General features: G+C 35.1%; 7 protein-coding genes and 1 long non-coding RNA gene across 18 annotated transcripts; 4 read left to right on the top strand and 4 right to left on the bottom strand.

The window, feature by feature from the left end:
• The first annotated feature begins 1976 nt into the window (after nucleotides 1-1976).
• On the top strand, nucleotides 1977-17195 carry LOC111504630 (uncharacterized). Of its 2 annotated transcripts, XM_023159289.2 has the most exons (10): nucleotides 1988-2119; nucleotides 2246-2462; nucleotides 2527-2639; nucleotides 2689-2967; nucleotides 3022-3113; nucleotides 4378-4818; nucleotides 8638-8926; nucleotides 10369-10796; nucleotides 14536-14765; nucleotides 14934-17195. In XM_023159289.2, exons 2-10 carry the CDS (start codon nucleotides 2298-2300, stop codon nucleotides 15312-15314), a joined length of 2418 nt encoding a protein of 805 aa, XP_023015057.2. In that variant the 5' UTR covers nucleotides 1988-2119; nucleotides 2246-2297; the 3' UTR covers nucleotides 15315-17195. The 2 variants fall into 2 exon arrangements, with proteins under 2 accessions (XP_074031606.1, XP_023015057.2); XM_074175505.1 differs by lacking the exon at nucleotides 4378-4818 and having other exon boundaries at nucleotides 1977-2119.
• Nucleotides 17196-18915: 1720 nt separating this feature from the next.
• Nucleotides 18916-37754, bottom strand: LOC111504591 (uncharacterized). 5 transcript variants are annotated; one of them, XR_012465482.1, is made up of 6 exons: nucleotides 37434-37753; nucleotides 36429-37225; nucleotides 35432-36367; nucleotides 34938-35325; nucleotides 29880-30187; nucleotides 18916-19433 (listed from the first exon to the last, which is right to left on the bottom strand). It is a non-coding gene; the product is annotated as an uncharacterized lncRNA (long non-coding RNA). The 5 variants fall into 5 exon arrangements; XR_012465484.1 differs by having other exon boundaries at nucleotides 29880-30094; nucleotides 37434-37750; XR_012465483.1 differs by lacking the exon at nucleotides 18916-19433 and adding an exon at nucleotides 25320-25466 and having other exon boundaries at nucleotides 37434-37754.
• Nucleotides 28486-34818, top strand: LOC111504585 (NF-kappa-B inhibitor cactus). The gene is made up of 4 exons (XM_023159220.2): nucleotides 28486-29107; nucleotides 33014-33369; nucleotides 33707-34023; nucleotides 34444-34818. Exons 1-4 carry the CDS (start codon nucleotides 28725-28727, stop codon nucleotides 34483-34485), a joined length of 1098 nt encoding a protein of 365 aa, XP_023014988.2. The 5' UTR covers nucleotides 28486-28724; the 3' UTR covers nucleotides 34486-34818.
• Nucleotides 37755-41739: 3985 nt separating the features above from the next.
• On the top strand, nucleotides 41740-64081 carry LOC111504583 (uncharacterized). 2 transcript variants are annotated; one of them, XM_023159194.2, is made up of 5 exons: nucleotides 41740-41926; nucleotides 43118-43283; nucleotides 47218-47399; nucleotides 50831-50972; nucleotides 53724-64081. In XM_023159194.2, the coding sequence occupies exons 1-5, from the start codon at nucleotides 41853-41855 to the stop codon at nucleotides 53742-53744; spliced, it is 585 nt and encodes a 194-aa protein (XP_023014962.1). In that variant the 5' UTR covers nucleotides 41740-41852; the 3' UTR covers nucleotides 53745-64081. The 2 variants fall into 2 exon arrangements, with proteins under 2 accessions (XP_023014962.1, XP_023014951.1); XM_023159183.2 differs by having other exon boundaries at nucleotides 53551-64081.
• Nucleotides 64077-73528, bottom strand: LOC111504569 (U3 small nucleolar ribonucleoprotein protein IMP4). Of its 2 annotated transcripts, XM_023159162.2 has the most exons (5): nucleotides 73304-73521; nucleotides 70345-70517; nucleotides 68575-68821; nucleotides 68191-68468; nucleotides 64077-64371 (listed from the first exon to the last, which is right to left on the bottom strand). In XM_023159162.2, the coding sequence occupies exons 1-5, from the start codon at nucleotides 73338-73340 to the stop codon at nucleotides 64198-64200; spliced, it is 909 nt and encodes a 302-aa protein (XP_023014930.1). In that variant the 5' UTR covers nucleotides 73341-73521; the 3' UTR covers nucleotides 64077-64197. The 2 variants fall into 2 exon arrangements, with proteins under 2 accessions (XP_023014930.1, XP_074031604.1); XM_074175503.1 differs by lacking the exons at nucleotides 64077-64371; nucleotides 68191-68468; nucleotides 68575-68821; nucleotides 70345-70517 and adding exons at nucleotides 71617-71876; nucleotides 72314-73254 and having other exon boundaries at nucleotides 73304-73528.
• A 562-nt stretch (nucleotides 73529-74090) lies between these two features.
• LOC111504554 (cytosolic iron-sulfur assembly component 1) lies at nucleotides 74091-76615 on the bottom strand. The gene is made up of 3 exons (XM_023159138.2): nucleotides 76304-76615; nucleotides 75803-76069; nucleotides 74091-74707 (listed from the first exon to the last, which is right to left on the bottom strand). The coding sequence occupies exons 1-3, from the start codon at nucleotides 76496-76498 to the stop codon at nucleotides 74159-74161; spliced, it is 1011 nt and encodes a 336-aa protein (XP_023014906.2). The 5' UTR covers nucleotides 76499-76615; the 3' UTR covers nucleotides 74091-74158.
• A 1076-nt stretch (nucleotides 76616-77691) lies between these two features.
• On the top strand, nucleotides 77692-84440 carry LOC111504547 (F-box only protein 21). Its single transcript, XM_023159125.2, has 6 exons — nucleotides 77692-77952; nucleotides 78008-78280; nucleotides 79730-80456; nucleotides 81543-81745; nucleotides 81849-82138; nucleotides 83948-84440. The coding sequence occupies exons 1-6, from the start codon at nucleotides 77801-77803 to the stop codon at nucleotides 84130-84132; spliced, it is 1830 nt and encodes a 609-aa protein (XP_023014893.1). The 5' UTR covers nucleotides 77692-77800; the 3' UTR covers nucleotides 84133-84440.
• Nucleotides 84441-85190: 750 nt separating this feature from the next.
• Nucleotides 85191-104018, bottom strand: LOC111504524 (peroxisomal acyl-coenzyme A oxidase 3). Of its 4 annotated transcripts, none has more exons than XM_023159096.2 (11): nucleotides 103777-104018; nucleotides 96833-96979; nucleotides 95667-95825; nucleotides 95025-95174; nucleotides 94480-94627; nucleotides 93939-94110; nucleotides 93586-93880; nucleotides 91772-91894; nucleotides 90645-90999; nucleotides 88125-88564; nucleotides 85191-85511 (listed from the first exon to the last, which is right to left on the bottom strand). In XM_023159096.2, the coding sequence occupies exons 2-11, from the start codon at nucleotides 96968-96970 to the stop codon at nucleotides 85392-85394; spliced, it is 2100 nt and encodes a 699-aa protein (XP_023014864.2). In that variant the 5' UTR covers nucleotides 96971-96979; nucleotides 103777-104018; the 3' UTR covers nucleotides 85191-85391. The 4 variants fall into 4 exon arrangements, with proteins under 4 accessions (XP_023014864.2, XP_023014871.2, XP_074031599.1 ...); XM_023159103.2 differs by lacking the exon at nucleotides 103777-104018 and adding an exon at nucleotides 97674-97856; XM_074175498.1 differs by lacking the exon at nucleotides 103777-104018 and adding an exon at nucleotides 97566-97587.
• Between the last annotated feature and the right edge of the window lie 485 nt (nucleotides 104019-104503).

Genomic DNA, 104503 nt, shown 5'->3' with positions numbered 1-104503 from the left:
GGGTATACGTGAACGTGAGAGTCTTCCTGAGGAACTCAATCATCTAAAAAAATCCCTACAACCCAGGAGAGAGAACTCCAAAGTAGCCCCAGCTAGGCTGGTCAACGGAAGAGCTTCGCTTCCCTATATCCTTCCTTCCTCCCTTCTACCCCTATACTGATCCTCAAATATCTAAATTTTTCCACAGGTTGGAGAAAGTGGGGCTTACTCTGAATGTTGACTTATATGTTTTGAAAGGGCGAAATGTTTGACTTGTTACATATGAAAGGCATATACTCTGTTTTATCTAGGTTCACACTAAGTTATTTGTGATCCAACCAAGTTTTCATCAATTCGAAACATCTTTCGGCTTTTTTCTTGAGGGCATTCCAATTCTCGTCCTTATACACAATAATCATGTCATTGGCGAATCCTATAAATTCACTGTTTTCGAGAGAGAATAACCCATCGACATATATATTAAGGAACATGGGACCGAGGACAGTGCCTTGAGGAACACCGTATTCGAACACTTCCTCCTTGCTAAGTACATCGTCTACTCTCACAACTAGATATCTATTTGATGAGTAGCTTTGAATGACGTTAATGTCTTTTAGAGACTGTAAAAGTAAACGATGACTCACCGTGTCGAAGGCCTTTGACAAATCTATGGATTTACCTATGCATTGATTGTTGTTGCTTACCGCATTGTTGATTTTTTTTAGTCAATTCAAGGATTGTATCCTCCGTTGATACGTTGTTTCTGAAACCAAACATAATAATTGCTTGTTATCAAATAAAACACAACAGTCAGTTCGCACTTTGGCGAACAAGTAGGTGTCGAACCGGATTTCAGGATAATAAAAGAATGGTTCGGATATAGTAAGCTGTGGTTGAATATCTGAAACACAAAATATATCTCTTTTACATCTCATTTTTATACGTTTTCAAACTTAGGACCTCTAATCATCGGTCAAGACACCAAAAGACTAGAAACCGAGTCCAAGTAGTGCTATCTGTTTAATAAAATGAATAAAAACACTATTGTCTAATTACCACTAGTTAATTTTATTTAGACGACCGGTTTTAGGTTTAATCCCATCATCAAATATAAAAAAAGTATTTTTATTCATTTCATTAAAGTTATCATGATTTACCACAAAATGAACAAGTCATCAATCACACATATTAGTGCTATCTGTAATAAGTTGAAAGTATTCGTGTTAGGAATCACACGTTAAAAGGTAAGACCTCGTTAGTCCTTAGCTCGCACAAGTTTCTCAACTTCTGAGAGTTGTCGTTCGTATGGGGGCGGCAGCTGATTAACGGAAAAACAGATTTCAAACAGATTTAAACAGATTTCTTGATTTGAAACACAAATATGATACAGCTATAGTAATTTTGTCAATTGTCAATAATATAAGCGAGCATGGTCATATTGAACATGTTATCTTGGACATCATTCTCTGTTTCGAAGACTCCATTTATAGGATCGACAGAAGGTTCAAAACCTTGTTCAAGCGATTTGTTTCACCTTTTCCCGCGAATTGATGTCAAAGCTTGGTTTTGCAACAAATCGCCTTATTCAACTTGAATAAGTGCAGTTTCATTTTTGTCGGTCCATTCACCTGACTTGATTGATGTTTAGTTAATTATTCTTCAACAAACCATGATCTGAATGTTGCCACTTTTTCAGGAATGTGAGAAAAGCGGTTAGTTTTGAACTGCATAACCAAGATTTGGGTTACTTTCGGGCCTTACCCTGTATATATTAATTATATCGCTTGTCAGTTTGATGTCTTCTATAGAGAAGGCGACAGAAAACGTGTTACATTTCAATACATCTGAGAATAAAAATACAATCAACTTACAATCCCATTCCCGATTTTAAAACGAAGCCCAGAATCTGGCTCATCAATAACGTGGTATTCAGGTTTTCAGGCCTGACAATTCATCTGCAACTGCGGATATGATCACAGTGAAGTAAATTACAATTGATAGTAAATCACCAGCAAATAACCAAAAACAGCAAATATGACAAGACAAAAGAAATATGTTTCCAACAACTCCACAGAGTGAATACAACAAAACATGCTTTCGTAGATGATGGAGGAGCTGAATTTGTCGACTTAAATGTCTGGTATGTAGTTTTGGACAGTGCTTATTAGAAACGTATAGCATTTGATTTATATTTTCATTTTGTAGTCTAAATATTGAATATAAAATAGCTCTCAAGTGATTTCAGTTGCATGTTTTTGAATTTTAGTACCAGTGACTCGGCAAACGAACAAACCCTGAATCGAAGTAAACATCAAAACATGGCGTCGATACTGTCAGAAGATTCGGTAGATAATTTTTCAGATCATTCTCAGTTTTCTTCGACATGGGATGAAAATATGTGTGACAAAAGTGACAGTATATTCACCAGATTAATCCAAAACGATAAAAATACCAATGTAGTGAATAATATATTCAATAGACAAGTTAGTTTGATATTCTTAACCTAAAACTGAAATGTCAACCTAACACATTTTAAATTTTTTTCAGTTATATGGAAGGTTTACCAAACATCCTAAAGCCAAGACTGAAAGAATATTCCATAACATCCATACAAAATGCAGATACGCCTTGAATTCCTTAATAAAAGACCCGGACACTTTGTAAGTACAATTCCAGTGGCACCTCTATATTCTACAACTTTATTTTCAGCAATCACATTTTTATGGGCTTCACCATGTGTGGCCAATACTTCGTCAGTTATACGGAAAAAATGTACCAATACATGGGGCCCCAGAACTTCAGTCCCACCTATGAATACGAGTTGTTCTTGTGGAGGTTCGTCCCGGGCCAAAAACTCACATTACTTTCCAAACACAAAATATTCAAGCATCACAACAATCTCAACCTCAAAGGGTCAGAAGTACTCGATAAAGTTATGTTCCTACAGTTTCCTAGAGATTTATATAAAATTGTTTGTTATGGATTAGCGTAAGTATTCGCTTCATTTTGGTGAATTTAGCAAGTTGTTACGTTGGTTTTTAGAGCCACGAATCCAGATATAGTATATGTTTCGATATTAACTCTACCAGCGCCAAAAAACTGTAGGCACTGTAATCTTCAATTCTACTTGGATGGTAAGTTTCACATAATTATACCAAAGTCGAAATAATTGTACTTGTAGATGTTATGAAAAATAATGATAAGCAACACTTTTATTCCAATATAGATGATACGAGTCCTTCATCAGATAATCAAAAAGAATAATGCAGTGAGAACAAGTTATTTTCAAGGCATCCCTTTGCAAGAACTCGGCTATAATATCCCCCATTCATCATTAATTCGTTTATCTGGTTTTTTCTGTGGCTATGAATTGAATATAAATTAATGTAAACACAATGATAATTTTGTTGATAAATTATGAAAATCGTGCATGAAGAACTTCAAAAATTATTGAATGAAAACACTTAAATATAAAAAAAGTCACAAATAATTACACTTAATACTTGTTGAATTTAATATTATAAACCATTGTATACATTCTCTGTATAAACCATTGGATACATTTCCTTTATAAACCATTGTATACAGTTTCTTTTTAAACCATTGTATAAAATCCCTGTATAAACCATTGTATACATTTCCTTTATAAACCATTGGACACATTTCCTTCATAAACCATTGGATACATTTTCTTTATAAACCATTGTATATATTTTCTTTATAAACCATTGTATACATTCCCTGTATAAACCATTGGATAGTTTCTTTTTAAACCATTGTATAAAATCCCTGTATAAACCATTGTATACATTTCCTTTATAAACCATTGGATACATTTCCTTTATAAACCATTGGATACATTTTCTTTATAAACCATTGTATATATTTTCTTTATAAACCATTGTAATAATTCCCTGTATAAACCATTGTATACATTCCCTGTATAAACCATTGTATACATTCCCTGTATAAACCATATAGTTTCTTGGCATTAAAAAAAAGACATAATTAACTACTCAACTAAGAATTTAGTTCCGAAAAATGTATCAAGGCTGTAGTTTGCGTCATTCAAAAGTAACTTTTACTGATTTTTCAAACTTGAAAGGGAGTATTCTTTGTTTTTACTCTGGAACAGTATAAAATATTTTGTCTCCTGGAAAAGTCAATAAGTTTTTAGAACGTGTTGCATAATTACACGAGCAATTGACTCGTGTTTGGCTATATTGTGTCTCATGTGAGGCAATATATAATTCTGATAAATGTTTTTCACAGACTGCATTGTTTACATTCTTTCGTCCTTCTCAAGTATGTATTGATCATAGTAAAAATAACTTGCAGGACTCTGTTTTCCATATCTGCTATGCTGGAGCCTGTTAAAAACGTCATTCGATTTTCCAGACTCCGTCAACCAGGGCTGGTGCGTGAAGCATGGCTTCATCGTCCACTACATGTTCGCCATGTCCCAGCCGAGCCCCGTCTTCGACCCGTACATCTCGCTGGCATACCCCAACCACCTCATCATCAACACCGGCCACCACATCCACATCCTGAACGTGTCGACGATGGAACCCCCCCAAGCGAGCAGCGTCTCTCTCTCCCCCTCCGCCGCCGAAGAGAAGCTCCTCTCGAACACACCTACGCACGCGTTCAACGATGCCCTCAGCGAGGTCTCCGAGACGGCGAGCGAGCACTTCGGCTCTACGAGTGTAGTCGACGCCATTCTTGAGGATTTCAGCGAGTACGATCTCGAGTCGAACGAGTGCAACAAGCCGTTCCACGAGCTGAACATCAGCTGTGAGCCGTTGAACGTCACCGGAAAGAGCTACCACAATACTCTAGGTATTTTATTTAAAGTGGGATGGCATGTAGAATTCTCTTATTTACAATATTTGTACCGTCATCTGATCCACCTTTGGTGTAACATGTCTCTCTTATTAGTCAGTAGGCTATGCTTTCAGAGGAATCGGGCAAATTACGGATATGCAGTTGGTTAGTACTTCGTCCACTAGATGGAGTGACATTTTGTGATATTCGCTCCAACTTTGGAAGAGGAATGAAATACTCTGAAAGAATTCCGATTTTCAATTGTGGAATATCATTGACTTTAGGTCGATGATGGTCACTATCTTGCACTGATGAGTGGCTAATAAGCCCGAAACCGGTCTGCAAGTGTGCCCGTTCCATAATTGAAGGAAGACTGTTTCAGTTGTATTGCCAATTGCATATGCAGGAAGTTTTCTGTGAAGATTCCTGCACTGACGCCTTTCGAATATAATCCAACGCCCTTCGTGGTATTAGCCAGGGGAGTAGTTGTTTTCTGATAGGCGTCAATCCATTAAACCTACTGTGTAGGTATATAGAGACTGGCTTGAACGTTTAAAGTTCATTTGCTTTAAATTTGTAACATGTCTCCTTTCAACTTCAAATAGTATCCGGCGTTTTTTTTCTGCAAAATAATTGTTCACGAAGGTGATTGCCTCTTCATTTGACGAAAATCTCTGTGCTTCGAGCCCAATTTTTAGATGAGGGGCCAAAAAAAAGTCGCATGTGGTTAGATCTAGTGAGTAAGGCGGATGGTTAAGTTGTTCAAACCGTAATTGGTGGATTTTCGCCATAGCAACTACTGAGATGTGAGACAATGCGTTGTCTTAATAGACAGGATCTTCTTTTTCTCCAAATGTGGCCGTTTTTCAGCTTGTCAGATAATGATGCGTAGTATGCTGCTGTAATGAATATTCTTTTTTGAAGATGATCAATAAAAATAACTATCGAATCAAAATATGCTTTATTACCCAAGATCTGGACAGCTCATTGGCAAAGTCTGGTAAAGTAACATGTGTATATGGGACAATTTACAAATATAAACTATAAAAAAATGCTTAGACACAAGAGCAGACAGAGTTAATGGACAGAACAATATCAAGCCCAGCTGAGCAGATACAAATATAAGTACATGAGAATGTGAATATTGAGTAAATGTAAATATGTAATGCTGCGCAATGAACATCAACATTAATGAATTAATTGAAATCATGATGGATATTAAAAACAAAAATAATGCAGGCTACGATGACATTTCGATGAAAATAATACAAAATCTTTTTCCTAGTGCCCTAAATTTACTGGTTTCACTGATAAATTTATCCTTTCCAACAGGCATATTCCCCTTTTTTCTAAAAACCTCTCTGGTCATTCCTCTGCATAAGAGTGGAGATTCTGATGGTCCCTCTAATCTCCGCCCTATATCTCTCATACCAACCACCGTTGGTGTGAGAGATATAGGTTGAATTGATGGTTGAATTGAAAAACTAGTTTAAAAACGACTACTTGGATTCATAAATAAGCATAACATCATCAGTGAAAATCAATTCGGCGTCCAGAATAATAAAAATAAGCACGATGCTATTTTCTCATTTCTGAATGAAGTTTTTTCTGAGATAAATGTCGATGAAAAGGCTGCCTCAGTATTTTGTGACTTGTCAAAGGCATTTGACTGCATTGATCACAAGAAGAACTTTATTTTCAGATAGGCAAGCCTAATATAAACATAATTAATGTACTTTATCTAAATATAATACATAAAAATCAAAATAAATTAGTCTATTATAACCAAATAACAGAAAATCACAAAGAAAGAAAAAAAAATATATCGCACATATTCTATATAGGATACACGTTTACTCTTGAATAGACGGAGAGAAGAAGAGTTTTTTATGTTATTTGGTAGTTTATTGAAACTGTCCAGACCTTTGAAAAATAACGAGTTCATACTGCTACGTGAATTTTTTGTCCTTGGGATTTGAAAATTGGTGTTCGATCCAGTATCATGTTGATGTACTTCACTATTTGTGATTAAAAGGTTTACTAAGTATGTTGGTTGTAATTTATTTATTATTTTAAATATAAATATCATAGTTTGATAATACAATCGTTGAGAGACATTAAGCCACCTTAAACTACAGAGCATATTATGCATAGGTGTCATTCTATTGCAAAGTAATATTATTCGCATTCCACGATTTTGTAATTTTTGTAATTGATTTAATTTGTTCTGATTCAAGAGATATAAGAGAGTCCCGCAAAAATCGTAATGAGGTTTTATTAAGCAATTATAGCATGTTATTTTGGCATACATTGATAATACAGATGCCACTCTAGAAAAAAAATACAGTTTCTTCGATATTTTGCTTATTATATAGCCAGCATGATCATTCAATGAAATTGTATTATCTACAATGAACCCTAGATACTTAATTTTACTCACTATTTCTACATCAGTTTCGTTAATTTTAATTTTGACTGTGTTTCTCCCAATTTTATTTTGTTTATACTTTATTGTAATGATCATCGCCTAAGTTTTAGTGATATTAAGTTTCAGTTTATTTATTTCAAGGTACAACTCAATATTTTTCAATGAATTATTCATCTTTTCAATAGCGACTTGCAAGGTTTTATCGTAGGTATATATTAATGCATCATCTGCTAAAAAGTTAATCACATGATCACCATCTACGTAATTGATATCGTTTGTATAAATCAGAAATAGTAAAGGCCCTAATACACTACCTTGTGGAACTCCAAAATCATTCACTAACTCTTGTGAGTAGCACCTATCAATTTTTGTTATTTGACTCCACGAACTGAGGTAACTTTTCATCCACTTCAAAACTACATCACCAATACCATAATATTTGAGCTTTTGGATTAATATATCTCTGTCTATTGTTTCGAATGCCCTCTTTAAATCCAAGAATGTACAAACAACGTAATTATCTTTATCAATTTTTTATTTCCAATTTGTTATTGTTAACTGTAAGGCAGCCACATAGAATGTTTTTTTCTGAAGCCTGACTGACAACCTAAAAGTAACCTGTTTTCATCAAAGTATTTGTTGAGTTCCTCATATACTTCATAATTATTATTTATTTTTGGTATTGGTATTACTGTGCTTATTTTGAAGTGTTGGGGAAATTGTCCTGTTTGAAGAGACGTATTAATAAAGTTCAGTATAACATAAAATACTGCTGAGAAAGCTCCAACGTTATGGATGCACAAATGGTTTGATTCCTACTTAATGGGACCGACGCAAATGATTAAAACAACTCAACTTTTGAATAAAAGGGAAATTCAGTGTCATTGCTTTTCGAGCTTGAAAGCCGTGGATTTTTGGAATTTCTTCCTGACGTTTCGCTGGCGCGAGTGGCTAGTTCTTCAGAGGTTTAACCATCATGGCTTGCTGTCCGATGACTACCTTTTAAGCGTATTTATGCCTTGTCAAGTAATCAGTTGTATTTGTACCTGCACTTGAACCTGGAACAAAAATCCACGGCTTTCAAGCTCGAAAAGCAGTGACACTGAAAACCTCAGCCGTGAAAGTCTAAACCATTTAGTCAAGAGAGGGAAATTAATTCTGGATTTCCACAAGGTTCTGTGTTAGGCCCCATTCTTTTTTGAACAATCCCAATTTATTTGTCTTAGCTTAGGTAGAATATTTTTCAGGTGCACTTGTGCTGAGTTGAACTTCGCCTTTTGTTATATCAGCAACTAGCTCTGCAATTCATTTAAATATTTGTATGTAACTACAACTGGGAAACAATAAAGACGATTATTATCATTATCTACTGCTGTAAAAATTCACGATCTCTGATATTATTTCAGTGCAGAACATCGTAGATCCGCGCCTGAAAAGGCTACAAACGGGAGGAGGGGGAGGCAAGGAATATCTCTTCTCGGTGCCGCAGAGCTCGGGGGCGACACAGAAGACGTCCGAGAAGACGAAAATTGACAAAAAGATCGCAGAGAAGGCGTACGAGTTCATCGAGGAGAACGAGAAGTACGAGAAGATCAGCTCGTTCAGGAAGAAACGGCTGGCCGAGAAGAAATACGAGTTTTCGGAAGACAACAGCGAGAACATCGTGCCGTTCAATTCGCTGAGGCGGGAGCGCAGGTTAGTGCGATAATCGCATTATTTTCGAGTGTATCCACCCATCTGTCTTTGTAAAACCCATCCGTGACTGGTACTGTTTCCAATATAAGACAGCATTTTGAACTTTTTTGTATAAGAGGAAAAACTTTGAGTCAGCAATAGTACTTAATTTGTTCAGTTTAGTTCTATAAATGTATCAACTTTGTATATTTATTGCTAGTAATGGCACCTTAAAAGGTAAGACCTCGTTAATCTACATCACTGTAACCGTACGTTTCAACAGGTTACAACTGCTGTTTGATTTAACCTGTTAAAACCGCTGGTTGATTTAACCGGTTAAAACGCTGGTTGATGTACCCGGTTAAAACCGCTGGTTGCTGTAACTGGTTAAAACCGGAGGTTGTAAGCTGTTAAAACCCCATTTCCCTGTAATCAGGAAAAATAACTAGCCGGTGAGAAAAAGGTAAATTATAAAAAAATATGGGTTTTTCAATGTGGTTTCAACCGGTTACAACCTCCAGTTGTTTTGAGCGGCTAAAACCGGAGGTTGTAAGCGGTCAAAACCTGTAACCAGGGAAAAATAATTGAGTTGAAACAATATTTTCCTTTAACCGGTAAAAAATAATTAAGACATAACCGGTGTGCTTTCCAATATGGTTTCAACTGGATACAATATCTGGTTGTTTTAACCGGTTAAAACTGGAGATTGTTTAAAACTCCATTTCCCTGTAACCAAGATAAAATAAGTGAGTTATGACCTGTGAGTTTTTCTTTATGGTTTAACTTGTTATAACCGGAAGTCATAACCGGTTGAAACCATGTTTCCCTGTTGCCAGGGATATATAGTTAAGTTATAACTGGTAGGTTTTCCAATGTGTTTTTAACCGGTTATAGCCTCCGGTTGTTTTAACAGGATACAACTGGAGGTAGGTTGTTTTAACCGATCACAACTCGAGGTTATAAGCGGTCAAAACCCCATTTTCCTGCAACCAGGGGAAAATAATTAAGTTAAAACCACATTTTCCTATAACCGGTGGGTTTCCCAATATAGCTTCAACCGGATACAACCTCTGGTTGTTTTAACCGGTTAAAACGGGAGGTTTTAACCGTTTAAAACTCCATTTCCCTGCAACCAGGATGAAATAATTGAGTTATGATATGTGACAACCCGAAGTTATAACCAGTTGAAACCACATTTCCCTGTCACCAGGGATATATGATTAAATTATAAACTGGTAGGTTTTTCAATGTGGTTTTAACCGGATTGAGCCTCCAGTTGTTTTAACCGGATACAACTTGAGGTTGTAATCGGTTAAACCCCCTTCTAATTGAATAATAACAGGTCTGTTTTCCAAATGTAGTTTTAACTGGTTAGAACCTGAAGTTGTAACCGGTTAAAATGTATGGTTACCAGTTAAAATAGTCATTTCTTTATACTCTAATGAAACTCCTCCAATTCGCAGGTATCTGTACCGATCTCAGACCCGATGCATCCGCTCCCCGGACTACAATTCCCTCTTCCTGAGCCCCCGATCGCCGATGCAGTCTCCGAATTCGCGCAGCGGCCAGTTCTCGCCGAGCGGGGGCGCCAGACACCTCTACAGCCCCTCCGTTCGCAGCTCCCCTCACCACTCCAAGTCTCCCATCAGCCCGAAGGAGAGCGCCAGGAAGTTTTACGTGTACTCGCCGAGTCTGGACAGCGACTGCTCCGACACCGACTCGAGGTTGGTGCTGAGGACGTCAAATGCTACTGCGGAAAGTAGGTTCGCTAGTAACGGGCTGTTGATTATCGATCCTAAGTTGGAGACGCCCAAGTGGATCAAGAAGGTCGTCAGGAGGTATTCGAACGGGGACTTCGAGAACGGTTCGTTGGTGTCCGGGCAGAGCAGAGGTGAGTTTCCAAGTTTGAGATGAAATTGAAGAAGTAAATAGATTGAATTGGTTAAAATGAAAAACTTAATTTCCTACTTGTAACTGTAAGATATATGTGATGCATTCAACGTTGGCTTTTCTGAAATTTTAGTTATAGTAGAGCGTCAAAAGTTTGAATCACTGGGGAATGTTCCTCAATTTGGGTTATTACAGCAAATGCAAGTTTGAACAAAATAAAGTTGAGTTCAGTTCATGAGTTTTTCAAATTCACTTTGAAAAGTATTCAAATTGATGTTTCAAATGTTAGGTTTTAATTTTTGAAGGGATTTGTTTCTAATTCACATATTGGCAACAGCGCCTAGAATGCTAGATTGGAGTTCAGGTTAGTAGTATGCTAGAAGAAGAAGAATCATGTCAATAGTTTCAAATTAAGGCAAAATATAAATTATAGTTCAATACCACCTCCACAAGCCACATAAACAACAGTTGTTTTGTTATTTATATAGAGGAAGATAGGTTAGGTGCACAAAATGTCATATATCACAGAATGTCTCGGAACTCGGAACATAAGTGAACAGAACAGTACGCCTCTGAAATATGTCATCTTCGTTTGTCTCATACAGGTAACGGATTCATTGTCCTTTATTAGCTATAACCGATGTTCATTCCTCTTTTTTAAGTATTTAAAAGTTTAAAATGCGTTGTTTTAGAGCTCTTTTATGAAAACTACTTGATTTTCGTCAGGAGGAACATTCACCATTGGCACTAGGGATTTTAGGATTTACGAACATAACCTAGAAATTCCTAGTTACACTAAAAGTAATAGTATGAATAAAAATAAAAACTTGATGTACTCAAATAACAGTTGAGCTGAGAAGTTCGTAGGCTAACAGAAAAAAAAATTGTTTTCATAAAATTTTATTTTATTATTCAATATAGTTGCTTTCAAGGGCGATACAATGATTATAGCGGTCATACAAATTTTCTATACTATTTTTACCATTCGATACCATAATTCTTCTTCTTTTAATTTCTGAGAAAAGGAAAAAGTCGCTGGGTGCCAGATCTGGGGAATATGATGGATGCGGAAACTATTCGAAGACCAATTTTGCCAGTGTTTTCATTGATTTGTAACAATATGCATTGTCTTGGTGAAACAGGACTTACTTTATTCTTCAATAGGGCCGTAATTTCCAAGAAACAATTTTCGAAATTTCGACTTTAATCCTAAAAGTTTCGATTTTGAACTCGAAATTTTGATTTTTAAAATTGCTATTACAAAAAAACAAACAATAATGAACTTATGTAGCGTTCTGTGCTTTCATTCAAATAAGATAATAATTTTCAAAACATATAACATACTGACTTGGATAAAATCCTATATGAGTGGTCGGCATTTGACAGTCAAATATAACAATATTGTGTCCAAGGAACATGATGTGACATTAGGAGTTCCTCAGGGATCAGTACTGGGACCTTTACTTTTTGTGGTATTTGTTAATGATCTCTCAGAACATGATGACAATTGCCACATAACTATGTTTGCAGACGATATCACAATGACAATCATGGGGTCTATACTGGATGATGTATTAACAAGAGTCAAAGAAGTTATTGATGGATTTACATCATGTTGTAAATGCAATCATTTGATAACAAATGCCTCCAAATCTGTTTCGATGAAATTTTATAATAGAAAAAATAACATTCCAGATGTAGTTGATATAACTGATGGAATAGCCATGGCACATGATGTTAAATTTCTAGGAACCATGTTAGATGAATCTTTAAATTGGGATCTACATATTACCCAGTTTAGACACTGTAACATCGATTTAATTGCTGAGTAACGGCTACATCCCAATATTAATCGCATGCCCCGACCGATTTTGAAGCTTTTGCAATTGCGCTATTTTATTTTTACCAAGTAAAAAAAGTAATGTTGTACAATAATCAAAATGAGGTTGTATTAGACTTTTAAAAAGAGTCAACCTAGCATACATAGACACTTTTTTACATATACGAGAGAGAAAAACAAGTTTTTTAGATATTTTTTTACAAATAAAATCAGCATGACTATTTAGTTTTAAATTTTTATCAATTATAAAACCCAAATATTTCATTTCAGTCACAATTTTAATGCTAAAATTATTAATTTTTATAACAGCATTTGCCCAAACAATTTGATCATACTTATAAGATGATGTCAAAATCATACTTTTTGTTTTACCGACATTTAGTTTCAGTTTATTATTAAATAAATATGTTTCAATGCTATTTAAAAACCTATTCATTTCAACAATTGCCTGATCCAAATTTTCATGTATACAATAAACCAATGTATCATTTGCAAAAAGATTTATACAGTGTGATCCAGATATGTGATTAATATCATTTGGGTAAATAATAAAAAGCAATGGACCTAACACACTACCCTGGGGTATACCACTCTCAATTATAAATTCATCTGACAATTCTTTTTCAAATTTAGTTTTTTGTCTTCTGTTGAATAAGTAACTTTGAATCCAATCGAAAACAATCCCTGACATCCTATAATATTTTAATTTTTCAAGTAGAATATTTCGATCAATTCTTTCAAATGACCTTTTAAGGTCGAGAAATATCGCAACAATGTACTGATTTCTATCAATTGTATTTTTCCATTCAGTTATTAAAAATTGTAGGGACGTTTCACATGAGTGTCTAGCTCTAAAACCTGATTGGTTGCCTATAAACAATTTATTGGTATTAACGTACTGAATTAATTGGTTATATCGGTCGGTCGGTAGCCAAGCGGTTCGGCGTGGGTGATTTGTTCACTCACTCGAATTGACTGCCGTATTGGTCGGTGGTTCAAGCCCTAGTCTGAAGGATCGATCTTCACTTGCTATCGTCCAACCCGTGTTAGGAATCGCACGTTAAAAGGTAAGACCTCGTTAATCCTTGACTCGCACAAGTTTCGACTTCTGAGGGTTGTCGTTCGTAGGGGTGCGACAGCTGGTTAACGGAAAAACAGATTTTAAACAGATATACAGACATTTCTAACACTTTTTCAAGAGTTGGTAGTATATTTAATGGTCTAAAATGTTCAGCTTTAATTGAGTTAATTTTCGGTACAGGAACAACAGTCGAAATCTTAAATTGATCTGGAAACACACCGGTTCTAAGTGATGTGTTAATTAAATTTAATATTGCGTACCCAGCTACATCAAAGCTTTTTTTTAAGAAATTATCATTTAAAATTTCTGCTTTGTTAGTTTTGTCAAGCGAGAATATAATATTTCTTAGTTCATTAATTGTTAAAGGCGCGAATTCAGTGTAATTAGCTGATATAACAGGGTAGTCATGGGTCCATTGCTGTACATTTTGAAAAACTGAAGTTATTTCTTTAAGAATAATACGAAACTATTCTTAATAAAAAAATGTTTTTATAGTTCAAAAGACTATTGGAGTGATAATTCCTGGGAACAATTCCCAATGTAATGTAATATATGTATTAGTTTTTAAATTGTAACGTTTTTATATTAGGTGCCGTGTTTTATGTTTTTATATTTGACTTACCATGTGTACATTATGTACCGATAATGGTTAATAAAATTATTATTATTATTATAATTCTCAAACCTTCCTTCATTTGGAAAAACTTTCTTATTTTGAGTTTTTTGGTGTCAGGTATATAATTCAAATATCAACTTGGTTTATCCTGTTTAATTTAATTCCTAAATAGTCGACATATTCTTCATAATCTTCTTTTCTAGATGACTATAATATTCCAATAGAGATACCTCTGCTGGTCCAGAACCTGACGGATCAGCATTTAGACGTAGTACCCGATTTCAAAGTGGATCAGGTGACTGAAATGCAACTCATAGTTACTCAGAGATCTTTTGACTGCGAACATTTTGTCCAAAGACGAGCGCAAAAACTGTGTTCTGAAGCTCAGCTAGAATTTTTACATTGTGATGACTACGATATTAGAATTATACATGTAAGTACCTCCTTTGAAACTCATTACTTTTTAGATTAGATCACATTAGATAGTTTTTTCAAAGACCTGAATTATCTTTGAAATTTTTAGTTTAAATATCTTATTAGGTGTCTGATACTTTCGAAAGTAACTTTGATTCAGTAAATCGTTACAATATATTTTTTCCAGATTTGTCCAATCAACGGCCATATAATTTGCCATGCTATAATAAAAATAGGAGCCTTGCGGAAGATCGATCCGTACGGCAAACCGGAGAACTTCACCGCCAACTTCCTGTTCACGTGGAGCATCGAATCGGACGCTTTCGATGTTCTCGAACAGAACAAGGAGTCGACGAAACTGTCTCCTTGCAGCGAACCTCAAGATATTCCCGAATACGAACTCCTCCCGACCAAAGACGTCCTCGTCATGGACTTCAACTATGCCGCATCGAAAACCAGCCTCAGGGACTTCAACAATTACTACGAAATATGCTTAGGATCTGCCAACGTGGCCCACATCAGGTTGCACAACTACGTCACGCAGGGGTATTCCAGCGACAGCGATTGAGGGCCCTCTGATGAATGGGAAATACTGAGCATCAATAAGTTCAGCTCGATCAAGTATGGGTTTGTCTGAATGAATGTAGTGAGAGTTGTCGTTTAGTCGAGTGCTATTTGTCTAAAAATTGTCAAATAGTGTAAACTTGCACCGCTGGAGATAACCGATCAAACTTTTTTTTGGTTTGTCGGCCTTGGTCTGCAGGTTTTTGTGTCTGACGTTTCGTCTACGACTGCGGTAGACATCATGAAAAGCGATGAGACAAATGACGGAGGTTTCCTCACAGTAGATACTGCATTGTTGGTTTCGGTCTCCAGTTTCGTGACCTGAGAGCAATTAAGTTCAGGTAGCCAGATTTTATTAATGTTAATCCGTCTTCCTCTCGGTTGAGATTGTTTGGTTTTGAATTCCTATTACTTTCCATTGACTTCTATGAAAAAAGAGAAAGAAAGCTTCTTTTTTAAGACTTATGTGATGGACAGATTTTTTTCGTATTTATCCATATTTGGAGTTTATTTTAATAATGTTTAAGACAGTAACTGCTGTGAAAAAGCAAGATTTTTTCATTATAGAATTTCATAATGTGCAAAAAGGTAGTAAAACATTTTATTGATCCTAAAATATTGAGGAGAAATATTTTTCAAACTATGACATGGAACCAGAAAGCACCAAACGACTTTCCAGGGATGGTTCGCCACTAAAAAAATTAAGGTCTGATAAAAAACTCCATCAGCAACATTAAGTGTACTATTAGTCCTGGAATGATGTATGGAATTTTAGTCTATTGAAATGTAATGAAAGGAACATTTCATGACATATTCCATAATAATGGGCAAAGGAATGGGTAAATATCATATTTTTCCAGATTATTTTCATACAACCATCTCCACTTTCACTTGTCATCTGTAGCGTCATCGTTAAAGTCATTTGTCACTACCACGGAACACGTAAATTTTTGTCTATGGTTCTTTGATTGAAAATGGACGAACTATGAGTCAAATTTTATGTATCACAGATGTAGGGTGCTGCAAAATAAAGCATGCCAGTAAAAGAGATGCATATAAAGTAGTTCGATAGTTTTTTTTAATTTTTATGTACACAAAGCGGTGTTGTCAGATATCAAATCGAGATAGATCTGGCATTATAGCAATACCTGATGGTACTCAGAATTCTCGAGAGGATTTTGACAAAAATCTATTGTTTTTATTCGAACAATTCTTATGAAACCACTTGAATATGATTGACAATGTTTCTCAGTACATATAAAGAAATAATGAGAAAAAACAACTTAAGATACCAGGGCAGAAATATTCGAAATGAGTTGGTTCAAAAAAGGAATGAATATACAAACAAATGTAAAAAACCAATTGAAAAAATGAAAAAGGGTAAAATTTTTAACCTGTAGTTTGTTTACAAAACTGTCACACTTATTTCGCTATACAATAGCTTCCTGATTTGTATTCAATTGACTTTTAATTTTAATTTCATTGATTTCACATTCGTTGACACTGTTTGAAATAACCTCCCAGTTGAGGCCATTCGTAGTGATATCCCCGATGTTCTTGCCTGGCACCAAAACTCCTACAAATTATCGTTGTTGTTTTTGTTTCTCTTAGATTTGCGGTCGCGTGAATTCGAGTCCGTTTTCGGCAAATTGTAGCTGAACTTTTGATGCCTGTATTTTCTTTTGGTGTACGTCTGATGTTTAGATACTCAACGCTTTCTTATTTATTGAACTGAATTTGTATATTGAGAACAGTACTCTTGAATTTTATTTTGGAAATGTTGATTTTCCAAATCGAAACTTTTGTATTTAAGTTACTTATGTAAGAAGTTGAACTGTGATGTTAATGTTGTGAAGTTTAAGAATAAAATCTGTTTATAAGTGGTTGAATTTATTTTACTCTTTGTGAAATGGTCAAAAAGTTGAAATATCTCAAGAATCGAACTATGGAAGAGCAGTGTGCAGTTCTGGATTGAGTTGCCAGTGAAGTTATTTTCCTCATTGTATTTATAATTTTTTTCTGGATGTATGTTCATCTATATTTGTAAATAATTCAAAAAAAACACTAAAAAGCTACTTATTTCCAAAACTAATCATAAAATGAAAATCTTCCCCAGAAGACTCCAAATTTTATATGAAGTACTTTGATTATCTACCACACATGATTATTCAAACAAATTCATTATTTTCTCTCACTTGAGAAATGTGCAAAATAAAAGAAATAATCGATTCATAGCTCGGGTCTGAACAATTGTGTCAACATTGCCATCTCGTGACCAGGGTCCAAATTTTTTTAATGGAACCAAACGTTGAGGAACCTGTAATATTTGGTTTGTGAGTCGATGCAAGTTATTAACAATTGGTGTGACTATTCATCACGAGATGGCAAAAAAAGCAATTACATTGTTTCTGCATTGTCTAAAGATTTGAATCTGTAGACAATGGTTTCTGATAATTACTGAAATAACAAAAAACTTGAGTTGCAGATTCTGTCAACTTCTTTCTAAAAATTATAAAATTTAGATACCGCTTTATTGATAGCGCCATCTCGTTGACAGAAGCTGCACTTTACCAACCAACAATTCAGAAAGGAACCTGTAATTCGCGGTTTGGAAGACGAGATGGTTAATGTTCTTTTAGTGTAGCTTTTAGCCAATAGATGGCGGAACACTCAAAATTCTATATATTTTTTTCAAAAATAAAAACAAATGGAAATTTTTCAAATGTACTCCTAAATCTTACTGTTTGGAATTCCTTCACAAGGGGATTCTCAAGGAATCCTCATTCATTCAATTTTTATACATAATTCAAGCTCCAAAGACAAGTTTTTTCTACGTATTTTCTTAGTTCACTTGAACCGCATAGTTGAATATTATTAAGTTTCATGAACCGCGAATAGGAAAGATAATGCCATATTATATATCTCGTGATCTTATTCTTTACATTGTCAAGACAATCTGTCTACTTCTTTCCAAAAATTTTGCGAGATACAAATTCGTTGATAGCGCCATCTCGTTGGCAGAAGCTGAACTTAATGAATTAACAATTTGGAAAGGAACCTGTAATTCGCGGTTTGGAAGACGAGATGATTTATGTTCATTTAATGTAGCTTTTAGCCAATAGATGGTGGCACAATAATTTTTTTTCTAAAAAATAATAGCAAACGGAAAATTTTCAAATGTACTTCTAAATCCTAACTGATTGGAATTCCTTTCCAAGTGGATTTTCAAGAAATCCTTATTTATTCAATTTTTACACATGACTGAGGCTCCCCAGACAAGTCTCTCCTATGTATATTCTTAGAAATTCACCTGAACCGCATAGTTGGATATTATTAAGTTTCATCAACCGCGAAAAGGAAAGATAATGACATCTCTCTTAAAGTACGATGTTGGGTCACGAATGGTTTATTTTGGACTCTAGTTTCATCAAATTGCCTTGCAGTGAAAGATGCAGACAAAGACAGAGGACAAATCTCGTTCGGTGGTCAATGTCGAAGCTTGACTTTGCATTTGACCGCCTTAAGGAGCCTCATTTATCTTTGATATTGGAGAAAAGAGTTCTCTGTCGATCCTATAGATGGCGATTTCGTAAGGAAACATGTCATCGCTTCTACTTCAATGTTTTATGTTTGAAAGTAATTGTTTCAAATTAATTTTTTTACAGTCTGTATTTGAAAAAACATACATAATCTACACATCTTTGTAGAAAGTTTATTTCATTTCTTCGTAAGTTTTCTACATTGTGATGGAGAGGTAAACATCCAGCATTATTTGTATTTTCATAAATCATTCACCACAATTTCATTATCTGGGTGAACAATAAAACACTCTGTATTTATGAACTCCAAGGAAACGGCGACATTTCAAAACAAAAGTCACGAAACTTCTAGCTGTCAAAGCTCTTCCAAATTCCAGTAAAACTCAACTCAATAACCAAGAAGAAATGGCTGACTGTTGCTGCCCTATCAGTTGCATCGCCAGCTGCCCTTGTCCCCCCATACCACCGGTACCGTGCGCTCCCTTAGCGCAACCCTCTAGCCCCACGACGCTTATCTATGTTCCGATGTTGGCATCTTGTCCTTGCCCGTGTCCATGTCCTTGTCCACCTTGCCCTTGCTGTCCCTGCGAAAATGGAAATATGAATGGTAGTGGAAATAGAAACGGTAATGGCAACGGTCATAGGAATGGTAATAATAATAATGGAAATGCCAGGAAATGTTGCGGAAAATAAGTGCTCAATATTGAGTATGTTCGAAGTATGTTCAAATAAACTAGTTTGTATCTATTTCTTCTTGGTTTTATTTAAGCTGCGATATCACCTCTTGATATTTTTTTCAATGTCACATGATATTCTCCGGTTTCTTGACATGCATACAGTAAGATGTCTTCATTATTCAATTAAGTACATGATAAACCCGACAACGTGATCGAAATTGTTTTTTTTTTTGCGGAAAACATAAATCAGGCTTGAAATTTCTATGTTTCCGACCGACAAAACTTTTTTCCAACAGCGATAAAACTGACAGCTATGAAATTAATATCTAAGTGTGATTATTCCTCAATCATGTGAGAAAAAATAAAGTTGATGATGGTGGCCGGAAGACAAAACGCCTGATAGCAAATCTGAAAACACCATTAAGTAGTAGGGAAAAAGTGGCAAAATGGAAGTGCCATTCATTTTCGAATCCTTCGAAAAATGTTGCAAGAAAAAAATAAAAACCGTTTTCCGAAATTTCTGTTTTTTCCGGACATCTCCGGATATACTCAAATTTCAGAACTTTCTCAACTGTATATTGTTAGTCAGGTAAATGCGCAACTTGGCCCCAATTTAACCACCTTCGTATCTCTAATAGTTTCCGAGATCCCAATGGTGAGGATTGAATTTGAAACACCCTGTATAATGTCGTTAGGCGATTTTCACACAATTTTTCTATAAGAAAAAATGCTAATTAATTCAGTTTATCAGGTATTCAGCTGGTGAAGATACAAGTTAAATCCCTATAGGTCGACCAATGAATGTTATATAACGGGGAATTTCGTTCTTTTTTATTTATTTTCATATAAAAAACGTTCACAAACGGAATTCACACAGAGATATCGTTCACTGGAAGTCAATACCCAACCCAAACCACACCGTACTGATTTCAATACAATATTTCCATTATTATGCCTTGTATGAATTTCCGATGCTGAGTGTTTTAAAAGTTATTTGATATATTGAGACAAAATATGTCAGCCAAAAACCGCTAGATAAGAGTGGCGAAAATTTAAAGTAAAAATAGATGATTGCCAGGATGAAGCATCTCTTGTACCAAAACTCTAACAGAAATCGAATTAATCTGATGACCGTCGAGAAGAGAGACTGATGACCGTGGTACTGAGAAAATAAATATTTCGAATTGAAATTCACATTCCCCAACTTTCTCACACAGTAGCATCTGGAAAACGCCAGTCAGAAAACAATTGCTTACCTAACTAATACCACGACTAATATTGGAATATGCCTACGCTTGACGCTTTGTTCACAACATGAAACTGTTGCTACTTCACTGTAGTCTAAACAAATCATGCCTTGGGAAAAGGTTTTGTCCAATGCCCGTCATGGTGTCAACAAAAGAAGTATTTACATATTGTTTTATACATATGAATTATTTTTCGGCGCAGTCATCAAACTTATGATAGAAACATTTTTTATGCATGTACCTCTTCATAATTTTGTTTGTTACTGAAACTTTCTTTAAATGGATTCTCCTTGATATTGATCTCAGGGATTTTTGAGAGGCAGGTTGGCAATAAATTGATAAAAAATCAAAATAATTTAACACGTTGTTAATTTGTATATGGACTTGATTGAATAATTGTAGTTTCAAAGGCTAAATATGTATCAAATGTAAATAGTAATAGTTGGAAAAATATTATTGAAACGGGAAAGAACAACGTGGACAATCCAATTTTTCTTCAGAAGGTACATTAACTTTACAGCTGCAGGGAAAACCCCTGGAAAAACCTGCATCTCATGTTTCTTCAATCTTGACTGATGCAATAATTTTATACAGTGCATTTCTCTTTGAAAGTTTAATCTGTCAATTTCACTTCAAAATAAAGTATTCATGCATTAATTTCATTATCCCAAATTTCAATTTTTTGAGTTGATCCGTTCAAAAAATAAAAGGAGGGGGGGACATTAAAGAAATGCACTGTAGATATAGGAGTTTGAATCAAACTGCAACTACTGTCTTGAGGTGTAAATTTGGTCATTTATTTGGGCAACTAATCACAAATAATAAGAACTTAATTCGTGGTTAATCAAGGCAAGATAATTGTGGGAAATTGATTTTGGCCTGAATGTGGGAAACTTCCAAAGAGAGAAAGAAAGTAATTGATTTCAAAATAGACTCTAAACAAAAATATGTAGTTCATACAAAGAAGTAACTTTCAGACACGAATTGTAAGAAAAGATCTCGTAACAACTACTTTCATATGAACAATGAATTATTAAAAAAAAATCTCTTTCCTATGTAAGAATACTATTGTAACTTGATTTTGACATGAGTAATGTTAGAAAAAATTATATATTTTTAGGTAAACATCGCAACAGGAATTCAAACCATATAAATTGTGTGATATAATAAAATAATTGATTTTGGTTCATTCAGAACTTATTTTTCCTTTTTAGATAATGTTAATGATTCATATCATGGAAGGTGAAAAATCCCAGAAAGATCCACTCTGATTTCCTTCACAAAAATAACTTGTTCAATTTTTCAAGTTTTGTTACATTATAGATTGCCTTGAATTTTCTATCAACAATTATTGGCTTTTTTCCTTCTTTCGGATAAAAAATAACGAAACCAGATTTTTTTGGAGATAATTGATATTTCGTGAAATGTTTTGAGACAGTCAGCGCTGGATTTGGAAGTCTTGATGCCCCGGGGAAACAAAGAAGTGGTAGCCTCCTAAATATTTTTTTTATAAAAGTTGAATTTGTGGTTTGAAAATTTCCAGTCAAGTGATTTTGTTGAATAATTTTAAAAATGTTGAGCTCGATGAATAGAGAAGTTGTAAAGATGACCTGCAGGGTCAACCGTTTTTCGGAATATTTCACTTATTTCATTCCACTTAACTCTTGGGTACAACTTACACATTAAAAAAATGTATTGCCATCAAAATGCTCGATCAAATAAAAAATTGATAGAATCCAAATGGAAACTGAAAATCAGGGCTTTATTATGTTTGTGCAAGTAATCTTAGTAAAAATACAAAAAAATATATATATTTGGGAGGAAAAACGAAATTTGGATATTTTTTTTTATCTTTATTGTGGAGGCCCAGGTGCAGAAGCCTCGCCTATCCTCCCCTGAATCCGGCGCTGGAGACAGTCATGATAATTTTCGAAATAGTAACGAAAATATTCCATTTTAAATGTGTCAATAGTCATGATAAACTCTAGGTAAGATAAACTTCTGTCTGATCTAGTGAAATTTCACAATTTTGAATGGGAAATTCCCTAAGCCGCAAAACTAAATGATAGAGAGTTATCACCAGCCCAGAATGGATTTGCAAAAATTGGGTTTTCATTCAAACAATACAATACATAATACAAGGAATTCCCAAATGGGGAAACTCCCTAATTATTAGAGGTTGGATTAGTATAGGTAGAAAAAGTTCTCAAAAGACGTATTTATTATTATTATTTGAATTTGTTTACTAATGATGAAGGTAGAGATGAAGTTCTGTGGAAGAAACATTTTTATCGTGATTTTTCATAAAGTTATATAATCGTTTGGGTTCAATTCAGAATAATAAAAACTCCAGTATTTGATTTAAAAAATTGAAGCTTTATGTAACTCATTATAATATATTTGAAGTAAAATCGTAGCAAAATATAAATATGAAAAAATGAAAAATTGTATATAAAGGGACAATAGTTGGATGTACATCAATTAATAGTAATAATAATAATAGCTACTATTCCATAGGTCAGATGACTTGCTACAAGAGCATAGTAAAAGATTTTGAGTTGTTCTATATCTAGTATGTCTGACAGAATTTGGTAAAATTGATCTCACTTTTTTACAGGCATACATAATTTGCTTATCCCACTTCAGATAGCTGTCAATGTATACTCCTTAGATATTTACAATGTTCGGTGGACCGAATTGAATCATATCTTCAAACTGTAAGATATGATCAAAAGATAATTTGGTGGATATTTTATTACTGAACAAAGTTGTTTTTTAGGACCAATGAGCCTAATACAGTAATGATTAGCGTAGTTGAATTATTTTTTTATAGCAATAATCTTTATGAGTCTCAAGAAACAATAATGTTTATAGCAGGGATAAAATTTTAATAGTAATCGTTTGAAATTATTGTTTGAAGAATGTAAAAAAAAATACATAAATCAATTATATATTTGTTTATTTACATAATAACCATTTCAGGGCGACGTATCGGGGTTTTGTATACCTTCTATAGTGAAAATCAAAATCTCATCAGTAAATGTAGCATCTTCTAATCGAGTAATGAAAGCATTTAGGAGTAATGCCCAGTTGTTGTGGGTTTTCCTCTCTCACAGCCCATTATACAACAGGGGAGCTCGGAAAACCCTTCCTCAATCCGATACACATATGCGGAAGAGGTACATCAATGACCAAAATTCGGGTTTATTGTAAAAACATTTACCCAATGCCTAAGTGCATGTTTATTCCTGGGAATTCCTCAGAATTCGGAAGGGCGTTATCTGAATTGGCAATAGATGTAATCCGTATTGATTTTAATGTGGGAAATTTTGATCATCGATCGTTATAGACATCTGGACCACTCGTTTAAATAGTTGTGCAGTACCAGATCCAGCTCCAGAAGAGACAGTTGTGACAAAAGTGGAGTTAATAGTTTGAGAAATTCGATTTATTTTTCCATAGATAGTTCGTGAAAAGTGGAAAGAGGCAGCGGTATATTGATTGGTGAGCACTATTTGGGTTTTAACACAAAACAATTTTTTGTTTTGAATTTTATTTTTTTCTTTGTGCTAAAATTTTGGCAAAAATTGTATATATATTAATTATATTTTAATTTTCCATTTTTTGAAGGACAATCAAAGTTGTTAAAAAAAGAAAAATTTAGCTTTGAAAAATGTTTTCAAGTATCCCGATTATTAATTTCTAATTGTTGAAAGCTACACGAATATATATTTGTAAAATTTTCGTTCTTATTGCTTGAAAAAATATTATAAACAAATGCATTTTTAAGAGATAATACATTTTTTGAATTCTATTATAAATGGAAATCATGATTTTTAGAAAGAAAATCGTTTGAAAAAATTGTTTTAATGCATGAAGTCATTTTTTTTGGCAGAAAATAGTAATTTTGAAGAACCGTTGCTTATTTGAAAATTTCTTATTTTGACTACTCTTTCATATTCTGGAAAAAAAATTTTTTTGAAAATAAAATAATGTATTCATTGGATAAAAACTTTGTTATAAACAAATAAACTTCTACACTCGATTTTTTTTAATATTAAATATATGAATAAAAATAACCTTGTATAGTTTTGTAAGAAAAAACAGCAAATATAATCAAAAATTGGGAAAAATATCACAAAATGATAAATGGTTGTTTTTTTTTCAATATCAAAAAAATTAAGTGGAAATTCATTTGTTTATAAGAATTTGTTACTGAATCAACAAATACAGAATTTCCCAAGAAATATTTTTTTAAAATACGAAAGAGCGGTTTCATCTGAAAAATGATTTAATATAAGAATGAAAAATAGTTCATCATTATTTATATTTTCTGCGACAAATGAATAGTTAGTTAATGAATGCGATTTCAAGCAATATAGATTTTTATTTCAAAATGATTTTTTCTGAAAATCATTATTTGCGTTACTAATCAGATTCCAAAAAAATTAATCATCTAATGAACAATTAATTTGTTTACAAAAATATATATTCGTGTAGCTTTTATCAATTATAAATAAAAACAATCGGGATATTCCAATGCTTTATTTGTGTTGTTCATTTCCTAAAATCATTTATTGTGAAGAATCAAAATATGGAAATTTGAAGTTTTTCAATTTTTCCGGCAAGAATCTTTTCAAAAGCCTCCAAAGAATAGCTCCTATTTCCAAATTTATAGGGTTTTTATGTAAACCTGCAAATTGAAAAGAATAACAAAACCATAAAAATGTTTGCTGGCGAATTATTATTTATTCTACTATTCTTCAGTATTCATATTCGTTTTTAATATCAAATTTACTGAATATTGGTAGTAAACTTTCTATTTTTTAGTTATCTTTTTTCAAATGTTGTATATCGGCGATATTTTTTGATATATTTACAAAAAACTATTCTCTTTTTGTTCAAATGAATTCATCAACTATTTCCATTGAAATGAAATAACCATTAGTGGTTTGATGGGCTTTCTATGGGTTAGACAAATACGCCGCGATATTGGAGTCTGATATTTCACAGTTTAGACGAACATCCTGAACCTTTTTAAAGAACCACAAAAATCCAAGAAACACCAATCAAGGTCCATCCCAGATTCACAAAGAGAAAAACCGAGTCACGCGAAAAACCACTGTTTTAAAGATATTTTCAGAGAACAAAAGTTCCGGTCAAAATGAAACAATTTGCGATTGGGAAAGTTTTTAATTGATACAAGAGCGTTACAGAGATGACAATTCGGGAAAATTTGTGTGCAATTTGGAGTTTCCCTGACCATCACCGGGCCAAACTCAATAATAGAAAGTAGGTACTACTTGGTACATTATCATCACTTACGATAACTTCATAAAAACCCAGTTGGAATAATCAACAACTGTTGTAACTTATATGTTTACAAAAACAGTTCTGTCAACTGAATCAAATAATGATCAATTGCTCCTTACATTTGTTTAACCCAACCCAATCATTGATCAATCAACATAAATTTTTAATAGGAACAATTTTAAAACAAGTTTTCAATCTATGACGTATATCTTTCTGCTAGGCGTTTGCCATTATGATTAAATTTAAATTGAAAGGGGTATGTTTTCGGGAAACCTTTTATTTTGAAGAAAGGTTTTGGCGTTTCATTCTCTTGTTTCCCCTTCCGAATTTCCGAAATAAAAGTTGAACTATAAAAAAATATCTCCAAAACCGCGAAAGATGTCAAAACATGTTATATAACCGATTTTATAAACAACAATGTGTTCGTTCATAAAAACAATAGATTTTCTGATGAGTATAACAATTCAGATAACTGAAAAATCTATAACTATAGTTATTGATTATCCAAAGTTTCATAGAAACCCTGGTCTTTAAACAAATTCGCTTCTATTTTGACAAAAACTCTCAACGCGAGAAATGACATCGATCAAACTTTATACATATGTTCATAGATGGAGCAAGAATCGAAGAGAAACGACATCGATCAAACTTTGTACACATGTTCATAGATGGAGCAAGAATCGAGATCTGTCGCTCGTATTTCAGTCAGATCTTTAATTTATGAAACACAATGTGTAAAAATCTTTCACTGAATATGCCACTTTAATATCCCACTTCATTTCCGAATGTATGCAACACAAAACAAAATTTGACATTGTCAAGCAGTGTCACTTTGAAGTGCACATAGCACCTCTGTGAATGGGAGGCTGAAGCTTATACATGGGAAAGAGCCCAATTAATCACACCAAGGATACTTTTTGCGTCTTAAATTAACAATTTAAATAAAGAAACAATAAGTAACAAGTACTGTCATATCATTAATAAGCAAAAGGAAATGAAAAAAGCCATTGATTGCTACCGTTTTGACTCTTAAGAAACGCAATATTATAAAGTCAATTATGAAAGTAACTAGCAATACCTACCTATTTCTTGTAAAGTGACATGAATATACTTAATCTGGATGGATAATCTCTAACATGGATTTGTTAGTAATCCTTCTACTGTTAAAAATCTAGTCACTATTGCTTAATTAATTTCCAAAGCATTAAATAACAATGGCCAAGTTGATGTAATATATACAGATTTCTCAGAAGCATCTGATAAAATTGATCATATGGTGTTTTTCCCAATAAACAAATGGGTTTTGATTTTTCGAATACTGCCTGTCAGCTGATGAAATCCTATCTGACATGTAGAAAACAATTTGTATCCTACAACGGTTATAAATCTAGAACATGTCTAGCTTCTTCCGGTGTGCCTCAGGGCGCCTACCTAGGCCCTCTTTTGTTTTCATTATTCATTATTGACTTAAGTGAGAGTTTAGCTTGTGAACGTTTATGTTTTGCTGATGACTCAACGTTATTTTCTCTAATTAAGGACATAGGGGATTGTATAAATCTTCAATCTCAATTAGTATGCAATATCAAAGACCTAGGGGTAATATTTGATCAAAAATCAACATTTGGAAAACATATTTCGCGAAAAGATTCGGAGTCCTTAAGGGCTTATGTTTTTATCGTTATAAATTGCAGAAACTTTCATAATATTGAAGCTATGAAGCTGTACTACACCCACGTACGTTCAAAGATCGAATATGCAAGTATCATCTGGAATCCATTCTACGAGATTTATAATCCATGCATTGAAAGAGTTCGAAAAAAGTTTCCTAAATTTTTAATTACCAGAATAGATGGTTTGTACCCTGGGAGGGGTATTGAATTAGTAATAATGAAATCTATGAACTTTGGATCTTTTCAATGAGTAACTGTTGGACAATACAGCTATAATTATTATTATTATTATTGTCTTGTAGATACCAATCAGCACGTTCCCGTCATCGATAGCTAGTTTTTCCGAAATGTTCAGTCCCATTCTTTGGAATCCTAACTTCCTTCTGTAGAATTATTCGAGTAACATAACAATCAAAATTTATCGATTGTAGGATACTATGCAGTCCCAAAAGGTCACTGAACACGGTGCTATTGTCCTTGAAAATCTACTAATATGACAGTTTTCAATGTATTAACCGATAATCCATGTATTAGCAATAACATCCGTATTGAAATCGGAATTTATGAATTCTACTAAACTCTGTAAACGTTTAACTTCACACGGATCACAGCAAATAACCCCTTTTCAGCACTACGTGAATCCGGACATTCCTCTGTGCCACAATTTCCCGAAAAAATGTAAATAACAAAATAACATTGAAATTTGACAAACGGAAATCCCGACAGAACGTCAATCACCAGTGCGCATGTCCTGAAAATCCCCGTAATTTATTCTCCACTACCTAAATTCGTTCAACCGCTCGGTTTGAAGTCATTCTAAACTCGACTCTTGACTGTTGTTTTGTGTTCTGCACGCTTTCTGTCAATTCGCTTATAATCGATAAATAGAAAGTTTCGCGAACGGTTTACAGTGCCTAAGTTTTACAGAATTTTATTTAGTGACCGATATTTACAGTGCCTTTTCAAAAATGTTCAAGCAACACATCGTTTTCGCAGATGCCACCGACAAGTCGGTAACCAAATACGGATATTACGAGGGATCTTCAGAAGATAGTGGTTTCTTGTCAGGAGACATCTCCGAAGAAATCCAGTATTCCGGCCTCTTAGAAACGGAGTACAAGGAATCCAACCTGCACCTGAACTCGGGGGTTTCAGACGACAAGCAAGGAATCGATGAGAACATGCTCATCGACAGCGGGGTTTGCCTTTTGGATAATTTCTCAAAGCTCAGCGTTAGCGGGCAAAACAATTTAGGCGCTCCGGATAAAATTAAGTCGTCTGTTGAGTTTCCAAGCCCGAAACTGGAAGGCCCTTTGGAGAATTACCAAATTCAAGACGAGGACGGAGACACGTAAGTGTTTTTACTATTTTTATCATTCAAATTGTCTTTATTTCCCACACCAGACAAATACAATGCCTCTAACCAAGTTAGCATCATCAGGAGATGAAAACGATGAGTTGTTGCTGTTCGATCCTTGCGGCATACTGATAATACAAATCAATATGTATTCTTCAGTAATATAAGGAAATACATATGACATTCTTAGACAGTACCCACCGTAACCTCAAAACTAAAGAATGCTTATTGACTAATAGTCAGTATCTAAAAATAGCCGTTTCCAATAATAATAATATTCCATTCTATAGGGGAATTCTGTTCTTCATGATGTCATCAGTCACTCACCAACTTGTTTATGAACTCCCGGAGCAATAAACACTATTTTTGTGCAACTTACAGTTGTGGATTGTGCATCATTGATAAAATTATGCATATGCTTAAGATTAACTAACCCTTTAAGGGCAATCTATGAAAATTCTTTACTTTATTCATTAATATTTTTTTGAATCAATAATTAATGCACGAAACTTGTATGGTTTTCCAAATTTATATACAATAGTTGAGAATAGCTATTTGTCTGAAAAATTACATTAATTTATTTACAAAGTTTGGTTCTTCAAAAGACTCCTAATTATTGAACAGTTTTTCGCTTAACGATAATTGTCGAACCAAAAGAAAACATTATTCTACCCACTTGTTTATTCATTCATAGATTGTAAGCCTATTATTAACATTTGAAAAAAAATAATTTTCAAGTCACTATTTGGAGAAAATTACAACCTACCTTCGTATCTACCTAGAAATCCGTAAGGATGTCAGTAATTATTTATAATCCTCAATGTAATGACCTCATGTGGAACTAATAGGAACTTTCATGAAATCAAAAACCCAATTTCATCACTTCAATTTAAGTTGGTGATTAGTCCGTAAAATTCCAGAAGATTCCCAACCTTATGGATTTTCCAGTAATGGAAATTCCCGGTCGATGTCAGAGGCTACCTGTAAATTGCCTTTATTTGGTTATCTTTATCATATTATGATGATGGTGGCAGCGATGCAACTGTTTTCATGACGAACTGACGCAGGAACGTTCTGAAAGAAGGCCATGCTAGTTGATACTAAATATCCGGAAACGCCCGATTGCTGGAACCAGTGGCGTACCTTCGTATTCCTATATTTATTATATTATAGTAACCTTATTGTTTAGGTCAAGGTATTTAACTTTGGAATAAAAGTGCACGAATAGCAAAATTACTGAATATACTATTTCATTATTGGTTTATATTTATCTGTGATTATGAATTGTTTCCTCTTTTCTTCACAGTTTGAGATTAATCTAAATTTTATTGAATGAAATATTTCATAAATTCATTTACAAAATATTTAATACGTACACGGGGTTAACAATTATTATTTATTGTACGAAAATCAAAGGACAATAAAAAAAAGGAGCGTGATAAAATAGTGGAAGTAAAACAAAATGTTCAGGAAATTAAAAAACTTCAAATATTTTAAATGAATCCTTTCGTACTTGGACAATTTAATTGTTTGTATTTTGAATTCAAAGAATCTCTAGAACTTGGTCTTTGAGATGTACCATAAAATATAAGAAACACGTCGTTTCACGGAATTCTTGTAATAAAATCAATAATATAATGCTTTTTACAAATTCAAGACACTGAAGAAAATTTCAAATAATATTATTGTACATATTTTTGCATATTCCATTGGGAAGCAAAAATTATCATAGTTTGAAAGTTGAAAATGCACATTGAAATTTTGGGTGGAAATGTAAGGTTATGTAATAGTTGGGACCACCAAACTAAATATATATAGCAACAAAAATTCAACTGACCCAATTAAAAAAATTGGCACAACTCAAGGGTATATTTTAAAAGTTGACGAACTTCAATTTGTTGAATATTTTTTGTGCCTTGAATTGCCATGCCATGGATTCAACTTAGAATTGATAATCTTAACCTAACAATTCTATAAATCAAATCATCTAAAAGAACAATTCGTTCAGGCCAGCCTCAACACCCTACACAGTAGGTTAATGGACTGACACCTATCAGAAAACAACTACTCCCCTGGCTAATACCACGAAGGGCGTTGGATTATATCCGACAGGTGTCAGTGCAGGATTCTTCACTGAAGTTATTCCTGCATATGCTGTTGGCGATACAACTGCCGCAATAGATTTTCAATTATTGGAACACACTTGCAGACCGGTTTCGGGCTGTTTGGCCACTCGTCAGTGCAAGGTAGTGTATATCATCAACATAAAGTCGATGATTTCCGATAATTGAAAATCGAATTCCGTCAGAGTATCATTCCTCGAACTAAGCTGAAGACTACAACAAACAACAGGTTTGTCGTCGCTCCATCTGCCTGTGAACGAGGTAACCAACTGCATATCCAAATTTGCCCAATTCCTCGTAAAAGGAAAGAAATCTTTCACGTATAGTCAGTGGGCATACTTGAAGACTGGCTATAAATCAAATCATCTAAAAGAACAATTCGTTCAGGCCAGCCTCAACACCCTACACAGTAGGTTAATGGACTGACACCTATCAGAAAACAACTACTCCCCTGGCTAATACCACGAAGGGCGTTGGATTATATCCGACAGGTGTCAGTGCAGGATTCTTCACTGAAGTTATTCCTGCATATGCTGTTGGCGATACAACTGCCGCAATAGATTTTCAATTATTGGAACACACTTGCAGACCGGTTTCGGGCTGTTTGGCCACTCGTCAGTGCAAGGTAGTGTATATCATCAACATAAAGTCGATGATTTCCGATAATTGAAAATCGAATTCCGTCAGAGTATCATTCCTCGAACTAAGCTGAAGACTACAACAAACAACAGGTTTGTCGTCGCTCCATCTGCCTGTGAACGAGGTAACCAACTGCATATCCAAATTTGCCCAATTCCTCGTAAAAGGAAAGAAATCTTTCACGTATAGTCAGTGGGCATACTTGAAGACTGGCTATAAATCAAATCATCTAAAAGAACAATTCGTTCAGGCCAGCCTCAACACCCTACACAGTAGGTTAATGGACTGACACCTATCAGAAAACAACTACTCCCCTGGCTAATACCACGAAGGGCGTTGGATTATATCCGACAGGTGTCAGTGCAGGATTCTTCACTGAAGTTATTCCTGCATATGCTGTTGGCGATACAACTGCCGCAATAGATTTTCAATTATTGGAACACACTTGCAGACCGGTTTCGGGCTGTTTGGCCACTCGTCAGTGCAAGGTAGTGTATATCATCAACATAAAGTCGATGATTTCCGATAATTGAAAATCGAATTCCGTCAGAGTATCATTCCTCGAACTAAGCTGAAGACTACAACAAACAACCGGTTTGTCGTCGCTCCATCTGCCTGTGAACGAGGTAACCAGGCAGATGGAGCGACGACAAACCTGTTGGTTTGAAAATCGGAATTCGATTTTCAATTATCGGAAATCATCGACTTTATGTTGATGATATACACTACCTTGCACTGACGAGTGGCCAAACAGCCCGAAACCGGTCTGCAAGTGTGTTCCAATAATTGAAAATCTATTGCGGCAGTTGTATCGCCAACAGCATATGCAGGAATAACTTCAGTGAAGAATCCTGCACTGACACCTGTCGGATATAATCCAACGCCCTTCGTGGTATTAGCCAGGGGAGTAGTTGTTTTCTGATAGGTGTCAGTCCATTAACCTACTGTGTAGGGTGTTGAGGCTGGCCTGAACGAATTGTTCTTTTAGATGATTTGATTTATAGCCAGTCTTCAAGTATGCCCACTGACTATACGTGAAAGAATTCTATAAATATTGATAAAGGTTATAAATAATTAGAAAAAACTACTTTCCAAGTAGCAACCAATGCAAATTTTCATCTCCCCCTTTCTGTTACAGATACCTCCACATGGCAATCAAAGAAGGTTTTGTTGACGTCGCCTTGAACTTGATCAAAGCAGCCCCTCAGCCCCAACTCCTCGAAATCCCCAACAAATGCCTTCAGACGCCTCTCCATCTCGCCGTCGCTACCGGTCAACCGAGCATAGCTCGGTGGCTCGTGGTGGCTGGAGTAGACCCGTGTCCCAGAGGGGGCAACGGAAACTCACCCCTCCACATTGCTGCCCTCAAGAATGACCCCAAGAGTGTGCAAGCAATTGCGCAACCTGTCGAGCAGGAAGAGAGAGATAGGCTGGGTTTGAGCTACCAAGGACATGTATGCCTGCCTTGTGATTTTGAACAGTGGAATTCTAATGGTGAGTAGTTTTATGTGCCTACAATCAGTGGGATTGACCTTCATTTCTTCTTCTTCTTAATTTGGTCCCGGCTTCCAGAAATGGCGCTATTATGTCCAGTGCTCTTTTTATTATAGTAATAACTATAATTAAAACTTTGTCCAGAGAGTACAAAAGTCTTACTTTACACAATATTGTACTCCATTTTTTCTTCTTCTTAATATATTTGTATTCTCTGTTTTTCCATTTCTTCTTCTTCTTCAATATATTCTTCTTTGTGAAAGACTTACCTTCATTTGATAATTAAACCAAAGCTTACTCCATTCCCACAAAACAATCATTCTAATTTTGTTTGCAGGTCAAACCTGTGTTCACGTCGCTGCTATTCGAGGACACGTCAAGGTGCTGACTCAGTTGGTCTGGTACGGAGCAGACATCAACGCCAAGGAGGGTTGCTCAGGGTATACGGCCCTGCACTACGCTGTCAAGCAAAGAGATGAAGCTCTCATGCAGTACTTGATTGACTGTAAGAATATCGACTTGAAAGTGGAAACGTATGCAGGAAATAATGTCCTCGTATTCAACAAAGTAATTCCAGCTTCTATCAGGGTGTTCTTAAGGAATGAAGGAGTACCGTCACCTTATCCTAGCGATACTGAAGACAGCGAAACTGAGGTGTGTATTACTGTATTTTGGCATCTTCCTTTTTGTAACTATCCATGAAATTATTAGAAAGTAGAAAATGCATATGGATATTCTTTTCAATGGTATGTTTCCTAATATTTTTGAGGCCAAGACTGCCCATTAAAAAGTATTTATTTGGACACATGCTTGAATGACTCAATTCTAAATGGAATTATTACCTCAGGCTATTCAATTAGTAAAAAGAATATTGTACATCCTGACATCTCACAATTAAAAGCTAAATTATACTGTCAACAATAAGAAATAAAAGTTTTATGGCTGATTTCATTATTGATACACAGGTGGCGTTCTAATAAAATGTGTTCCATCTGAAAGGTTTAGGTTAACTTCCTTCAGTAGTTGTCTTGTATATCTCACTGAATTATTTTGATGGAACTTTTTTCTTTGCAGATGTATGGCACCAATGATGAATTTAATGGAATCAGACTGTGAGGAATTCGCAAGGTTTTTTAACTATTCAAAGTGACTGTGATGGAGTCTGTACATACAATTTGGTTGGCAGTATTATACCACTAAACATTTTAATATTTAAAATGTCGTTTAGGAACCTATTATTATTGAGCAATGGGGTCCTGTCTAGTCTTTTCAACACTAACTTTCTGAAAGAAATGTATGTTTCAATGTAAAGACTGAGAATAGAAATGTATATGTGTTCTGTTACAACTTGTAAATAGTAATTAGCTTTAAGTTTTTTTTGTTAATGTATTTAAAATGATCCTAGTTCATGTGAAATCTAGAAAATATAGTAATTTATTTTATTTAAAAGTGCTTTTTATTTACGATAGAATATTTGTTTTCATTTGAAAACTAATTTAACCTTCAACTATTTTGAAAGGACATGATTAAGACCTAATCTATGGAATTACTAAAGTAAAGTTACTAACCTTCACATTAAAACACCAAAGTCACCATTGGATAGCCATAAAAATCAGAAAACCTTGGTGGGTACTTTGATTTCTCTCCGATCTCGAGTAATCGAGCTGTATCGAAGCTTTTCGATCACTCACCTTGTATGATTATAGCAGTAATTTAATGTCTCACACTGATTTTTGTCTTGGTTTAGAGAAAAACTTGTTTCAATCCAATCCCGATTTTTCCAGAATTTCCAGTGGACGGTTCATTTAACACAATTTAGTCAGTCTCTTCTCTATCATTGTCATTCCAAGCCAGGTCTTTGCCCCTCGAGGGTACTATTAGATCATTCGCCATAGCCTTCATTAATTTCATTTTGTATCATCATTTAATTATTTTCTCTTCCAATTGGTCTGTGAACTGATTAAGAGATTTTGAAAATCTGCACGATGAAGTTTACTTCTCGATGAAAAGAGATTTTCATCCAGAAGAGGGCAGAGAGGGTTTACTATTTTCCATTGTTCACCAAAAATAGTTGAAAAATGTTGACCAGTTTCTACTGATGAAAATACTGAATATTTACTTAAAATGTTTGTTTTAAACACAAATATGAATTTCTCAAGAATCGTTGGAAACAAAAAAAACAACTTCTGGAAATTCAAAATGAACAATAGTAAATTTCTTTGTGGAGCCGCCAAATTTGATGTGAGCCATAGAACATAAAATTTGTTGAAGGAATATTTCATATTGTCACCACCTAGTGAGCAGAAATCAAACTTTTATAAAAGGGCATCGGAAAGCAGGAAAGTTCTGATTTTCATCTAAGAGTACAAAATAATTCATAATCTGATAACTGGGAATATTTCTAAAATAGTTAAAGATATAACAAAAAAAATTATCGAAATTCTAGATTCTGCATATAGAATCTCAACCAAATTATTTGTGGTTAGTCGCCAAACTTGGTGTGGTGTTTCAAAAAAGAATTTTTTATCCCTAAAGGGCTACAAAAGGGTTTTCTAGCATTGAAATTGGAATCGAAAGAACGCAGATTTATAATTTTCAGGAAAATCTAATTTACATCCTTAATCTAAGACAAAACATATAGGTAAATGGATTTCATCATTATATCATATTTTGTCTTCTTTTAATTGCTAAACTTGAAGGTTCTGAGAACTTTCGATTGTCATCGCTGATTATAATGCAAGAGAAAAACTTGTTGAAGGTTTTCAGTTTTTGTCATAAAACAAGCCTTTCATATTGTTACTGGATTTGTGTATTTAATATGGTTTTTCTCAATCATTAACAGATGTCACTACTAGTTGAAGAGAAATATATTTCCTGAATAAACAGCTATCTCATTACTTCAACAATATATTCATTGATTAAAAGTACACGTTCAAATCACAAAATCATAGAAGAAATATCAACAATAGACTTTGCAACACTATTTTTTGCTTGGGCACTGAAAATAACACATTTTTTAAATCAAATCTGTCCTGATGATTTGTCTCAACATTACTTACCAATTTCGGCTGAGGACATGGATTACAAGGGGGGCAACAAGGCACTAACATGTAATCTATTTTAGCCATTGGGGCAGGTATAGAATATGGCACTTGATAGCAGGGATATGCCAAAGCGTTCAAGCAACTGGCAAAAGAAGGGCAAGGACAACAACAGCAATCCATATTTACACTTCAAATTTTGATTTTCTGTGAGCTTAAACGAAAAATTGTGACAACTCTTCAATTTTGAATGAAGCCAACCAAGATGCACAGAAATAACACTTGAATCCCTTGCTATGTAAAATATTTCTTTGATAAAACTCGATCTGGCACGTTTGATTCTTTATGAAATGAAGAGATACGACGTACTTTGACTTTCCATTCATAGAGGCGCTAAGCGCACACCCATGTTTACATTTGGAACAGATTCTTGCTCCATCTATGAACATGTGTATAAAGTTGGGCCAATCACATTTCCCGCGTCGAGATTATGAGATAACAAAAGCGAGTCGGTAAAGCACCAGGGTTTCTATGCATGTTTAGACCAACTGTATTTCTTATTCGTAGAATAATTGGCCATATTGTCATCAGTCTTAAATTCAGTTACAGGAATATAGACTTGAATAGTTTTTAAATGTTACACAATATGATACCTCACTCTGGAATAATTTTTTCTAAAATCAGTTTCAAACGTTTTATTTCGATCTATTTGGACTTAGCGTTACATTGAGGTTGTTACTTTAACAATTCTGCTTCGCATCAGACAGACGTATTCCCACAATCTGGACAGGGACGATTATTTAGTTTCACTTTTGCTGAAAAAGTCGAAAACATCATTTAAAGCTAATGTAAAACTGTTTGTTTAGTAGTTCAACTCATCTTAGAAGATAATGGAATGTTTGAACAATTATTTCCTTTCGTGGAGCAATTATACATGTTTGACAGTTTTGAATACGAAACTGTGTGGGAAATGTCAGATCACAAAGTAATTGAATTTATTGAAATGACATAAAAAATACTTACTTTCTTCGATGTGCCGTTTTCTGGACATGGACAACATGGGGAAATGGGTGGCAGGAAAAACGGAATAGTATTTATTTGTTGATAATACGTCTGGAAAGGCATATTCGGCAAACAATACGGTACATAATCTATCGGGTAAAAGACCTGCTCTTCCTTTTTACTGGACATTTTGTTAAATAACACTGAAAATTTTTGAAATTCGGCCTGAAAAGTTTTTCTGATTTTTTTGACAAGTTATTCGTTGTTTTGTTTAACAATGTCAGAGAAGTAAATGTCATAAAGGTGTTAGTCTACACAGAGTGTCCTTCTTGAATTCAGATTTTGAAATAGCATTATATTGCAATCAACGATGGAACATATAGAAGAAGTTCGAGAAAAGAAAGGAAAAGATATTAAAACATTTATATATACCTTGTGAAGGAACAATCTTTCAAACTTATGACACAGACACATAAGTAAAAGACATAGACATGATAATATAGATTGGCCGTGACGTTCTTTTTAGTTGTTGGAGTCATTGTTCTCTCTCCAATGACCAGTCCATATAATGACGTCAATGGTTAAAAAAATTACAAGAATTTAATGAAATAATAAAATGTTATAGAAGTTGGGTTTTCGAAGACCTTCATTTATGTCATCACCTCAAGTTTTCTCATGGGTTTCATCTATGTAAATGACCGATCGATTTTCTTAACAATATCTTTTAATATTCTTCTGCTGAATATCAGGTGTCTTTGTTTTAGTTTTTTTCTGTGAAAAAATAGTTATTAGGTATTATCTTCTAGAAACTGGATGGTACGTAAAGTAGACACTTTTTTTTGTTGGTTAATGTATTATTTATTATATAACATCAAAAAACACCTTCATCAAAGTCGTCGAAATCTATCTTTCGACTTGTTTTTTTCGGGCACTCGGAAGCGCACATTTGCCATTATCTGTTTTTTCATCTCACTGATTTAGAAGTAGCAAAAATTACAATATCGACTATAAAGTGTATGATCACGTAAATGCCAAGACGTGAATTTCTTCATCTTTTTAGTTGTTGGAGTCAATGTTCTCTTTTCAATGGCCAGTCCATATTCATTATTACATCACTGTTTCTACTGTCTATGCTTTGACTCTCGGGCTGTACTTAAGCCTGCTACCTAAGGCGCATAAAGGGGCGGACAAATTTCACCCGCAATCTTGAATTTGATAAGCTGTATCTGCCAATAATATCTTGCGATGAAAACAATTCCCCTCGGCCATGTTAATGATTTTTATGTGTTTAAAATCACTTATATTACTCCATTTTTCAATGGGAACCTTTGCAAGGTCTCATCTTGAAAAATATTTTCAAATTTCCAATGCATCAGGCTGAGATCAAATTAATATTTTTTTTGAAACACTCTCTATTGTTCTGTTATATCTCGATTGGAATCCAAATTGCGATTGAATTGCTATGCATTTCCATGGAGACTAGAAAACATCCCACACCAAAGTGACATTTCGAAAGTAAAAATCCAAAATTTCCAGTAAAACATAAACCATTACCCAAAATGTCCAACGGAAACGGAAAAACGTGCGGAGACATTGGTTGTATCTGCGAAGGGTGTTACCCTACAAACTGCTGTGTTCCCGTAACTGTATGTCCCTGTCCCCCGCCTCCACCTTGTCCCTGTGAACCTGTGAGCGTCCCATGTGTTCCCCAAGCCTGCGTCTACGTACCAGTGGTCACTCCTTGTTGTCCATGCATTCCCTGTGACGACAATGGTGGAAAAGGGAGAAATGGTGGAAGTGGCTGCCCCTGTTAGAACTGCTGGTCTGGAATGTTGTCCAAGTTGTAACTCAAAAGTTGATTGTAGTCTAACGAAATGTGATTCTTACAATAAATAATTGAAACCTAGATGAATAATTCAATGTGCCCAAATCACTATTGAATGTCTAAGAATGCTTACAATTCAAATTATGGTAAAGCTGGTTGGTTGTTAAATATAGATCCAGAAAATCAAATTCCTTAAGTAGGTTAGAAATTTTAATTGCCATGTTGAGTGAGACCGCTGTTTATTGCAAAAACGACCTTGCGCGAACATAAATCCCTTGATAGCAAACATATTCTAATGCAAAACCAGTTAATTGGGTGATTAAGCTTTATTAATTGAAAATAAAATAAAAACAACAATAAAAATCAATTGGCGCTCCGGGGCGACTTCATTGATTCCAGAGGCGCATTTGCTTTTCCAGCTGCAGGAAAACCCGGAAAAACCTGCAGCACCACATCATCTGAAGATCTTGATCTAACAATGTCCTCTCTCTTATATCTTATGGATGATTTGAGTGAAATAAAAAGTTTTGACAAGAATGTTTTAAAACGACAACCTGCATTATCGAGACAAAATACATTTTATATTTGAAATATTTATGAAATAAATTAACGTTTGATTTTGAAAGATCATTGAACGATCAAAGGTTTATTCTTTCTTGATTTAGAGATTTCATTATAGCAGGCAATGTTTCAAAAATCTGACTCCTCGTTTTATGTACCTGCATTATTTTGAAGTTAAGCAAAACAAGTATGTACTTCAGAAATATAACCAATTTATTGAATATCCTCACGTTACCTACAAGTTCATCGTAATATTAAACAAATTAAAAATTCTCTCCTTTCTCCAGTCCTCTTCCGCGCGCTTCAAAAGATCAGCACCCCTTCGGGCAGCAAGGGGGGCAGCAGGGGCCGCAGGGCAGTACACATGGTACATACACACAAGGAACGCAGCAAGGCAAGCAGCATGGAGAAGGGCAGCAGGGTATGCAGCAAGCTGGTGGGCAGCACGGGGATGGGCAGCATGGCGGAGGGCAGCAAGACATGTTTGTTTTTTAGTTTTTCTGTTTAGTTCGCATCGGTTTTGCACTGGGAATTTTGTGGTGGAGTTGAGCCGAAAGTTTTTGATTTTTGTTAATTTGTTGGGAGGTTGTTAGGGCGACGGTTTAGGTAATTGTTCGGGGGTTGCTTGATGGGAAAGGCGGAAGAGCGTTGGTATGTTTTGTTGATGGTTTCCGAATATATCGAACTTGAATTCGACAGTCTGGTGACTTCGAAATATCTCAGATTTCACAGTGGTTCTCGAATGCTTCAATGACACTAAAATCATTGGATACATTTTCACTAAACATCAGTCATCAACTTGTGATGCACTCTGCAAGCAAATGCTTGAACCCTCTGAATATACATTCGAGAAAATGTGTTCGTAAAGTTGGTTCTCAAAAAAATGTAGTTTAAACATAGCGTCTTCCTTATTACGAATAATTGATACGAACCTCAGAAATTTGAAAACGTTTTTTTTGAATATTCGGATACGAAAATGAACAACAATTTAAACTCAATTAGAACTTGATTTTGAAATAAATTCAGTCAAATTCTGTTTAGAACAATACAAGAGGATAATCGCTGCAAGATGGCGCTGCATACTCAAGGAAAACTAAAAATCGTCTATGCGTCATTTTGTACTGACATTTCTATAAAAATTAACATTTGTAACATAGTGATGTGTTGTTTTTTGTGTATAAAGTTCTTCGTTGATGTCTTCTTCCCACAATAAGTGATAGAATTGGAAGATACTTGATGAAAATCCATAACGTATTTCAGGATAATTTTATTTTGAAATTTTCACTAACCAGTTCACAGAACTGCAACACCTGGGTTACTATACAATAGCTGTATTACTGAGGATACACTACAAAAACACACTTTTGTCTATTTTCCACTATATTTCTTTATTGTTGATCGGTTTCGGCCATTACACCATTTTCAAAACTGTCTGTATTAGATACGTTCACTATCAACAGCGGTAACCACACCTGTAATACGTGTTGTAGCTTTCTCATTACAAATTGATGTGAATGAAACAATGGTAAAAGCAAGACAGTAGCTAAATTTTTGCAAACTTTTTGTATATTCATTATGTATAAACTGGTTAGAGGAAAGTATAAAAACGCAGAATATAAGATTTTTTCTTCATTTCAGACTTGTCACTTGACAAAGCCCTTATTTACTCAATAGCCAGCGATCAAAATAGGTAAATAATGACGATAACCTCATTTTTGTTTTTTTTACAATATTATATTTTTGATCGCTTCAATTTCCCCAATGTCTAGTTATTGGTATCATTAAATTCATTACTAAAACATATTTTCCGAGAGTGATAGATATAATACACTAATCTCGACAAATGTAACATGGAGTAACATCGAACGCAGATGTTCTAATACACCAAAAAAAACGTACCCTCCAAGCCGACTGTTCAAAAACGTAGTTGGAAACAAATCTTGACATTCGCGCGAAACAAAATTATAAACAAATTTTTGTGTTCATCTTCACGGTCCATTTTGGTCTGTTGTTCAAATTTTAGTTCATTTTATGTTTGTGTGCGTCCAAATTCTATGTGTAAGATGGCCTGTGCGGAAGGAGCTTTATTGGGAAAGCTAAAAGCCTTAGTAAAGGAAATGGAGGGAGAGTAAGTATTTGAATTGCAACCACTGATCCTATAGCATTTCAGTTTTTGAAATTGATTCTAATTTGAATAAAGGCGGGAAAGCATTGTATCACAAACATAAAACGGAATTTGACTTTATTTCGTCTCCTTGTGCTACTCGTAATAGCATATTCAATATTTGACTTCCTATACCTAACTCAACATTAATCAAGGATTCCATTTTTTATAATGGTGGAAAATTATTCAATCACTCACCAGTAGATATAAGGTATCCAAATCTGGACAACGTACAATTCAAGAAAGCAGTTAGAAATTTGCTAGCTGATAGACCCTATTATAGCTTGCAAGAGTATTTTAATGAATCATTTTAAAACCTGTATTCCATTTTATATTTATTTCTATTGTATTTGTACCTGTTTTATTCAAACCTTTATTAATTGCCAGTTTTTATCTATACACCATTAGTTATGCTTACATTTATATCTACAAATCTTTGTCGATGGGATACAAAATCTTCTGACAATGAAGTATATTTTGATTGATTGATTGATATCAACAAAGCATATTTACTGAATTTAAATAATGTAGTTCAGTGAATATTTATATACCTTGGATGTTACAAACGTATTACTTATTACAAAAGTGGCAAATTCATTCTATTTCTGGGAAAAACCTATATAATTTCATAATACATCAAACTTTCACCTGGTATGCTTCAAAACATTACATTTATTTATCATATAACGCGGATTTAAAAATTAAGTCTGTCGCATGTCAAACCGTAGTTCAGACATAAAAGCGACGTTGCCAGAGTGTGAAAATGATCAGTTTTAGAGTTTTCACAACACTCAACATGAAGTCGTGGAAAATTGAAGATTATTCAAATGCATGGGTTTATTCTGGATATAATAGTACAAACTATCCAAAATTTTCGAAATATTCAACAATTCAACATGAAATCCACTATGAAGTCTTTGTTTAAAATTATTTATATATTCTCAACAAACTACTATAGTTTATACAGGGGATTATTTGAGTGAAGTGATTTGTTTGTGAAAATTTCGAAAATTAGTGATTTGTACACATTTCTATCGAATAATATAACTCGGAATATAAACCTTGAATAAACTGCGGAATTTTTCAATTTTAATGGCGCACAAGTCCGACCGAATTCTTTGAATTTGTTTCTACTTTTTTTTAATTTCCTTTCAGTCCCAGTTCCTGCCCGTGTCCTCCTGCCTGCGTCCCAATTCAACCGAACACAAAACCATTCGCTACCTGTTGTATGGTTTGCCCACCACCGATACTGGCGCCAACTACGCCGGAACCAGTTAAGCCTCTCCAATTACCTTGCCCAACAGATAATGGAAATCAACAGGTAAATTATTCTAACCACCCAAAATGTCAATGAGTTACAAACTACGTTGTTTGCCTGTTCTGGACGGTATTATGAATGTTCAAAGTCTTTTATTCGATATTTGATTCATACGTATCCAAAACGTCTAACTTAGTGAGAAAAAACCCACCCTGGATTGATGAAAACTTAATTGGTGAAATGAAAGAAAGACAAAAAGTATTCAAAAATTAAAAGAAACTGAATTGACAATAGCCTACAGGCAATATCTGAAAAAGCAGCGGAATTTATATTATCTGTTCCATCAGTTTTGGTCATTTATACAGAGTAAAAGAAAGTTCAAGAATTACATGACTGTTGTGTATGAATGAAAAAGAATATGAAAACACATCCAGTATTTCAAACTCCTTTGCAAAGTTTTTTAGTAGGTTATATTCCTCTCTCAACATCCACGAATACGTCAACTATAACTATTCAACATTTCAGAGAAGAAGAAATTTTGACAGGCCTGAAAAATCTGAAACCTAAGAACGCTAAAATCCCTGATTACGTTAACGATTGTGGTTATGTATTTATGGAATTACTTCAAATTTCAAATAACCGTTAACATAACAATGAAAACATACATATTTCCTTCCTTCACACTCCAAAATTAAAACTGGGGATACAAACCAAATTCAAAGTTACTGTCCATTTATATTTATAACATAATTTGCAAAAGTTTTCAAAATATCCATTCAGAACAATCTTTCCTAAAGTTAAAAATAAAGTGCACCTTGAACAACATGGCTTTATAGCATAAAGATTTGATGTCACTAACCTCACAAAAGCTCTTCAGCAACAACAACAAACTAACCAAAAAATTATTGACTTTGTATTCACTATTGAAGTAGAAGCAGACAACTCGATTAATTTCTTGGAGTTCTCTCTCTCTCTATTTTGGATGATCGTTGCTTCCTATCTTCAGGCGCATTTGACCAATGCTCCTCCTGTTACGTAACTGGCTGTTACAAAACAAAAGCTTCGTCGGGGGACAAAGACTGTCTTGCAGTTTGCAAGTCTGTGTCCGAAATGAGGTTACTGTTCTTGGAAATAAAACTATTGCCTTCTTCATAAAATAGTATTGTTGCGATCCCACTCCCACGTGGACATCCGGTCCACTCCGGCCTCCAACCGGCGTGAATGGAAGCAGGTATTATAAATATTTTACACAAACACAAACAATTTTTATTAACACTATTATTTTTACGATTGCTGGCTCGTTATAAAACGGCGGACATCACAACACAAACTGAATTCCGTCTCCAAAAATGGCGTCCGCGTACCTTCTTTGTGGACGGTCGCTATCGGCACGTCCTATACGGATATTACTATACATTACGATTCTACCCATCCATATCAACACAAGAAGCAGCTTATAATAGTATGATTCATAGATTAGTCAATCAGTCAATAGATAATTTCAATAAAGGACTTGATATCATCAAGCAAATTGCAGTAAACAACGGGTATGAAGCCGAAATAATAACCGAAATACTTTCCAAGAAAGTCTACGCAAAAGCGATTTGGGACGTTTTTCCTATTGATAAGTTAGATAATCAAAATTATAGAGCTTTAACGTATTTTGGACAATCAACAGAAAAAGTGGCTTCATTTTTGAGGAAACGAGATATTAAAATTGCATATAGAACAAGTAATACATTGGAAAAGTTAGTTGAAAATAATAACGATGAAACATCCAAATTCGAGAAATCGGGAGTATATAAATTAAAGTGTGGAACGTGCCCTAAGGTATATATTGGTCAAACTGGCAGAACATTCAGGAATCGAATCCAGGAACATCATACGAGCTATGTAAATAAGAAAACAAGTTCAACATATTCAAATCATCTTTTAGGAGAAAATCATATCTTTAACGGAGAGTTCGAAATTTTGAACATAGAAAATAAAGGTTTCAAACTGAATCATTTGGAAGCAATAGAAATTAATAAACTAGAAAATTCCAAAGTTCTAATGAATGACCAACTGGATTTGAATAGATCACCATTATTGAACTTGTTTTCTTAGACCGAGAAAGAATTATTATTGATGTAGAAGTGAGGTAATATGATTCAGGTGATCATAATTGAAGAGGTTTAGGTAATTTGTTGGAGGTAGTCTCAATTCTGGTTAACTGTAGTATACAGCGTGACTCACGGTCGATGGTAGGTTAGACGTTTCTGGAAAACGCAAAGCATGATTTTTCTGAAAATTTCACCTCTCACATTTCCTTACCTGTTCTATCGATCTAAAATATTTTCAGCATTGCGGCGTTGCCGCTTATACCAAAAAGTCCTAGCAATTATATTTTTTTAAATGGAACACCCCGTATATTAATACATTTTTTTGGAATCGCTCTGGTATTTTAACACTTTTTTGTTAATAATGTCCTATACCTATCTCTATCTGTTTTCGAGATAAAAAATAAATTGTGCTAAATATGGTCCAAAACATAGCCTTAATTGAAATTAAGTACATCAGTACTCTCAATTCATGAAAAGTTGATATTTTGATGATAGTTTGAACAAACTCGAAATTTTCAAATAACACCAAGAAATCGACTCCATATCATACAGGGGGGGCTAAAATTACTATTATTTCCATTGTGCATAAAAGTAGTCGAAAGTTCATTTTTTCAAATGATACACCCTGTATATTACTCGATAAATTGAAAGATGGTGAAAAATGCTTCAAGATGATATACATGTTCCTATACCTAAATCGTCAAGTTTTCTTAATGAAGCCGTTTTTGTGGAAAAATAGTTATTCACGTTTTACCTACAAGTGTTGAAAGTGGCATTTTATTTTGTGAGTGGAGATTATTACAAAACGAGCGTCAGCAAGTGGAGCAAACTTGCGAGCAAAATAAAATCACTTTTAACAAATATATCATACAAATTTTTTTGTATAACGTTACTGCTGATATAAAAAAAATTATAGGGTCCATGGGATTTGAACACACGATCTTTGGAAACTACATACGCCAACTCACGTTATTTTAACGAGGATTATTGGTTAGTCATGAAGGACTTTCTACAGTTAGACTGAATACTACTTCGTCATCGTCAGTAACTTCACAGGGATTTAATATTACCAATAGCACAAACTGCATGTGTGAACTTTTCAACTGTGTTAGCGAAACATGTCGTGATATATTTTTCAAAATATAGTTTGTGGAGATCAAATCATGACATGTAGTTTACGAATATATATATATATATATATATATATATATATATATATATATATATATATATATATATATATATATATATATATATAAATCGATTTAATTCGTGAGGTTGCAGTCAATAGCTGGGCTGTTACAAAGAAAACTCTTTGTTATATGTCAAGCTTTCGGTATATTTCACACCTTCGTCAGGACAACTACAATAATAAGATTATATATCTTGTAAAAAATATATAAATATGGAGAACTTACTAACGTGAGAATAAAATATAAAATGGTTCAAAAACAGATAGAAAAACATTAATAAATGACAGTTGATAAAAATTTTGGCTGACAATGCCAACTATTGACTGCAACCTCACGAATTAAATCTATTTATAGTTAATCCAGTCACTAATTATTCTGTTATATATATATATATATATATATATATATATATATATATATATATATATATATATATATATATATATATATATATATATATATATATATATATATAAACATACAAAGGTTTTACTTTTAATTTATTTCATTTCTCAACCACGACCCCTGCCGAAAATCGTTGTAACTACAGCCTTCCGCTTGGCCTCTTCAAAAATATACAGGATGTTGACTACCAGTGATGGTAATGAGTGATATATTTTCAAGTCAATTTTCAAGCGCCTGGCTTGTTTCAGGCTGTTTTTTTTTCAGATGGTGTACAAATTATAAATATATTTTTTTTAGAACGTAATGTCGGATGAGGAAGCAGAGCGGACACGATACGCCAACTTTTACAACAATTACAATATAGATTGGCATCCAGACGGAGCTTGCGCCGAAAACCAGGGTCCTTACGATCCTCGCAAGGACAAATGCAAGGGTGTCACTTCTGACGGAAAGAATCCATGCTGCGAAGATTACAGAAGGTAGGATAGCATAGTCATATATAGGGTCTTTTATTAAGCCTTTCCGATCTTTAAATGCAAATAAAACAAAGTGTGTGTGAGATATCATCGAAATTTTTCATTTGTTTTGAAGACCTATTGATGCCGTGCCATGTGGAAGGAGATTTGTGGCACTTAGTTCCATCCTGTTGAAACCACATGTCGTTGGGGTCCAGCCCAAACTCCACACCAAACAGTGACTTGTCCGGGATGCATTGGACGTTCTTGGATCTCATGTAGATTGATATCGTCCCAAATTCGACAATTTTATATCCACACATCCAGAAATGGGCCTCATAGCTCATAGCTGAAGATGATTTTTGATAAAAATTAGGGTCAGTTTTGCCTGTTGTCTGTAGTCGTTTACCTTCAGTTCCTGGGTCAGTTAACAGAAGACTTAACAGTTTGTCTCTAGTCTGGATTCCTAGCCATACTGGCCTGGAAGGGAATGAGGATGGTGACTCCTTTGCAAAGGACTGTGCTGCAAGCAGCTTCATTGGACCAGAACCTGTCATTGGGATCGCTTTAGGTTTTGCCAAACTAAGATTGAACACCTGGATGGCAAGAAGATTTGTGGACTTCTGGCAGAATCTTCCAAGATTGGCTCCAAGGCGATTATTCACCCTACGAAGCTTGATACCGAACAGTTGTTGGACTACAGTAGGGATGAACTACGATATCCAACAGTCCCCTTACAGGTCACTGTCATTGGAATCATCATATGCAGAAACTCGGACTGTCGGAAGACAGTGTGTGTAGACTCTGTCTGGAAAATGATGGAACAGCAGAGCACATAATTTGTGCCTGCCTGCTGGGTACCGAATTAGGTTTTTAGAGTTCGCAGAGCCGTACTCTTACCATCTTTCCAGAAAGACCACTTACCATACAAATTAATCGGCTTCGTTAAGAAGCTGGGTTTTTTTTTGGTCCCTTGGGAGCTGTCTGACTTGTCCATTTAGTCCAAGTCTCTAGAAAACACTGCAGCCTCTTGGGCTTATTGCGTTTATTCTTCCATCTTCTCATGACACCCAGTCACCCCATCACCCAGTCCCTGTAATAGTTTGTACAGGTTCTGTGTTGGATGTTCGTCATATTCTTCTGGAAGTAATTTTGTACGTCCATATATTGCCTGCCTCCTGTAATTCAGTGCCTCACATTCGCATAAGATGTGTAGAGCTGTTTATATCCCTTCGTTGCATAATCTGCAGCTGAGGTCTGCGTTGTACATCCCCATTTCATTCAGGAGTCGGACAATGACCGGTTAGCAACCCTATAATTATTCTGAGCCGATCCCTACTACATTGAAGTAGTTCTTCGGTTCTTTTCTCGGACGGTTCCCTAATGAAGGTTCTACTCTGTTTGTTGCCAGGTACTTTTGTCCAGTACTTCATGTGCTTCTCATTGGTCCATGTTCTAATCTGGTTTCGCTGCGCTGCGTTGATGATCTGCGTCTAGGGCATTCATCAGCTTTATCATTACCTGTGGTTCCTGAATGCCCTGGCACCCAGTACAAAGTTAATTTGTTTCTGTTTGCAAGTTTATTCAGTTCCTCATGACATTCCCAGACCAGTTTTGATGCCTGGAGAATCCTAAGATGCATTTGAATACATAGTAGGGTTATCCCTATAGGGCTGAAGATGAAGCCAACGATATTTTCGAGAAATACTGTTGGGAGCCTAAATTTTATAAATATTCTAGCGGATTGCAGATCAGTACTTTTTCAGAAAAATGTTTGCTATGAAAAATCAAAATTAGGAATGAAGAGTGACTGATTTTTACTTGATATCATGATTTTTTAAGCTTTGAAGTCGCTGGCTTGCAATTCGTTGGAAATCTTCCCATATTGCACCCCCTAATATTATTTTCCTGTAATATTAGTGGCCCTATCACTTCTGGCCTAGAGTGTATATCACTTGTTTCTACCTCACGATGTTCAAGTGATATCTATCGTGAATTTTTCGGTATGCTATGTCAGTTGGAACGGATTTCTGTCGCAGGAACTGGAAAACACTGTGTGAAAAACGTGTAAGAGTGTTTTGGGTGATATGAGGAAACTTAGGAATGTAGCTTCATGCTGTTTAATTTGGTCGAATACTATAGACTGCGAGCCAATGATGAGTTTTCAGAGGGTCATTTGATACTTCTTGAAAATGTATGATTTTATAGTCCTGAAATATAAAATGAGTGTCAGCCTTATAACGTCAGTTGTAGATGGTGCACGTGATAATTTTGGAAACCCAAGTGTGGGAGTAACTTGCTGAAAGTTCTTGCCGATCCCTACTACATTGAAGTAGTTCTTCGGTTCTTTTCTCGGGCGGTTCCCTAATGAAGGTTCTACTGTTTGTTGCCAGGTACCTTTGTCCAGTACTCTATGTGCTTCTTATTGGTCCATGCCCTAATCTGGTTTCGTACCAATGATTTTGGTACCCCCAGAGCTGGTTCAGGACCTAATATGAAGTTGATGATCCGCGTCTAGCGCATTCATCAGCTTTATCATTACCTGTGGTTCCTGAACGCCCTGGCACCCATGAATAACCTGGCACCCAATACCAAGTCAATTTGTTCCTGTTTGCAAGTTCATTCAGTTCTTCATGGCATTCCCAGACCAGTTTTGATGTCATCTTCGGGTTAGTCAGATCCCCTAGTGCGCTCTTGCTGTCTGTTAAAAAATTGATCCGCTCATTTCATTGAGGTCTCAATTTAATAAGCCTTGCACACTGCAAGATGTGACAGCTGACAGTGCTTCCGACCACGTGATTCAAAATGGCCGACCTGCTGGCGGAGCTTAATTGGCAAGGGTGTAACAAATGGGCGGAGTATGGCTTCGATAGGTAACTGGGGGAGTTGATGGATCCGTGACTGGTTGACCATGTGCGGAAGGGGCGGGGCTTCACACTGATTACCTGTTGCGGTCAAGGGGTGCTTGATTCTGATTTGCTGAGGGGGCAGGGGATGAAAAAAGTGGAGGGGGTGCTTGATTCTGATTGGCTGAGTGGGCGGGGCTAAAAAAGTGGAGGGGGTGCTCGATTCCGATTGGCTGAGGGGGCGGGGCTAAAAAAGTGGAGGGGGTGCTTGATTCTGATTGGCTGAGGGGGCGGGGCTAAAAAAAGTGGAGGGGCTGGTCTATAGTGACTCTATCCGCTTGAAAGACGGATGTGTATAGCCCTAGCGGATAAGAAGCTAGGACTATAAGTGAATAGGCGTGATCCACAATAAACCCTTGCGGGTTGCGGTGGAGGGTCGAGTAGACCCACTCACTTTGGACCTAACCTAACACTCTCTCAGACAGTGCCAATGTTTTCGGCAGATCTCGCGTTTAGTCGACGAACGGATTTTGGTCAATCTTTTACTGAACCAGTCTTTAAATGAATGTTTGAAATGCATCTTTTTCAACGATTAATTACGATTTGCAGAACGAAGAAGCAGTGTCAGGACAAAGGATGCCCCACCGGTTTCAAACCCTGCACTATGAAGCTCTCCCCTCCGCCGAATTGCCACCCCTGCGGAGTGTGGTGTGCGGAAGTTCAGCCATGTCCCCCGAAGTCTAAGAAAAAGGTTAGTAAATCTTGTTCGGGGATAAAGTACAGTACTAGAATGATTGCACTTGAAATTGCTCCGTGTATTTTCGGTGATTCCGCAAGGATCAATGTTGGGACCTTCGATGTTTCTCATATATAACAGTCCGGTTTCAGAGTACAGCAATTTGAAATATATTCCGATATCGAACACGGCTGGGCTAATTGAAAAACTCGGTTGTTGCGTCTTCTGAGAAAAAAAAAGGATAAATAGGTGTAAAATAATTGAAATCTGGTTAGCAATGAAGTATCCTTGATTCTGGAAATACAGAAGAACATTATCTGATGCTTTCAAATATCAGATCATAACTGCAATTGTAGCAATATATTCAAATTAATATTATTTTTGATGATGCTGGGAGAAAATAAAAAGTAATAACATTTTGCAATAAATTAATATACGGAAAATATAAAGGAATACAGGAATTACATTATTTTATTTTTGTGTCAATATTGGTATTTTATAAGGTAACTCGAATACATTTTATTAAATAAAGTGACGTCATTCATGAATAGTCCAATTGAGCTAATATAAAGTTATATAGTACAATTCCATAATAGTAGACACTGAATTTTCAGAAATATTGTTACATTAAAGCGAAAAAATTGATGTCAAGGTTGTGATTCTACATATTTTATCATCATTTTTCCTCATCTGTTCAGTATAATTTCTGTACGCCACTACAAGAGACCGATTAAGGCAAAACCGTCAGACATTTTTGGAATTTGTTTGGAGGCGATTGACAATGTTTCATGAATTTCATTCCATTGTCTGATATTATATAAAATGACTTGAAATCCCTGAAAGAACTAAAGAAGAATAAAAAAAATTAAAGAAGAATAAAAAAGAATAGCTGAGAAAAAAACAATTATATCAAGCAAAAACGTGAAATGAAATAATAGTGGAATAAAATACAGGTAAAAATGGAACAAATTGAACAAAAAACGAATAAAATAAAATTTTATTTGAACGAAGTTGAACAAAAAATAAATAAAATAAAAATTTATTTCATAATAAATAGAATCAAACTTTATTTATTTTTTGTTCAATTTGTTCCATTTTTACTTGTATTTTATTTCACTATTATTTCATTTCAGGTTTTTTGCTTAATATAATTGTTTTTTTCTCAGCTATTCTCTTTTATTCTTCTTCCTATAATTTTTAATTTCTTCTTTTTTAGTTCTTTCAGGGATTTCAAATCATTTTATATAATATCAGACAATGGAAGTCCGAACTAATGAAATTAATTTCTGGAATTATATTGTAACAAATTTCATCTATTATGAAATTATTTTTCCATCTGAACGAAGTACCATTTGTAGATAATTCTTTGAGATAACGTTGTGCTGTTTATTTTCAAATTTATTTTTCCGAGACATTATTGCATTTTATGTTGTGGGAAAATACAATGTATGCTAACTCAAACTTATCAAGAAAATAAACTTATATACCACACATATCTATAAGTTTCCGAAACCGACCGAAAAATCAACCAGACATTGGGCAATGTTCGACGTTGGTTTGCGAAATATCGTTCCGGAGTTTTTAGCCTCGAACATGAACCCGGAAGTGGTCGACCTACAGTAATCCAGGACGGGAATTTGAGGGACCGACCCAGCACAAACCGGTAGACGGCTCCCATTATGTTTTTGATGGTTGGACGCCGATGAGCCACTAATAACTTCATTTCACTTCAAATATAACAAACACTTCAACTAAAACTTCAACTATTATACCAATGTCTATCGCTTTACTAGATCGCCTCGAGTACCTCACTGTAACTTCCATTGTGTCGATATGCACGTGGCTAGCGTTTTTATATCGTAATCGTATGCGCTAGAAAATTTCGCCGGAGTTCCATCGAAATCGCTAGCATTATTCTCGCTGCTTCTAGAGCAGCAGCAAACATCGTACATTCGCGCGCTCTTGGCTACGTCACGATTGGTTTATGGCTACCAGTGGCGGCCGGTTTGATTTTCTTTAAGGCTAGATTTACAACAATACTTAAGGAAAACAAAACTTTTTCAGCGTTTGATATGAGAGATACTCAGTACAGTTCATGAGTTTCAGGTTGTAGTTTGATCCATTAAGAGTAAATAAGAGATTTAATCTGAAAAAAATACTATATATGTCAGTCAGAATCTTCATTCAAGGTAAAGAATATCTAAACCACGAAATTTAATAATAAACTGCTGTAGATTTGACACTTTGTCTTTGGAATATCCTGTAATACTTGTGTATTTATCCATGAACTTTTGGGGTCTATCCAAAGATAGACCCCAACTATTTTTTTTCGTTGTTAGAAACAACAGAAAATACAATGTTTTATCCTAAATATATCAATTTCAAACATAATAAACACATTTCTCCAATTCCCAAACCGTAGCGAATTCAAATAACATGGTTTTCTTTCAATATTAGTTTCTACTAAAACTATCGATGATGTTTATTGCTTAAATTCAAATTTATACACGCAGACGGGCATGGGCCTCACAATGGATCCTTGGGGTACTCCTAGGATAAAGCGCAACATTCTTTTACTCTACTTTGTTTCCAGAACGCAAAATACGAACCCGGCAAATGCACCAGACCTTGCTGCAAGCACTGGGAGCCGAAAGACGGAGAATGCAAATACGACGATCCCTGCAAAGCGGATTGTTTCAACCATCCGCCGGGGATGAAGCCCAAAAAGGTCCACTGACGTCTCAACGATACCCTTTTCTTTTTCAGAAGCAACCGAAGAATTGTTAGGACATTTGGCTACTAAGGTGACGATCTGTGATAACTTTAAGTTGTAAAAATCGCTCAGGATCGGAAAACGCTATCGGGTGTACAGGGTGTCACAAAAAGTATGAGATGGATGTAGTACTGTAGTCTGTTTGGATATTGACAAGAGAATCATATCTAATTTCTGTGTTTTGCATTAAGAGGTTTACTATCCTTTGTCAATACTCAAACACAACGAAAATATAACTCGGGATTGCTGATTGGATTTCACTTTGTCATAAGAAGTAACTCATTGGTCAATTTATTAACTTTGGTACTGAAACAAAAGAAAAAGCTCTCAACCTTTAAAAAAAGAATAAAAAAATACAGTGTGTAAATGTTCTCATGGAAATCTCCCTGTATCTCACCTTGAATAGGATTCTAGAAAATTCGGGATGCCTGAAGAATTCTAAGATGCATTTAAATACATAGTAGGGTTATCCCTATAGGGCTGAAGATGAAGCCAACGATATTTTCGAGAAATACTGTTGGGAGCCTAAATTTTACAAACATTCTAGCGGATTGCAGATCAGTACTTTTTCAGAAAAATGTTTGCTATGAAAAATCAAAATGAGGAATGAAGAGTGACTGATTTTTACTTGATATCTTGATTTTTTAAGCTTTAAAGTCGCTGGATTGCAATTCGTTGGAAATCTTCCCATATTGTACCTCCCAATATTATTTTCCTGTAATATTAGTGGCCCTATCGCTTCTTGCCTAGAGTGTATATCACTTATTTCTACCTCACGATGTACAAGTGATATATATCGTGAATTTTTTGGAATGCTATGCCAGTTGGAACGGATTTTTCTTGTGGGAACTAGGAAACACTGTATGAAAAACATGTAAGAATGTTTTGGGTGATATGAGGAAACTTAGGAATGTAGCTTCATGCTGTTTAATTTGGTCGAATACTATAGACTGCGAGCCAATGATGAGTTTTCAGAGAGTCATGTGATAACTCTTGAACATGTATAATTTTTATAGTCCTTAAGTATAAAATGAGTGTCAGCCTTATGACGTCAGTTGTACCTGATGCACGTGAGAATTTTGAAAAAGGGAAAAAATAACCCAAGTGTGGAAGTAATTCGAACTACTTTAATAAATTTAGATAATAATAATTACAAATTGGATTTTTTCAAAGTAAACGTCGTACAAAAAAGTGGGATAGTCAAACGGGAATAATTTTCATTTTCGGAAAAATAACCTCTACTTGCAAAGGTGATGAGTTCCTGTAGGGTTTCCGCGAAATTCGTTTTTTATATAAAAAACCGTCATTTATTTAGTCATGCCTTACAAATTAGTAGCTTTATGGGATGGAAAGCGTAAAATCAACCATGAATATTGATCCTAGAGGATCCCCGAACTTATACGGCAGGACAAAATGAACGATCGTTTTCTATGTAAAATAACTAATTTCACACAAACCGTACAGAAATTTAGCACCTTTTATAGTGGCCACTTTTCTGGAAATGAAAATTTCTTATAATTTCTAACCCCCTTTTTTTGCATAACCCCCAGTTGTAATTAATATCTGAATTTATAAAAGCCGTACGAGAATTTTTGGCAAATTAGCCCCCCCAATTATTGTTTTATCTTCACGTGCCCCACCTTCAAAGGCTGAAGGCTAAAACCTATTTTCCACTCCAGGGGGCCTTATTTTCAGAAAAAGTTAAACTCTCACATCGGGAAAAAATAAGATGTCTCTGTTTTGAAAATAAATTTGAATGAAAAAATTGAGACGTTCCATTTTTCAGTTGATGTGACATTTCAACTTTTATTGAAAATAAGGCCCCAGGGTTATAAAAATCATACATTTTTGATCTCCTTAAAATTTTTGATGGGTTTCCGGTCTACTAGCAGAGTAGAACATACACCAGCTAATAGGAAAATATATTGGCATTTTATAAATTCTTTCTAATTTGTGGGAATAAAATGTGACTTTTTGTTCTATTAGAATTGCAACAAACACTTTTAGTTGATCAGTTTTCCAACCCTGACTATTTTTAATTTGGTTTGGTCAGGCGAGTGTTAAGTTCTTATACATTTCTAAAAACTTTTCTTCCCAACATCATCAATATATTGAAGAAATGGATGTTTTTTAGGGTTTCTAGAATTTTTATGGGCATTCACACAAATAATAATAAATGAATTCAGATCAACAGAGAATCTGCGCAAGTGTAATAAATCATTACATAACCTAACCTAACATTTAGACACTAAAGAAGTCTACCGCCCTCCATCTACAAAACATGTCTGATGCTTTTTTCAAGTCTTCGTTTCTGAAAAATTTGTCATTTATCATTCATTCATATAAAAATTGGAATATTTCGGGAAATATAAAATGTATGATAAAATAAGTAACTGTTTATTTTTTATTACGAATTTCTTCACCTAAAGCGCATTTTCCCTAGATATGTATATGTATGAAGTAACTGTTGAAAACTCTCTGAAACTATCAAATTTGCTTATTCGATAAAAGTTGTCTCTCTCAATCAGTTTGACTCTCAATTCATAATAAGGATAATCATTTTTTTTTCTAACATTACCACAGCTTTAAAGTAGTAGAGCCAGTTTTACACATGATTTCTTCTATGAACCTAATCTTCAATATTACCAAAAAGAAGTTGTTCCTCAATTGGTTTCAAGCCATTATTCTACAATTGAAAAATAACATTCATATATTTCAAATTTTCATGAATATTATACTTTCTGTTACTGATCATTATCAATTAGAATATTGAGACAAATCTCATCACGATAATAGAGGAACATTTCAAATGAGTCACCTTATTATCCCTGAGGATAGATCGAAACCAATTCAAAAACGATTTTTCTTGTAGGATAATATTATGGATTAGGTTTATGAGAAAAAACGTGTATCTGGTGACGCTGAAGAAATGCATGCACATATTTTTGATGAAAAAACCGACGTGTTCGAGGTGCCAGAAAAGAAGAAAATGCATAAAGTCCCTATTAATCCATAAGTCTCCCCGTATTTTAGTAATTCATTTGAAGAGATTCTCTTCGGCGGAAAAAGACATATTAAATGTCACCATTGAATTTCCTCTAGAAGGACTATGCAGTAGACAATGTGGCTCTTTGTCGTTATAATTTATATGCACTTTCGCATCACTGTGAGACTACTTACGCAGCAGACTGTGTGGCACGAATATAACGATTCACGCGTGTATCCAATTCTACCAAAATCGCCTGTGAGTTGAGATGCATGCCATCAAATTTTCTCTAGAAGGATTAGATATGAACAATTGCGCAGCTGACAATGTGGCTCCTTGTTGTTATAATCTATATGCAATTTCGAGTCACAATGGGACTATTTACAGCGGGCATTACACAGCATAATGTGTAGCACGAATACAACGATTCCCTGGAAGGATTAGATATGAACAATTGCGCAGCTGACAATGTGGCTCCTTGTCGTTATGATCTATATGCACTTTCGAATCACAGTGGGACTACTTACAACGGGCATTATACAGCATATTGCAGACACCCTTATAGTGGCATGTGGCATGAATACAACGATTCACACATGTCCCCAATTTCACCAAAATCGCTTGTGTGTGAGAAGGCATACGTCCTCTTTTATGAACAGAAGGGAACAAAGCAGCTTTTTTGAGGTGTTTTTTTCCTTTTTCTCTTTTCTTTAACTAAATTCTGTTAATTGATTTGTATTCCATATTTCAAATTTGTATAAAATAATTTTTTTGTTCTTTAATTAATTTATAGTTCAAAATAAAGATACTATAACATATTTAGTTAACATTTCAAAGTTAAGTTGACATTTCAAAGCGGTGACTTTTGAACGAAGAGGATGCAAAAAATGTTCGAGATATTCCATTATTTATTACATGTATGAATTTTACGATTTGAATGCCAAATTTTGAGAAACGTTGAATGAAAAAGAAGCAAAAGAAACTTGTTTGCAGAATATTCAAAAATAAATGTAATAGATCATTTTATCGTACTATTGATAGATCGGGACGTACATTTTAATTTTGACAACAAGTTAAAAAAATAAAAATAACCCAAAGAGAAAAGTTCCTCTTGAACAAATTTTTGAAGAAAACTGACACCTTTCCTGTTTCCAAGAACTGATTTTCTTTTAAAAATTGTATCCAATAAAACATTTTGCGTTTACTTTTGACAGACGTCACTAATCTGTCAAACCGAGGTTTGAAAAGATTCAATAAAAATAATTTCGAAGAAAAGGTCAGGTTTACAACTTTGCAAAACGTCAATATTTTTTATTATGAAAGCTAAATGAGGCAATAACATTTTAAGGCGACCATCGATGAGGTAGACAACAGATCTGCTTGAAGCAGACAGTCAACAAAATTATAGAAGGGGGTGAAAATTCAGGCTCAAGTTACAAAAGTTACAAAAATGCTGTGGATTATAAGGTTAGGTAGGTTTTAGAGAAAAATGAAATGTCAACTTCTACAAAGCAGACAAAGAGCGTTTTATGCTCTAGTTATGTAGTAAATTCAGTCAGAAAAATACATCAGTGGTGTTTGAAAACACATCAGACCAGTAATACATTCTTCAGTCAAAACTCAAGGGTTTAATGGGTTTAAAAATATTGGCAACACCTGTTTCATGAACAGTGTAATACAATGTTTATCAAACACAAGATGGAGTTGGCGATTTCAGCAAAAAACCTTTGGGTATGATGTTGTTGTCTCTAGCTCTGCACAAGAAGCTGATGCGAGTTTCTTCTTTGGTAAGCTTGACCAAAGTCTATGGTCAAGAAACTCACCTCAGCTTCTTGTGCAGAGCTAGAGACAACAGCATCATACCCAAAGGTTTATTGCTGAGACAAAGAACTGGTCAACTAAGATTGTTATGCTTGAATTCTTTCACAAGAGAAGAAACTCTGGATGGAGACGAAAAACCGACGTGTTCTCGAATTTTAGTAATACATTTGAAAAGATTTTCTCCAACAAAAAGATTCAGAGGCAAATTATATGTTGCCATCAACTTTTCTCTGAAATATTTAGACATTGAATATGCAGCTCTTTGTCTTTATAGTCTTTATAGAATCACAGAGGATCAACGATTTAGAGAAATACTCTGTATGTTGAGTTAGGTTTTGAATTTAATTCAATTGTCGATTCTCAGCAGCAAAAGATATCACACTGGATGTTCTTGTTCTGAAAAAATGTCAATATATTTTCTCTAGTTTGCCAATATCATTATTTTTTTAGTTAATATAGATGATGTTATGGAGATCAAATGTATATCAATTATTCCATGTAACTGAACTTTTTCATAAAGATGGTTAGTTAGGATTTTCACTTATAAAGATAATGACAAAGAAATGTTTAAAAAAATTTGGAGACATAAACTGTAGTGATTTTTTTTTTAATGTTGACCTCGCATTTCGAGTTAAGAATGTTTTGTTTTTAATGACTTGTGTAATATAAACCATACTGATTAGTATATCCGAATAAGTCTCAACGTGGACGAAACGTTGACATGAATTACAAAGATACATCATAGAAAAACCGCCAAATGGTCTGAAAGTAAAGGTGAAATTCTCTATTGAGGATAGAATTGCCTTTTTTTCTTTATATTTTCTCATCATTCAATGAAAGTTATCAGAAAAGATCCCGACATTTTCTAAGAAATTTTTTCCATTGACTTTTGTAACTTGAAAACTGTTCACTTTTGTCTGTATACTTATTGAGACACTCTGTACACAGCTTTACAGGATGTCCCATATTATCGTGAACTTTGTGATGCTCTATTATAATTTCACTTTGAGGCTTTGTATACGTCTATAGCTTGTGAAGGATTTCGTGGTTTGTGTGGACTGTATTTTACCCGTTAGTTGTTATATATTGAAAATAATATTGAACGCACTATTCGAAGGACCTCCTGTAACTTTATGCTCATATTTCTGACTTGGATAAAGCTAATCTGGGAACTCCAAATATCTATAAATACAAAGGAAATATTTTCCATTAGGCAATACTTGTCGGCCATCGTTAGTTGTATAACAATGTGCAAAGTGTTAACTTTTAAAAAATATCGGTTCTCGAAATACAGGGCTCTCGAGAATGAAATGTCATTACGGTACATTTTGATGAGGCTGCATCAACGAAAAAAAACTTGGGTTAAAACGCGTTTATATAAATATTTATTTTTCAAGAAACTTCTTGAGCGCCCTGTATAGAAGCATGTACGAAAACTTCGATAATTTCCTAAACTACATGTTCAATATTTGTTTTTTGGGTTGGGACAAGGACACACAATCCGAGGTGTTCTAAATGACATTATTTCACACAAATTGGTTATAGAACTTTTGTCTTCTGGGCCGTAAGGCGAGCAAAGGCCATAAAAAAGAGAAGAAGAACGAGGATATAGTACTAATTTTTTAATTATTTGAGGTATGTTTCTGTTATTGGTTGCTTCTAACTCCAACAACGTATATTTTTCTCAAGTCCCATGTTCTTTACGATTTGAACTTTGATAATTTTCCACTTGAATTCCACTTCATTTTGTGACAGGTTGATCTGTGAGAATCCTAACCTCGAATTTTCAAATCAATATTAGATTTATGATTGATATATTTTGAAGTTCTGTCAATAATTTTTCAATAAACGGAGAGTTGAAACATTAGGGGTTTATAGGTAACAGAGTTTAATTTTTTTTATTTTTCCATAATCTTCGTAAGGGAGAGAATTCAAAAACCTTTCATATGAGTTTTCACACTATAAGAATAGTGACCATCTGAAAAATAATAATGTAAAAGAGGAAATAGTGCCCCATTCCATAAGAACCATTTAAATTGTATTTATGAAAGGGGTATGGCATTAGTAGAAAATAAAAGGTTTTCTCGAGTGAAAAAATGACATAATGAAAAATTAACAATGTCAACAAGGGGATTTTATAACACTAGTGGAACAATGCGCTATTATCTAGAAGTTTTAAATATATAAGGGTAAATAGTGCACTATTCCACTAGTGCCAAGCTTCACCTCATTTAAAAGGTATTTATACTGATTTATTTGTATTGATTTACATGTATTTATATTGATTTACAATTGGAGTTGTAACTGATGTTACAGACAGAATTTATTTGACACTATTGGAATAGTGTGCTGTCTTCTAAAAAATAGGAGCGAATTGGTGCATTTTCTATTGGAAAATGTAGAAAGGAGAATGTGGTATTTCACTGCTTCAGAGCCAGTCAACAGCTGATGCCATTGATGATCACTCATATGTAGAATTGAAATACCTGTATCTTGCAACAATGATCCAACAAGTGGAATAGTGTAACAGAACACTATTCCACGTAGAACACTAGTGCTAAGCACTATTCCACTAGGAGCAGATGAAATATCGTTTGATTTATGGCAATAATTGATATTTTTGCGTTGGAAGAATTGAAATTGCCCCCCAGATATTTCTCATGTAACACTAGCTGATAAAAACAGCCTAAATCTTTCTTCCGGTGATTGACGAACAAATAAGTGATAGTGAAATAGTCCAAGAGTTCTGGTTGGGATATTTGAAGATGAACAACTCCAGAATTGTTTCAACTGAGATGTTCAGACAGCGAAGAAAAAAGGGCGTTGAATCTTCTTTTGAACTCCTAAATTTTTGTACAGAGAAAAAAAAGTGATTGGTTGCTATGAAGTGTGGGTATTATTATTGAATCATTGGAGGAACAATTATCCTCTTGAAGTTGAAGAAGTCTCAAAAATATAGATTCACTGAGAGAATTGCCGAATTGAATGGTTCAAAGCAGGCGATCAAACTGTTGACTGAACACAATTCTCAATCGAAAGGTTCTATTGATTTCATCTTAAACGAAAATTATGCAGAGACGCCATTTGATTTGAAATTTAATTCCAAAATTGAATCTTCGAAGATAATTCTGTGTTGCTTTATAATTTTATTTAAGACAAATATTTGTACTTTGAATAGTTACAGTCCAACTAATTTCTCAATATAAATTTCGATTCCATTTTGTAGTTGATTTGGTAAGGGAGAATCGTTTTGTTGATTGATTTTTGTGAAGTTGTTCCGATTCAAAAATCAGGCCAAGAAGTGAGAATGCTCAATTTTAGTGAGGCTCAATATTTCATTTAGGATATGTTTCAAATATTTTGTATGCTTACTTTGTAATTTAAGCCAAGTACTGCAGTAGTTCTCAATAATTTAAATACATGTATGCAATAAAATTTGGTGATAATTTTGTCTAAGTTACTTGTATATAATTAATTTTTAGTGTAGTAGTTAAGCTTTGTAGAATACTTTTAGGCTTTTAATTTTTCATGCTTTCATCCACTCTTAGAAAAATAGGTCAAGGGAAATGTATATACAGGATATTTTGGAAAACCTGATCGAATCGGAATTTTTAATTTTTCTTGTAAATACCAATTTGAAACACGTTTCTTTTTAATCATTTGTTTACTAGTGAAGGATACTTTAGATTTCTTTTAGTTTGTATGAATAGAACCTGTGTGTTCTGAAATTGATGACAAATATCAGCCCCTCGATGTGTTTGAATCATTCAATTCGGTTTCCAATTTGTTTAGTATTGGTATTCTTTCGAACGCACTTGAAAAATCATCTTTTTGATATAAACGAAAAACTGACGTGTTTGAAGTGCGATTAAAAAATGGAATGCACAACATTCCTGTGAGTTTCCCCAAATTTAGTGATACATTTCAAGAGATTTTTCGTGAGAGACAGAATTGAAGGCAATTTGAATATTGGCATCGATTTTCCTCTGGCAAACAAGTAATTATGTCATTATAATCTCTATGAATTGTTGAATCACACCGGCATGTGGCATAAATATGATTCACGTGTGTCATAATTTCACCAAAATACCTCCATAGTGGAAAGGCAAATGAGGGAAATAAATTTAATATACAAAAATATATTTGAGAGCGCAAAAGGGCAATTTATTTTGATTGTTTGTTTTATGGAAATTATACGACTACTTTAAAACTCGAAATTTTAATATTCTGGAAAATTCGACTTTAATCTCAAAATTACTACTTTGAATTTCGACTTTATTCTCGAAATTTCGGCATTAATCTCGAAATTTCGACTATAATCTGGTAATAAACACTTCAATCTTATAATTTCGGCGTCAAACTCTAAATTTCGATATCAAAGTCGAAATTTTGATATTATAGCCGAAATTTCGAGGTATCAGTCGAATTTTCGAAATTGAAGTCGAAATTCAAACTTCAAAGTCGAAATTCAAACTTCAAAGTCGAAATTCAAACTTTAAAGTCGAAATTTAAACTTCAAAGTCGAAACTCAAACTTCAAAGTGGAAATTTCCAGATTTAAGTCGAAATTTTGGAATCAAAATCGAAATTGCAAGAATAATCTCGATATTATGAGATGAATATAGAACTATCATATTTAAAGTCGAAATAGTACATGATCTTCTAACGAATTATGAGTAAAAAAAAAGGTGAATTATGCACTTTTTCACTAATGTACTTGAAAAGTGGGAAATAGATTTGAAAATTCGGAAATTGTTATCGATATGACCCTCACCTCCCAAAAACTTACAGACACTACTCTACTAGAGTGAAAACTTTCAAATCTCTCTCAATTGATAGGCTTTTTGAAATTCAACCGTTCATGTCAAATCAATTTAATGAAAATTTTAATCAGACTTGTAATAAGGTTTCATGTTTTATTCTTACATAGATTTATAAAAATAGTTTTGGAAAAAATGAGCTTTCACATTATTATTTGAATTTTGAGTGTCAGGTAGGTTTAAGGAAGTTTCACTAAATACATATATGGAATAATTAGAGCCTTATTTTTGGTTTTCATTAATTTTATAATCTAAATGTGAAACATATGGCACTATAACTAATTTGTGTGAATTTTGGTTTACGCTTTGTTTGGTATAATTTCCAACTTTATTTGTAAAGTACATTTAAACTTTTTTCGAAATATAATAATTATGGTGTTACAGTAAAATATAAAATGAGACTAAAATGAAGCCTTATGAAATATTCTAAATAGAGATAATTTCCATGGCTGAATTGAAAAGGTAGGAATTTCACACACAAAGCAATTGAACGAAAATTAATTTTTACTTTTCAAAATGAATTCTTTTGCGTTTTATTACTTGTTGTTTACATAATGAAGGATTATGGCTCTTTGTCCCAACCCAAAAGTGTTTAGGATCAACTGATCCACAATTAAAGCTAACGTTAGTGAAAAAATACTCTTGTTATAATAGAAGTAATCCATTGTTATACCCTGTTATAAAAAATGTATCATTTCTAGAAAATAAACCCATTCGGAATACAATACAGAGTTTTATTCACAAACTTATTAAATTGTTCAAAGATATTTACTGATCCCAAACTGAATGGCAGGTAAGTTTCTATAACGAAATATATACCTAAGATTTGATGATTGTCATTTCAAAGTCCGGGCATTATGAAAGCTACGTTGTCGAGGGTGCTCATCAACTCCTCTGGGGTGCAGCAATTCTCCTGCAGCTCCGGTATTTGTTGGGTGAGGCACAAGAGGGGGCCTAGGGCGCAGAGCAGGGAATCCAAGAGGACAGATAGACTTCCCGACACTGCAATTTGTCCCTGACAAATGGAAAAAACCACAATATAAATGATTTCGGATAACTGTTGGAAATTATTAATTTTTTTTTTCTTAAGGCTATGCAGTATCAGAATTTGTCGGTTTGACTCACAAAATTCTTTCCAAAAAAGTAAAATAAGAATGTTGGTTCACAAAATTTAAGTAAACAAAGATATGGGGACTGTTCAAATTTTGCAGTGCATTTCTTTAATGCCCCCCCCTCTTTTATTTTTTGAACGGGTCAACTCCAAAGAATTGAAATTTGGGATAATGAAATTAATGTATGAATACTTAATTTTGAAGTGAAATTGACAGATGAAACTTTCAAGATGGCGACTGGGCGCTGTCTGGGAAAAAAATTAAATGGAAAGGGGGGTCTTGCGACACATTATTTTGAAGCTCCTGACAAATACTTCACAACCCTAGAATATGAAGTCAATATCCTCACCTACTACAAAATGGCGTAACATTTAATAATTTCCTGAAGACAAACACATTAATATCGATATTTCTAGAAATATTCCTTTTTATCTGCCATATGGCAATTCCAGCAATCCGATAACGTTTGTTAAGTTATATTTTGTTTATATAAACGACAAAAAACGTCACTATGATAATGAAAATCATTGTTCAGTTAGAATATTCTCATTTAGTTTTCGGTTTTCCCAATATCCAGAAAAAATTAACGTTTGGGCAGGAATATTGGAACACCATATTGTAGGAATTCCAAAAACTACACCTCAACGATTTGATCTTCACAAACTTGATTGAAAAATATATCACATGTTTCACTAAAACATTAGCTTTTTCAAGTGATTTGTACATCAAATTATCCCTACATTACTATTTATATACTACAGATAACCATAATTGAGACTACCTCTAAGAAATTACCTGAACCTCTACATAACGTATCCTTTTTTTTTTTTTGTACGTCCCTGTTCATTTATGATTACCTAAAGCATATTGCCTCACATCTACATCAATAATAATTCTTTCTCGGTTTTAAGAAAACAAGTTCAATAATGGTGATCTATTCAAATCTAGTTGGTCATTCATTAGAATGTATGAATTTTTAAGTTTATTAATTTCCATTGCTTCCAAATGATTCAGTTTCAAACCTTTATTTTCTATGTGTAAAATTTCGAACTCTTCATTAAAAATGTGCTTTTATTCTAGAGGATGATTTGAATATGTCGAATTTGTTTTCTTATTTACATAGCTCGTATGATGTTCCTGGATTCGCTTCCTAAATGTCCTGCCAGTTTGACCAATATATATCTTAGGGCAGGTTTGTGATAAATTGAAAAATCATGTTTGTTGTTCATTCTACTAATTGTTAGGTCCAAGAAATTGATTTAGTTGTCTGTTTCTATTTCAATAGTGAATTTAATGTTTTCATGAATTTTGTTAATATCCCTATGAGAAGTATCTAATTGCCTCTTAGTACCTGTAAAACATACCAAGACGTCATCCACATATCTATGCCAATACAAGATATCATTAATCAAAGGATGTTTGAAAGTCGACTTCTCTAGATTATCCATGAAAATTTCTGCAAGTATGGGACTTAATGGATTTCCCATAATTAAACCTTTTGAGGAGGAATAAATATTGCTGTTGAATTGAAAATAATTTTGGTTGAGACATAATGACAGAAGGTCAATTATTTCTCGTTTTATGATTGGGTTCATTCTATTTTTATCTAATAATTCTATTACTAAAATAATAGAAGTAATATCATCAGGAGGTATGCTGGGAAATAGATTCTGCACATCAAAGGATAGTAATTTTGCGTTGTCTGGAAGAAGTATGTTCTCTATTTTATTGATCAAGTCATATGAATTCCGTAGACTAAATTTTGGTTGGAAGTTACAATGGTTCAAGATGATATTGATAAGCCTTTCTGATAATTTCACTGATGGTGCAGCGACAAAGTGAACCACTGGTCTAATTGGATAACTCTGTTTGTGCAGTTTTATGAGCGAATATAATTTTGGCATTTGGGGGTTCATCAATGTTAATTTGAACTTTTCCCTTTCAGAAAAAAGGTTGAATTTTTCAAAAAATCTTTCACTTGTCTTCGGAATGAATTAGTTGGATCACGTTTCAGCGTTTCAAATATCCTTAATTCAAGAAATCAAAGGTTTTGTTGACATAGTCAATTCGGTCAATAGCAACCACAGTATTGCCTTTATCTGCTCTAGTTAATATAACATAATTTGCGTTAATTTTACTACGTATTGATTTCACAAGTTTCAATTCATTCGTAAAACTACCTTCTTTCAAAAATTCTGACTTTATGATATGTGACGCCTGGTGTTTGTTATTAATGCTATTCAATGTCCCTCTCCTAATGCTATTTCAGTTTCTTTTCCCAAAATTTCAAAGTTGTTAGTGCTATTTTCCTGTCCAATGTTATATTTGAAACCTTTTTTCTACCAACACCTTTTCAAATAAAGTTTGTGGAGGTGTAGTTTTTGAAATTACTATGGATCTTCATCAAGTAACGGCCGAATCAATCAGAAAAAAAAACATATTGTAGGAACTCTATTTATTGATCAAAATTCAACAGGGGAATTGTATTTGAATATGCTGGAAACTACTGTTGACCCTCTCATCACTGATATCGTCGAAGCGAATCCTAATGAATTCGATATGGATATTGTGTTCAAACAAGATGGAGCACCACCACATTACTACAGACAAGTGAGAGACTTTTTAGATACTACTTTTCCCGGTCGTTGGAATGGCCGTCGAGGTCCTACAGAATAGCCAGTCCGCTCGCCAGATTTGACACCTTGGTACTTTTCTATGGGGCTATTTGAAGCAAAAGGTGTACGAAACTGAACCTGCTTCAATATTGGATATACGGCAGAGAATAATAAATATTTGTAGAGATATTGACGTTACTGTGTTCTTCTCAACTGACCTCAAGCTTATTACCTCATATTATGTAGTTAAATGTCAATGTATTCAGGCATTGGGGAATGTTCCTCCTGACGAAAATCAAGTAGTTTTCATAAAAGAGCTCTGAAACAACGCATTATAAACTTATCATTTCAACCTCTCTTTAAAAAATTATTCAAATACTTAAAAAAAAGAATGAAATAATGCATTCAACATTTAAATGGATTCGTTTCTATTTCACCATTTGGCAACATCGGTTACAGCTAATAAAGGACAATGAATCTGTTTCCTGTATGAGACAAACAAAGATGACATATTTCAGAGGCGTGCTGTTCTGTTTACTTATATTCCGAGACTTTCTGTGACATATGACATTTTGTGCACCTAACCTATCATCGTCTATATAAATAAATAACAAAACAACTGTTGTTTATGTGGCTTGTGGAGGTGGTATTGAACTATAATTTATATTTTGCATTAATTGTTGATTTATAAAGATAATTTTCCTTTTTTAAAGTATAACCTGAACTCCGATCAAGCATTCTAGGCGCTGTTGCCAATATGTGAATTAGAAACAAATCCTTTCAAAAATTAAAACCCAACCCATACTTTTCGAAGTGAATTTGAAAAACTCATGAATTAAACTCAACTTTATTTTGTTCAAACTTGCATTTGCTGTAATAACCCAAATTGAGGAACATTCCCCATTATTAAATGTTCCGCTCAAGGACAGACCAGAAACTGAATATCAGAACTGCTTAGAGGACTGGAAAACAGGCTGGCACAAAAGTATTTTATCTGAGGGGGACTACTTTGAAAAGTACAAAATATAAATTATTGAATGAATAAATATTATTTGAAAAAAATTGAAATTCAACTCGTATACCCGACTCAGATCCATCTAAACTTACCTCATGCTCCTTCAGCCGTTCCCCAATGATAGTCAAACTCTCTCCCAGAAGTTTGAGGTGCGCAGCCACATCTATAGGTTTCACTCCGCCAACTCTGAAAGGGGAGTCTTTCCCTCTAGGGCTTGGAGGAGATATATTGATATTTTCATAGTTCCCAATACCCATTTGGAAAGGAGCCAAAGAAACCGGAGATGTTTTGCTGATCGGGGGTTTCTTGTTCGGGCTAGGTTTGAGAGGAGCCTTTGCCGACAGAGATTTGTTGAAATTCGCGAATTGTTCTGAAAAATAATTCGGTAAAGTTGAAGTAGAGTACAGCAATGAATCAATGGGAATGAAGAGAGGCCCCAGATTGGACCCCTGAGGTATGATCAAAAACTGTCCCACCTTTGTCTTTTCCTTTGAGTTTTTCTGCTTTTATTATTTTCCCGTCTTTGATGACAAGTTTTTTTTTGGACGATCCGGCATCGAGTCGTCTAAATCCACCGCCTTCGTTTTCAAAGTCGCTATCTGACTCGACCGAGTCGTCAATGCTAGACTCCGTTGTGTTTGCTGTTGGTTCATATTCGCTGTTGTACTCTGAACCACTCTCTTCCATATCGTAGTTTTCATAGTTGTCTTCTTTGGAATACACCTAAATAATATAACAAAGACTACATTACTAACCCTCACAAAAACACCCATAGGTTGTAAACTATACGCCTGTTTTAAACATCTCAACTGTACGTAAAATTGTCAAAAACAAACCTTATGAACGCAAGACGTGATGTGATACGGGATTACCAAAACCTTTAGATGTTCATCTAATAAAATCATTGAAAAAAAAAACAATATATGACTGTTACAAAAGCAATGAGATTCCTACAACTGAAATCATAAGGAAGAAATTGAATACTTCCGGCCATAACATCTGCTGGGACAAAACTCTTCAGAATTGGATAAATAAACTAAGATTCAGATTTAAAATAATAAACAAATGTCAAGCAGTTATGAAAAGGAGAAGAATAGTGGAATTGCCCAGCAAATACTTAGAACAAATAACTAAATAAAGACAAGAACAACGGCAAATTTTCTATTTGGACGAAACTTGGTATGACGCACACGACATAGTTACGAAAGGGTGGACTGGTGGTTCGAGAATATGTACGCCTAACATGCCTGCAAACAAAGGATCGAGATTAATCATTGTGTATTGCGGGTTCCGAATTCTTTGAAATTATGTGGAAAAAACCTGAGGACTGCAATGTTGACTATCACAAGAACATGGAAGGTAATAATTTTGAGGAATGGTTTGAAAACATATTGATCCCAAATTTGGATGCGAATAGTGTAATAGTTCTTGGCAAAGCTTCATATCATTCGCGACAGCTCATCAAAGTATCAAATAAAAATTTGAGGAAAGATGAAATACATAGTTTTTTAGTGGATAACAATTGGTATTTTGAAGATAACTATACAAAAAAACGAACTACTTGAAGTTTTACAGACAAAAACATTTGAAAAAGTGTATGCCCTTGAGAGTATTGCTGAAAAGTATGGACACACCATATTGAGACTTCCCCCCTATTTTTGTGTTTTCAATTCCATCGATTTGATTTGAGGAAAACTAAAACAAAGCATCAGGCGTTAGAATAACTTTCCAAAATTTGATGAGAAGATAATAGAGCTAGTTAAAGAAGAAGTATCTAATATTACCGAAGAAACCTGGCAGAAAAAGGTTAAAAAGTAATTTCAGTTGAAAAAGACTATTTGGAGATTAGACACTTCCATATTAATGGTGGAAATAAATTCATTATTGATTTAAATGACGATAGTGATAGTGAAACAGAGAATATGGAAGAGGAATTATCAGTCTGAAGACTTATTTCGATAATATTTTAACACAGAATTTTTTTTTCTGATTGATTCGGCAGTTACTTGATGAAGATCCATAACAATTTCAAAAACTACACCTCGACGATTTGATCTCCACAAACAAAGTTTGTGTAGATCTTTTATCTATGAAAATAATAGTCAGATAGAGAGAAGATCGAATTTTGAGATACAAAAAAAAGTTCGAGATAAAAGCAATTTGTTTGAAATTAACACTGTTTTATTGGTCCTGATCTGGATTAAAACTTCAAAGTCCGAAACAGCTAAAAAGTGAAAAACAATTACCTCATCATGTTTCTGTTTCCTGGGTGTGGATTCATGACTCTCGATTTTTTTTGATTGGTTCGGCGGCCGTTTATTGAAAGACCTTTCAATTTCGTCGGGGGATTCAAAGTCCATCAACTTGGACGACTTTTTTCTTACCCTTCCACTTCTGGAAACTCCAGTTACCTCGAGATCTAGAGTGAAAACATATAGTACTGAACTACATGAAGTAACGAAATAATTCTGATAGAAGAAAAAATGCACAAACTATCAGTGGTATCCAATAATTCTCAACTTATGCCTGTGTTGTTATATAAGAAACTATATATTACCATTGAAAAAAGTTAAATTCATTCAATTCTACAAAATCTATGAATTTTTTCAGGTCGATTTAGGCAACTGGCTATCTTATCATTATTTTACATTAGTTATGTCACCTTATATATTTCATAATTTTTTTTATTGTATTTTTATACTCTTACTTACATATTGTTATATCTACTGATTTGTAATTTTAACTAATTTTCGATCAATATGATTTTTCTCAACTATTTTACTCAGTCTTTTTCGACGATTTTCATTCTTGTAATGACTCATGGAATAAAGTTTGATTGAATGCTCAAATGTCAAATGATAAGGCCTCGTTAATATTCAGTTCAGATGTTGTCCCCATGGTTCCTGTTTAGTAGTCAGCGGCTGGTATTATTTTCCACTTGTGTACTTTCCATATGAATTTCTTGTTTTTTTAGTGCCGATTTGCATTTTGATTTCTCTGAGGTCATTACAGATTCTTTTGTATACATTTTGTTGACTTTCATTATGCCACAAAAGTGTGGTATCATCTGCAAAAATGGTGAAACTACCAGAAATACGTATAGTAGTCAGGTCATTTATATATAGTAGAAAGAGTATGGGCCCTAAGATCGATCCTTGGGACACTCCCGCTTTCACATTCTTTGTACTTGAACAACTATTGGTTTTCCGCTTACACATTCTTTGTACTTGAACAACAATTGGTTTTAACAAGTTGTGTACGTCCCTTCATTCAAAAGTAAACCATCCCAAAGATCCTGCTTAAATTCCCATTATTAATTTATAGGCAAAATTTGTAGATACCAGTTACTAAAATTTGTAGAATTGAACCCTTCAGTGGCTTATATTACGAAGTAACTTGATTGGATTATCTTTTGATAGACATTCATTTTGGAATTGAGAAAAGTCAAACTCAAAAAATAGCAAGGATCATTGAGTCTTCCTCAAAAAATTATGTTCAAAGAATAAAGGAGGCATATGCATACTTTCCAATTTATTCAAAATAAAAAATATTTACAAAGTTCCACTTATACTTTAATGTTTCACGTTATGAAAGTTTGTTACAAATCGTCATCCTGCTTCCAGCCATCCTCCTCGCTCAAAAACCTCCTCTTGGCTGACGTATTCATGTAAGGCCTGAGAGCCCATTCAGTATCTGCTGAATCAATATTATCCAAAGTCCCTAGTTTAATTTCGTATAACCTCAATTGAAAACGTGGTCCAACTTCACTCATTTCCAGCTGAAAAAAATAGATTGAATCTTCAAGTTCTTCACATTCTACTACTCCAATAATATATAATGAGGTGGAAGGTGGTTATTTTAGATTATTATAGTTGTATCACTGATGAAGTTGACTTATTTGTGATTTTTAGACGAAATTATTTTGAAAAAAAATGGTTTTTGGCTTTCTACATCTCCGTTGGTGACAAAAAAATATCAAAACAATCTGAACTTTCACATAGTCCACACCTGTAGGGGGGTTTTTAAGGGCTTTGAATCAAAAACTTCTCCTTCACACATGGGTTTGAAACATAGATAGGTTTTCAATCCTCTTTTGAAGCAGACCAAATCTGCATACATTAAGGACTTCTGTAGGTCATCTCGTGTTAAGCACCAACAAATACTGCAAATACTACTCATGGCAACACACAAAATAATAAAAAATTATGACTTTACCTGTCTATCAACTGTTTTGTATGTGTGATGCCTGAAGCTTATGTAGTCATCGTGATTGGCAAAGGTGATCACTCTCTTAGAGTCCTCTTTGGGCACGGGAAACAGATATTTCAGAATGTTCATGGTCCGCACTCCTAATTTGGTCTTGAAATTGTGGAAAATAAGATGCGGATATTGTTCAGACATTGTTCCGATATCTGGGATATCATGTCTCATAACAACGTCCTTCATCGTGAAATAAGCAGTGGGGCCGTATGGCATATGGCAGATAACTAAACTGTCCGGAACGCCTCTATGTTCGTGAACGACAATGAAGTCTGTGACATCATTCGATCGGCAGGCATGCATCAGCTGCTTCATCTCGTAGTTACCACGATTCATTCTCTGTGCGTTGGGGAAAATTAACCTGAGCTCTTTAACGAACATTTTCAATCTGGAGCTCGGGTCTCTGGAGGTCGTGATGACTATTTTCGGGTCTTCTACGCCAGCGTATCTATATTCGTCGTCCTGGGAATCTGCCAACGCGCCGCCACTTTCACCTCCCATCAGCGCTGCTCTTTCGGGTCCGGCGTCTTCCCATTCGATTTTGTTAGCGTAGTGGATGGCCTTTTTCTGCAAATCGCCATGTATTGCTGTTTGATTTTCCAAACTGTTTTTTATGCGGTTTTTCTTGTCTTGGATCGACTTTTGTTTATCTTCGTTGGTTTTTCTGTATAGATACTCCCTTCGCAGTCTTGCTTGGCGTCGAATCATCTTGAAAGTTTCTTGATATCACAAATCCCAACACGTTGAAAACAAACCAACCAACTTCTTGACTTAACCTCACAAATAATAAACTTGAGCACTTAACCTCACAAAATGCGCCTGTCGAATGTCAAAACAAAAAGTTGCCGTCTCAAATGTATTTATTTGAAAAAAGCACTAACTAAAATATAATGAACCTGTAAATAAACAATTTGAAATTGTTTGTTTGAATTTATAGAGCCTCACCCTCAGTTTTCTGTTTCTTCGACTGAAAACTATCCATTTTCTTTCACTTCAATATTCTATAAACAAGGCAAATACCAACATATAAACACTAGACACATAATTAGTCATCGAAAACTTTAAATTCAAACAAATGGAATTTATAATTCACAAATGCTTCTTGAAAATAAAACAGTCAATCAGATAATCAGTGCTCTGTTTGTAATTTTTATTATTATTAATCTAATTAGCTGTGTTGCCAACTCCATCCTGGAGAAAAACTGTGTGCGTACTTTGAAGAATCTGGAAAACTTAAATATTAACAAACGGTGAAATTTAAAGCTTTTCAATTCTGTATTCTTTGCTGGTAGTAACAAATTAGATACACGGAGAAGAAATTACGAATGTGCTTATCAAACTTTCAATCGAATTGATAGAAAAAACATAATACATTTTATTGTGGTCGTAAGAAGTTTATAACAAAGTTGTACATTTTCATAACATTAACAGGTAATCTACCATATTATTAGAGCAGAAGCTTTTGGTACAATAGATGTCGCTAAAATGTTAGGTTCGGAGGCTTGAACTAATTAAAAAAAAATGTAGATTTGCAGTTAGAACTGTAGGTTTGGCTACACTGCCATTTCTACAAATTGTCATTGGCCTAGGATGCTCAAGACTATCGAGCCATGATTAGAATAAAAGATGTTTACTACCCTGCTACGTTCATTTTTTTATATAACTGGGAGTTAAAAAAACCTGGTGAAAATTATTGAGAATAAATAAGGAAACAGAAATGAAATGGTTCAAATATAAAAACAAACAATTTATTGTATCTCAGATTCAAAGTTCAGCTACATTTTTTGATATATCCATAAATTATTCTTGAAAATTCCATACTTTAATGTCCCCGTCGTCACTACATGAAGCAAGAAGCCCTTTACTGACAGGGTTCCAAGCCACACAGTTCACATCTTGCGTATGCGCCCTCTCTACGGTACAAACCAAACTAAAAGTAGGAGCGTTCTGATCACACCCTTGATCTTCTTTGAATATTCGGATCGCGTCGTCTCCACACGCCGTGGCTATAAGCCCGGTCAAGTGACACCAGCTGATGTCATAAATGGTTCTGGTGTGGTACCCTGCCAAAGTGCAAACACATTTCCAAGTTGAATCTCCGTCGGCTGTAGGGACGCCCTCTGCATTGCCAGGAGGGTATTCTTTCCATATTTTAACCGTGTTATCGTCGCTACAAGAGGCTAGACGGCTGCCGGAGCAGTCAAAACTTATACTCCAAACTGTCGAGTCATGGCCCGTTAAAGTCCCGCAGCAAATCCAGTCTCCTTCGCTGGGATCATCTCGAAACAGTTTAACAGTGTTGTCGTAAGATGCGGAGGCGAGGAGGTCTTTTTCCGGATGGAAAACTATCTGGAAAATGATTATCAATTAAACTGCCATCTTGAATACATGGAGATGAAGAAGTAGCTCAAGAGACAATCCATTTATTTGGTAAAAAACAAATCAATAATTTGAATAATATGAGAGATTATGTTAATGAAACCTAGAAATTATCTTTCATTACAAAAATTATGAAAAAAAAAACGCCTCATCAGTTTATGAATATGTAACATCACACCACAGGACATTATTCTTCAAGTATTGCTATTCAAAAAGTTGGTAATTCTAGATAGTTTATAGTATAACAGGTACTTAAGCATGATTTTACGTGCTTTTCCAAAAGTAGGCAATATTCTTATTTGCCGAAAGTTACACAATCAAAATTGTAACAATTCATTATTAAAATATATTTCCCCCGAACTAAAAATTGGTTTCAGCTTGAAATTTTTCATGTACCAGATACAGGGCTTGTTAAATTCACGTGATTGGAATAATAGACACGGCCTTAATTTTAGATTGTTTTAGCGGTTTCCATTGGTAAAACCAGTGCACATTCGGTGCATTTATATTCTTTATTGGGGGGGAAAAAGAGCACAATACACCGATTGTGCAGCAGTTTCATCAATGGAAAATACTATTAAAATAGTTGCGTTTTGTTGGTACCCAGATCGAGTCATTACCGCTAAACGTTTTGCTATGTCTGCTGGATGTATTTTGATGAAGAGAAGATAGTACTTATAACGAACATAACAGATCTGAAATGAAATAATGAAACACACATAATATTCAAGAAAAAAATTTCTGATGGATTACTCCAATAAATAAAAACCCACTAATGTTAGGAATGTGCCACTATAAGAATCAATATGTAGATTCATCCTTCAATTTGGTCATTCAGTACTTCAATTCATTATGAACTTCTTGGCAGCCCTTTAATATACCCTAAGTTTGGGGTTTCAATCACAACTTGAGATAGAAAAAATAAATTTCACTATTTCATTGATCATCACAAATGGCTGGTTGGTAGACCCGTGAAGTACTACTACAAATGCACATTTAGTAATGTATTCTATTTTCTGTTTGAGAAACAACTTGATAAAACAAATTCAACTGATCCCATCTTACCTTTTTGACGTCCTGAGAATGGGCATTGAGCACGGCAGCGCAGTCGTACTCATCATCGTCGGCTACTTCCCACACCCAAACTGATTTATCTCTGCTACAAGTCGCTAGTAAATGCCCGGACTTTGACCACGCCACACTTTTCACTTCATTCTCGTGGCCTTCTAGAGTAGCATTGCATTCAAACTCTCCGCTCTTCTTGTCCCAAATGCAAGTGGTAGCATCGAAACTGGCTGAAGCCAAGTAGTTTCCGCAAGGAGACCATGCCACCTGTTGAAACCAGTAATGCCAAGTTTTCATTAGTAGAGTGCCTGCCCAATTGGTTCACTGTCTCAAGTAACATCAAAAATTAATTTCAATTCATCATTCATTACAATTCAAGTTGTAAATGATAAAAATATCGCACACAATATTGAAATTTTATTAAAAAGTCAGAGACATTATAAAATAAATGTTGGGGAGCATGAAGTTTCGGAATTGATACTAATTTATAACACTACTAACCTGTCTAACTGTACGTTTATGTCCGTCTGTTAAGAGCATCTTGTTAGTCCATTTAGCGGTGATGTCTTTAGCCCATATTCTGATAGACTTATCTTCGCCACATGATGCTAGTACTTCTCCTTTTGGGTGCCATCCAAGATTCCACACTCTGCCTGGGCTTTTTTTGAGGGTCTGAACGAGTTCTAGTTTTCCCATTTTTTTATTTTTGTTATCACTAATTACTGGGCTAATTCTGATCTGTTTTTTACTTCCCAACTATTTATTTACTATTTTTTAAGAGGTGCCTACATCTGATCTCTGTCATATGTCAAATGCGTTCATTCTTATAGTGTTTTACAAGTATAAACCCAGAGCAAGATCAGTGCAACTGTATGTTCCATTGTGAAATTAGTGCAATAGTTTATCATATATAGTACATTTTTTAACTAGTGTTCTCAAGAAATATTTAAAGAAGTGTAAAATATTGAATTTTTCACTAATTTGTTTTTCATCTTGGAGGTAAAAAATCTATTGCAAATCTCTCTCTTGAGTTTGATTTGAGAAATGATTGGGAACATATACGTTTGAAGTAGAATAGGCCACAACAAAAAGTACTGAAGAAATTTGTGATATATCATATCTCGTTTGAGTTTAGGATACCTACCTGCAAATACAGTTTTACTGATATAGTTCTAGATTTCAGAGTCACTAAACTTAATAAATGAGTCATTTTAGCTAAGCTAATATTCAACTGCAAATGAAGTAGTAGTTAGAAAGAGAGACTATTTCACGAATATCAGAAAATTTATCATTAACTGTTTGTATTGTATGAATGAATTCTAACATGTCAGTTCACTGCTATGATTCGAATGTTTTTGATTGAAAGATCAAGCATAAAACATATATAGACTCCAATAATCTTTTGACACTTTGGCGTATCAAAAAAAGGTGTAATGATCTGTAGTTGGGATGTTGAAAATAGATCCTCTGATATCACAGGGTTACACTTCTATTGTATAATGAGGTATTAACAGAGTTGAAATCTACGAGAAGATATTGTTGAATGAAAATTAATTATTCTTGTGGAATTGAAACCACTTCCCAGTCTGTGTCACGTCGTAATATACACATACTCACTAGTAATAGTATACTCACCTATTTTGGAACTTCAACGCTCTTTATCTTCTACACTCTTCAACCTTCATATAGTTCTTGCTTATCTGAGTACTTGTAAAAACATATTTATTAGATGATGAATTTTTGATAAACTATTTTACATGAAAAAGGGGTCCAAGTCATATGCCGCTTTGTTGATTCAAAAAGCGCTTTTACGTTGCATTCAGCATAGTGCTATCGCTGTGTTGTCTTGGACACAACCTAAATTGTTTTGGCTGTCAGGTGATTCGTCATTGGTAGGTTGTGGTTCTAACAGTTTGACATTTACGTCAAATATCGGTAACTATTGGAGTGTAAAAATATGTTGAAAGTATAGAAATATAATAAAAACAAATATTGGCGATGGAGCAGCTACCTGTAGAAATTATTGAGAAAATTCTCATCTACTCCAGGGTCTCTATTGAGGATGTAGTCCATTTTTCCATGACCTGCCACCACTTTTATGATATTGTTATGAACAGCAACAAGATTTGGAAAACTAAATTGTTTCACAAGTAAGCACCTGGAATATATAACAACTAGATTCAAATTAATTTTTTTCTCTTTCAGGTGGAGACCTCTGAAAACTCTTTTTGAAAACAAGCATATACTCTTCCAGCGGGAAGTGAGGTACATATATGAGTTGAGACAGAGAACTCGAAATATGCTGGAAAAAATGCCACCAAAGTTTTATAAAAAATACGAAATATCCGATTCGGATCTGCACGAGTGGAGTCTCCTCCTAAACGAGAGGGATGAAGTGTATAATTATTTAGTACTTGATCTCATGGATATCGTGAATACTGACGCACCTATCAATAGTATAGAAGTTGTACCCTTGAAGTAAGTACAATGACAGCTTGGAAAGGAGTAATGTTTTACAGTTTTCCAGCCATTGTGCTAGGAAATTCTTCCATGATCACATATTGAGTTATCCTTACCGATAGACCCTAAACCTTGACAATACTATAGTGTCGAAGACTTTCCTTGAGTACAGAGACACAAAATTTCAAAAAATCCACCATCTATATGTTGTAACATGTTGGTAATTAGATCAGTAGCAGCTGTGGTTGTATTATTTATACTCCTGAACCCATATGTTTCATTATTGAGGTTCATCTAGTTGAGGAAGAGAACAAGTCTCAGGTAGACACATTTTTCCAGTACTGTTACACTGTACAGTTGAACTCAACTTTACTACCACACTGTGAATACAACACATTCAACTAGACCAACACAATCTGCCTGTTGGTAGTGCTTATATATGCGAATGGAAGTCTCAAGATGCTGATAGAAGATAATGAAAAGAATAAGTTATTCAAAATCAATTTACTTGAAGCCAGTACCATATGATGAGATAGAAGATATAATTGATGATTTGAGTACAAAAAAGCCTCTGGATTTGATAATATCACAACCAAAATTATAAAGAGAGTTCAATCGGAATTGTCACCTCGTCTTCAAAAATTAGTTGATATTTCTTTTAATTCTAGTAAAATTCCGCAAAAATTGAAAATTCGCAAGCTTTTGCCAATTTTTAAAAAAGGAAAAAGAAATGATGTTGACAATTATAGACCGATTTCTGTTTTACCAATTATACCCAAAATTCTTGAGAGAGCAATGTATAACAGAATATTGAAAAGTTTGGATTCCATTTATTTCTTGTATCCAAATCAATATGGCTTTCGTAGGTCTATGAATATAGTATGTGCCGCTTTGGATTATATGTGTGTGAAAAATGTGGACTTCTGTCCTTAGACGTCTGTAAAGCTTTTGATAATGTTAGTCATGAAATTTTGTTGAACAAATTAAAGGTTATGCATTTTTATGGTTTCAAAATTAGTTAAGTGATAGAAAGCAATGTGTGTACCACAGGGGTCTGTATTAGGACCTTTACTCTTTCTCATTTATATAAATTCCAATTTGCAATTAAAGCTTTCTGGAAAATTAAAAGTATTTGCTGATTCACAATTAATACGCCTACAAATGGAAGGTGATTCAAAACAAATAAGTATTTGGCTCAATTCACACAAAACTTTGAATTTGAAAAAATTGCCCTGTAATACAACAACTTCCTACTTTAGGTTTACTTATAGATGAAACTCTTTCAAATCATTTCAACTATATATCACATGATTATATTTCATGTTTACGTATTGTAAATAATTTGATGTATTGTATTGACGTGTCCTACACCTGGCAACGATTTTTAATTATGAAGGAAATAATAAACCATTATTTATTCTGTTCTAATATATTCTATTTCAATTGATTGATTTATTGACATTTCAGTACTCCTGGCAATAAAACCCTCCAATATTATGCCAGCAAAGTTCTCAGATATATCCGGCAGCTACATCTCTCGAAAGTCTGGAAAGACTACATATCACTTCCTGAATCACGCCAGGTTTTGGAAATCGGGGCTGTTTTCGTGGCACAGTGGTGCCAACCGAATGTAGAAATCACTTTCGAAGACATCACACAAAAACTGGACAAAATTGCCGATGAAGTGAAAACTGCCCTCCGGTTCTCCCACCCTCAGCACCCGATATTCAAGGCGTCTCAGCAGGAGCTGGATTTGTGGAAGGTCGAGAACAGAGCAGACAATCAATGGAATGTTGATGAGTGCCGGCAGCTCATTTCTGTGATGAGAGACGTGCTTTTCCAGCAAATAGGCTTTAGCGGGAACAATCACGCTTATTATATGCCGCAGAATTCTTTTATAAACGAGGTTTTGGAGAAGCGCCAGGGTTTGCCCATTACCTTGGCGATTGTTTTTGAAGCGGTGGCTAGACGGCTGGGGCTAAGGTGCGAACCTATAAGTTTCCCCGCACACTTTCTCTTGAGGTTCTGCGAGAGTTCCAGTTGTGATTCTGATTGGTATTATATCGATGTTTTCAATGGCGGTCAAGTGGTGAGGAAGGGTGCTTGTCCCCATAGCAGGTTTTCCGGGTCGAGAGATTTGTTTCCCGTTGCAACCGCTGTCCAGGTTGTGGAAAGAATGGCTAATAACTTGGAGGTATAAGTTTGATGATTTTTTTATATTTGTTCATATGAAATTCTGATTGTATTTTCCTAGATTTCAGATATTTATCCCGTGTGTGTGACTATGTGGCTGTGTGTGTATGTGTCTATGTCGGTGTGGCTGTTTGTGTTGCTATGTGGTTGTTTGTATTGCTATGTGGCTGTGTGTGTTGCTATGTGGCTGTTTGTGTTGCTATGTGACTGTTTGTGTTGCTATGTAACTGTTTGTGTTGCTATGTGGCTGTTTGTGTTGTTGTGTGGCTGTATGTATAGCTATGTGTGCGTGTGGCTCGTTGGCTGTGTGGTGTGTGTTTATGTATGTATTTGGGTGGCCGTGTGTGTGTGTGTGTGTATTTGGGTGGCTGTGTGTGTTTGGGTGGCTGTGTGTGTGATTGGGTAGCTGTGTGTGTGTTTGGGTGGCTGTGTAAGTTTGAGAGGTTGTATGTGGATGTGTATGGGGCTGTGTATGGCTTTGTGGATGTAGATGTATAGGTGACTATGTTGCTGTGTGTAGGGATGTGTGCGGGGCTGTGTAACTTTATGACTATGTGTGTGGCTGCGTGTATGACTATGTGACTGCGTGTGAGCGGCCGTGTGGATGTATGTGTGTCTATGTAGCTGTGTGTGTGCGGCTGTGTGGGTGAATGTGTGTCTATGTAGCTGCGTGTGTGCGGTTGTGTGGGTGAATGTGTGTCTATGTAGCTGCGTGTGTGCGGTTGTGTGGGTATCTGTGTTGCTCTGTATTGGTGGCTGTATGTGCGTATGGCTGTTTATGTGACTCTGTGTTTGATAGCCACACACATAGGCATATACGGGCAACCACACAAACAGCCATAAATTCACACTATAGAAATGAAGCCACACATACAGATCCATATTGACACGTGTGTGTAGCTCCACGACTGTATGTGGATTTATGGCTGTATGTGGTTGTTTGTGTGGCCATGCGGCTGTTTGTGTGGCAGTGTAACTGTTTGTGAAACAATGTAGCTGTTTATGTTACAGTTTTGAATTATTGTATTTTTCTCTACTCCAAACATGTATGTATGTATGAATAGCTATTATCATTTCTATCCGACAGGTATCAGCAAGACAGCACGGTCATCCCAATGGTAGAATAACCCGGCTTCGATCCAGTTTGGAGCTACTGAAACTGGTCAACCCTAGAGATATATCTGCCTTAGTGAGTCTGGCTAGGCTATACATGTTGCACAACATGGACACAAAGCCTCTGGAACATTTTTTGCTCTCGCAGGAGTTTGAGGTTCCCGAGCAAGCACAAAGGTAAGTTGTTCGCAACCGCTCTTCCTTGGTTTCCTATTTTCTCATTAATGTATGAAGAACGGAAAATTTATCAACAAAGAAATTGATTAATTTCGACTTCAAGGGTTGTTCATATGCTGCGAGACTATGAAGCGCATCACGCCCGTAATGATACGGGGCTCTTCAACCAAGTAGAAGCAGCCCAGCGCAGTCCTAGCCTCATGTATGCAGTCGGTATGGTGATGAAGCATCAAACGTTAAATTACAAATGTGTAATTTACGATTGGGATCCCGTTTGTTTGGCGGCCACCGAATGGCAAGAGCAGAACAATGTTGAAAAGTTAAACTTGAAGGGTAATCAGCCCTTTTATAACGTTCTGGTGGAGGATGGATCTCATAGATATGTCGCCCAAGGTGAGAATATAATATGACGGATTCATGCTTTATTGTCTAGGAAAAGTAATTAACAGAAATAAGCTGGTCCAGCTTGACGGAAAAGTTATTCATATTTGGAATGTATAATATTGTCAATTGACTTATTTAAAAAGTGGCAATTAACAGACTCTTAGTAATTTTGAAAATTAATAAAATTGCTTATCGACATATTTAAAGTGTGAATTGACAGGTTGAAAAGCGCCAAATGACATATTTAAAAAGTTACAATCAACAGGTTCAATGTAGCTTTGTGAACATTCGAAAAAATATCTGATAATTGGCATTTCAAAATGTATTAGTTGATATTGATTTATTGTAGCTGTGTATATTTAGAAAAAATCTGCTAATTGACACTTTGCAAAAATGTCAATAGACAACAATTTAAAAAATTTTCAGATTCTATTTCTGCCTGTTACTTTCCACACTGTATATTTTGAACCTCTTCAATGAAATTCAATAGCAGACAGAATTCGAAAGATTCAAATTACAAATTCAAAAATTATCAAGTTCTGTTTAAAAAAATATCTGTTTTTCCGTTAATCAGTGTTGCCCCCATACGAACGAAAACTCTCAGAAGTTGAGAAACTTGTGCAAGCTAAGGACTAACGAGGTCTTACCTTTTAACGTGTGATTCCTAACACGGTTGCAGAATCATCCCAGCTTCAACCAGATAAATTCTCTTGAGAAAAATATCTGGTCGAGGCGGGAATCGAACCCACGGTCTTCCGATCGTGAGTCGGGCGCACTACCACCGCGGCCAATTCCATAACGTGACAGATAAAAAAATGTCAATTGACATATTTAAAGTGCGAATTGACAGACTAAAAAGCTTCAGTTGACATATTTGAAAAGTTGCAATTAACAGATTCATTGTAGCTGTAAACGCTTAAAAAGAAATCTGCTAATTGACACTTTGCAAATATGTCAGTTGACAACAATTTTAAAAATTTTCAGATTCTATTTCTACCTGCTGCTTTTCACTTAATGTATTTTGAACCTCTTTAATGAAAATCAATGGTGGACAGATTTCCAAAGATCCAAATTACAAATTCAAAAATTATCAAATTACAGATAAAGAAATGTCAATTGACATATTTAAAGTGCGAATTGTCAGACTAAAAAGCTTTAGTTGACATATTTGAAAAGTTACAATTAACAGATTTATTGTAGCTGTAAACATTTAGAAAAAATCTGCTAATTGACACTTTGGCAAATATGTCAATTGACAACAATTTCAAAATTTTTCAGATTCTATTTCTGCCTGCTGCTTTTCACTTAATGTATGTTGAACCTCGTTAATGAAATCCAATAGTGGACAGATTTCCAAAGATTCAAATTACAAATTCAAAAATTATCAACTGATAGATTGGAAAAATGTCAATTGTCATATTTGAAAAGTAGCAATTACCGGATTTTTTTCAATTCAGACAAAGTTACAATAAGGGAAATGCCTTCAGTTTCATTTCAAATCATTTGTAAAAAAAAAGTCAAACGTGGAGAGATATTTCGTTGATAAGGAGGGCAGGTAAAACACAATATATTTTTCCTAACTTGACTTTGTGGAAACTGGAGTTTCTCGAGGAAATTATTATAGAAAGGTAGAGCTACAATCTGTGACACACTCCAAAACTGCAATACTCTTTTTGACACGTGTTTCAGCAACCAAGTTGACATCATCAGGAGATGCCATCAACTTGGTTGTGTCGAAAATAGTTTCGCAGGTCTGTTTATTTTCGAACTATTACTACATTTCTTTTTTTTATCATCTTAACGACCAATTCTTTCCAGAGAACCTTATACCGACATCCGACAAGGAAGCCATATATCTTAACGACGATGTAGGGCGACATTTTTCTCACTTTTTCGAAACTCATTACGTCCCGAACGCTGAGAAAGAAAAAGAATATCCCGCCGACAAAAAAGTTCGACACAAGTTCCACCATCAGAGGAAACTCGAGAGTTTCACTTTGTAATTTACTTTAATGTAGGAATATATTTGTAAGGTATGAAGAAATTATTTTGGGTTCCAATTTAGGTTCAGAGACGACTTTTTTTTCTCCGATTTGTTCCTTTGTGATGTAGAAACGATCTTGTTTCGACCAAGCTGTCACTAGTTGTGATATTGATTCGAGTATTTTATCTTTATTAAGATGTTATAGGTGCTAACCAGCTTCCTTATTTGTAGATTTATTTTATTACAATATCGTTTATTGTATGTGCAGTTGAATGATAACCGCTTCTTTAACTCTGAATAAAAATAGTGTACAGGATGTCCAATAAATACAGTGTTTTTTTATCGATGCAAACATTATTTTGTCATACTCGAAAATAACATGTGTTTCTGCAGTTGCTTCAATTGAAATCAATATGGTAACCGAGTGAAAGTGTGCAAATTGATACAGTGTGACATTTTTAAACTGGTTGGAATGCTTTTTTTCATTATTTGAACATTCTAGAAGTTTCCTAGCCTCAAAATTTTATGAAAGTCTTTATTTTAAGGGCGACTTTCATTATTTTTTAATGTTAGAAAATATTTAAAAAGTTAACAAGTGGGAAAAATTTGAAAAACATTTTACTTACCCCATCAATTCACGCCGGTATCCAGGCCGGGGGTTCGGATAACCACGTAAAGGGGGCTGTATATGTGAAAAAAAAGGTCTCCCAAGCAGGAGGCGACTTCATAAAAATTCGAATTGTTATAATGAAAAAGAGTTCGAAAAAAAGTGGGTGGCAGCATTGCTTCGTGCAAGACCGCAGCGCCCCCCCGACGAAGCTCCTGTCAACCAACAAGAGGAGCATTGGTCATATACGCCTGAAGATAGGAAGCAACGACCATCCAAAATAGAGAGAGAGTCTTTATTATTTCTTTCTTCAGAAGTTTCCTACATTTTTTTTATGTCAATTTGTTCCGTCAAATGTTGCACTTGACTTGATTTCTCAACACTTTATATACTTTTAAATCTATAAATTATTTTTTATTATGCATTTGTTGACAATTCAATTTACCGCAGCTGGATTAAAAACACTCATGTTCTGATGAAAGTTTTATTTGTAAATGCAAGATTAGGGATTTTGATCTCCCTATCCACTGGACCGACGTACAAGTATATTTAAAAATATATAATTTACAAAAATAACAATCCGTATGTATTTGGTAGACTATTGACCGTCGAATGCATCCTCGTGGAAGTTTAACCCGTAATTCTTCTTTGGTTAATGCTTTGGAATTGTACTAGAGCTTGTTTTGGAGTATGGGGGGCTTCGAAGTATCGTTGGCTATTTCCTGCCACCATTCCGGTCGTGACGTAGCGCCGGGGCTGTTCATCAAGAGGTCTTTAAGGTTTTCATATAACTACAAAAAAATAATATTTTAGATACCATAGAAAATTTGATAGAACTTGTAGCATATTGAATATTTCTTAGGGTAAGGTTGGCACAGAGTTGCCAACCGTAGCGGAATTCCGCTACTGTAGCGGAATTTTCTAGATACGATTGATCAATATTGGAAAAAATATGGAAGAAGAAGATGCAGGGGACAGCACTCAAAGCTGACAGCTGCCACTTATGGTCTTAGTAGCTGAGGCCATTACATGATGAAAGAGAAGAAGAATATTTTTGGATATTTTCATTCATATCTTAAACCATATAACCTCCAATATCTTGAAACAAAGTCTCGACTGTCTCGAGTATTATAAATTATATGGAACAAATTACAGTGGAAATGGAAGATAGTTCATCTGATTGTAGCTCGGGCGAAAGAGCAACCGCAGTTAAAATTTACGGGAACGGAACATGTTAAAATAAAATACAAAAATTCTTCGTCTGATTCCAACTTGAAAAGATGAATTAGACCTGTCGCGAATGATCGTTCAAGAGCTCAGTGTGACTTTACCTACGTGAACAAATTGATATTTATTTTTACTTTTCAAAATCATTATTTCAACCTAAGAAATATTTGGTCGAGACGACAGCTTTCAAAAATTGACTGTTATAAATTTAGAAAATTAGGCACCATCTACTGAGTTGCACGGTTGAAAATTAACACGATCCTGATTCCTGACATTAGTGACAGTTCAGTTTTGTGGTATCTGAACGGCACACAAACTACAAACTAAGTTCTGTGGTATTTAATTTTGTATAAGGCGCATGCGCGACCTGATTGCGTTAGCTATACAAGCGTAGCGGTATATGGAGCAGTGTAGCGGAATTTTGGTTCATGTGAAGCGACTTTATAGTTCATTCAGTTGGCAACACTGGGTTGGTAACATTGATTATGTTGGTGCAAAATTGTCATTCTTGTGAAAGGTCGAAGTCTGGTAGAGAAATAAAGTGTTCATGTTGAAGTTTTGCTGTGTGATTTATTCAAAAGTTTCATCGGCATCTCACTTGAGATACAACAATTATTTGGCGACGAGATAAATTGGTTGTCAAGAAGGAACTGCAGCAATATATTTTTTTTTCGGACGGAGGTCTGATATTGTTTTATCACGTTGAGGTTGGGTAACCACATTTCTCCAATACAACGAAAATGAGTACTGTTCCGGATGTTACAGTGGTGTACACTGGAAATGTATCCAACATTAATAATTTTGATGTAGGTGACGACTGAGAAATTTTTTCTGAACAGCTCGACCAGTCTTTGAATGCCAATAAGGTAGAAGATGATAGAAAAACTTTGATTTTAATTACCTCCATAACAGAGAATGCCTACAAAATTCTCAAGAACTTGTGTTATCCAGCGAAGCCCTTCGAAAAGCCATATGCAGACCATACATCCCAAAGATGCCTAAAGATGCTATTCTATTGCGTAACACGTGTCGCAGTTTTGTAAACTTTCAAGTAGAAATCTCACATTGAAGTGTTTTTTGAAAACAAAAAAATAACGAATTTCAAATGAAGCCATTTCTACTGAAGCCGTCTCAAACGAGGAATGACGGGGGATGTATTATAAAAATACTGTTTGCCAAATTTCATTGTATTGAACTGACAGTTGACAATAAGCATGAAAATTGACATATGACAATAAACATGAAAATTGATAGTTGTCAATAACTAACAAAATTTTCAGTTGACAATAACTATGAAAATGGACCGTTGACAATAAACTTGTCACCTGTATTTTCAAAACTAATAATATTATTTGTTTATATATCGCCATTTGTTGAGTTAATTTTGTAAAAAAAATGGTAGGAAGGAAATCCAAATAGTAACAAGAGAACTGTTTTATTCCCGAATATGTTCAAGCAGCTATTCAACTGTTTGGGGTGTCAATTCTTTCGAGACTATTTGTTTTAAACATGCTGTAATAAGAAGCATCTGCAATGAGCAATTGATTAATAACCAAATGATAACACGACAACATCGAATCTGTTATCAAAAGCGTGACTATAATGGACGTTTCCAGTACCCCTATTCAGTGTTGCCACTTTAAAATTTTCGGGTCTAAATCGACTGACATTTTCTATGACTTTTTTGGAATAATTCAACTAAGACAAATAGGATATGTATCAAACTACAGTTTCACTTCTTAAAAAAAACTCTAAGCAGTAATGAAATATTCCAGGTACCAAAACTTCAATCAATATCGAAGTCAAGCTGATAGAATGCTGTTTCAGAGATGAAACGAAACATTTTCAATTTTTTTTTTGTCACCAATGCTAACTAGCATTCTGAGCATGACGCACCACTATTTGCAAAGAAAAACTCAAAATACCTCCAAATTTGAACTTTCTTTTCATGTACATAACCTTAACAAGCCTCTACTACTGGTTGACAGTTGACAACTGACAATAATCTATCAGATTCTTCGGCTCTGATTTCGATGTAACTGACGAAATTCATCGATGTACACCAATGACAGAAAGAAACAGTTTAAACAAATCAATCTGTTAAAATATGTGAATAAAGAAATATGGGTTTGTGTATTGAATAATTTTTCACTTTTTTATTATACTTCTGTGCTTACCTTTCCATCAGATTTCCCCAGTACAGAATGCACTACATAATCAGGAGGGGCCAATCCGTCGATAACCCCCAAACAGTCCGGTTTCAGTTTACCGCACAGATCCAGAATACCATCTTTGACGCTTTTGGAAAACTCGGGCCCCTGCGCATAGCCTCCTTGGTAAAAATATACCAAATGTTTGTCCAGGCAGCTCAGTCCGTACAGGGCCCCCAGATTCGCTAGGGCAGAGAACAACTCTTTATTTGCTGTGCCAACTTTGGACCAGTAGTATCGTAGGGCAGTGTATTCCGCATATGCTCTTGACAGAACTGCCGCTCGATATACCTGGGATTCGTTTCGGGCTGTGAATTTATCGAGCCCCCTGCCGATTACTTCATTCTGCTTGTTTTCAGTCTCTCTTACTAGGTAGATGATTAGCCACTGGTAGGATTCTTCGATGACTGAAAACGAGAAGAGATTATGGTTATATTTCTAGATACAAACATTGACATCTTTTTCCAAAATTCATTCCTTGCCTGAGCATTGCTAAGGAGTTGTTGAGTGACGTCAACGGCGATCTAGATTTGCTTGGAAGGGCCATAACTAGTGATGAATCATGGATATATGGTTGTGACTTCGAAACCAAAGTCCAATCGTCACAATGGAAGAGCCAATACCAAAAAAGCACGAAAGTATGATATCAAATGTCATAGTTTTGCTTATTGTCTTCTTCGATTACCGTAGCACCACATCGTTCGACGAGTGCTAGACTAACTCACAATGTGTACCGAAACCCCCACTCATACGGATAGGTACCTGCACGCACTATCAAACCACCATCCTAGACAAAAGAGAGAGTCATCTCTACTTTAACTGAACGGACTCGAAGAATTTGTGAGTCAGAGCATGTAGAAGAAGAACTGGAACATCTCCAAGTCACCTTGAGATCGAATGGATACAGTGTACCCGAGATTAACAAGGCCATGAAACTGAGGAAGGAGTTTCACGATTCAAAACGGAGAGGAAGCTCAGAAAGTTGAACATGCATATCTACCACATGCATCCAGTGATGCAATTGAACCCTGGTTTGTATTTAATAAACCCTACAAAATACAAATAAAAGAGTCAGATGCTACAAATGCAATACGCATATATATAGACGGCTCGAAAACCAAAGAAGGCTCAGGATGGGAAAAAATACCAGCGTGGTTCAAACAGAACTGGCTGGTATCTCAATCGCCACAAAAGAAATAGCCACAAAAGAAATAACCAGGAAAGTAATTTCTGGCAAAAACATAACAATCTGCACTGATAGTAGATAAGACCTGTTAGCCTTGGACAGACAACGTGTTACCTCAGGGCTAGCACAGAGAGCCACCAAGATTTAGCCAAAGCTTCGGTAGATAATAACATCCTGAGGTGGAAGGTCACCTTCCTGGAAAGGACAGGATGGACAATGACCTAGGAGGAGAACTCCTCGGGAGTGATGTGGGCCGACACTCACCCTCCCTACTCTATAGATCTACCATATATTCTTATAGGATCATAGACAGATTTAGAAAAATTTTGGGGAAACACATTAAAACGTTCATGAACTCACCAAGAAGATACAACAAAGCCTCAGGTCGACTTAAGACAAAGGAGTTCCGTCCACAAAGAAGGTACGCGGACGCCATTATTGGAGACGGAATTCATTTTGTGTTATAAATGTCCGCCTTTTGATAACGAGCTAGAAATCGTAAAAATAATAGTGTTAATAAAAATTGTTGTGTATTAAAATAAATAGTTCTCCCATTCACGCCGGTTGGAGGCCGGGGTGGATCATCCAAAATAGAGAGAGAGAGACTTAAGACAAAAATAACTCAATATCAGCAGCAGGGTTATATCGCATACCGTGCAGTTGTGGGAAGGTATACTTTGGATCCATGAAATGATCTATGGGAACAAGGCGAAAGGACCATGAAAGAAACTGCAGACTAGGTCAAATGGACAACGGCAGAATACGCACTCAGTAAAGGAAACCACAGAATTCTGTTTGAAAACACGAAACTAATTGCCCCCAACCAGGGGGCATAGTAGACTGGTACGAGTAATAGAAATCCATAAACACCTCGGTCGCGAAAACGTTAACCATTTTGTCGATATGAAAAAAGGCAGAGGAACTTTCAATACTGTTTCATATTGATTATAATGTGATATGAACCAATTTGCAATGCGACGTTTCTTTCTACAGAAATCGATGAAAAGAACTAGAGGTACGAAAGGCATGTTTTTGTGGACGAATCAGGAGGTGGAGGCGGAGACTATTGTCTTTCCACATCAGGTTTATGCTTTGTTTTGGTTGTTTTCCAGGTTTTGCCCTGGTGTTCTTTGGTCACAATCTCCAAACGTTCCAACTGCAACCAACCAAAAAATTGACGCCAGTCGTGGAAGCCTACATTCCTATATACGTTTATGCTTTCACGGAAATACTCCCTTAAAAATGTATTTTGATCTAAATAAAAATTGGAAATACTCTATTCAAAAATCAACTCTACTCACACGTTCTATTTTGCACGTCCTCCTTCGTCCTAACACTACCCCTCCTCCTGCGTATCCGGTCGTGGTCGACGAAGAACTTACAACTTTCCAAGGGGGAGGATAACCGTTCCTCAGTAGTAACGCTCTGCCACTGCCTCAGCAGCCAGTTGCTCGTCTGCTGCACCAGCACGTTATTGTCTCCCTCGTAGGTCACGCAGGGGTCTACCGTGCTGCGGAGTTCTCCCAGGCGAGCAGCCTTGAGAAAGCCGTGTCCGCCGCAGGCTTCTCTGCACTCCTGACAGGCGTCTCGACAGGACCAAGTGATGAGTGGTTTGGCGCTGGAGACTAGCGCGTGGATTTCTGACACCATTTGGCTCTGAAAAATCGGGTTGACTCAATTGGAACTGACAAGGCATTAATTAATAATATCAATTAGGTATTTCTCACACTAAGCTTAAGGATTAAGTGGGGAACGGGAAAAAATACCGGCGTGGCCCAAACAGAACTGGCTGGTAACTCAAACGCCACAAAAGAAATAACCAGAAAAGGAATTTCTGGCACAAACATAATCTGCACTGACAGCAGACAAGCCCTATTAGCTTTGAACAGACAACGTGTAACCTCAGGGCTAGTATCAGGGTGTCACCAAGATTTAGCTAAAGCCTCGGTAGATAATAACATTTTCCTGAGGTGGGTTAAAGGGCACGACTGGAGTAAAGGTAATCGCATTGCCGACTCTTCAGCCTAGGAAGCGGCTGGACTAAGAATTTTAGGACCCAGACTACGGCCTGATGACTTCGACAATTGCGAAACTAGTCAAATGTTACACCCATGCTCAATCACTAAAGAGATGGGATGGAATCAAGAGATGCAATCTTGCCAGGATCACCTTGGGCGATCCTGGAAAGCTGGCGCCGAAGAAATATCTGGCGATGACCAGGAAAAATCTACGCTTAACAGTAGGATTTCTGGCCAGTGTTAACTACGGAAACACCTCCACAATATGTAGGATGTGTGAACAGGAAGATGAGATTGTCAGGCATGTCCTGTGCCCTTCCTACTCTACAGATTCAGATAGGTATTTCTCAGACTCCAAATCAATTATTATACTTAATTGCTCGTCCTAAATTTCACTCTCAAGTACTTACCAAGTGTTCTAGCTCAACCGAGGTTGCAGATTTTTCTACAACTGATAGATATGTTTCCGTAAATTCATTTACAAAAACTCTCAGGACTGCAGCTGCCGCCATGTGGGGAAACAGTCGCCATTGCTGGAAATACATTTCTAATGAGAGTTATTTCATAAAGTTAGGTATGTAGGAAAACACTGTTTTTTTTTAAATATGCCGTCTGTGAGGAATACCTAAACTTCGCGAGACCATGTTTATAACCTACAGAGATTCAAATCCAACTTACTCCTACAGGAACTGGTCTCAGAGAGCTTTGAGTCTTTTTCCGCGGTAATGGGGAATGTTCCTCAATTTAGGTTATTACAGCAAATGCAAGTTTGAACAAAATGAAGTTGAGTTTAATCCATAAGTTTTTCAAATACACTTCAAAAAGTATTCAAATTGATGTTTCAAATGTTGGGTTTTAATTTTTAAAGGGATTTGTTTCTAATTCACATATTGGCAACAGCGCCTATATCAAGTTGAAATAATTTATACATAACTAGATATTCTACTTTAAAAAAGGAAAATTATCTTTATAAATCAACAATTAAGGCAAAATATAAATTATAGTTCAATACCACCTCCACAAGCCACATAAACAACAGTTGTTTTGTTATTTATTTATATAGAGGAAGATGGGTTAGGTCATATGTCAAGATGGCACAACAACCCAGCGCTACGCGATCTACACGATGCGTTGAAGATGTTTGACCCCAGGTTCCAAGAAAGGGACAAACATCCAAGGCTGACTAAGCAAAACCAACGACCGCCCCACGAGTCGCCGTCAGGCGACTCCGGTAAGCATACTAATCAGATTTTCTTTCAGCAAGTTCACCGCAAAACAACTCGACTGCGATCCAATTATCCTTAGATTCACTGAGGAACACCCGACGTTAATAGCAATAGCCGCCGGTTAGTTTTTGGGGGCCCCCATGCAAAAATTCAGTTAGGAATAGTCAGACAAATCATTTTTTACCGATCGCGAAAGAATAGCACCTAAAGGCTGACTTTCGACCAAAAGAGGTCAGATGTCAATCTTGCTGAAGTTGCCCATCAGTAAGTTGAGGACCGCTCGGAGAGCGGGGGTGGATGGAGTGGGGTAGTAAGTTCTTCTTGCTAAATAGCTGGGGGGGAAGCTTCTACTTCAGGGCACTCAACCCGGGAGGGGGCATGGGGGGTCATATGTCACAGAATGTCTCGGAACTCGGAACATAAGTAAAAAGAACAGCACGCCTCTGAAATATGTCATCTTTGTCTCATACAGGTAACATATTCATTGGCCTTTATTAGCTATAACCGATGTTGCCAAATGGTGAAATAGAAAAGAATCCCTTTACATGTTGAATGCATTATTTCATTCCTCTTTTTCAAGTATTTAAATAATTTTTTGAAGAAAATGGTTGAAGTGATAAGTTTAAAATGCGTTGTTTTAGAGCTCTTTTATGACTAGCCCTAAAACAAAAAGGTTGAAAGCCCTGCCCTGAATGTGGACTAAAACTCTTTTCCTAGTCAACTGGATGATTTATAACTAAGACAGCATTATCCGGAGATAAATAATTGAAAAGTGTTTTGAATGGCGCACCTATCAAATTAACATCACAAGCATTCCGCGGTGATTTTATATGAAGCGACGGTATACGTTGGTGGACGTGAATAATGTGAATCAGTATTGAATAAAATCGAAATATAGTGATGTAAATGATATCTGGATGAGGTAAGAGAATCTTCAGAATTTGAATGAGTCATTCTACTAAATTAACACATCTTTACTTTTGAAGATCTTTACTCACGTGCAGTTGATATTCAATGATAGGCAACTCGTCAGTGTTGACATTCCCGTCTCCATTTGGAGCGAACTGCTTCCTAACAGCGGCATATCTAACAGCGATGGTAACTGCACAGATGAGGTTGTTAGAACTTTCTTGCATTATACCAACACGCCCCATCGAAAGATTCTCCAAAGCTGCCCCAAGTATCTTCCCTGGGTCGGTAAAACTGCTTTCGTACTCCCCGTCAGGGGTGACATCTGCAGTCCTGTTCAGCAGGTTATCTTTTGGTATTCTATAGTTGTTGAACATAACGAAGCTGGAACAAACAGTGTATGAAATGAATATAGTTTTGACGAGTTGTATGCGAAACTAACCCATTATCAATTCCACTCAGTCCTATTTTCTCGCCCATATCTCCGACTACGATTCCTGGATAAGGTAGGAGAGTCTTTGGATCTCTTATCGGAACGACGAAAGCATGCAATCCGTGACACTGACCTTTGGTGTGCAGCTGCGCGAAAAGTAACGCATATATGCATTGAATTCCTTGAGGAAGAAAAAAGAGTTCATTTGAAAAATCTGATGAGTATTTGAAATGACATATTGACGGAACAATCATTCAGTAATCCCTTTTCAGTGTGCGTTTACGTCTGAAGATTTTAATGATAGGGAGCCATGGCCTCTTTCAGAAAGAAACATGAAAAAACTGTACATGCTAATTCAATATAAATCTTTTCGAACATAATAAACAAATTACTGCATCTATAATAAATGAAAGATACTGTCGTTTCAAACAGCTTCAGGCGATGTATTTTTGAATTGCAATCGCCCCACGTTGGGCGCCACATCTACAGCCTGATTGGAGAAAGTAACAGGAATAATGTGTATATATATTCAAGGTCAACTTTGTATTACCTAAATTTCCTACCCAACATTTGGCTGCTTCAAAATCAGGTGTGTTAATAATAAATTCCTGGGTCTTTGGATCGAAGGTGGCTGTGGTTCTCATTAGCTTTGTATTACTTCCATGAGAAATTTCTGTGAGCGCCAAACACGATAACATCTGGAATAATAATAATATAAATGATAATGCAGTTCTTTAGATTATATTCCGTGATAAATGTAAAAATCGTCTATTAAAACATTTTGGAAAATCACTTACCTTGTTGTTGATTATTCCAAAATTATTTCAGCATACTCACAATGGTAATAATAATAATGGCAATCAATCGACTGAATTAGTGAAGTTTCTTTCGAATCGAATATTAAATGCAAAAGTTTTTATAGCTTTTCTTCACAAACAAATGTGATTATGGTGTATTGATATATTTTTCATGGCCTAGAAGATATACATCTATTGTAGGCTTTTTTTTGTGTTCCTATGCATAAAACTGTTGTTCATAATCATTTTCATTGCCATTATTATGATTAATTATAATTCTATCGATACTACTACATACCTCATTACCTGCATAAGCGTAGTGCTGATGTTTTTCCGTTCCCAAAGTAGCTATGGTGTTACTGAAGAGTCCAAACCCTAGCGCCAATTTTACTGACGCATCCGGAAATGTGGAGGCAAAGGCTTCATTACAGGCTAAGAGCAACCTAGTCTGAGAAAAATAATGAGTCAAAAACGGAGATATAAGTAATCAAAACGAAAATATCAATACTGACTTTCATGTAATATTGAATAATCGAGTCTAAAATTACAGTTTGTTTTTCACAACGTGATATTAATGAATCTTCATTAAGTAAGTTGATCTTAGACGAGTTGATTTATTTCATAGTTGTTAGGCTTTCGCCTCCATATCGGTTTTTTGTGTTCGGTAACGTAATAAAAATATCTAATAGTAATCTATTACTATTAATAAGTAATAAAAGTGGCAACCCTGTCTGTGTATATGAGTAGAAATAGTAAACTGCGCAAATATGGTTCTGTGACAAATGAGAAGAAGAAAATGACAGGTGAGCACAAAAGTAAATGAAAAAGTTATGAAAAACCAATAATTATGCTTTACGGCCTAGATGCAAAAATCGCTATCTAACACTGAACAAATCCGTTATGTTTCATCATATATTATGCCGAAAATATTTATACAAACCCTTTTTCTGAAAGGCGTATTCAGATCCACGTTGGCGAGTTTGTGGTCTATGTATCTCCTCAACTGTAAAGCTGTTCTTCTTTTTTTCTGGTCTGTAAGTAGCTCGACGTTCGGTCGGTGGAACAGCGGGTCTTTTTCCAGGCATTTCCACACACGCAGCTGAGAATCATGAGAGTTTCAATGATGTATACAGAAATATTTCTAGATTATATAAGATTGTTGTGGTTTTGTGTTCCCACGAAAAAAAAAGACATACAAGTCCCCATGGTTGCCAACTGCGGTAAAATAATGACATTTGACAATTTTACATTTATGATGCACTGTTTGGAACCTTTGGTGTAGTAATGAATATTACTGGAGTTTTTTCCCAACACCAAATCGTTATTTTTAACACTTCCGCACGTGTGAAGTTTTAATCTTCCTCTTTGAAGATGATCACTTGGTGATCGAAACACGTGTCGAAGTGTTAAAAATAACGATTTGGTGTTGGAAAAAAAACTCCAGTAATATTAATTTTACATTTGTTAATGAATAAATAACCTATCTTTCTGAGTTCCTTCTGCATTTTCCTTTTGGGGACATAATTGGGACAGACCATCTTATATTTCTTTTTAGCTGATTCTTCATTCGGGAGCCCTAACTTCATATAGGACGACTGGAAATCTCTTTTTGGCCATATTCTGGAAATCAGTTTCTCATTTACGAAAAATGAAAATGCAGAAGGAACTCAGAAAGATAGGTTATTTATTTATTAGCAAATGTCGAATGTCATTATTTTACCGCCGTTGGCAACCATGGGGTCGCATCACTTAACAAGGTCAATACACATATTTGAATATGCAAAAACAGAAACTTCAATTTGATTTTATGTTTTATTCTGTATACAATCGTTGGTGAAGTAACTTTCGAATTTGTGATGTACCCAAAACAAAAATATACTGTCGTAGCTACTATTATAATTAAGAAGATCGAAATTGAGTTATAGAAAGCAGAATGTCTTAGAACGAGGTGAATTGAAGTTCAACAATGATGTAAATACTTCGTCTGGATCTGCTCTGGCTATTGTGAAATTATATAGCAAAGTTATCAGTTAAACTAGTGAAACCTTCCGTAAAAACACCGTCATTGAAATTATTCCATAAAATTTCTAGTATTGCTCATCATACCCTCATTTTGAGTAGCTCCTCATCTTCGAAAAATAGTTTCAGTTTCTTCCAGTCAAACCTCGCTTGTTTCCTGTAGTGGTCCAAAGGGCCGGGAACAAAATCACCCAATATAAGCTGGTTTCCTTCCAAATCCATCATTTTAAGTCTCTGAAATGGAATTTTCAGTTTTAGAAATCAACTGAGTAATAAAAAAAAATTATTGGTATTTTTACAGTGGTCTTAGAATTGAAAACAGCGATAAAGCATTACCTAAGGTAAAAGGCAGGTACACCCTGGGAAAATGTGGTTGTGTATGTATAATATGTCATGACGTTAACAATTGATAACGGCCATTTTGTTGAAGCTACATCTGATAAACAAAAACCTAAACGGAGTGTACAGCATGCAATGCTTAGACTGCAACACACTCTATATCGGTCAAACCAAGAAAAAACTATTTCATCAGTTCGGACTTCCATTGTCTAATATAATATAAATTAATTTGATAACCCTGAAATGAAGCCACGTATATGTTGTGCAACAACGCATTTAGTCAAGCTAGCGTAGAGATACGTAACATATGGAAACCTCTAATCAAGCGAAAAACGACCAACTCCCGCCAAACGGTCATCTCCCGCCAAAACCAAGGAAGCGGAAAGAGAGAAGAGGGGATAAGAAGCATACATAAACACAATAGCATATAAATCAAACCTCGCAACACACGCCATACAAAACAAACATAACTTTCCCTCACCAGAAACCATCAAACTCATAACACAAGTCAATAAAGGAAACCGTATGGACACGTCCTAGAATAGCATAAAAAACTCAAAGCAGTCACGTTTGACGTCATATGACTTACAGACGTTTCATCAACGAATGCAATATAAAACAATTAGTGACTCTATTCTTTTCTACGGATTATCACTATCACTATCTTCAACAACCGATGACGAAAAGTACAATAAGTCTTTTCAAATTTGCGACATAATATCAGAACGAAAGCCTTCATTGACCTTCTGAGAATCTCATTCAATACCTCATACAACCCGAAGAGTGTACTCTGATGAAACTAAATCCTGATTTCATTATTATTACTATTGATGCAGAGCCACGAATCAATATAAACAAGATAAACATTCATGGAAAATTCGCAAGTAACATTATGTAGTATTTCTATTTGCCTATTGACTCAGTCCATTGTGTCATGGATTATGGTTTACATAGAAAGATAACAAAGTAAAGCAAGACAGACGCGAGATATTAATCTAGCAATATTATATTAGCAATCGAAATAATTTTTTATCATATACGCAACCAAAATTGTTTATCATTCATTCAGTCACGCCATTTTTGTGAATTCTGATAAGAACTTTTTTAGGAAACTAGTCACTTACGTTTTATGAGGAATGAACAATTCATCTTATAAAGCTATACGAGGCCTGTTCAAAAAACAGGGTGAATTAACATTTTCCAGCGTTTTTCCGAATCTTCAAGCAGTTCTCATATGCATTTTTTGGTATGTCGTTTGAGTTCTCTCGGCGATTCGGTTTTAATCTTTTCAATCGTCGCAAAACGCCATCCTTTCATGGGTCTCTTCAATTTTGGGAACCGAAAAAAGTCGCAGGGGGGCAAATATGGTGAATACGGTGGCTGAGGCACGATAACGGTTTTGTTTTTGGTCAAAAATACCGGTCGGTTTCTTCGTATTGCTTCGATTTGAATTATTTCAAGTTGAAACTTTCAATTTTGGCGTTCGAAGAATAACCAATTTTCAATAAGCTGTCATTCCGTTTGTATTTGATCTACTGACACTTAAATCCATAATTTTGTTTGCTTCATTTTTACTAGACTTTTTTTTCGATTAAATAGTTACTTTTGAGTCATTCGCGAAAAAATGCCTTGCAGCGCAATTTAATTGATTGAAAAAATGTCACTCGCGAATAAATAAAGTATCGACTTTTAAAAACAAATTATAGAACAGAAGTTGCTTAAAATTAGTCATTCTATCCACTCCCGGACTTATTTTAAACGAAACAACCTCTATATATCTCTAAAAATACTTCACCTAGGCAGCTATATATTTTTTTGATTTAATTTTGAGAAAGTGGGTTAAGTTTTATTTCGTGGTTGGTAACACTGGTTGTCACATGTCGTTTCAGCACGATCAACTCCAATAACAGTTAACAGAAAATGAAGTGTATGAAAAAGTACTAACTTGTGAAATTGAATGAAATAACACCGAAACGATGAATACACCTTCATTTAACATTAGATAGGTGAGTTATGACATAGCTTTTTATTAAACTTTTTGTCAGTGACTGTCATTAATACAAATCCCAAATGAACTAGCAGCAAAACATCATTTTCTTGAAAGAAACAGCTGCAATTGTATCTCCTTTTGTAGGTCCCGAGTCGATTGCTTATATTCTACTGATTATTGCTTTTGCTCTTTTGAATTTTCTTAATCTTTTGTTGGGTAGTTCGTAGTTGAACAACATGAGAAAATTTTACTTCATGGGATACTCACGGATTTTCGCGAATGTTTCTGTGATGATGACACTAAGTGATGATAGGAATTCAGAACACTTTTTATTTTTTGTCGGACTCAATTAGTTTTCGAGATATAGCCTGTAAAAGTTTGCATGATATCATATTTTACCATTTTTTAAGCAATAAACGATTGCGATTCACATATTTTTTATTCAACACATCTTTTTCCACTTTTTTCTATCCCTTTTCATTCCCTTATAGCCAAGTTTCTTGAAATTAGATTGAAATTTCATAATTTGTCACATGCTAACTCAACCTAACCTAACCCGACCTAACCTAACTCAGTGTAACCTTACTTCACAATTTAAAAAAACTATGTATCCTCAACATCTAACCTGGCCTCCAAACTCTAAAAAGAACGTATTTTCGAATAGTGAAACTTAATGCAATTTATAAAAAGTGATTTGTGTGCACCTGACAAATTATGGAATTTCATTCTAATTGCAGGAAACTTGGCAATAAGTGATTGAAAAGGGATAGAAAAAGGTGCGATGATATGGAAAAAGTTGTGTTAAATAAAAAAATATGTAAATTGCAATCGTTTATTGCTTTGAAAAAAGGAAAAATATTAAATTGCAATCGTTTATTGCTTTGAAAAAAAAGGGAAAATATGACGTCATACAAACTTTAACAAACTATTTGAATCCGAAAATGAAAAGTGTCCTGAATTCCTACCATCATGTAGTATCATCACAGAAAAATCCGTGAGTATCCCATAAAGTAAAATTTAGCCAAAAATATTCGTTTGTTAACTTTACAGTATAAACACAGTTTCTGTGGTATACCTACATTACAATACCTAAGCACCAGTTTAAGAAAAATTATTCCATTTTATCGTTTAAACTCAATCATGTTTTTGAAACAGTATGCAAAAAACATCGATTTTGAATATCTAATGACCCAGTAACATTTTTAACGGAACAAAAACGAGAGTGCATTACATTTTTTGCATGAATTGTAAACAGTGACCCAACATTAGTCACACATGGCCAACCGTTTAACTTGTTTTGGTAGTTTTTACTGTTTTAGTTGTAGTATAAACAGATTTACCCAAGACAATGTGTCATAGTCAGCTACTTTCAGGCTTTTTAGATGAATGTTCGACCAGAATATCGATTATTATGATCTTGTTTTGAATGAAGCACGTGAAAAGTTGTATTGAATTAGTTGTATTTGATTCGGGAATAAATTTCTTAACAAATTATAAACGTGATAGGTAGTGTTCCGTTTATAGTGAAGACTGGAAATTTGTTATAACCCTACATTTCCTGAATAAACCTCTGAAGAAAGGAAAGGCGTTACGGTAAGTTTCCGCATCTTTAGTTACTTATATCTAATACAACTTTTTAAAAAGGTATAGAATATGGTGCAGTGGCCGATTTTTTTATTCAAGCCTCAACCGCCAGGGGTTATTGGCTATACAATAATTTACATAATGTGTTTTTTGATTATATTTTCTGGGAAGCTAAAATGGAGTGAGCAATAAAAAAATGTGCGGAAACCAAAAAATGTGAAAATACATTTCATGAGTCACAAACACTCGTCCCAGTGGAAGAGCCAAGGCCAAAAAAGCACGCCAAGTTCGATTAAATGTCAATAGTTTGCTCACTTTTTTTCGATTACTGTGGCGTAGTTCATCAGAAGTTCTTGCCACATGGTCTTACGGTCAACAAGGAGTATCATCTTGATAAAAGCTTGCTTTTAAAAATGTTTTTACTACCTATAAGTTTTTCTTACAAAAGGAGCACCGACTAGTTTATCACGCTAAAGTCATATTGCACAGTCCTACAGTAATATAAACAAACTAAGTTTCATCTTCAACCACATAGAAACATTTTGAAATAATTTTTGTCTTCTTCATTACTGTTAAAAAAGAAGTATTACATGCTGAATCGTACGAAAGTAATAGTTTTTATTTGAATTCTGATTTCTTCAACCCCAGTAATGAAAGCTACCAATATTAAGCAACACATTGTTCATGAATTCCTCGATGAATCTGATGTCCCCCAGGTTTTTAAAGATAATTCTAATCTTCGTAACATTTTAATGTTATGAATTCGGCAAAGTCATCTCTATTTTAACAGTGTTGTCGCCTTTAAACTGTGGCCCACGAATGGTGAGTGACATCAGTATTATGTGGGTAATACTTAGATAATGAAAATTTGGAGGTCGTTGATTTTGTTTATTACATACACACTGTTTGAAAGGAATTATTAAATTAGTGAAAACAATTTTGTTAGTGAATCAAATATTCACAGCAGTCCCAAAAGAAACGTTACAAAATTATTCTGCAAGCTTTTTGTCACTACATGTTACCTGTAAATAATACTCAAATTAAAAAAATAGAGATTAAGAATAGGGGTACCTACATACTTATATACTAACGATTAACGGTATACCTCAATATAACTGTTCATAAATGAATGAAAAAAGTTAGAGTGGCAGCATTGCTTCGAGAAAGACAGCTGCGCCCCCGGACGAGGATTGAGAACCAACGGCTGTATAAATGAAAGAAGAAGAAGAATAAGAAGATAACTTCAGGGTGTCGGTTTTGCGTGACGGTGTTATCGCGCATCGTAAAAATTAAGTGTCATCATCCATCAATTCATTTAGGTATAACTCCAATAAATACTTTTTCCCCGACTCAATAATGTTGAAAAAAATCTGTTTTTCCGTTAAACAGCTGTCGCACCCCTACGAACGACAACCCTCAGAAGTTGAAACTTGTGCGAGCTAAGGATTAACGATGTACTCCGATGGAACAGTCACTATAGACTATAGACAAAATTATTAGTTGGTTAAAATCTTTTTTTTCGGGAAAAATATAATGAATTTACACCTGCTTAAAGTTCTCCATTATAATTTTTGATTTTTCTTATTAGGGAAGGTGAATGTGTGTTGAACTAGTTCATTTTGTGTTTTCAAATTCAATGTTCATTAGGCGAGGAAAGAATATACTTTTTGATTGGATACAAAACGTTTTAGCCGTACCATTCAACCATTTTCAACTTTAATAGAGAGTTGATGTATGATGTACAAATAATAATTTGAGTAATTTCATTAAAAACCATATAATTATTTATATCAGTATCGGATAGATCGGGAGTATACAAGTAGACTTGTGGTTCGGTAAATTTTCGTTATCTGGACACCCGGCGATTTTGAAAAAATTTTTGACTGTACTTACGTATTTTGATGCGTAGATTACGAATCCGAAAGAAAAAAGCGGCGCTCTCCCTTATTTAAAAAGTTACGGCCCTTCAAAGTTCAGAAAAGGGCAACTTTTCAGCCTTCTTTTTCACTAAATAAACTATTTAAAAACACAAGCATTTATTCACTAGGTCACCTTTACACCTTATTCCTCCTTCTTTAACACTTTTCACTTCAATAATCAACATGTTTCTTATAAAAATGTTAAAAAATGTACGGAGCTGCTTTTTGGTTACATATCACTGTATTTTACGTTTTTAAGGTTAATGATATGGTTGGTACGACTGATGCAGTCCATATTCCTGAAGTAATTCAAATGTTTTTTACCTTCATTCTTTAGATCGTAAATTGGTTTTTGGTGGTGTATTACGAATTTGAAATAGTAGGCGACGACAAATACCAACCGCTTTTTTCTGAAATGTCACTAGTAACTAACCTAAAAATAGAATAATGTCACCAGGAGAAGCATTCGTTTTTAAATTAAGTTTTTTATAAGAAAAATGTTGATTATTGAAGTGAAAAGTGTTAAAGAAGGAGGAATAAGGTGTAAAGGTGACCTAGTGAATAAATGCTTGTGTTTTTAAATAGTTTATTTAGTGAAAAAGAAGGCTGAAAAGTTGCCCTTTTCTGAACTTTGAAGGGCCGTAACTTTTTAAATAAGGGAGAGCGCCGCTTTTTTCTTTCGGATTCGTAATCTACGCATCAAAATACGTAAGTACAGTCAAAAATTTTTTCAAAATCGCCGGGTGTCCAGATAACGAAAATTTACCAAAAATTGTTGTCCATTATTCTCTAACGTACAGTAAACTTCCAAGTGGAAACCTCATATCAAAGTGTGTTTTTTGAATACGTTATAATGGATTTTCAACAAGTATCGTCAGTCAGTTTCATCATAGTCTTTCAGATTTTCACCAATCCCCGAAATACTCAGAGTTGTACGCAATATTTTGTAAACTGTCTTCACATTTGTACCTAAAAACAAAAGCTCAAACAGAACCTAACCTAACCACCCACCGAACGAAACGGAATTCAATTTTCATCACGTACAAAAATTGATTTCTGCTTCAATATTCGACGCGCGAGTCTCCTAAATATTCCCGTAACGAATATTGAAACTAATAAATTGAGTAATGGCCTGAAATAGAGCGTCAATTGAACTAACGCTGGTCACACACAGTGGCGGTGTGAAACACCCTCCTCACCTGCTATTTTTCGAAATTCTTGGACACGTGATTTTCCTCCGGAGATATCGACTATTCTTTGGGTTGCCGCCCCTCGTTCACTTGTTGCACATTAGCACACTAGATAGGGATGCACGCAAAACAAACGAACGTACGACTGACGAATCTCGTCCTACACCCGACGCTGAGTAAGTCACTGCCGGGTTACGAGAAATAGATTCGGCATAGAACCTGCGGATGTAGCTTGCCGGCTTGGTGGTTGAATAACGATTGAACAGGACCGGATTCAAGGGTGGTCGCAAGGCCTGGAATGGGCGTATCTCTGTGACGTATGTGTGTGACGTAACCAGTTTCAGATGACGTTTCATCACTGTGCCGTCTGCTGTAGCCAACTCTACATTTTCACCATAGAAGAACGCTAAAAATGACAGGTTATGGATTAAAACAAACACGAAACTGGGAAAAATCTATCTGGAGAGGCAACAAAGTTGAAAATATTATGCTCATGAACAAGGGCGTCGCCAGCTCATGACTAAGGGGGGGCAATGGGCAATTGCCCCCCTTAGTCATGAAGCGTTACATTTTGGAAGTCTTTGCCTTGATGACGATTGTAATGAGAAAGGTTCTGATATCAATGTATAAAACTTCACAAGCCCTCGACTGTACAGGTCATGTATGGTAAAGCGATCAAAATTTTTAATGCTTTTTCCGTTTCGGGAAAGAAGGAATTTGTTTCTTTTAGGACATC

Source organism: Leptinotarsa decemlineata, unplaced genomic scaffold (assembly GCF_025532065.1).
Source record: "Leptinotarsa decemlineata unplaced genomic scaffold, Ldec_3_MD MMD2_tig00001064_RagTag_RagTag, whole genome shotgun sequence".
Taxonomy (NCBI): Eukaryota; Metazoa; Arthropoda; class Insecta; order Coleoptera; family Chrysomelidae; genus Leptinotarsa; species Leptinotarsa decemlineata.
The sequence above is the reverse complement of the archived record's forward strand: the minus strand, read 5'-3'. Positions and strand labels throughout refer to the sequence as shown.

Excerpts from the sequence above, each read along its gene's own strand:
- LOC111504547 (XM_023159125.2), top strand. The coding sequence starts at position 77,801 with ATGGAGCAGCTACCTGTAGAAATTATTGAGAAAATTCTCATCTACTCC. Across the intron at positions 77,953-78,007 it reads AAAACTAAATTGTTTCACAA|GTGGAGACCTCTGAAAACTC; the intron begins GTAAGCACCTGG and ends TTTCTCTTTCAG. Across the intron at positions 78,281-79,729 it reads ATAGAAGTTGTACCCTTGAA|TACTCCTGGCAATAAAACCC; the intron begins GTAAGTACAATG and ends TTGACATTTCAG.
- LOC111504569 (XM_074175503.1), bottom strand. The coding sequence starts at position 73,066 with ATGATTCGACGCCAAGCAAGACTGCGAAGGGAGTATCTATACAGAAAA. Across the intron at positions 71,877-72,313 it reads ACAAAACAGTTGATAGACAG|CTGGAAATGAGTGAAGTTGG; the intron begins GTAAAGTCATAA and ends TATTTTTTTCAG.
- LOC111504554 (XM_023159138.2), bottom strand. The coding sequence starts at position 76,498 with ATGGGAAAACTAGAACTCGTTCAGACCCTCAAAAAAAGCCCAGGCAGA. Across the intron at positions 76,070-76,303 it reads ATAAACGTACAGTTAGACAG|GTGGCATGGTCTCCTTGCGG; the intron begins GTTAGTAGTGTT and ends TGGTTTCAACAG. Across the intron at positions 74,708-75,802 it reads ATTCTCAGGACGTCAAAAAG|ATAGTTTTCCATCCGGAAAA; the intron begins GTAAGATGGGAT and ends ATCATTTTCCAG.
- LOC111504630 (XM_023159289.2), top strand. The coding sequence starts at position 2,298 with ATGGCGTCGATACTGTCAGAAGATTCGGTAGATAATTTTTCAGATCAT. Across the intron at positions 2,640-2,688 it reads ATAAAAGACCCGGACACTTT|CAATCACATTTTTATGGGCT; the intron begins GTAAGTACAATT and ends CTTTATTTTCAG. Across the intron at positions 3,114-4,377 it reads TCTTCAATTCTACTTGGATG|ACTCCGTCAACCAGGGCTGG; the intron begins GTAAGTTTCACA and ends TCGATTTTCCAG.
- LOC111504524 (XM_023159096.2), bottom strand. The coding sequence starts at position 96,970 with ATGATGGATTTGGAAGGAAACCAGCTTATATTGGGTGATTTTGTTCCC. Across the intron at positions 95,826-96,832 it reads AGGAGCTACTCAAAATGAGG|CTGCGTGTGTGGAAATGCCT; the intron begins GTATGATGAGCA and ends CATGATTCTCAG. Across the intron at positions 85,512-88,124 it reads TGGGGAAATCTGATGGAAAG|TTATATGAAAACCTTAAAGA; the intron begins GTAAGCACAGAA and ends ATTTTTTTGTAG.
- LOC111504585 (XM_023159220.2), top strand. The coding sequence starts at position 28,725 with ATGTTCAAGCAACACATCGTTTTCGCAGATGCCACCGACAAGTCGGTA. Across the intron at positions 29,108-33,013 it reads CAAGACGAGGACGGAGACAC|ATACCTCCACATGGCAATCA; the intron begins GTAAGTGTTTTT and ends TTTCTGTTACAG. Across the intron at positions 33,370-33,706 it reads TGAACAGTGGAATTCTAATG|GTCAAACCTGTGTTCACGTC; the intron begins GTGAGTAGTTTT and ends TTTTGTTTGCAG.
- LOC111504583 (XM_023159183.2), top strand. The coding sequence starts at position 41,853 with ATGTGTAAGATGGCCTGTGCGGAAGGAGCTTTATTGGGAAAGCTAAAA. Across the intron at positions 41,927-43,117 it reads GTAAAGGAAATGGAGGGAGA|TCCCAGTTCCTGCCCGTGTC; the intron begins GTAAGTATTTGA and ends ATTTCCTTTCAG. Across the intron at positions 50,973-53,550 it reads CCCCGAAGTCTAAGAAAAAG|AACGCAAAATACGAACCCGG; the intron begins GTTAGTAAATCT and ends CTTTGTTTCCAG.